This window comes from Phaenicophaeus curvirostris, chromosome 2 (genome assembly GCF_032191515.1).
Source record: "Phaenicophaeus curvirostris isolate KB17595 chromosome 2, BPBGC_Pcur_1.0, whole genome shotgun sequence".
NCBI classification, from domain to species: Eukaryota; Metazoa; Chordata; class Aves; order Cuculiformes; family Cuculidae; genus Phaenicophaeus; species Phaenicophaeus curvirostris.
This window is the reverse complement of record NC_091393.1, coordinates 13401004-13545182: the sequence shown is the minus strand read 5'-3', so window position 1 is coordinate 13545182 and position 144179 is coordinate 13401004. Positions and strand designations below refer to the sequence as shown.

Genomic DNA, 144179 nt, shown 5'->3' with positions numbered 1-144179 from the left:
GACCTCTCTGCCGTTGACTCTTTTGTTCAGTGCTTCCCTCCACAAGTAGAATATTGGCACTCATCATTGCTCTCATCACGTCCAAGCTACCATTGTGATCATCAGTATCTGTCTACATTATTTTTCTTGGTTCAGGAAATTTTCTTTGTGCTCTTTTGAATAAAATTGAAATTACTTCTCTTTTGGAAGTGACAGCTCTTAAACTTGTGCTTTAATTTGCTGCTATAAAAATGGTACCCACTAAAAAGTCAAAATTTATCATGCTGATGTAAAAGCTGTTAAATACTTTGAACATAGCTCAAATAAAGTCTTTAAACTTCTGAAAGACTTTATCAGAACAGTTTCTTAGAGAGAGAAAATAAACCTCAGATAAAGAAAAAGCTAATTAGTATTGGCAATGGACTCACAAAGAGGAAACAACATTCCTCTCATATGGCCAAATAAATGATACTTTTCTACTCACTAAATTAGAAAGCTGTCATCTTGCCAAACATTATAGCTCTGTGGTCCAAATACCAGATTCTAAAACTAAATAAAAACAGATTGTGGCACATGTGCTGGACAGTTTGTTCTTAGACTGCTTGTAACATGATGTGCCTTTCAGCAGAGTGGTGGGACTCAGGTGGTGCCTCCAGAGGTCTGGGAGTTGGTCACCAGCCTCAGGGGAGGAAAAAGTTGTCTGTGAGTGAGGGAGTCATGTCAAGAAGGCAGGAGCTGTAGCCCATGGAGATAGTACTGAACGGAGCAGGGACCTGCCTCACCTGTAACTCAACCCCTACAGTGACACAGAGAAGACTTTTAGGGATCAAGAGGAAGTTGGCTGCAAATCAAAACCCACTGTGATTACAGTAACCAATCAGAGAAGCAAGAATTTGCCTCTAAGTATATGATGGACACAAATTCATTTATATACAATTTTATTTCTGCTCTGTCTTATTTAGTCACTCTTAAGTTTTCTCTATTTAAAAAGTTAATTATTTTGGTTTCTATTTTAATAAAATATGGCTTTGACTTGAAGCAGCTTTTTTGTCTTTTGCTCTCTACCCTAAGGCAAGGGTCAAGACATGCATCTCAACTTTCTTTAGCTGGCTGTCCTCTCACACTGCTGCACACACAATACTTTGCTTAACTGTATACAGCACTTGAATTTATCAGAATTGGCTGCAAATTAATACTTACATCCTGTGAAAATGCCAGGGTTTCAAAATTTGCACTGTGTCAGACAAAAGAAATATCACCACTCTTTTAACATGGCAATAAAACTTCACAGCATCTTTTTGTTTTATTTTGTCATTCTAAGCTAAATAACAATTCTTGACATTTTCAGACACTGGGTTCACTCTGAGCTTAATCAAAGCCTTTAATTTCATCTTTCTCCACTTTACTTTGGATTTTTAGCTGCTGCACTGCTGCCTGAAGAGCTGGTCTTCCTGCCTCCGCTCTATTTTAACTCAATTTATGAAACTTAACCATCTCAGTGCTGTGTAACCCAGCCCCAAACTAAATATTTCATCTCCCAGTGGCAAGCTGAAATATTTCAATCTCTGGTTTTGGGTTTCAAGGTTGTAGTTTACTTGGGTTTTAATTTTGAAAAATTCCCAACCAATTCTACATGTTATTTGATTCCCAGTCAACTCTACATAAAAATACTGGGCTTAATTTAAGCCCAAAGTTCCCAAGGAAGAAAACCCTCAAGTTATTTATTATTTATTCTGACTCCTTGTTTCCCTGCTGGTGCTCTCTTTATCTCCTCCTTCACAGCATTTCCTTTCTCTCCCACTAGCTTTACATGATTGCTTCCACTTACACAACAACCACTCTTGCGAGCCGAGCAGTGTCATCCAAAAAGGCTCTTTATTGCTGTGGAAAGGCACAAATTATCTTTGGTCTTTGCGTTTTGTTACTTCTTTATTTATTTGGAGACTAATTCTAATTCTAATCCTAATTCTTTAGTCTGAATTGATTGATAAGTTTGTACTTATTTTGGCCAGGCAGTTGAAATATTTTATAATTTGTGTTTTTCTAGATTTAAGGGTCAAATACTTAAAAGAGCTATGTCTGGGATGTTAACAGCATCCTAACTTAAGTTCAAGTGAATATTTTTAGTATCCGTTCTTTTTCTTTTTTTTAAAAAAGAGGATTTTAATTTTTAATGAAGAATATCCAGGAAGTTCTTAGATATTTCCTGCTTTATTTGTTGTTTGTTGCTTTTTCTTGTTTTAAAAAACAAGTATTGAAATTGTGCAATAGTGTGTTCAACCTCTATAATAATTCTCTCTTGTTTCTAGTTACAGTGAAATTCTACCATGTCCAAAGATATTTTTTAGTTGATAATTTCATTGTTATTATTATGCTACCTTTCTATTATGTATGTTCACTTTTTTTCTTCAAGCACTAATAGTTTCTGTAAAAGCCTACATGGCTTGTGTGACTTTTTACTTCTGATTAAAAAGTAAATGAAAACATCCCAAAGAACAACCCATTTCCTTATTCACACACACATATATAATTCTGTATGTGTATGCGTACACAGATATATATATACACACATACATATCTCTCTCTCCATCCGAAGCCCAGAGCAGAAGATTTCAAAACTGTTATATGATCATGAGTGAATACTCTGAAGCTATTAAACATTTCATTTTTACACTGATATGTGAAGTAGTAATCATATTTATGGCATTTTTCATTCTAATTGTCTATAATCACTATATAATTATATTATTATTTGTGTCTAAGATGTTGTGAGTACTATGTTGCCCACAATAACTCTGCTTAAGCCTGGGGAAATGCAGATAAATAATTAAAAAGTCTTTTCCTAAAACTCTTTGTTTCAATGTACCAACAATTTGAATTTAGATTTTTTAATGTATCTTCTATTTTCAAAATACCAAGTTATGCTATTTATTGCATATAAAATTATTTTCTTGGAACCTCTGTTACCAGGCTCTCAGACTGAAATAGTATATTTTCAATCCTTCTACAGGAAAGAAATGGTACCTTTCAGAATGTGAAGGTCTGGAAACTATAGTAATGCATAAAGTGCCTTTCAGTGGACAGGTACTTCAGTTAAAAAAATATCTATCCGCAATATGACAGGCTTGCAATAACTGGATTCCTTGTGCAGTCTAATTTGAAAGCTCAGAGGTAACCACTGAAAACCACAGGAAACAAGGCTTAATTTGACTATGTATGCAACCTTGTCTCAATTTAGATTAGTGGTATTATGGTTTCTAAAACCCTAATTGTTTTTAGGTTTTTTTTTTTAACATCTACCCTGTAATAAGCACTCAGTATACAATATCTCTACCTCTATCTACTGATTTTTATTTTGAAGAAGGCAAGAGTTGTGAAGGTATGGAATGAAAACTGAAAACAGTGAAGCAAATATAGATAGGAAATACCAAACAAATTGTTACACTACCCAGATGGCCTATCCTGTTTTGATAGCAACCCCTAACTGCGGCGTACATCTAATTTAAATGCAGGAAAACTACCTGCAGAGTATTGCTAGTTAAGAACTGGTTTTGTGGTTCTACAAAGAAACCTCCTTCGTAATTCTTATCCCAAAGGAATAGATCTATTATCTTACAAATAAGTTTTTGCTGTTCTTTTTCTAATCTAATGCTAAGATTTTTAATATACTTAATCTTCACTTGATTTATTCACCTGCTTGATTGGTTAAACAGGGATCACACATGTAGGTGTCTCTGGAATGAGCTTTCTCTTGTGGAGTTTTTTTTTAATGAGCCTTCAATCCTGTGGGCTGAATAGTTATCAGAAGTAGTCATCTTCATTGGGACTGTATTCAATTACACGGCTGTTGTGTTTCACCTTCTCTATTTGTGTAAGGTGATTTCATCCAGAATGTTATTTGGCTTCACCATTATCATGCAAATAGTATTTCCAAATAACTTTCTTCCTTTCTTATCTATAATTCGCTTTCTCTGACACTGTCTGAATTCCCACAGTCTGACTCTTCCTTCAGCATAAGAACAGGACAACTTAGACAATATACCAGAGTATTTTGAAGCTGCTGGGATTGCTGATATTAGTTTTCTTTTCCTCAAATCCAGCTTTCCTCACCCTCTACTTTTGTCATCACTTCAGCAAACTTCTTTCTTTCAGACATCTTGCAGAGCAAGCACCCTGTGAGTAATACAGGTCTTTGTGGTTCTCTAATGCTGCTTCTCTTATCCTATTTCTTATCCTATTTCTCCACCCTGGAAGACTTCCAATAGTACAGCTCTGACTCTAGCAGTGAACTTGTCACGATACTGAACAGCAGAAAAGCTACCTTTCAGCTCTTCACACTTTTAAATGAACCTATCTTTGTTGTAGTTCTTTATAGATCTTTGAAAAACAAGGAACCTTTTCCAGGCTCTAGAAATCCTTGCACAAAGGACTAGACCCCACAGGCCTCCACACCACAAACAGGTTGCCTTTATGCCAGTGAAATGCGAGATCTGGCAACACAAAAATGCTAATTGCTAGGCACAAACCTTTTTACTTCAGGAGCTATAATCTTAGAAGTTCTTGAACTCCCAGACCTTCTGATAGGTACAAAGAAAGATTTTGGCACTACTTCTAATATCCAGCCCTGACAAGAAATAATTCTCAGGAGCACAAAGGTAAATACAAGCACATGGGTGCTCTAACTGAAATGTAAGAGTATGAGCATTATTGCGGCTGTCTTCAATGATAAATTAAACTGCTGTGATCAAGTGTATGCACAGATCAATTGTTAAACCAGTTCCTGGCACATTTTGATCTGAACAAACTCGTGTCCCCCTGAGTAGCAACACAGCACAGGCTGGACCATGCCAGGGGCAATTAACAGCAGGTAGTTTGCAAGCGGCCACCTTATTTTGGAGGCAGAGAAAAATGAACAGCATGGTCACAGCCAGTGAAAGCCAGCTGGCCTGGGAATTAATTACTGGACCTTGGGACTAGTACATTTACTGGTATAGGCAGAACCATCTTGTCTACTGAGTGCTTGGGTATGCATTGCAGAACTGCAGTTGGACAAAAGCCCTAGAAGGGGATGTGGAGGTCGGGGGGAGGTGTCTGACAACCTCATCGAATGCAATTTAGCTTTTTCACGGTATAAGTGCCTGAAATGGGGATGAGAGGGCAGTACCTAAAAGCCAGGCTTTTTGTGAAGTTACAGTTCATATACATATAGCAATCAGGATTTACATGGAAGGGTAGGCAGTGGACCATATAGAGAGTCCCGGTTTTTGAGCAAGGAGTATTAGGAACCTCAGGGACAAACCACCACAGTAGGTTCAGAAAACATCTGTAGTACTACACAAGGGAGCTTTTGTGTTAACTGCTGGCTGGTAGTAGGCCTAACATTGTAAATTTTCTCACTCCTTAAAGTTTTTACTCTGATTAAGAGTTAAAAAAAAACAAACCCCTTTATGGACCACTACAAACAGAGATTCAACCCCTGTGAATAGAGATAAAGAGAGAGCAAAGATGGCTAACAAGGTCTGTCATGCAGGCTAACTACACAAATCAAAAGGGGAAGCACTATCAGTTTAGTCATTATACCTTCTACATGGTTACTTCACCTCCATATCCTTTGTACCTGTGCAGAAGAGGATTTGTTTTCAGTTTAGCACAACAGATCTTACGGCCATGTTTGCCCATTGTCTTTAATTTCTTGTCTCCTTCTGTGTTCTTGGAAGTAAGTGTAAAATAATGCTACTAAGTCTGGGTCTTTTTTAGATCACCTGATGTTTTCCTATACAGCAACAAGAAACATAATGAAATTACAATCATCAATGCAAAAGAGGTGTGTGCTCTTCAGTAAAAAGATTAAATTGCTGGGGCCAAGAATCACTGTGGTTGTAACTAGCAGTGAAATAAAGGTTAGATGGATTAAAACAGAGAGGGGTTTTGTCAGTTGTGTTCTGGAAGGACTGCAAATAGATTTCATTGAGCCAGTCCTTGAAGGATTTCCACAGATCCTGAAGACAGGTGAATAGAGAGCTTTATATTTCTAGTAAGTTCTTATTACTGGGATTACAATTTTCCAGATATAAACTGGAGGACATGTATAAATAATGATAATAAGGCTCAGTTATTACTACATAGCCACATGTACAGGAGTAACAAGCATGAATGGAAAAACAAACATAACTGGGATATAGGTTTCTGCACCATGAAGAGTTGAATTGGTGATTGAGTTAATAGAAATGGGACAATATTCAGTAGTACAAAACACAAGATCAGGGATTAAGGAGTAGTTTTCAGAGTTGCTGCAGGAAATTAGCTCACTTGCTCAAACAATAGACAAAATAAAAAATGATAACTGTTAGTGATCCTATGGTAAACTAACGTGATACAGCCATATAAAAAGGAAACATGTCTTCAAGTATAAAGAACTACTAAACAGTACTCTAGGAAGAGCTTACCTGGAGTGTAATGTACAATTATAGCTGGTTACACAAGTGAATTAAATATGCTGAAAAGCAGAGAAAGAATTCTAAGATATTTAGAGGAAAGAAAGGTTATCAAAAGTTTATCGCAGAGTAGGGGTCAATGGCACAAAGTCCAGATGGAGATCCGTGACAACTGGCGTCCCTCAGGGGTCTGTACTGGGACTGGTGCTGTTTAATATCTTCATCAATGATATTGACAGCAAGATTGAGTGCACCCTCAGCAAGTTTGCAGATAGCACCAAGCTGAGTAGTGCAGTTGCCACACCAGAAGGATGGGATGTCATCCAGTGGGACCTGGACAGGCTGGAGAAGTGGGGCTGTGAGAACCTCATGAGGTTCAACAAGGCCAAGTGCAAGGTCCTGCACCTGGGTCAGGGCAATCCCCGATTTCAGTACACAATGGGGGATGATATGATTCAGAGCAGCCCTGAAGAGAAGGACTTGGGGGTGCTGCTCGATGAGAAGCTCAAAATGAGCTGGCAGTGTGTGCCTGCAGCCCAGAAGGCCAACCGTGTCCTGGGCTGCATCAAAAGAACTGTGGCCAGCAGGTTGAGGGAGGTGATTCTGCCCCTTTATTCCTCTCTTGTGAGACCTCATCTGGAGTAATCTGTCCAGTCTGGAATCCTCAACATAAGAAGAATGTAGAACTATTGGAACAGGTCCAGAGAAGGGCTACAAAGATGATCTGAGGGCTGGAGCACCTTCCACACAAGGACAGGCTGAGAGAGTTGGGCTTGTTCAGCCTGGATAAGAGAAGGCTCTGACAAGGTCTTATAGGGACCTTGCAGTACCTGAAAGGGGCTACAAGAAAGCTGGGGAGGGTCTATTCATAAAGGCTTGTGGTGCTGAGACAAGGGGAAATAGGTATAAACTGGAGAGGGGCAGATTTAGGCTTGATATAAGGAACAATTTCTTCACCATGAGAGTGGTGAGACAATGGAACAGGTTGCCAAGGGAAGTTGTGGATGCCCCATTCCTGGAGGTGTCCAAGGCCAGGTTGGATGGGGCTTTGGGCAGCCTGAGCTAGTGGGACGTGTCCCTGCCCATGGCAAGGGGGTTGGAACTAGATGATCTTTAAGGTCCCTTCCAACCCAAACTATTCTATGATTCTATGAAATGATCAGAGGGATGGAACACCTCTCATTGTGAGGAAAGGTTGAGAGAGCTGGTGGTCTTCAGCCTGGAAAAGAGAAAGCTCCATGGAGAATTAATTGTGGCCTTTAAATACTTAAAGGCGGCTTGTAAGAAAGATAGAGACTTTTTTTTTTAGCAGGACGTATAGTGACAGGACAAGGAAAAACAGTTATGAACTAAAAGAGGTTAGCTTTAGATTAGATATAAGGAAGATATTTTTTACTGTGAGGCTGGTGAAGCACAGGTTAACCAGAGAAGTCGTGACTGCCTCCTCCCTGGTAGTGTTCAAGGCCAGGTTGGACGGGGCTTTCAGCAACCTGAAGTAATGCCCATGGCAGGAGTATTGGACTAAATGACCTTTAATGATTCCTTCCAACCCAAACCATTCTGTGATTCTCTCTTCTGAGAGGAACTTGGCTTTCGCAGCCTAACAAAATGTTGCATTTCTATAACATTGCGTACTAATACACTAGAGAAAAGCTATTTGAACTAATAGCAACTGCTGGCACCAGAACAAATGGATATAAACTGGCCATTAATAAATTTATCCTGAAGAGAAGGTTTCCAAGCATCAGCGCAACAACGTTTTGGAACAGCTTTTCTAATTGCAGCACAAAATTTAATATGGTTAAACAGCATGACCACAACCTGGATTAAATGTTAGCCACCAAAATAGCAGAACTTTCATGCTTTCCTATGGCCTATATTACTAGAGGGAAACATTATACAGGGGTTTGGGCAATAGAGGTATAGATCCTGTAGCTGTAGATAAGTTTTTATTTCACTGCCTACTGAAAAACACATTTGCTGTTGCTGATTTTTGTTTGCTTTACTTAAAGCTTATTTTCCATGTCTGTTTGTCAACAAGGTTTTGTGAAGTTGATTATATTAATACATCGCTTTGCTAATTTTTAGGTACTTCACTATAAATGAGTCATTAAATATACATTATTTCTTTTAATAACATAAATATAACATTTTATTATTTCAGTAGGTTAGATCTTTGCAACTCATTGTTAATCTTATATCGTTACATTTCAGTTTGGCACACTGATGTGTAATGTCCACCCCTTTCCACTCTTGGGGTTTTACTGGTTGCTATGGTTACTGGCCATTGCTCCTCTGATGTCATTTACATAGGCTAACTTCTTAGCGACCATAAATCTGTTATCATATATATCTTATTGTTTCTTTTTTGTGGGAAGGCAAGGTATCCAATTTGTTATGAGAAAGACTTCCAAAGAAATGAGTATAGTTTGCCTGAAGGAGAGTCTGGACTCAGAGGGCTGAATCCCTCCTTGCACTGCTCTATTTTTTAAATCCACATTAACAATAACCCAGCAACATCTTCTACATGCTGTAACATGGTCTATCTTGATATTTATTATTTAATCCATTAAAACATTTGGCTTTCTTCACACACAGTTGGAGGACCAATTAAAAGTCCAGAAAAACTGTGCAAAGTTTTTCATGTAATTAGATGTTTCGGGGCATGCTATTAAGGGCCATCTGTTCTCCTGGTTGACTGAGTATGATGGAGAAACAAGATGTTTCCTTTTGTACTCAGAGTTCCTTCAGTCTTGATTCTATATCTGATTAAAGCTGTATGGGCATAGGGGTTTATAATGGTCTTAATTTAGTTAAGTAGGATTTATCAGATGGGAGTTTAGCATTAGAGATGCCCTTTATTGTTTCAGTGCAAATAACTCCATTGTTTCTCTTTTATTTACAATCCCTAATTGCCTGGGGTTTTCCCTTTCTACCAGTGTTCCAATAGTGCCATGGAGTAAATGGTTACAACAAGAGAGAAATCACTGACATTTCATGCATTTTGAATTTGGCTAGTAAAGCCAAGCAGATCTGAGCAGTACAGCAAAACATATGCTGTAAAGTTATGAAAACTGGCTGTCTCCTCTGTAACATCTGTGTGGTCCCATTGAAGACAACTTGGAATATGTCAGACTGCCACACAACATGGAAATACCCAAATTAACTTTTAATTTAGGTATTTCTGCTATGCTGCCAGCCACTGCTAAGATGAGAATTCAGTCCCTTTGTATCAGTGCAGCTGGTTGTCTACATTTCTCCCTCTAAATGCCTCTAAATCCTAACAGGGCAATGACACGCAGCAATACTTTTGTTGAACATTTCTAACAACTGATAGCTTTCAGCTAGATTTTTGCTCTAGCATACACACATTTAAAACCTAAACATGGCTCTAAATAAAACTTTCACTTCTTGTATAAATTCATACAAATAAGATCAAAGGTCTCATATGATATGCAGATCATGAAGTATTCGCAAATCTGTGCCAAGCAAAGACATCTGGTCATTCTGCTTTGGTTATAGCACTGTGTTTCATTATATCCACTGTGCTTTGTTTTATCCACTTTATATACAGCAGCAGGTACAGTTATAGCAATATTCAAACATGTTTATTCACTCATTCACTCAAATGTGATAGTGTATGGAGAATTAAACCTAAATATTAGTTTACAACACACCATGACTGCACACAGCACTGCTAAGATCACTGCTCTAGCACCAGCCTTAGGCATGTAATCCCCGGCACTTGTCCAGGCTGGATGGCTTCCTGTTGGTTTTAGGAATGGTTATCAAAATCCATAAGCATTTAAAAATAGTATTTGAATATAACTGTAGGCACTTAGGGTATGATCATCTCACCAAAATTTAGACAAAATTAGCTGTCAAGGAATGAATTAGTTACCTTTCACTACCTTTAGTGTCAGTGGAGAGTAACAGGAATATCCAACTTGAAATTATTTTCCCTGGTTTTATAGGGAATGCATGTAACTAGGCACCTCATTTGAAGTGACATAAATTACCTAGGAGCCCACATCCCTCATCACTATGACAAGCTCAGCCTTCTAGCTCCTGAAGTTAACTTCTCCCCCCTGCAATGTGTGTTACCATGGCCTGCAATGCAATGAACTCGGCAATTTTCAGCTTTTAGTAGCTGACTTTAGAGATATTTTTCCTCTATCTTGAGGAGAAATGGCATGTATTTTTCTACAAAGAAAATATAAGTGCAGTCACTGTGATCATGAAGTTACAGATGTTCGTGATGAACACCACAGCCAATGCAATTAATACAGTAACCTGGAATTTATTATCTAGTGTGAAGGAGATGTGGATATTTTTTGGCATAATTGGAAAGAGAATTTAACTTCCTTTTTAAAGAATTCTCCCTGAAATAAAGAGTAGGATTTTTTTATTATTATTATTATTTAAAGTGAGTGAAGTTGCTTAAGGAGCACAACAAAGGCTATTAAAACTTTGACAGATGTTCTGCTCTGGTGAAATGTGAAACTGTGTTAATTTTAACCCAAATAACATACAGATAGATTAAGCACATCAGAACTTTTTATTATAATACAATACTTTTGTAGACTGAATTATTTCTTGTTATTTTTTCCCTTCAGGAATTACTTTTTTTTTTTACTATATTTTTTTTCTAGAATGGTTCTTTCATGAAGTATTGGGTGGAAAACTGGTTGGATGGCCGGGCCCAGAGAGTGGTGGGAAATGGTGTGAAATCCAGCTGGAGGCCAGTGACAAGTGGGGTTCCCCAGGGCTCAGGGCTGGGTCCAGCCCTGTTCAATGTCTTCATCAATGACCTGGATGAAGGCATCGAGTGCACCCTTAGCAAGTTCGCGGACGACACTAAGGTGGGTGGAAGTGTCGATCTGCTGGAGGGTAGGGAGGCTCTGCAAAGGGATCTGAACAGGCTGGACCGCTGGGCAGAGTCCAATGGCATGAGGTTTAACAAGGCCAAATGCCGGGTCCTGCACTTGGGGCACAACAACCCTATGCAGTGCTACAGACTAGGAGATGTCTGTCTAGAAAGCTGCCTGGAGGAGAGGGACCTGGGGGTGTTGGTTGACAACCGACTGAATATGAGCCACCAGTGTGCCCAGGTGGCCAAGAAGGCCAATGGCATCTTGGCTTGTATCAGAAACGGCGTGACCAGCAGGTCCAGGGAGGTTATCCTCCCTCTGTACTCGGCACTGGTGAGACTGCTCCTCGAATCCTGTGTTCAGTTCTGGGCCCCTCACCATAAGAAGGATGTTGAGGCTCTGGAGAGAGTCCAGAGAAGAGCAACGAAGCTCGTGAAAGGGCTGGAGAACAGGCCTTATGAGGAGCGGCTGAGAGAGCTGGGGTTGTTTAGCCTGGAGAAGAGGAGGCTGAGGAGTGACCTCATTGCTCTCTACAACTACCTGAAAGGACGTTGTAGAGAGGAGGGTGCTGGCCTCTTCTCCCAAGTGACAGGGGACAGGACAAGAGGGAATGGCCTCAAGCTCTGCCAGGGGAGGTTTAGGCTAGACGTTAGGAAAAAATTCTTTACAGAAAGGGTCATTGGGCACTGGAACAGGCTGCCCAGGGAGGTGGTTGAGTCACCTTCCCTGGAGGTGTTTAAGGCACGGGTGGACGAGGTGCTGAGGGATATGGTTTAGTGTTTGATAGGAACGGTTGGACTCGATGATCCGGTGGGTCTCTTCCAACCTGGTTATTCTGTGATTCTGTGATCTGAAAGCATCAAGATCGGGGGAGAAATAAAATCATCTGAGAATTTTCAGCCTCATAAGAGCTCCACTTCAAAGGTCATCTTGCAAAGGTGTTTTCATCTTGGGCACGGTCATTCGACTGTCTGCTCCCTTGATGATAATAATGGACATCAGTTCTCACAGTTTTCATAAAATGGAGAATGGTATAAGTCACTGCAGATTATATTGCTAATAGACGGTAAAATTCCTGGGTTTATAGATGCGTGTATATAAATTTCTGTGTGTTTTAAGACCTGTATTTTCCAGGTGCTACAGTAGTAGCTGTTCTTTCTCGAAAGTTAATAACCATGAGAATTCTTTTGCATGTTCCTTATAATTTTTCTACATTTTTTTGCTTCATAAGACTACATATTCTGTTACAGAGGAACTGAAAAAAAAAAGATATGCACATGAACACCAAACTCTGAGAAATGGGTATACCACGAGCAGGATAGAGAAAGGTGAATTTCCTGGCCCTCTTGCTTTTTCTAGGCCCTGGCAAAAATATCTGGGCTTCTCAGGGTCCTTCCCAATCACAGCAAACTTGTTTACAAATACCTATGAAGGACATATTTTCTTATAATTGTGGCCAAAGATTCAGTAAATCTTCGTTAATCAGTGGTGAGAGTGATTTTCCATTCCAATACTTTACCTAGAGAAACAGGGGATGCTTTGCATCTCAGCATCTAAATTAAGATCAGGTTTTTATCTCACACAAAAAACTCTTTAGCGATATCTGCTGTTTTCTGTGCTGCAGAAGAGGTTACAGAAGATGCTACAGGCTGATCTAGCTGCAAGAACCTCTGAAAAGTTCAGAGCTATTTTCAGTGATGACCCTGTCTATGGTATTGTTCCTGCTGCCCCTTCTCAAGGAAAGGGAATTGCATGTGAAGCAATTTGTTCCCCTTTGGCAGACTCCTGATGCCCCATGTCCTACGTGCCTCAGCCTGTGAAGCCCTGTTCTAATAAAGCCCCTGTTCTAACGAGAATGGATATGTGAAACTCTCCTGTTAGGCAGAATATTTTTGACTCTGTGTTTGAGACGTGTTCTAAATTAAAGGTATCAAAAATACAGAAAGAGTTTGTCATATAGACCGAACACAAGGAATATTTTATCGGGCAGAAAGAAGGATGAGTGAGAGCTTAGCAAACTAATACAGCCCTGGAAAATAAGATGTGACGACCTTTTAATCACTGGCTTTCTCAGTATGTAGAGGAAGATAATTTATTTCCCCCGTGCTTCAGTTTCTTTCTGTACAGTACGGATAATAGCACTTCTTGAAATAAGTCTTGGAGGGAGAAATGTTAAATACCAGCAGTTGCTTATAGGTTTCGATCAAAGAACCACACTAGCTGTTTACTTTGAGCAAGTAAATGCATTATGTAGATAAAGAATTTCAAAGTAAAATAGGTCATGAAATCACGATGTGGTAAGGCATTCCTCCCAGACTCTGACCAGAGGGTACCAGAGGGCCTGTGGTATTTTATGAGACATCTGTACCATGAGCTAAAGAAACAACTGGACATTAAAGAGCCTGTGACAATCTTCAGAGGAAATAACAGTTTTTCACCTTTAAATCTGAAATTACTGGTAATTACATTTTTCTCCCTTATTCCCCCTGTAGTTCCAATTAGGGATGCTATTTTTCACTTCCTCTCCTGAAGCGTGGTGCAATTTCGCTATACATTATTGAATAGCTGCCTTACGTGACTCCAGAGGTGAGTGCTTCTTGGATCAAATGAGCCACACAGATTCCTTGATTACATCACAGAGATATTGTGACCAGCTTAATTAGATAATGCTACAGAAGTGTTGTGAGATACTTGGATTAAAAGCGTTATGTAAGGCCAAATTAATTATGAGTATTAATACAATCTTGATCTAAAGAGTAATTCGAATAAAGGATAAAATAATAATGAGATCTTTTTGAGTCACATACAGAGTGCTTTGCTTCTCCATATAAAACATCTCCCACATAATTTAAAATGTTTCCGTGGAGCAGAGCAATGCTGCTCAGAAGTGACAGGAATATGCAATTCCAGATGTGAGTCATCGCTGAACTCCAGCACTCATTTCTTTGTTCACATTTCAAGCACAAGACATCATGTTCCCTATGATAGTTGCCTGCAGATGACTTGATGGAACGTGAAAGGAGGAACCCTCAAGACAAGAAGGGGTTGTTTAATTGTGTTTTGAAGTTTGGAGGGTTATTTCTGTTCCCTGTGTAGATCTGCGGTGACATGGCACAACCATCCTTGTCCCTGGGTGAAATCCTGGCATTTCTGAAATCAAAGAAATGTTCCCTTTGATTTCAGTGAAACCAGGATTTTCACCACATACAAGTTTCAGTGCTGTGTTCTTTTAAGTAAGGAAACATGGAAATGCTGGAAATAATGTGACATGTAGTCAATTTCTCCACAAAACCAGAAAAAGCCAGACTGAACCAAAGTGACTGATCTCCAAATCTGTCTCAACAGCTGGATGGTCAGCTCAGGGTTCCGCTGCAGCTTTTTGCTCAGTAAGCTTTATACGTTTTGTGGATACCTAGAAAGTTTGGTATCAGATTTATTATAATGCAATTTGAATGCATGGAGATCAGATTTCTAAGCTGAAAATTTTTACATTGCTTGAGTAGATTCTTTTGATTAAATACGTATATCTACAGTGTATATAAGACATCTGCTCTAGGATGATACGAGTTGTTCTCTAGATCTGCACTAACTCTAAGAGGAGTCTACAGTATGTAACTACATTTAGTCACATAAATTTTATAATTTTCTATTTAATTTTTGGATTTAATTTAGGGTTTTAATGATATAGGGATGGAATATAGAATTATTCAAGGCTACTGTGCTAGTCAACAAAGAAATCTGAGCACAGAATTGTATTTTCACTTTAAAAGCATTGTATATCTGCAGACTTCTCACTTTGATTACCATCTAATGAAATTCTTGAACTGAATAACCATTTTCTTTTCAGGTATTGGACAAATATCTCCAATGACTACTCTTCACACGAACTTCACTTATAAGGCCAGATTTCCACATGCTGACTTCTTTGTTATGTAGAACTTGAGCTGAGTGACTAAAGCCAAGTCTATAAATGACATTCTGAACATTCAGTTCTAGTCCTTTTATTTTTGTTTACTTCTGTGCTTCATTATAGTGAGAGATACATGGTTTTGTCTATCAGGGATTATAATTACTCATGTCCATAGAGCAGCTCACCAGAGAGTATAATTATTGCTCACACGTTGGCTCAAGGCAAGAATTAGACTTGAAAGTCTGACACGGTCATGATTCTTACATTTTAATTTGTTCACCTCCTGGTTGCACCTTACAGATCAGCTATGCCTGTCCTAATTTTTCAATATAAAGAGATTAAACTCCTGCCTTTGTATTCTCTCTTTTTTTTTTTTCTTTTGTGAGGAAGATATACCCGAGAATGAAGTTCACCTTACTCACAAAGACACAGAGCTGTCTGAATTGCCACCTGGTGCAGGGACGGGGATGGCACACAGGGCAGCTGGCCATGCGTGCAGCACAGCCAATCTTACAGAAATGTCAGAGGCCACAGAGATATGATAGACAGTGCTTGGTGCACAGGGATAGAGGGCATTCTCCTCTTTTGGGAGAATTCAAGCAAGGTCACGGGGAGGGCTACATATCTACCACTGTTAGTGAGAATTATTCAGGCTGGAGGTGACATATCCATTGCTCATGAGCCACATGTAGGTCAATAATCAGTTTGATGTGGCCTTTGAGGACTCCATCAAGATAAAGGTTACAGCAGGGATGGCCAGAAACCCTCCACCACATACTCTCTATAGGTGCCGTGCATGACTATTTACTTCCAGGTGCAACTTGATCCAGAATTCAAAAGAACTTTTAGCATAGGAAGATGTTAGACTACCCCTTGCTCACCTGTTGAACAGGAGCAGAGGAAGGCTACTGCCCAGCACAGGCACCCGCTCTTTTGCTATTACACTGGCCTGTGCATCACTTACACTTCTGGTCTCTTCTGTTTTCTAGCTGGTGCACAGTTTAATTTCCTGAGAAATCTCATGCTTCATACAACAAAAGTCTCCAGGCTTTAACACAGCACACCTGGTAAAGCATTATATCATGTGCTGTGTGTTGGGCTAAACCCAACAATGAAGCTCTATCAAGCGACAAAGCTGGAGACATCTCTGCCTATTGCTAGGAAAGCCTGTGTCCCTAAACCACTGAAAATATTTGGTACTCAGCCTTTTCTGGGGTGGGTTACTCTGAGTTTGTATGAATATTTTCCTCCACAGCAGGAAGCCCTGACCATCTCCTCAGAGCTATACTGCAAGGCAAATATGCATGAGTTTATTTTTGGAACTAGAGACCTAGCTATAATGCTAGGGATGACCAAGATTTCTCCATAAGGCCTTATTAAGATATAAGAGCCTACAGAGAGAGGACTATCATGCTCTCCATGCTATCACCAAGTGAACCGAGGAGTCACTTTTTCCTCTACACTCATGAACTCATTACAAAACAAAAGTATTTTTTTTTAGGAATTTTACAGAAATGATGGAGTGTTAAGAGGAGAATGAGTGAGCTGGTTGTAAATATTACTTATTCAACACAGTCCTATGTGACATTCTTATCTCTAAATTGAAGAGACATGGATTTGACAGATGGACCATTCCATGGATAAGGAATTGGCTGGATGGTAGCACTCAAATAGTTGTGGTCAATGGCTCAGTGTCCAAGTGGAGACCGGGGACAAGTGGCATTCATTAGGGGTCAGTATTTGGACTGGTGTTGTTGAACAGTGCAAGGTCCTGCACCTGGGTCAGGGCAATCCCAAGCATAATTACAGGCTGGAGGATGGATTGAGAACAGCCCTGAAGAGGAGGACTTGGGGGTGCTCGTGGATGAGAAGATAACAAGAACTGGCAACATGTGGTTGCAGCCTAGAAAACCAACCATATCCTGGGCTGCATCAAAAGAAGCATGACCAGCAGGTTGAGGGAGGTTATCCTACCCCTCTACTCTGTCCTCATGAGACCTCACCTGGAGTACTGCTCTCAGTTCTAGACTCCCCAGCACGGGAAGGACATGATCTGTTAGAGCAAGTCCAGAGGATCTGTTAGAGCAAGTCCAGAGGAGGGCTATGAAGATGATCAGAGGGCAGGAGCATCTCTCCTATGAGGACAGTCTGAGAGTGTTGGGCTTCTTTAGCCTAGAGAAAAGAAGGCTCTATGGATACCTTATAGCAGCCTTGCAGTACTTAAAGGGGGCCTACAGGAAAGATGGGGAGGTGCTCTCTATCACGCAGTGTAGTGATAAGACAAAGGGTAACAGGTTTAAGCTTAAATTGAGATGTTAGGAAGAATATTTTTTCTGTGAGGGTGGTGAGGCACTGGAACAGGTTGCCCAGGGAAATTCTGGATGCCCCATCCCTGGAGGTGCAGAGTCCAGGCTGGATGTGGCTTTGAGCAACCTGATCTATTGGAAGGTGTCCCTGTCCATGGCAGGAGGGTTGGAACTAGATGGTCTTTAAAGTCCCTTCCAACCCAAACCATTCTATGATTCTATGAATATCTCTTAACAATAAGTGTTCACAAACAAGCACAAATGAAGTTCATTCTGCATATTTTAAATTCATTTTACCTGTTTCTTTTACAAAACTTATGTCTCACTGTATGATTTTAAGAGGTTTTACAAAATGCTTCAAAAGACATGATTCTGTAGAGTTTGCATACACTTGATATATGTCTCCGGAATTATTTGTTCTTATGCATCCTTTTAGTTAAAGAACAAAGGCTGCTTAAACTTTTATTGAGACAGCTCAAGTAATTTCCTTATAGCAAACTGAATGAAAAACACATCATTAAAAGAAGATTTAAAGATCAGAGGAAAAGCCTTTTCATGAGAGCACAACTCTTGAATAATAACTTCAGCTTTGATAGTGAATTCTTACTTATTTAATGAAATCCTAGTAAGCAGTACTTCATCCCATACATGTTACTATTCTTCAGTGAGAGAAAATGAACTTTGGTCCTAATGAGTGCTCTAGGAGTGACAGGCAGTGGGACAATATAGTAGGGCATTTAAAACTTAATTTGCTCAGTTGTCTTTAAAGAACCATAGAATCATAGAATAACCAGGTTGGAAGAGACCCACCAGATCATCGAGTCCAACCATTCCTATCAAAAGGTAGCTTGGCTGCTGATAATAGCAATTCCTTGTTCTCCATCAGGCTGTGCATGTGTGCAGGAAAACATGCGTCACTGTCCTTTCCTTCACCACCCTCTGGTTCTGACCATTCACAGAATCACAGAATCACAGAATAACCAGGTTGGAAGAGACCCACCGGATCACCGAGTCCAACCGTTCCTACCAAACACTAAACCATATCCCTCAGCACCTCGTCCACCCGTGCCTTAAACACCTCCAGGGAAGGTGACTCAACCACCTCCCTGGGCAGCCTGTTCCAGTGCCCAATGACCCTTTCTGTAAAGAATTTTTTCCTAACGTCTAGCCTAAACCTCCCCTGGCGGAGCTTGAGGCCATTCTCTCTTGTCCTGTCCCCTGTCACTCGGGAGAAGAGGCCAGCACCCTCCTCTCTACAACCTCCTTTCAGGTAGTTGTAGAGAGCAATGAGGTCTCCCCTCAGCCTCCTCTTCTCCAGGCTAAACAACCCCAGCTCTCTCAGCCGCTCCTCATAAGGCCTGTTCTCCAGCCCTTTCACCAGCTTTGTTGCTCTTCTCTGGACTCGCTCCAGAGCCTCAACATCCTTCTTGTGGTGAGGGGCCCAGAACTGGACACAGTATTCGAGGAGCGGTCTCACCAGTGCCGAGTACAGAGGGAGGATAACCTCCCTGGACCTGCTGGTCATGCCGTTTCTGATACAAGCCAAGATGCCATTGGCCTTCTTGGCCACCTGGGCACACTGCTGGCTCATATTCAGTCGGCTGTCAACCATTCACGCTGATATGCAATCCATCTCCCCACCTCTCTCCCAGGAACCATGAACTGTGACCTGGCTGCGTCTCTTGACCAATCTGCCATGTTCACCCCAAACCTTCCTTTGCCATCACACCATCCCCATGCTGAGCCAGCAAGCCAGAACCTGGACAGACACTGCCAGTGGTGCATGCTGGAAGTGCACATCCCAACACCTGGGCACAGGGGGTAGTGTGAGGACAGTTTAGGGGACCCACAGCTGCTGCAGTGCATGGCAGTGAAGTAGCCCTCATGATCACCACCTGCCCCTTCCGTGCAAATGCTCAGGTCAGGACCTTTGCAGTGGGCAAGGTTTGCAGTAACGTGTTAGGCTGCTGAGGCTGCAATCCTTCTTACCTAATCCCAGCTTTTTAAAGGTTAGAGACCTAGATACTGGTCTGTTTCCTTTTCAGCTAATGGAATGAGACAGGAACAGCTGTGCTTAGAGCTGAAGATCCGGGTGGACCTCACTGCTCTCAGAAGGTGTCTGTCCTTCACCTACGGGGACATCAGTTGGCTAACGCTAACTGCATGTGGCATTGCCAAGTCTCGAGAGTTTGCAGAGACAGAGCTTCACCTTAATGTGCACCAAAATGATTTTAGCGTTAAAAGAACTTTTATTGGCAAAGAAATTGCTCTGCTATAAGGAAAGATCTACACATGGTTCTCCCAGCATCCGGTCCTAATATTTCAAGTCTCCTTTGGAGATTATAGGATGCAAGAGCAAAACAAACAAAAAACTTTCTCAAGGATGAAGAAATATTGTTGTTAGAAGCTAATGAAATAACTTTCTAAATTACTTTACAATGGTTTGCAAATAGCCAAATCGCAGACTGAGCTAACTCAAAAGGACTATCATTTTTGAAAACTAATAAAATAAATAAAACCATGCTAACATTGTCTGATCAAAATTAAAAGTAGAACCAAGAAAAGTAGAGGCAGATTATTTGTGTTTCTCAAAGATTATGTCTATAAGTACAAGGAAGAAATTAAAATGGACACTATTCATAAATCAGCACATTTAAAGTAGTACTACATAAATAATTTTATTGACTACTGATCCATTTAAAAGCCATATATAGAATCATAGAACTGCTTGCTTAGAAAAGACCTTTGAGATCATCAAGTCCAACCATACCTGTCCACTACTGAACCATATCCCTAAGCACTTCTACCTGTCTTTTAAATACCTCCAGGGATGGTGACTCAATCATCTACCTGGGCAGCCTCTGCTAGTGCCTGGTAACCCTTTCAGTGAAGAAATTTTTCCTGACATCTAATCTGAACCTCTTCTGGTGCAACTTGAGGCCATTCCCTCTTGTTCTATCAACTATCATTTGGGAGAAGAGACCGACATATAATAGCAAAGAAGAACAGTGCTCTCATTACATGAAGTGCTTCATAATAAAGAAGTGAACCACTGAGTAAATCCATCTCATTCATAACTTGCACAGAAAATGGGATAATCAGTGGGACAAAAAAAATCAACTGAATCCATCAGTGCTCTTTATGAAACTCTTGTTTAGTGCCAAATTAAACTTTCTCAAACTCTTTGTGTCATGTCACTATTTGATTCTTTAAGTTAAAGATGTATCTGAAGAGAGAGCCAAAGTCCTATCTTCCATTTTCAAATAAGAAATAATTTGAAATTTGATTAAATACATTTCATCAAACAGAATGTCTGGAGTCAGGATGTGATTGTGAAGCCCTTCCAGTAGAGTAAATGTCCTCTAAGTTCTTTTTAAGAAAAAAAAAGTGACTTGCTTGCTTTCTAGCAGTAATATTTAGTTTTTACAAATATACTTTCTGTACCTTATGTTTTTGTGATTGAGCTGTTTTGACTGATCTCACAGGTTCAAAACTCAGTGAAATACCTCTGTTTCACTGAAGTGGAAGCCTTGATCAGGCATTATTCTTTTCTTCTTAAAGCTGGAATTAATATAGAAGCATATCTCTTAGTACATTTATACCAACATTTTCTTCTGCTCATGAACAAAGAAGTCAGGAGCGAAGAGACAAAATGGGGGCTTTCTCAGGGCCAGGAGAGAAAGGCAGGGGCAAAAATTTATATGCATATACCCCTGTTTAATCTTAAAATCCATAGAAGACCAACTCTGCTTTGTCTTTTGTATTTTGTGCTAATTAGGAACAGAGGCGGATTGGCATCAGGACCATTTACTGAAAAAAGGAAAAATAATAGCTCTCCAGGTTAAATATTTTCATATAATTTGTCTTTTCCAGTGATTAATCAGTACTGGCTTCTGAGACAAAATGGCTATGTTGTTTCCTGTTGCAAAAATATAATTTTTGTAAAAATGTTCAACTGACAAAGATTGCAGAGCATCTATTATGAATTTGTATGAGTCAAATCTTTGTTGCCAAAATCTCACAGGGATTTGCTTGATTCTGCAAAATGTATTTTCACCTCTAGCTCAGCATACCCATACTAGAGATACAGAACTATAAGCAAACCATCAATCCCATGTATCAAAGGAAGGTTTTTCAGCAAGTTGCAAAACTTATCCCTAGTTGTTTCTGTTCCAATAACTTTTCTGTATTTTTATTGTAGAAAGTTCTTGTTAGTTGATACAAAATTCCTTTCTTATGCTGCATGACAGGAGACTTCATTGCTCTCTACAACTACCTGAAAGGAGGTTGTAGAGAGGAGGGTGCTGGCCTCTTCTCCCAAGTGACAAGGGACAGGACAAGAGGGAATGGCCTCAAGCTCCACCAGGGGAGGTTTAGGCTGGACATTAGGAAAAAATTTTTCACAGAAAGAGTCATTGGGCACTGGAACAGTCTGCCGAGGGAGGTGGTTGATTCACCTTCCCTGGAGGTGTTTAAGGCACGGGTGGACGAGGTGCTAAGGGGCATAGTTTAGTGTTTGATAGGAATGGTTGGACTCGATGATCCAGTGGGTCTCTTCCAACCTGATTATTCTATGATTCTATCATTCACCCCAGATGATACAAAATCAATTGTCTGAGTGTGAACGTGTATACACACACACACATGTACTCTTAATACATACAAAACATCAGCTAGATTCCTAATATCTACACCCAGAGTTAAAAAGTGGGACACAAGAACACGTAAATGCCCACAGAGAACTGAAAAGGTGAGGATATCTGTTTTTAAAAACATTCTTCTTACTGCAACCACCAACATAACTGACATGGTTCTCCTATCTATCACCAACTAACTTTTTTAATTGCTGTACAAGAAAAAAAGATTTAAACCAAAGCCTTGGAGGCATGAAGTTCCTAGTTTTATATCACTTTAGTAAACATCCACCTTCATCAGTTCAGATTTTGTTGCAGGACAATATAAAAAAATCTGAAGAATTCTTTTGATCTGCTTATAAATATTTTGAGATCAGTGACAAGGAACAAGATAAAGTAGTATTATTGATTTATACAAACAAATTAAGCATCAGTGAAGAAAGTCATTGAAACGACGGAAACTCCCAAAATTCTTAGAAGACTGGATTTCTTCTAAAAGACTTTTTTCTCAATTAACTAACTTGGCAGTACTCAATAAAACTGAAAAGCTATTGAGCTAAGTTAATAATAAGCTAAGGGAGTACAGTCAATAACAGAAATTATCTGCTTTTTTGTTAGACAGCTTCTTCACAACCAGTTGTAACCAACAGCCCTACTGTCTGTGAAAACTTTTGGCTCTAGATAGATTCTTAGAGGAGAAATTTCATCTTCAAAACAAATGGTTTCCATGTAGCTTTACATTTTCATTTTGTTTCCTTAAACTATACATGGAGATGGAATTTTATTCTCTCATATACCAACCAGGAGCTAGAAAAATTTAGCAACAACAACCTGGATAGATGGCTACACATAACATATTGAGTATTGCACTAGGATGCGACATGCTGTGTATTGCAAATAACACAAAATCATTAAACACTTTAATGTTAAAGGCACTTAAGTAATTTACGCAATTTACTGGCTAGTCCATGAGTCAGTATTTAAGGATTAATATTATAGGGTTGTTGTTGTTGAACAATGGCAGTGGTCAGTTCCCTTCTTTTTCCACCACCTTATTTTGCAGCTGTCATCAGTGATATCACTTAATATTTTATTGAACCTCCATTTGCCTGTCTTCTCATTATGCAGACAAATTTATTGTCCCTGCAGCCAAGAACCCAGAGAATAATACGAATACTATCTTGTTTAAGCACACAAAAATTGCTTGGATTCAGAGGCCAGTAAATAGAGTGAAGTCAATCTCAAGTTCTGTTGTTAAAGACTTCTAATTTGTCTGCTTAGGTTTGTACATTCCTTGAGTTACGTGGCTGCATTGTTCATAAAGAATACTGAGATCTCATCCTGACTGTAATTTCTGCTGATTTTGGAACAGTATACACTTCTCTTCATCATCTTAGAAAAATAAGAAGGGAAAAGAAAAAGAATTGTATTTTCTATTCATCATTGTTCAGCATACAAACTGCTACTCTGAGCTATCTGAAGCTCTACTTGAAAATTTTAGCACTACTGAACACACACAGGACACAAAGGAGAATTCCACTAACTCAATTAAAATGGAAAGAAAGATGTCAAGCACAAAAAGTCCCACAAATTATTAAATATTCCCTTAACATTATCCTGGCTATAAGGTAGCTGTGAAAGTAGATTTGTCTTTGTTGGAGGAAATACCAAGCCAAATGCTGTCACTGTACCCTCTTATTTGAAAAGAAGTTGCATGATGTCAAAATGTTTTATTCCTATAACTTATCTGACATTTTATTTTTCCATATGCCTTGTTGTATATGTTAAAAGATTTGTTTTCATGGAACTAATGGAAAGAAAGGGGACAGTAGGCATAAAAAATGTGAGTCAAAGCAAAAATAAACTATCTACAGCCATGTACCTCTCTGAAAAAATGACAAGGATCTTTGACACTGGGATAATTGGCTGCTTTGTGTGACAAAGGGCATAGAGTAGGCATTAGCTCACTCGGAAACTGTACCGTCTTTCATTGGTGATACCCAGGCTTATTGGGTCCTTGCAGCAGGAAGGCGACAATGAGCTGCAGTTCCATCCACTTCTTGTGTTTCCTGACCTTGTCACTCTTGTCACGTGAAATCTCCAAGGATGTGATCAGCATGATGTGACTTGTCCTGCTTGTTTAGAGACGTAGGACAAGAATAGCACACTCTACCTGTAGCTAGTGCAAGCAGTGTTTGTTTCTTTTATATCATGATTCCCCTGCATCACACACTGATTACAAGATTGCAATTCAACTCACCCTAAATGAGGAATCACTTCATATTACATCTGTGAGTAATGTTATTGTAGTCTAAATTACTGTCAGTGAACAGAAGATGGATAAATTGAGACATTTTTCTGGTGTGCATTCTCTTTTATTAATAATAATAATAAGCAAAATCACTTGTCTTCTTAGACAGGCTGGGGAATACAAGCAACTGCAACTGTTCCATTATGCCATTTACACAAGAACTTTCCGGTAAACAGGTACATATTTTTGTATTGTCACTGCACGAACAAGACAAAAGAAATAAAGAGAAGCCCAGGGGCACTGTGGATATTAATTTAATCACGGGACCATTTACCTGCTCACTTGAATTCAAACCCATCCATAACAAGGAGTACGCAATTCACCAAACTTTGAGATTTAGACATCAAAACAAGCCTGTTTTATCTGATTAAGTAAATTGAAGGGAAATTTTGCAGTTTCTGGCACATTAGAAGATGAAAATCCTTCCCTTCCTTGCCCTCTACCACACGCTTACACCTTGTCTCCAGGAACACATCACATGACAAAGAAACTTATCAATTATCAAAATCACACAGAATCACAGAATAACCAGGTTGGAAGAGACCCACCGGATCACCGAGTCCAACCGTTCCTACCAAACACTAAACCATATCCCTCAGCACCTCGTCCACCCGTGCCTTAAACACCTCCAGGGAAGGTGACTCAACCACCTCCCTGGGCAGCCTGTTCCAGTGCCCAAAAACTTTTAAAACTAAGACTGGGATTAGACAGAACATAGAAACATGTTTCAAAATTAACGCAGCAAAGAAATATGGCAGCAATAAAGACAGCCTTATGCTTCATTTTAATATTTCCTCATTTTGGTTATTGATTTGCAGTATTGGCATCTCATTAGAGCGTAAACTACAAAGAAGGCTTCAGGATAATAGATCTTGCTTTAGGCATCAGAGTTTGAAGAAAAAGGAAAACCTTAATATTTTAACTTCACTGGAACTGTGTGTGGGCAGTAAGGAAGAGGGGCTTATCTGTAGATTTACTGTGAAACAATTACGCTCCTGCAAGCTCTAAATCCCTCTTCTACTCACAATTAAAGGCATAGATAACTTCTTAATGTACAGCAGCTGACAGTTCAGATGATGGAAAGCCAATATCTATCAGTCTCTGTTTACTTCTCACTCTGTATGGGGAAAATCAGCCATATGCAGAATTCATTTGAGACAAAAAAAACTTGACTAGCAGTGTAGAGATGATTTTCAGTATAAAACTATTTCATCCATCAATTGTCTCCAGCAAGATAGAACTGGATGTTTCATTTGCAGGGCAGAGGAGGAGATACCAAAGGAGGAAGCAATCAGTCCACTGAGAAAGTGAAAACTCCTTTCAGACAAAATTTCAAGTTCCTGAATGACTTCTGGATAGGCTCTGCACAGCTCATAGATAATTCTTTTGTTTGTTTGTTTGTCCTCAGAAATGTAATGGACAGAAAACTTGCCTTGAACTCACATGTCTTTGTTCATAGAGCGAGCAGTGCAAAAGGAAAGGGTTGGGGATATTAATAGGTGCAATGAATCAAATTTCACTTTCAGTTTGTGTTTTAGCATTTATATAACACTCTAAGTAAACTTGGCAGAAACTTTAGCACTTCAGGAACCCCAGAATTTGGCCTGCAGTGTTTCACTCTGAAGCTCTTGCCTCCACCTCTTAAAAAGAGGTACAGTATTTTTACCTCTAAATACAATTTATTTCACTAGTAAAATTTATCCAATCCACCAACAAAGGTTGCTTTAATGCATGTTACAGCTTTGCAGAAAAAGCTATGAAAGAAATCATCCAGAATCCAAAGCTCTCATTGAGCCCTTTGAAGGCAGGGAGGCTTGCCCATATGTTGGAGGATTCTAGGAGCAGGGAGTTACTGGCTGGGGAAGTCAACATGTATGACACTTAGATTGTCAGTTTAAGCACTTTCATAACTCTGTTCTGTGTCGGTGTTTATCCCATTAATCTCTTCCCTTGAAGGATGTAAAAGAAAGACTGACAACTAAACTATGCATACGGGATTCCAAATGAGAAATTTGGATTGTCTCCAAAGTATCAGTAAAAACATCCCAACTTTCACATTATTTTTCAGATTTCCATATCCTCCCTCTGTTACTTTCTCTGTTACCTTCTGTTATCGTCTCTGTTACCTTCTGTTATCTTCTGTTACTTTCACAGGAGATTCCCAGCTGATCTTTGTCATGAAGATTTAGAAAGGAATTTGTTTAAGGAGACTTTAATGAAGATAGCAAACAATACCTTACTCATGCTAACTATGGAGTAACCGAGAAGACCCAAGACTTGTCCTCCATCTGCCAAAATTTCTGGGTTCAAACCCATATGGAAATGAAGTCAAAACCACTCTGTGTCACTTGTATTCTCTCAGGATTCCATTTCGGTTTCAATGAGACTGGTAGTGACTAGGGCAAACAAGTGAAAATCAGAGAATTATAGAATGTCCTGAGTTGGAAGGTACTGATCAACACTGAAATTGCTTTATTCCTTTTTATTAATTTGCCCATGACTAAAGATCACACTCCTAGGAAATGGTATAAGAAAGCAGGTTTTTATTTTCAAGGACATTTACATAATCTTTGAATTTCTTCAGGGAAATCTGAATGTTACTTTCAAGGTTTCCTAGATTTGACAGGAATTCGCAAGATTTCTGTGAGCTACTTAGGTATTTCACATGGGCTTTCTTAGCCTTGTGGTACAAGCCTATTGCATATAACTCATGAAACTGTAATTTAAGCCCAGAAAATCAGTATGGGATGATAAGTAACAGAGTAGCCAATAGCAATTTTTTCAGTTACAAATGGTGTAGTATCTTCATTAGGGAATTCTCTTACAAAAATGTAAATACTCTCTTCTGCAAATGTGCAGAGTATTTACGACTCTGAAACAGTGGTTTGGCAACATGACAAAACCTATTCTATGTTACTTATAATTAATTTATCTAAGCATCCAGTTTTTGAAAACCAAATTAACGTCTCTATTGCATCAGTGTCTTTGGAAAATATAAACAGTGATGGTATATATGACTACAGAGTGACTTACAGATGTCATTTTACCAAGAAGGAAAAAAAACCCCACGGTGTAATTTCAATCCATTCAAACAAGTCCTCCAGGAAAAGAGTTTAAGAGAGACCCTGTAAAAATCTGACTACAGCTAATGAGCATTAAGGACAATATAGGTGAATAGTAGCCACTTTTGAGAAAGAAAGGCAAATCAGCAGAAACCAACCTCCCCTTGATGTCCCCATATTCTTTGCAGCATCACGTTCTTTGTCAGTTTTGCTAAACAACACCTTATGCTTTGTTGAAGACAGTTTCTTCATCTTACTATCGAATTTTTAAGAGTTTTGCCATTTTCACCTATTGAGGTATTTCAACTACTAATGGAGTGTCTAATGGCTTACAGGTGACCTATTTCCTACAGAAGATTAGCTGAAGTCATCTCAAATAGGATCACTAATGCCTGAAACAAGCTCTGGCTAAAAATCATTACTTCAAAGAGTAAAAACACTATCTGTATAATTTTTCATTTTTGCTTTGAACAAATGAGAAATGGGATGATCTTGGGAACAAACAAGCATGCACTGAAGAAGGCTAAACAAATGAACATCTATAAAAGCAGCTAGAACAAAGAGAGTGAGCAAGACTTCTGTCCAAATTAGTTGCTAATTAATATCTTGGTTAATCATGTGTGTCAAATAGGATAACTAACATTATTAGGTAGGATGCTAGTATAGATGCTGGAGAAAAAAGTTTAAATTCTCGCTCTGTGGCTGATTCCCTGTGTTACTGTGTTCAATAAAGTTTAAGCACAAAAATGCTGAAGAAAATAGAAGGGTGCTCAGCGATGGCAGTAATGAAGGACTCAGTAGTGTCCAAGAGCCTAAACAATACAAAATGGAGAAAATGGATGCCAGTGAGCGACCTCTAAATAATATTCTAACAGCCTTTCCCACCTCTGCTGTAAGAGAGAGAAAACTGGGTCAAATGAACCATCTCTTATGTTTTCAAATGATGTATGCTTCCATCCCTGCTGGACTTGCCAGATATGGAGACCCAGGTGAAATTGTATTGACTGACAGCTGAAGGAATGATCTATGGGACACTGGGATCATCTCTTTGCTTGGTATTGACTTTTAACTGAACTAAATTCCCAGAGCACTGATATGGTCTATCTGATCTGTTTTCCACAAATAAAATAAAAATAGGGAAGACAAGCTGTTCTTCATGAATATTGGCAGAACAATTTATAGCCCTGAAAACAAGTGTAGAAGTAATTACTTCTAAGTAAGAGAGAGATCCTTAGCATATGAGGAAACACCAGTGGCAACATAGGTTTTTTTTGAACTTTGTCGGTACTTTAAAACTCTGAGCAGTCTGCAGTATTTTTTAACTTTTTATAGCATCTCACTTGCGATGGCCATGATTATGGGTGAGAAGGAATTTCTGTTATGCTGTTTAAAGTTTTAAGAACGTGATCTGTTGTGCTAATATTGTTCATGCTTGTTCACTACCCAAATATGAATTATCATGAAAGTCTGGTAAAAATCCAGTCCGGCTGGTTCTGAGTTATGGAATATGAGCAAACACACTTCTGCATCATTTGAAAAATCTTTAGGTTGCCCTTTTACACTCCAATTCACGTAACTTTTAGCTTGAAGTATACCTGCCTGTGGCACATTTGAAGAAATCTGGTTTTTAAATAATCAAGTTATGCATCTTAAACCTGCCTGCCTCAATCACATCTGTGCCACATTGCATTCTTATTAAAAAAACATATTTTCCCTTGAGAGAAATATGTGCATCTGTGCATGACTCTCAATGAAGTCATGCACTTACCTGTATGTACAATGTGGTGATAAAACATAAATAAAATAGAGTTGAAGGAGGAAAGAAAATTATAAAAGCTATTGGAAAATATCTCCCCTCCAAATGCAAGGTATATAGGAATCCAAGAAGATTATCTCCATAAACACATTTCTTAGTCCAATTTCACCTTAGGATCTCACAGATCAGCACAGAGCAAAACTTTTGATTAAACTTCAGTTTCACTTTCTTATAGACTTCCAGGAAATTATATATACAGCAGAAATACCAAGTATCATATGCACTCCACAGAACTTATTTTTCTTTATTTTCAGATATGAATTATCCAAGTAAACCTACATAAGAATTTTACTTTGCTGACTTACTGCTTTTTCTTTCATTGTTCCTCAAATCCTTGAGAACCTGAGCTGCACAATCAATCAAAGTTAAAGTAAAAAGCAACAAAATGTTACAGTTGAATTGAAAAACTGCATTGATTTTACATATCATAACTGAAAAAATGAAATAATTATTTCAACAAAAGTCTAGAAATTAGTTAAAACTAAACTAAATAAAATTTAGTTAATTAGAACAGAATTTAGTTCCTTTTATGAACTAAAATGATATAGTAGTTTTCATGGATTTAAATGAAGTGTCCTCATCTGAAATGGAGGTTTTAGTGATGTCATAAGTCATCAGAACTCAGTCTTATTCCAAAATTACATATACCATAAAATTTAGGTTCATGTTCATTGCAGTCAATTCCTCCTAATGATTTCCTTTCTTAATAATTCCTTCAGAAATATAACTGGCAATCTTGTAAATTTTTTTTTGTACTTTCTTCTGATTTTTTTTTCTCATTCAGTAGAAACATGATTAAAGACAGTATACACATTCTGGCAGATGGGTGACTGCCTCTTAAATCCTCCTATGGAATGGATATTTGTGAAGAACTATGGGACATGCAATTCTCTCCCCCTAAAATACGCACAATCCAGCCTCTGGGGTTCTGATCCGCAGCCCATGTACGGACCTTCAGACTTCTGGACAGCTGCATCAGGACATCACTTGTACAGATTTTATTTGTATTCAGAATTGCACCACTTGAGTCATGTCATGCAAGTTTTAAATGGCATCTTCATTTGTATCTACTGATGCTCACATTTGTATATCACCGCTGTTTTATTTCAGGCATGGGAACCATGGTAATGTGACCTCTCATGCTATAAGCAGATGCTCTTCTTCTCTGCAGCAGCAGCTCAGCTGCAAGAAGAAATTATTTATATGAGGTCCACTGCCCTTGATGAGCTGCAGGACCCCAGGAAGCACAGGATAGGAGTTTTGAAGAACATACAGTATTCATTGCAGCTCACTTCATCTGTTAAAATTATGTTCAACCCTTCAGCTGTAAAGCTCAGTAACCGTCAAACTAGGACATGTGACAGGATTTTTCTGAAGGAAGGAAAGTTGTGCGCGGAGGGGGCAAAGTGTTTTATCCTTACAAGCCAGTTATTATAGTTGGAAAATATTCATCAAATAGCAAAAACTATTTTCTGTGCCTCTTTATCACAACCTGTTTCACTCTGTCATTTATATCTGTCTATGTGTCTGTCCTTCTACCTATCCATCTAAGAATATGTATATATATATATTTATGCGTGTATACTTTTATCCATGAACTATTCTATTTATATTATATATTGCATTAGAAATTAGTTTTACTAATCTAAAATATTTCAGTTTTTCTGAGGACTGTTTCTTCTTTCTCCAATCTGCTTTCCATATTTGGTAGACGTAAGAAATTTTGAGTTCCAAGAATCCGCATTTCAATAATCTAACCTGAAGTCTATATTTCACACCAGGAAAAACAAATGTATCGATGGTTTAAGCTTGTTAAATTCAGTGAGACACATTTACAATTAAAGCAAATTGACAAAATTCCTTTTAAGTGAATGGAGACAATTTACATAGCTGGGCAGATGGCCCTGCTTCTCACCTACAAAAGCAGTACAGCACAGTCCTTGTGAGGGGAGAAGTTATGCTAATTTTGAAGACTAAATCAGACTGCTTAGTCTGCAAGAATAGGTCTGTTACTCACAAGTTATATGTCCATCTCTGTGTGCAAGTGAGTGTGTATAAACAATAGAAGCTTCTATAAAATGAGAAAATGTCTACATTGTCCTTGCAGACCAAACAAGGAAGAGTGCTTTGGTGTCTGGTTAACTGGTGCGGATTTCTGAAGGCACAGGGCTTCCTTGTGCCTGACACAAGCTGTGTGGTGCCACCAAACTGATTTAGCACAGCGCATGACACGGACCATCTCTAGGTCTCATGAAATGCCACAATTTAGCACAGACACACTTAGGTCCAGAAAACAACTTCCATGAAAAAACTCAGTGAAAAAAAGGGCAATATTTTTTAGCAGGAGACTTCTTAGCACTACTTCTAAGGATGAGACAAGAGAGTGTACCATCAGCAAATCCGCTGATGACACAAAACTGGGAGGAGTGGCTGATACACCAGAAGGCTGTGCCGCCATTCACTGAGACCTGGACAGGCTGGAGAGTTGGGCAGACAGAAACATAATGAAGTTCAACAATGGCAAGTATAGAGTCCTGCACCTAGGGACGAATAATCCATTGCACCAGTAAAGGTGAGGAGTTGATCTGCTGGAAAGAAGCTATGTAGAGAAGGACCTGGCAGTCCTGATGGACAAGTTAATCATGAGCCAGTAACGTGCCCTCATGGCCAAGAAGGACAATGGTATCCTGGGGTGCATTAATAAAAGCGTGGCCAGCAGATTGAAGGAGATTATCCTGCCCCTCTACTCTGCCCTTGTGGGCCCCATCTGGACTACCTGGATATGTTCCTATACAACCTGCAGTAAGTGAACCTGCTCTGGGGCAGGCGTGGACTAGATGACTTCCAGAGGTCCCCTCCAACCTCTACCATTCCATAATTCTGTGATCCGGTGATCCTAATACAATTCACGAGAAGAATGAAACTAACAAAGGCAGGGGCCAAGTGAGGGGCTTCTTGAGGGAGTCAAAATTCTTACCCATGTATAAGACCACGAGATCCTATGCAATTTTCTCCAGTGCAAATTAGAGTATGCACATCCACATATAGGTCACAGGCTTGAAAACCTCTCCTGATTTTAGGTTTGAAATAGTAAAATTTTTACAAAAAAAATATAGTAGCTACTCTAAGCAGTTTATGCTCAGTAACTCAGTGGCCAGAGGGCTCACCTGCAATATGTCCCACACTCTACTCACTTCTGAGTCAGTGTTCAAACCCAACTCTCTCACTTTTCAGTCCTACTCACTAGATAACAGGCTGTGTCCAGGTGTTCAGAGAGAAGGCAGGGGCACAGAATTCTGCTTTGCTTTTGGTTTGGTTTGGTTTGGTTTGGTTTGGTTTGGTTTGAAGGGACTTCTGGAGGTTATGTAGTCCATCCCATGTCTCACTTCAATCAGGACAATCATCAAGATCAACACTACTATTAGGGTTCTTCCTTCAAAGGAAGCCAAGATGGCATATTACATGGTATCATGGTGCCATATATGACCCCTCAAATAAAGGCAATTTTACTTCTTATCTGAAAGTAGAGCAAGTTCCAGTTCCTGCTGCACAAAAATACACATTACATGGAACAGGGACTGAAACTGGAGCCTTCATCTTCCTGCCAGCTAATTTCTCTTTCATCATACTATAGCTCCCTGTAGCCTAAAGAGTTTTAAGTCTTCTGTCCAAAGTGGAGCATTGTTAGCAAAAGAAATTGAGACAAACCTCTTCCAGAACACCACTGTGACTGCTGGGTGCAATGCTTCTGTGGGAAACAAGGTACAAATTCCGCCCCCCAGAAGAAAGAATTTACTCTGTGTCCTTCAGGCTCTGAACATAAAGTTAGTGGTTAGACAGGTGATGTGCTAGGAGCAGCAGCACAACGACTGTGTCTTAAGCAGGCTAGCATCTGGCACAGAGGAATGCCAATCAAAATGTTTCAGCACTAAAACAGAGTAATGTGTATATTTTAAGGCACTCAGCTTTCCACATTATGAGGCAGCTAGGGAGGACTGCTCAGATGGTCTTCAATTCTAGCCCCATCTGTAGAAGTGTAATCTGTATTTTGTATATCCTAGAATAGCTATTTGATAGCAATTTCCAGTTCCACTCTCTACACTTCTTTTTAATAAACTTCACAAAGAAAACTTTGTGGAATTGCAATAAAAAGTACTAAATGAAATGAAAAGTCTTTTTATATGTCTTTACTTTAGTTTTCCTTTCTTCCCAGATGATTGTTATCCTATACAGGGAAAAAAAACCTCTTACAAAAAGTGTTTTGTCAGTCTTAGATCAATGATGAAATGCAAATGCAGACAATTGTTTGCTGTATTGCCAGGTTCATTTTTAAGCATCCCTACATTAAAGTACGACCATCATTCTGATTACTTGCTAACATGCTTTTATCTTTTTTCTTACCTTGTGGCAATCTTCCAGTATTGATTTCCAGATGGTGAAATTCCTTGAAAGGTTTTCTCTTTCTTTAGTATATACTCTATAGAAAAGAATGTTGTCATTACCTTGCATGTACATCTAATTTTACTGTGTTATGCAAGTGATAACATTTAAATAAAGGACTTTTAAGTACCTACTCATAACAGAGCATACGGTCAGAGCTGATGGTACGTTAACGGTAGCAAGTTTTGTCTGTTTCCCTGTTCTCATATCACGTCTAACTTTTTACATGACTTTCACTGAATGAGCATTTCACTTCATCAGATGCTGAAGTGTTAGCTTTTTTTTCCTGGTGGTAGTGCTTTATTTCTGAACAGTACAAAGAAGTCATTGCATAACTCCCTGAGCATCCTAAATCAGATGATTTGTTTAGAATTGCAGATTATGATCAAAGGGACTACTTGAACCATATTTCTGTCATCAGAATTACACACAAAACAGAGCCATCAAAACCACATTAAAATCTACTTTGAAAAGAGCGTGATGCTGAGTAATGAAAAACATGATGCCAAAATTTTTATTTTTAATTAAATATAGCACTGTAACATAGGAGAATATAAGCTTAAATGAGAAGACATTAATGTTTCTGCTTGCCATTTTCACACACTCTTCTCAAGATGGTGCATCTCTTGCCCTACACCAGCTAAACAAAACTGCAAACTACAACAGCTGAGGTAGCATACTTCATACATGTTTTCAGACACTTCCAGCTCTTGGATAAACTGAGATGTATTAAAATATAAAGGCGGCTGATGAATTCAGACAGATCGTAGTTGTCCAAATGAACAATTACTCTTTCACATTTGCTCACTTTGTTGTTTATACTACAGGCATCCAGTAAGAGCAGGACCTGTATGTTCAACAGTAATGTAACCCATTTACTTTTAACAACTCATTGAAGCCTGTGGTTTTGGAGTCTGCTCTTGAGCTGACCACTGACTTGTCAGTAATTGTTCAGTATGTTCATTATGGTTAAATACTAAGAATTCATGACCTCTTATGTGACTAAACACCTGCACTGCTTTTATGTCTAATTATTAAGTAAAAGCAGCTAATTATTTTGTATGACCTTTTACCACAAACGTATCCCTTGACTGTTCTTTAGATCAAAACGCATCTTTGGAAATGGAGATCAAAAGAAGCAGAAGTAGTAGAACAGCTTCCTTCATGATCTACAAACAGCTTATTTCAAATCAAAACTTGATTTTTCTGTTGCTTCAGTTGGGATTACACAACTGCATACAGTACTAATCACCCCACATTTGGATATCAAAATGAGAAATGTATCTTATTTTTTATTTATTTGATATGCATGCACAGACACACATTGTTCATTTATGAAAAAATAAAGTTGGATTATGTAATCACCGGGAATATTCAAAGCATAAAGTAAATACAAGTTCTATATATTATTTCTTTAAATGTTCTTCAGTAGAACAGAATCACACATCTCAGTGACTCTGGTTGACTGTTCCTAGATTTTGCTGCTTTTAGATGAATAAAACAGTCCTTAGAGATGCTCTGTAATAGAGGGCGTGAATCAGCTTTTTTCAGCCTTGAAAATATTGGGATGCTTCAATTTATTTTAAAGGCACCCCTAAGGACTGTAAAGAGGTGTTATCTTGTTTGATATTCTGAAAGCTGCATATGGTACGTTTATAAGCTTGAGACACATTCCTTTTGACTGTTATTAGCTCAAAATAAAAACAGGGGGGCTGTGCATCTAAAACTGAATTTATGCAGCTCTTAGATGTTTACATACAAAATAATCAAGTGAAAAAAATCCATCCAGACAGCTGTTTAATGGCAGTAAGTCTCAGGATTGTTAGGTGCCTCTCAGTAAGCCTACACTTGTGAGCAAGACCAGTACTCTCACAAAAACCAGAGCCACTTTCCTTTTTAGAACAGTATTAATCTTGCCTCCACCTACCTCTGCTTTTTAGATTCAGCTCTCTGCTGCATCTAAATCCTTCAGCTTGAGGCCATTCCCTCCTGTCAAACAATTTCTTCCTAGTGTCTAACCTAGATCTTCCCCTTCCAATTTAAAGCCACCCTCCCCCGTGCCCTCACTCCATGCCCTCGTAAACAGTCCCTCCCCAGCTTTCCTGTAGCCCCTTTCAGGTACTTTTTTTCAACCTTTTCAGCTCGCTATAAGGTCTCCTCGGAGCCTCCTCTTCTCCAGGCTGAACAACCCCAACTCCCTCAGCCTGTCCTCGTGTGGAAGCTGCTCCAGCCCTCGGATTATGTTTGTGCTCCTCCTGTAGACCCGTTCTAACAGCTCCACATCCTTCTTATGTTGGGAATTCCAGAATTAAACACAACACTCCAGGTGGACTCTCACAAGAGTGGAGCAGCGGGGCAGAACCCCGTCCCTCGCCCTGCTGGCCACACTTCTTTGGATGCAGCCCAGGACACGGCTGGCCCCTGGGCTGCGAGCGCACCTTGCCGGCTCATGGCGAGCTTCTCACTGCCCAGCGCCCCCTCGCCCCTCTCGGCAGGGCGGCTCCCACAGCGCCCCCGGGGCGGTGCCCGCGGGCAGCCCCGCCCCGCCCCGCCCCGCCCCGCTGGAGGCGCCTCCCGCCATGGAGCCGGGGCGAAGCGGCGTGGCGGGTGCGAGGGGGCGGCTGGGGGGAGACACCTCGGGTTGGGGGGGCAGGGGGGACGGGGCTCAGGGCTCGGTGTCTTCGCTGTGTGAGCCGCCACTGGGCGCTCGTGTCCCGGGCTGCATCCGCACAGCGCGGCCAGCAGGGCGAGGGAGGTGATTCTGCCCCTCTGTTCCTCTCTTGTGAGACCTCATCTGGAGTACTGTGTCCAGTTCTGGAATCCTCGACATAAGAACAATGTGGAGCTGTTGGAACGGGTCTAGAGGAGGAGCACATGCATAATCCGAGGGCTGGAGCAGCTTCCACACGAGGACAAGCTGAGAGAGTTGGGCTTGTTCAGCCTGGAGAAGAGGAGGCTCCGAGGAGACCTTATAGCGACCTTCCAGTGCTCAAAGGGGCTACAGGAAAGCTGGGGAGGGTTGTTTACAAAGGCTTGTGGTGATAGGATGGGGAGGGTGGCTTTAAATTGGAGAGGGGAAGATTTAAGTTAGATATTAGAAAGGAATTCTTCATGCTGTGGGTGATGAGGCCTTGGGCCAGGTTGCCTAGGGAAGCTGTGGCTGCCCCATCCCTGGAGGTGTTCAAGGCCAGGCTGGATGGGGCCTTGGGCAGCCTGGGCTGGTGGGATGTCCCTGCCCATGGCAGGGGGGTTGGAACTCAATGATCTTTAAGGTCCCTTCCAACTCCAGTTTTTCTGTGGTACTATATTTATTCAGATTTTCACTTTTCTTTTCTGATGTGTTAAAATTCTGAAGTATTTTTCCTGCTCATTTTATCCAGTTCACAAATAAGAATGCGGTGTTATTGCAGAGTTGTCTTGGTTAGGTTCTGGAATCTAATGAATATCGTTAGTGCTCGGCTTGTTAAAATAAGGATGCATTAAATATGCAGATGCAAAAGAAAATAATTGTCAGAGTTCTCAACAGTTTCACCTAGAACTGATCATTTCTAACGTCAGTGAGTTGAAATGATTGTTTCTGATCACACTGTCCTTAGGAATGTAGAAATCAGAGGAATCACTCTCTTACATTTTTATCAGTGAACGATAGAAGAAAGCAGTGATTGATTTTGTCTTATGTCCTGGTTGTTTTCATGATTTGGATAAACTACTAGCTGGACTGAATTAAACTGTAAAAAATACTTGGCTATGGACTTGGCTGTGAATGCTTGGCAGTTGACTTCTGTGGTTCACTGTCTTTTACAATTTCCAGTGCTTCATCAACTAAAATTTGGACATTCTGTAACACTTACTTTCTTTTTAACTGTCTTATTTTTTATTTTCCCAATATAAAATTTGTGTAAGGAAGCCAAGAACAAGGGTTTTAAAATACAATGGATGCTTTCTGGTAACGTACATGAAGGAAACTTGTTCGCTGAAGGATAGTGATCTGGCAGATTTAAAAACTTGTGGAAATGGCTCTATTCAGATAAAGGCTGAAAGTGTGAAATTGTAAAGGAAATTAGAGGGATATTTTAGTCAGTATATGAAGACTGGTATTGTTTTTCAGAGTCTAAAAGGCCAACTGAAAATTTATACTTGATGTAATTATTATTAGCACATATGAAACTTTGTAAATGAAGAAGGGTCTGAATTTCGTGGTCTGCCTCATTAAGCTGTCATAAAAAGCATATTCTCATTTCCAAACCAATTAGATTTAAAGCCAGCTGATTAGATGGACACAGTTTTGCTTTGGTAGTGCCAACATAAGAATAGATAAATTTAGACCATTGAATTATACTTTAATTTGTGAACAGCAGGCTTTATAGAATAAATTCCCTTATGTGCAAATATATGCATGTCTTTAGTAGTGAGAATAGTGAAGAAGAACATGGTAGTGGTAATGCCACTGTGTGCCTCATTCATTAGATATCATTGTAAATGACACAGAAAAAAAAAAAAAAAAGCTGTAGTAAAGAAAAAAGGAGTGCAAAGGAAGAACTCTCAGCCTGTTGGGAGAACACCAGCCAGAAGTCTCAGGCTTAGATTAGGGCTTTTATTTGGCCTATTCTAGTGGGAACAGAGCTGAAGTGTATCCTTTTATCTGGTTGAGGCTCTTACAGCGCATAACCTGTCTTCGCTGTCAGCACTTTGTAGTGTTTTTTTAAGAAGATTGACAGAGTTGAACTCTTAAGTGACTTAAGATTCTTGTATGTTAAATCTGATATGGTATTTCTCTTCTAGACGTTTCTTAGAAAAAAGGCAGTTAAAAAGACCCGTCAAATGATTCTGTTCTGAAAGCAAAATGCCAGAACAGTCCAAACCTGGAAAGAATTAATTAAATATATAATTATGGGTGTATTGATGTATGTGTGGTATCTTAAATTGAGAATTTACACATTTTTGAGTAAGAAGAAATAATTTCCTCAGATAATCTCACTGATGAGTGATGCACAGTAACTTCATGAGGGGCCAAACTGATTGTTTTACACTCGTTTAATTCTAGGTATGCTTGATGCTTCCCCTGTATTTTACTTTGCACCTATAGGCTATTTTGTTTGTGCATAGACAATGTTTAAGTCTTCACAGGTTAGTCTTAAAAAAATTATCCATGATTCTTGGATTTTCTTCTAAAAAGCTTATTTTGTTTTCAAAGATATTCAAAAATACTTAGGATTACAAACTTCTCTTAAAAGCTGCTGATTTTAGCCTGCAAAATTTCTTTGTTAGTTAGGCAGAATTGGAGAATGTTAAAAAGCTGTAGGTATCTTTTCAGTTCATTCATGTTATTTGATTTTGAAGAATTTATATGACTTGATTTTAGAAGCTAAAATTATTTACAAGCTAAATTGTTTTAAGAAATAAATCATGTTACATTTTAATCAAGTCATCTTGTGTTTTGGACATAACATTTTAAATATTTATTATTTTCAGTATCAGACTCATCTTGAGCCCCTTTAAAAAAAAATGTATGCTGGAGGTATTGTTAGACTTGTGGTAGTAAACCCAAGTTTCTCCCTCAGTAAATATGTCCATGTTACATATTTTTGTATGTATTATGAGTGTAGGGTGTCTAAAACTGACGTTCTGGAGTAGCTTTCATTTAATATACATTTTTATATTAAATGCTGCTTAATTGGAACACAAGGCATACTTTAGTCCATCTTGATTATGTAGCTGTCCCATTATCATCATTTATTATGTACGTGAAAGACAGTATTATGTTAGTCATACCAATTAAATCAAGTTTATTTCATTGTTGCTTAATGTTATGGCCTTCTGTGTCTGCAGTTCAGCCAATTTCCACTACTGCACTTGCAGCATTTTGTGCTCTATTATAATGAGTCAGTATCTGGGTTCCTATTCTGTAATGCACAATGAGGTTACAGTGATGTGGGCAATTTTCTTTCACCTTTCTCTGTAGTATGTAATTGATGGACTAGTTAAACTAAAAATCATGGCAACAACACAGTTTTTCCTAATATGTTTGTGCTCTTAAGGGCAGACCATACACATATGCATACAACTATTTTTTGGATATTGGTTACATACTATTATTTAGGAATGTCTCAAGATTTTCTGTTGCATAGTAGTGGTGAATGGCAAGTTTGTTTCTGACTTGGTAAATCCTTTTTACGTCTCTTCTATTTCAAATGTGAAGAAAAGTGAGCCCTTGAATGACCTGGAAGTTAAGTGACTTACAGTCTATTTTGTGTCTTACTCTATGAATTTTTAAAATGTTCAATCTTAGATTATAATGGTCTGAATAACAAATAAATGTCCTGTTGTAAGTGATCACTTCTTGTCTGTGACATTTGCATAAGTTTCTTCCATCATTAGCCATTAATTTCATGGGCAAAGTATTATTTTTGATGCCTAAAGATCATGCTGGAAGTGTGCAGTTCTATGATGTGAAAGAGTACTACTCAAATGTTGAATTATTTCAAACAAGTCCAGGGTTTGGTGCTGTTTTCAGGTGCCTTATAATTTTAAATGAGAGTATAACTTAGTCCCCTCCCCCACATTGTTCTGGTTTTTTTCCTCAGGGAGCAGTCCACTTTGATCTGACTGCAGGATTGATTTTACCCCTTTCTAGGTTAATCCTGTTTGGGAAGCCAGTTCTTCTAGTTCACATGCACTAATGCAAAGAATAATGAAGAGGTCATGCCTGCATTTCTGTCAGAGACAGAAATTTTTTTTTTTTCCCTGTCAGCCTGTTGCTGACACTAGTACAAATCTGTCACAAGGTAGAAAAACCCAAATAGCAACTGTAGGTATTTATTTCCTCTGAAAACTTGATTTGGTGTTGTATGTAGTCGTGAAAGCACCTGCTGTGCATTCAGGGGCTGAGCTGTTCAGTTGTGTGTAGCTAACAGTGAAAAATGAAACAATGAAGAGGTAAGAGGCAGAAAAGTTTCTCTTGGAAGCTAGAAGAGTGCTAGGGGAGGAAGGGATGCTTGTGTACCAGTAGTGGACTTGCAAAATTGTCTTTGTTTCTTGAAGATGTCATGTGTTTGGCCTCAACTTGCAGACTTAGACAATGTGTTATTGGTATGAAAGTGGAGACTGCTAACTAGCAAGGTACATAAACAGCCCATTTGTGGTGTTGCAGGTCTTTTTTTTTTGAAATAGGAGATTTTGTAGTTTGTTAAAGTGACTTCAGTGAGTGATTTAAGTTTAGATGCAAGTTTCATGGCTTTAATGGATGTTTTCAGTTTTTCTGTAACAATGAATTATTTGAATTGCTTAGGGGTTTTAACCAATAATGGGAAACCTTTGACCTTTGGAAGGGCATTAAATATAGGAAGTTTCTGACTGAGAAGAAAACAAATTAAAAAGGTGGTCATCTGAAACTGGTGTTTTCGGGGGTTTATTTTCTAATTAGTGGGAATTATTTCTTCTTTACATGTCGCAGTGTCAAAACCAAGGTGAGGCTTACCAGAAGGGTACCTTGCTGTAATTAATGGTGTGATATGAGCTGCTGCATCAAATCCAGTTGCAAAACAGTGGGACTAGCAGGTTGATGGAGTGGGGTAATGCTTATCAATGAGATTTATCCTGGGTCTTTCTGTTATCATGTTTATATATAAGTTCTTCAAAGGATCTTGCACTGCCTCTTAATTCCCCTTTGTTTTCTAACACAGAGCTGTACAGGACAGTCCTTGACATACTTTCTAATTATTTCAGCAGCTGAATAAGTATGTAGCAGCCTTCCACAGCTAGGACCTCTTCAGGACTGCGTGCCCTTTATTGACTCCCTACGTGAGAGTTAAAGGCTGAATAGAGGGTGTCCCTTTCTAGAGCAGGATAATCTGGAGACCCAGTCCTGTCTGACAGTGATGTTAGCTGATCCTGTCCTTTGAATGCACTGCCAGTATTAGATTGTGGATTGAGGTGTTTGCATAGGAAACTTGTCCCTGTTTATAGGATGCCGAACCCTGGTTCTAGAAGAGCTTGCAAGGGGTTACTGGTTCCCTCCTTAACACTGAGTAAACACACAAGTGGAGCTTTGTTAGGAAGTAGTAATCCTTACCAATTTGGGTACCAGATGTTATTTGGTGGATAATTCTTGTTCCTTTAAGTTTCTGTCCGAGGTATTTTGGCATTAGCAGCTAGGATTAGACTGGTGACTTCTTTCTGCTTTTGGCCTGGTACTGTTAACCAATCCTGGAAAATTTCTGGTTTGATTCTAAACCTTTCTTCTGCCCAACCATTGTGTCATTTCTGTGCTGATATTAACAAAAATATTACTGATAAAACTCTGTAGCTGCCAATATGCTTTTAGTGGAGCGCATTTGCATTAGATGGTCTTTGCTGCAGCACTTCCTGAGAGCAACAGAGTGCTGTGCAGGTTTTGGTAATGCATAGTTGGCCGGCATCCCCACATTCCTAGCAGTGACATCCCCATATTACTAACTGGGTTTAGATTTGTGGACTGAGATTTGTAAAAGATTTGAAAAGAGAAGATAGATGGTGATAGTGACAGTAATAGAAAGGAGATGAAGGAGCTGTATGTTTTCTATAAAATGTTTAGGAAAACCACTGTTTCTGGAATTGTAAGCAAGAGCATCACTATTTGTCACTAATTACCTGATTTTAAACAAAAGATTTTGCAATTCCAATAGAATTACTTTTCCAAAAATTGCTTTGATTTTTGTCCTATTCCTGAGGAGGATCAACTTTGTGATCTGTACTGTCTTTATTTTTTTTTGACAATACCCTTGCAAGTAATTGTTCCAGAAAAGGATTCTTTGCTCTAGAGTAAGAGTACCTCATTAAACTTATTCAGTGTAAGGCACTCCTGAATTTGAGTCTTTATAAAGCGAGTCTTTATAAAATGTTCAAGAGGAAAAGGCCTCCCTCAAAATCCAAACTTCATTACTTAACTGTGTGTTCTAAGTATTAAGGTGGAAAGTTATGTAAGATTTTGATGACTGTGATTTAACACAAAATTAGGTAAGACGCTATGGTTTATGTGATTTGTTAGGGATACAGCTCCTTTAGAATACAGTACTTCGGCATGTTGACAATGAAAGACCCTTTTGCTTGTCTATGTTGTATTATTGGCATGCGCTGTAAGGATTTTGCTCTGCTTAAAGTATAGTAGCCCTCTTTAAAACAGAGTAGCAAAGTGACTCCTCTTAGTTTGGTACTAAGTGGTGAAAAATTACTACTAAAGTAGCTTTTCACACCTCTAAATTTCCTTGAGCTGTAGAAATTCAATCTCAACTATTCCCATTCCAGTTCCTTTTAATACTTGTCTACTTATTCAATAATTTTCTACTCTAGGTTAGAGTTGTGGGTTGTGATTTCAGAAGTGCATAGTGGTAAAGTACTGGTAAAAAAACAGCTAACTTTGAAATAGCATTTCATGTGAATAGAAACAAACTGAACATGATAGAAAAGAAGGTATTGATGGTGACTCTCTGATGTTAAAAGGCACTCGAACATTCATGAAATGCTGAAATTAAATACCCTCCTCTGCACCAAAAGGGAATGCTGTTCCTTCTGCAACTTCCCTGAATGTCGTGTAAAGGAAAATGTTAGTAGTGACAAAGCATGTCAGTGAATCACAAAGTGAATCTGTATTTGCCCTTTTTCAAGAGGCAGGTGAATGGTAAAGCTTTTGCAAAGTAGTCTCTAGAGATATCAGAAGGATAAACCAGCAGTGAAAGCCTTTTTTAAGACATCTTGCTGCTTGCTTTAATTTGTGGCTCTGCTCTGCAAAGGAACTTTGTAATGATAGGGCTTGACAGACACTGGGTAATATCTGGGTGAAAGCTCCGTTAAGAAGATGAAATAACCAGGGTAGCACCTTTCTGGTTCAAAGCCAAAGATTTTGGATACCTTACTGTTATTAATTACTCTTCTTTCAGTGTGGTTCCAGGTATTTAATTTTATTCACAGCTTTGAAGGCAGTTCAGTTTGTATGGTTCTGTGTTTGTAAAACATTTCCTTTGATGTATAAAGCAAACAAGAGTCTTGCACCAGTTTGACCCACAGAGGTGCTGATCCTTTAAGGCTGAGGTAATTAACTTCTGCTTTTCACTGAAAGTTTTATGTATGAGTGGAAAGGTTGTTTGAAATAGATTGTTTTACAAGTAAGAAATTTTGCAAATTATACCGTTTTTTTAATGCTTAGCTGCTCTAGGCAGTGGGTTTGAATAGTATAGCTCAGTTTTGATGGGCTTGCTCTTTCATTAGCTTTAAGAGTACATGGCGGGCTTGGAACAGGGGTTTCTGCCCTGATGCAGGGCAGAAATATAGTGTTCCGAGTGGAGGACTGTAGTGTAAAACGTATCTGTAGGTAGGTGGATCCCATGGATTTTTTTGCAGTCTTATCCACTGTGTTCTGTGCATTTCAAAGTACAACTGACTGGTGCATCTAAATGGACAGTGTGCAAGGAATGTACAGAAATTGTGCATTTCAGAAGTATTTGACAGGCAAAATAAATATTTAAGAGGCAAATCTTTCTGTAAATGTCTCTGATAGATAAATAAATATGATTTATGATTTACTGGCCGAAGTTGAGGAGAACCAAAATGATAGCAGGTGATCTGGTGAAAGGGTGACATAAAATACCGTATTTAAACCTGTGCTGCGACTATTTCAGAGATACTCAACGCAACTTATAGTGGTTAGCCTGCAATTTTCCTGGATAACAAGAAAGAATAATATTATGAACAATTTATAGATGTCAAGGTCAGGACAGAAGTGTATGAAGTTATTTATGATGATGATGATGATGGAAGCAATATTTTCTCAAGTAAAAAAAACCAGTGGACTACTGAATGAAAATTATGTGGAATTAGAAAACAACCACTTTTCTAGTCAGATGGGCTCAGTATTATTAGTTCTTTTTAATTTCGTTTTTCCTTTTTCTGTTCCTAGGTCTTATGCTGTTACCCTTGACATAATCATCTAGATAAATATTTTCCTTTTCTGACTCCTAGAATGCCTTTTGTGCCCCTTCCTCACAATTTGTAACAGAGCTGATAAAGCAGTCTCCTTCACTTACATTACTAGCCATTTCCATCACTTTAAATCTGTCTGCATAGACTTTTCTTCAGGCTTGAGGCTTACTGTAGATTTAGAACTTCAGGTACAGCACTGCCAGGTGCCCAAAACCAGAGAATAAGAATTCAGTAGTTTTATCTTTTCAGATACGCTTTTTGGTACACTTTCAAGAAATCATCTGTATTGTGTGTAAGCCATATGCACTCTTCATTCATGGGCTTTTGGGTGTTCGGGGGGAGGTGAGGAGCTGGGTTTTTTTTGAGGTTAATGTTATATTTTCAGTGTTTTCTTATTTGTTGTAGTGAAGATAACATTTGCATTTAAAATTCTGCTATGATAAGCCTATTTGAAGTGCTTTCTATTTCCACAGTTCTTCTCAAACACTGCCTGAATTTTATTGTTACAGCTGGAGTGCAACTCATGTATGTTTTATTCTCACATTGTGCACAGATGCTTATATTGCTACTCTATTCCTTGATGATTTAGGAGTGCACTAAAAATAAAATAATTGTTCTCACCATTGAACAGTTTGCGAAGACAAGAACATTAGTGCATAATTTCCTTAATGGAATCATAATGAAGTTAATTTTTTGTTTTCTGTTTTTCTGATGCAGCAGAAATCAAAGGTGGAAGAGAAAAACAAGTTTGGTATTTGAAAATATCAAAACTAGCATTGGCCTTTGCTATTATCCACTCAAAACCACGAGGGAAGAGTTGCAGAGAGTACACTGAGCACCTTGCCAAAACTGTATCTGAACAAGAATTTGGATGGAAATGGAAGGTTGAAGCACTGGAAGCTGAAGTTCTTCGATTACGTCAGGAGCTTCTTTTGAACAAGATCTGTCCAAGATTCTGCTTGGAAAATGGTATGTTTCTGAAATAATTTCTGACTATGTTGCAGTAGGAAGGAAACAAACGGCTTTAATGTTGCATGCACCATTTCCCTGTATCTAGATAAGAGAGTCTTCAGCGTACAGATTTCTGTTTTTCACAAAGCTCTGAAGTTTTACAACACTTAATTCATTTGTAATGGAATTGAGCTTGAGAAATTGATGCTTACTCAGAATTTATGGTTTTAGCCTTCAGAGTCAATAGGTATCATATGAAATCGTTCCAGACAAAATTGTCGATGAAAGTATTACCCTATAATCTTGGACATACAGTTTTGTAAGAATATTTATGTACCCTGTTTACATATGTAATATGTCTTAAGGACACAGTGGATATTTTGTTACCACTTTAATGATGCTTAATATCATAATTTAAACCTAATATTTTGAAAGAATGAATCCCTAATATGTATAACAGGAAGGCTGGGCAGGCGAAGGACTGTATGTCTGCTATTTCCATTAATGACTGGATACTGAGTGTTTATTATCACATAGGATAAAATATTCTGAGTCTGATATTGTGGGATTCAGGAAAACTGCTAGTTAAAGTATATAAAAAATAAAAAAAATTAGCTCAGACTGCACTGTTTCTCTGACTTGTGCATGTAGAGTGAGTTATTCTCACTTCGCAAGATTAATGGCACAGGATGAGCTTGGAAATCAGGCAGTGGAGTATGTCTCTAGGCTCTGGGGAGATATTTCCCTTGGGAAATCAAAATGTATAGCTAGCTGCTTTATGACTTGAGATTTTTAGAAGTTTTCCTGATAAAAAAACTTGATGAGTCTTTATTGAAATGCTTTTGTGCTGCAATAGTAACTTCTTTGTTGCTTGTGAAAAGGATCTGGGTTCTAACTTTGACAGAATGAGTGGATGTATTAGTTTTAAGCTCAAAGCTTTTTTTTTTTTTTAAATAATAGAGCTTTCTCCCTAGAGAATTGATTTAATAACTGTTTATACTTAATTATTGTTCCTGTGTATGTTCTTTGAAACCTGTTCCAAAAATTATGTTTATTTGAGAGTAAGAGTAATTTTCAAGCTGCTGTTTGCAACAGATGTCTTTAATGTTGTGAAAAACTGGTTGCATGTGATGCACATGATCAGGAGAGATTTATTAACATCTGATGTCTGGAGAGGATATTGTTCTAAGTGTTGATTAGACAAAACATTTCAAACACTAGAAATAAACTCATCTGCAATTTCTGTGTTCTAAGTCTAACTTTTTAAAGCCTCTTTTCCCCAGGCTGTTGAACTAAGCAATACTGATACCTGACTTGCCAAAGAAGCCTCTTCTAGTTGCAAGATAGTGAGAGAAAAGCAGCTGTCACTGGCAAATAACCCCTCTTCCAAATACGTTGAATTTTCATTGCCTTAGTCATGGTGAAGTTTGTTCACAGACCTAAAATGTGATAAATCTTGTCTAAGTTTAGATATCTATAACTGCATTAAATTTTCTGTGCTTTCTTCATTGTCTGTACAGGGTCATAACATGCTTACTCTATAGTTTATGGTTCACTTGACCCGTTGTGATATTCACTAATATGAATATGGTTAATTTCCACAAAAGTTGTCCCTCTCCATTATCCCAGCAATAGATTGACTGGCTTAGAAAAAGTCCCATGATTCCCAAATCACTTCAGTAAGCTGTTCTTCATAGAGAGCTCTTTCTAGTTTTTATGGTCTCAGCAGTCTGTTCGAACATACTTTGGGTAGCTGACCAAGTCTTATTTTTCAGTGGAGCCAAACTCTACATTTAGCTAATGGAATCATAAATAGCAGAGATGAGTATATGGTATCTACAGTCCTTCTATATTCCTTCAGTTTCTCCAGGGTCCAAACCCACCACCCTACTAAATTGAAGGATTAGTGTGTAGCTGCTTTTCCCATCAAATGCTCATTATATTTATGATTCCACTGTTGATAAAACTTTTTAGAAAGAATACTCTCTGACATTTGAAATATCTGTGGGGGTTCATATCAGCCCCACCTGCATCATGTGCTGTCCAACAGGAGTAGAACATAGTTTTCACCTTCATTTTATCTAAACCACTTGGGTGTAAGAGACCAAAAATGTGTTGAAAATATTGACTGTATCATAATTTCTATTTCATCATGCAGGTTTTCCTTAACATCAAAAGCACACTTTTGAGCTCTTGGAGTCCAACTCTGAGATGGTCATTTTTGTGATATTTATTTCTTTTGACTGAGTGGTTTTGGGTGTGTGAGTTTTTTTTATTGTTTGATGTTTTTTCTCCAAACCTTGGTATGATGTGAACTCTTCCAATAGCAGATTTGAGCCATGTGTTATTCTGAAAAGATGATGTTCTTCATCAGACAAATGTAGCTGCTGAATGTGCATTCATGGTTATGGTTACATTGGAGAGAAATACTCATCCTCTTGCTTTTGAGTAAGGGAAGATCTTTACTGATACTTCATGGGATATCTGTTGGTGAGATCTGTGCACTTTTCTGGTGATCAAGTTGATGACGTATATAAATAGCAGAACACTTGTGGCTGACATTTAAAGGGAGATGGTCATAGAAGTGAAGCCTAGCTGAAACAGGCCACTCTACCACTGACGTCTGCTCTGGGGAAAAAAGTTCCTCTTGCGTGTTATGCCAATTTTGAGATTTTTCAAGCCCATGAAGATTAGAAACTAAAGGGCAGCTGCTACCGAGCTAAAAAGGCATAAGGAGCTTGGATCTAAGTTGAAAGGAAAAGTGGTATAAGTGGTGTTCTGTTCTGTCTACCTGAAGGCTGAGGGTGTTCTGCTTAAAACAATGCAACCTCTTAAAAGAATTCAAGCCCTCATATTTTCCTTGGCTTTCTTAACCACTCCATAGGTGCAACAATACCAGGGTTTCCCAAAAATCCAGCAGTGGAAAATCTCACGCAGTAAGGATCAGATACTGTGTTTGTGTTTGCTGCTGCCTATTGGGAGCTGAAGAGTTCGAGTCCTTCAGCCAAGGTTCACTTTGCAGCTGTATCTTCCCTGCTCTGCATTCAGAGCTTTCCTCTCCCACCTACTGTTTGTAATAATAATAGTAGGTCTTTCAGAGGCTACAGGAAAGATTAGAGACTGCCCGTGGAGTTCCATTTCCCTGATGTGAGAAATTTGTGAGCTTTTTGAAGCCTGTTTTGCTTCTCCACATAAAGTTGCAAACAGTGTGGGTATGCATGCCCATGAAGAATGAAGAACAAAATATCTGTTTTTAAAGATATGTTGTCTAAATTATTTTTGTCCCACCTGACTAGTTTTTTGTCCTTGGACACCCTTAAAATGTTTGGGGTTCCCCTTTTAGGAGAGGAGTATGCATTGCTGCAGGTAAACTGTTTGGTAGTATGGGTTGTTACAGTTTAATGTGTTGTTTATAGAATTGCAGTGATATGTATTCACTAATTGTGCTGTGTCTGGAAGTTCCTTATCTGACTTAATCTGCCTTTCTGAATACAAGGACACTAATATTACATTTACATAGTGGTGCTTTTGGCTGTATGTCAGCCATCCAAGGAGGAGGACAAGCAAGTGGTTTTGTAATTGTCTGTTAATTATTTTCTGCCTGGCCAAGTACTGTCCTAACAACTATACCCATGGGCAGAAAAAAATCAGTTGTCATATTAATCAGTTTCTTGCCTTTCTTGGATTCAGATTGAAATTTCACAGAAAGGGGATAGAAAATCATTGTTATTCCAAGAATAAGAATTTAAAATAGTCGAATGTTCTGTTGTCACTTTGCCTATTCATGTAGCTCCAAAGCAAAGAGTCTTACAAAGCATTGATGAATTGATAGATTAATGGATTGAAGCACCTGTCCTTGAAGACAAATTTCTTAGCTGTTATTAGCTCATCAAATCAACAATCCTATTGTTTCTTGGCAGCCTCTGTTAAAGAGATCTGAAAAGCCTGCAGCTGTTACACCAGCCTAAGAAGGCATAAGTGCAATACTCTACCAATTTTTGCCAAGTATGTATTTTAGGAATGACAATTTAGAGGATAGATGTTCATTGCCTGTGTTGCTTTAGGCTGATACTATTAAAGAGCTCCAAACAGTCATCTAGGGTATATTTTTAGCTGAACTTGTATTAAGTATGTGTTCTCTCTTTCTTAGCTTCACCTTCAATCTTGATTCATATTATTCCCTTCTGATGCAGTGGATAGGAATTTACTGAACTGCTTGCTCCTTTAATTAAAAAGCAAAAATCAGATTTCCTCCCCTGCCTTATTTTAGAATTAATTTATTCTTCCTTTTGTATGAGATCTGACACAAAAAGCTGAGGCTGACCCTGTAGCTTGGGAACCACAAATGGGAGGGGAGAGAGAAAGAGACAGTTAGAGAATGTGTTCTAACCTGTCGCAGTGAGACAAGGATCAGCTCAACTGCTTCACTCAGCACAAGTGGTTGCATGTTCAGTTACAGAAATTTTCTTACTTTTGCTCAGAAGATGTTGGTATGCACCAGCCCACAACACTTTGCATGTGAAGCCATCTTTAGCTAATAACTACCTCTTCCCAAAGATGAGGTTGGTACTCAAAGGAACACATTTTTTGTCAGTAGAGGATGTGAAAACAAAACTGACTGAGGTCCACAACAGCTTTTCAGAAAATGATCCGTGGAATTGTTTTGAACATTGGCAGCATTGTGTGTGGCTGTGTATCAGCTCAGAAAGGGACTATTTTAAAGGTGGTGGTAGTCAGTTTTCTTGATTTGTTAAATATAAATAATTACAGGCACAGTTTTGCTTTTTTGTTGTCGGACCTCATAGATTACTTACAGTAGAATTTCATTTGCCATGCTCTAAAGTCTCTCTCCTGTGTTCTAGGCCTCCACCACAGCATATGGCTGCCAGCCCACTCTGCCACAGTGTCTATATGTTTAAAGAAATGCTGAACTCTGAGTCAGAATGTAATTAACGTGAATGATTTTTAACTGTGTCCTGAGGCTGTATTTGACTTTTCAGGATACTGTCACCTAAATTCTACTTCCTGTGTCAAGGCATTTGAAGCAACTTGTCTCTCTTCAGGAAGTAAGAGCCAGAGATAAAAAGAATTTTGTATCTCCTGCTTAAATCCTTAACTTGATGTGTGTCTTGAGGCATTTAGTTCTATGTGTAGAAAAAGAGAGCAATGTCCTTTATAGATTAGTATGAATGAAGACATTTTGGTCTCCTTTCTTCTTGCTGGAAGCTCAGATTTGCTGTTAGAAGCAGAAGCATATAGAATTGGAACCAACCAGGTCATCAGCTGAAGGTAAACTGTTTATGAATGATACGCAGCTCCAGTTTACCAGCAGCCTTGTTTAGGGCCTTAGAATGCAGCCACTCTTCTCTTTCCACTTCCCTCTAAGTCATGGCTTCTGTGTTTCTTGTTCAGTAGGGAGAGGCAGAAACTCTGGATGCTCAACCTAAACGTTTCCTTGGTAAGCAAAGGAGGTCTCTGCTTTGATGAGAGCAGGAACAGTGAGAGCCAGTCAAAATTTTTTCTCAATAATTTCAAACCTATGAAACGGCAAAACTCTCCACTGCAACTTAAATAATTTAACTTGTGAAGCTTCCTCTGCCCGCTTACATTAAAAAGAGCAATGGGAGAACATGGTTGATCATAGATTTTTTTGTTTAAGCTCATTTTGAAAGAGAAACCAATCAGATGAATTCAGAAACATCAGACCAAAAACATGCACAGATTCCTCAGCAGATATGTTATCTGCAGCCTCATAAAGGAATCTTCGTCATCAGTGGGGGGAGCAGTAGTCCAAATTAGACTGAATAATACTGATAAAAACATTAGTCTATTAGGAGAAATTACTTCCCTCCCGAGGAAGAAGATGAAATAGTGAGAAATGTTTACAGCTGCCCTGAATTGCACTTAGCAAAGATTTTTGTTCCAATGGCATGGTAGTAAGGTAGAGGAGTACAGACTAGAATTTTCATGTTGTTATGGTATGTTTATGTAAAGGCTGTTTCTTCAGGTCAGTATGTTTGGATAAGCTGCTTTTATAGACTGCTCTGTCCTGTCACCACTTTTTGCCCTCTGGTATTTCACAGTAAGCAAGGACTACAAAAGAACAGCAGTTGCAGAGGAATTGTTACCCTCGGAGGGGTAGCTTGGTCTTCTTTCACTCCTAGCTCCCTTTTTCTTATATTGGTCTTCTCTCCATATAGATCCATAAGGGCAGCCCAGTCTAACTAGGTGTCATCTCAGCATTTTCTCTAAGGCCTGATGGTGTCAGACAGATGGTACTTCAAAAGTCAACTGTCATTTGACATCTTAAGTGTACTAGTGTATTCCCATGCTTCTGCCGGCGGTACTAAAGCAGATAGGTGGCATTGCAAGTAACATCTTACAACCTGAAAGGTATTCTGTTTTTTTAGGAAGGAAGCAGGGAATTGAGAACAGATATGTGAGATGACAAAAATGAAGTTAAAATGTGTTTAGCACAGATTTATGGGAATATGACTCTTGGAATATGATGATGAGATAAATCTGTTCCCCATAATTGTAGTGACACAATGGGGAACTTTATGAAAGCTGAGGCCTTTTCAGGATAATTAAATAAGTTAATTTGCAATCTGCAAAAAGCACCAGCTGGAGTATAATGATTCATTGAAATCTCAGAATACTGCTCCTTCCATGGATAACAGGTCTGTTTTGATTGTGGAAACTTTCTCCCTTTGAAAGCAGATGCTGTCTATCTTATCAGATGGCATTGCTGCAGCTGTTCTAAGCGCATACTTGTGGCAAAGGGACACAAGAAGCATCCTTTTCTTTCCAGGTTTCTGTACAAGGAATCCATTCAGAGGCAAAACCAACTCAATTGTCCCAGCAAGAGAAAGGGTTGTTTTTTTGGTTTTTTTTTTTTTTTTAATTCCTTGTCTAGATCAAGTTCCTGATAAGATGCATGGTGATTTTTAGGAATGAGATTCATAAAAGCAATTCGGATTCATAGTTTAGTGTAGATGAATTTCCTTTCTTCTGGGTAACAGAATGATAGTTTTGGGAAACTGAATGTGTATGGTAAAAACGGGTTAAGAAGTGTGGATCCTCTTGCCTATAAGTCTACTGTGGGGAGCTAAGGATCAGTCGAATTTGTCTGTGGAAGTATAGAATCACAGAATGGTTGAGGTTGGAAGGGATCACTGGAAGTCATCTTGTCCAGCCCCCCTGTCAGGCAGGGCCACTTGGAGCCAGTTGTGCCTGACCACGTCCAGACAGCTCCTCTCTAAGAATGGAGATTGCACAATCTCTTTGGACAGCCTTAACTCAAACTTGGGTTTGAGTTCATCAAGCAAATCTTTGTTTGTGGGCTTCTGGATATATAAACAAAAGAAAGCTAAACACTTATACCATGTTGTATTTAAGAAAAGAGTTGTTTTTAGGAATGTACACCCTAGCTGATTTCTTAGGGAGTTCACCTAGAGTCGTAGAATCATAAGGTCATTAAGGTTGGAAAAGTCCTCCAAGATCAAGTCCAACTGTCAGCCCAACACCACCATGACTACTAAACCTTCTCCCAAAGTGCCATGTCTACGTGATTTTTTAATACCTCTAGGGATGATGACTCCGCTACTTCCCAGGGTAGCTTGTTCCAATGCTTCAGCACTCTTTTCGTAATATCCAATGTAAACCCTCCCTGGCACAATTTGAGGCCACTCCCTCTCATCCTATCACTTGTTACTTGGGAGAAGATACCAACAGCTGCCTCTCTACAGCCTTCTTTCAGGTAGTTGAAGACAGTGGTGAAGGGAGGGGAGGGGAGAGAAGAGAGTTCAATTTATTCAATATCTTAAAACATCTGCTGTCTAGCTTAGAACTCCAGTTTCAGTCATCTCATTGAGATGGTCGATATCGTAAAGCATATGTTAGATCTTTTTGCCATGAAAGCTGCGTGATGAGCATTAACTGACCCAGATCTGTATGTTCGTTACCTGATTATTGATCCCTCCATATCTCTACTGCAAGTATTCTTTATTTGACTTGAACTACAGAAGATTTGTGCTGTGTTCTACAGAAATCTCCTAAAAATGAATATTTATATCCTCAAAATCCTTCTCAGTTCTTACTGAATTCTAAACGTTTAGATACTTCACTTAAGAAAAATCCCTAACAAATTGAAGTATATGCTTGTAAGCCTTCTGAGGCTTAAATCCTGACATTGAACAATTAATTTGAGAATTTTAGATACTCAGTCCTATATTCAGTGCTGTGAAATTATTTCTAAATGGGACAAAGTGTGTCACCATGAAATACCTTAGCTTTAAACAGAAGAGCTTTCTTTTCCAAGCTGGCTCTAAAAAAACATGGAAATGCAGAAGCGAAATATGGGGTACATGGCTTATAAAATTTCTTCATTTACAGAATCCTGGAAGCTTTTTATTAGTTTTTTCATTATTATTCCAAAATGCTCAAGTATGTGAGACAATATTTCTTTGCTTTGAGATATATATATGTAAGTTTGGCTTGGTTCCAGATCAGGACAGAAGTGGTGTGTCAAACAGAGGAGTTCATGAGAGAGGAGAGAAAGTAGTTCTTAATCGACCAGCCAGCCTGGCTAGTAATGAAAACAGCAGAATAGATACAGGCTTACAGGTCAAGAAAAGGTAAAAAAAATAGTTACATGAGTGAGGAGATTTTACTTTATTTAGGGAGATAAAAAATTTGATTCATCGTTCATGGAAGGCACACTTCTAACAAACCAATTGATGAATATTAAATGAAGACTAACAGAGAGTCCAAAAAATGCAGAAGTGGATAAATGAACACAATAGGGAAGAAGTATGAATAATTTCATGTATTTTTTCCTTTCCTTTTAGAAATTATTGACTCGACACCTACTTGGAAAGCAAATGCAGTATCATCAAAGAGATTTCTAAGATTGTCTCATTTTTAATTGTCTTATTTTTTTCTTTTAAAAGTAGAACTAAGCCTATCAATTGTAACTGAATTTTAAGAGAGTGTTACTTGTCTAACATAACTGATTTTGATTTTCAAGTGATAATCCAAGTGTGTGCTTATAAAGTGACAGAATATAAACAATGCCTAGTGCTGGAAATGGAAGTTATTTTTTTCTTTGCAGAATTCAAATCATCTCTTCACTTTGTTTCTTGCATCTGCCACCGTCAAGCCTGTTTTCCATTCTGTTGCACATGGTGGTGTAAGCGCTAAGTTCTTCAAAGGACTTGAAGGCCATTTTATGATTCCACAGCAATTTTATCAGTTGGGGATGGTTCTTTAGTTTTAAATTTTTAACTCTATAGAGCATGCGGTGTTCCTTATTCAAACACTGTCTTGTCTGTAGCAGCCAGTAGTGCAGGTGTCTGAGAAAACATCTTCCACCACCTTTGCCCCAGCAATATGAATGTTACAGATGCTGCCTCTCTTACTCTGTGCTGGGTAGGACCAGGAGCTGGGTCATTCCCTTGTATCCTCGCAGCTCTGAGAATCTTTATAACCATACTGCTGGCAATAGGCACTTGTGAGAGAAGAGGTGTTTTCCTGTACTGATGAAGCAACTGGCACTTCTTCCTCCCTTTCTTGTCTCTGAACTGAGTCTTGGTGTCTATATTAAGGTGGCTATGCAAAAGTGACAGAATTCACCTGCAAGATGGGGTAGACTTTGGTGCTTACCAGAATTCTGCATGCTCAGGACTCGTTGAAGACTCTGCACTCTCTAATCATTAAAGACTAATGGGGATTTTGCTCCCCTAGTTAAAGCCTCTGTGTCTTGTGTTACCACAGCAGTACGTGGGTTTAAGTTCCTATGCCTGCAGACCTTGCTTACATGCTACACACAGTATGTCTGTCCTTTGAAAAATCACTGGTTTACAGGCTAGAGGCTTTTTTCAGTGGTGGGTATGTGTAGAGGGATGTTTGTTCTTCAGCCTTTGCACCCCAGGGCTGTTCTTGTGACTTTATTGTTGTTTGCAAGCCCAAAATTCTGATTTGCAGCTCAGGATCTTAATGTAGTAAGGAGCTAAAGTCCTAAATAGAAATTCACAGTTTAAAAATTTTCTGAATCTGATGTTACATATTTAAGAAGGCTGTAAAATTGCTCATGAGCAGGTATTTCATTACCTATATAAAGGCATTGTAAAATTTTGTGGTTAGTTTATCATACGCACTGAATTTTTTTTATTTCTTTTTCCAGTATATTTATATTCAAATGTTCTTGAAATTACTGTTTAAAAATTATTGTTATTGTGAGGCAGGCTTAATGCTGTTCTTTTTTTTTATTATTTTTGTACTTGATAACCACATGGTGTGCACATCATGACTGCTTTCTCATATAAGTATTAGTTTACCTTCTTTCAAGAAATAAATTATAAGCTGTTTCTAGACATTTTGAGGGAAATAATGAGTATTTCCTGATGGGCGATATATTTTTTTGAAAGATAACTTCCACCCCCTACCCAAATGACTAGAACATATAAATGACTGAACGTTTTTAAAGCATTTTGTATTATTCATTGAACTGGAAATATGCTGCTGTTGGGTACTTAATATTAGGGTGTTCTGGAAGCTCACCATGGAATGGGAGTTTTATATCTCATTGAGTAGGAACCTAAGCATAAATGCAACATTGTCTCCTACTGGTAGGCATGTTTCATTGAGTATTCTATAATAGCTCTTTTATTTTGGGACAGTCTTTGGTTTGTATGGATATTTCTGTATTATTCTTTTCTTTCTTTTATCTTCTCTTTCCTCATCCTTTGTTTCACCTCTGCTAGTTTTTTTTTCACTTCAACATGAGAATCAGCAGACATACATGCTTTTTTGGCATGTTTGTATTGCTTTTTTTGACTTTTGGTGTTACACCCTCATAAGCAATTTTCATGTTGTTCCGTGGGATTAAGAATAGGAACAAAATATCCATATAGTGAAACTTGCAGTAGATGGAATCCCTGGAAGGGCTTTTACTTCTCAAATAGCACCAAAAACAACATTTTTTTTTTTTCTCCTTCTAGAATGTCTTTTGCTCAAAACCCTTAGGGGAGAAGACATGAAAGATTGATGCTTGTTTTTGTCAGTCAGACAATGGAAAGTGTGCCTTGCCGCTTTGCTTGCTTTCCAAGCTTGGGTATACAGGGCATTTGGGAACAGTGTTACTATATAAAATGCTAGGCTGATCTTACAAGCCCAGCTTTTCTTATCTCCTGGAAATGTTAGTTGATTTCCCTACAGTTAGCCCTTTTATTGAGAGTCATTTGGTACCAATCCTGTTCAATTTTGAGTATGCCTGAATGTTAAAGGCATGAAACTCAACAATAAATAAATAAATCACATTTCCAGTGTTGATCTCAGTAGTAGTACCCTGATTAGATGGTCTGATATGTTTTCAGAGACTGAAGTAATGATCAGAATTCGATTTGAAATTGTATATTTAATCAAGTCTGTATAAACTTTTTTGGGTAGTCTTCTGTTAGTGTAGAGAATACTGTAGATTGCTGCCTAGTGATGTTCTCTGTGTTAAAAATGTTTTTTTTAACTTGCCATGAAATACATGTATTTCCCAACAGACCAAACTATCTATAAAATCTTTTTATTAATTTAAGAACACAAACGCAAAGGACTACGGTATTACTTCATATCCTTGTGGAAGATATGAACAGCATATGCTTGTTTTTTAAGAGCGAGAGGAGCAGGAGTTTGTGGCTGTGCCCCAGTAAGCAGGGCACAGCCAGGAGCTGGTCAAATGGGGTTTCTAGCCTTGCTCATGGCACTGAGATGTTTACGTGTGTTGTTCTTCCACTTCAGTGCTCTAATGGCTCTTGCTTGTTTTGCCTGTAATCTTATGGCATAGGTAACGTGTAGCACAGAGGGAGGCTGTTGTCACCTCGTACTGAGTTTATGCCCAGAGGCACTGACTTAAATGTATCTAATGTGTGAAACAGGATGAGAGAGATTTTACAATGATGTATGAAAATAATTTAATAGCGTGAATGCAATGCATGCCTTCTGTCATGTAGTTCGTGTGTCTTCAGAGAAGATGGTATAAGATGTGACTGGAGAAGTTTTTGATTCTGAATGTTTTTCATTGTTATATAATGAAAAACTTAAGAGTAATCTTCAGTTTTATTTTTACTCTTTTAAAATTCCTTACCTGACCTCAGGAGAAAGAGTACATGCAAAAGAGAAGACCTTACCTGATGCAGTTATGAAAAGAGACCTTCACTGACTTTTAAAAGCAGTTTGAGTTCTTGAGAATAAAAGTAGTAAAAATGTTTGGAGGGCCAGAAATTCTCATCATTTCCTTCCATGGGAGTTAACGGGAGTACAGATGTCCACTCCAATTGTTTGTATGATGTCCACTTAAATTATATATGTGAAAACTTCATAGAATCAGAAATTTTAAACTTAAAATTACTATTCTTATTGCTATGAGCATAAAACATATTGCTCACAAATAGTAGCTATCTTCTGTAAGTTTTTACTTTAATTTAAAACTGTCCCTTCTTCCCCAGATAAATTCTAGTCATGGGAAGTTCTTGGGGAGCAAACATACATATGTGTTATGTAATTTTTTGTGGAAGCAAAAGGAGAAAGGGTATTCCCATAAGCATGTATTTAAGTATTACACAAACATAACTTTCACATTTGTGTTTCAGGCAAACCAGCTGCCTCTGCTGAAACTCTTTTGGATCAGGAATGCATAAACCCTATGAGTTACTCAAGCCAGCTAGAAGACTCCGGATGTGATGTCTCTAATGACTATGCATTTGACTCTTTAGCTGTAGCTTCTGATTTTCACCAATCTGAGCATAATGTCAGCTCTTCTAAACACTGGTTGGAAAGAGTTCCCCCATTGAATCTTTGCTCTACTAGCAGGGGAGAAAATCTGTCGGCTCCAGTGCAGTTTTTGCAACATCTGATTGAAATAAGAAAACTGTCAGAAGGAGGAATTCTTCAAGCAGACTTCACAAAGCTTGAGGATGATTCTTTCACCATATGCAATTCAGTGTCTGAGCTGCTTGATGGACTGACTGTTTTTTACAACAGTCCTGAATTTCCAGTTTCAAATTTTCTTACTGAAGCAGTTTCTGTTTTGATCAATTTAATAACTGATACTAAATTATCTAATCACATTTTGAAGAAATGTTTCAAGAAGCTAGAAGAATTTAAGAAAAATCTAATTCAGATTATTTTAAGAAACAGCAGTATCAATAGGGTAAGTTTAAAATGTCTTCCAACTTTCCACCATTTCAGTGTTCTGTAATATTCTCCTTTATGCACTTCTTAAATATTAGTTTGTCATATTATATCCTGAAAGGTGCTTAGATTTTTGTGATTGGCCTTTATTCTGATATGGACAATAAATGCTCTAGAGCATTTGAAAAACTTCTTAGTCATGCATAGAAGTTCTTGTAGTATATTCCTGAGTATAGGACTTCTTAAAAACTGTTAAAAAGGCAGATTAAAACCACATTATAGAATGTATGAGAGAAAACTCCGTTGTTTCTCTTGCTATATGAAGATGCGTGGTAGATACATTTATGGAGAATGACTATATAATGTTTTTATTCTTTCTTGTGCACATGGATTAAAAAGGTTGCCTTGCTTCAGAAGATCTCTTTCACTTTCTAGGCATTTTCAAATTCATGCTTTAAAAATAAATCGGCAAATAAGTGAAGATTTCAGAAACAGCATGTCTCTGGCACAAACATCAAATAGGACTGAATTGCATTTTGTCTGTATTCATCATTCTGCATTGTTCTATGCATCATCTTGTTAGTTTCCTCATTCAACTGAAAGGTCCCTAGAGAATGTCCACATGTATGTAATCCGTGTACGGAGGCTGAAGAATGCTGACCATGTATTAGATACTAGGATGAGCTTTAAAGTTACCTTTAGATGTCTGCTGCACCTGTTGCCAGCTGTACCCATTTGTCTTAATTTAAAATTAATCTCACTCACTGTGCATTAAGTATTTACCCCAGAATGTGAATATCAAACAAATATTACCAAACTAAGGGTGGGATGTGGGGAACGCAGGGATGAATATGCCTGTATTTTGCTTAGAAAGCATTTAGAAGGAAATCTTCATATATTGAAGCTCTTCCAGAACTAGAGCCTTGTGTCTCCAATACTATGCTGTTTTCTATTTCAATGTTGCCTTGGTATGATACTTCATTTTTAATTAGAGGTGTCCCTGGCCAGTGTTTTGAAATGATGTGAGTGTGCATACCATTTACGTGGCATCAGAAATAGAACCACGCAGGAGTGACTCGATTTATTTTTTGTGTGTGTGATTACAGCATGTAGGACAAAGAAAACTTGAGGAGGCATTCATGAAGGACTTCATAGTTGATGATGTCCAATGTTTCCACCTGTTCCCCTCCTCTATCCAAATAAGAAGTTAGTAAATAATGCTAATTATAGGAGAGAAACCAAGAGGTCATCCAGAGAGGGATTCCTTGTTGATTGGAGGAACCTGGCCGTGCTTAAGTGAGAGGCGTTACACCTTCAATGAGAGAAAGTATGCTGATGGATCAAGGATATTTCACATCTGCAGAGTGCTTTTACAAATAATTCAGGAAGGCTGGAATATGTCCACATAATTTGCAAGTGGCGTCTTTTCTCTGAATAGCTTCATTGAAACAGATAGCTTTTTATGAGTTGTTTTATATCTTGCTTTCACCAAAATACTGAATTAACAATTCTTCCTATTGGCAGCCATTATTTCAATCAATCAGATTCAAAGAGTTTAAAAAATGTATAAACCAGTTATTAAGGGATATTTGTGACAGGTTCCTGATTTCTAGGGAAAAGGGGAAGTGTTTTGTGTAGTAATTGCAATGTCTATAAAGATTTATGAAAATATCCTTTTTAGAGGTTTGGTTTTCTTTAAATTAGAATTGAATCTGGAAATAAATATATAGAATTCAGAACTAGTAGTGGATATTATATAACTAATTCTTCATGTGCTGTGGACCAGATATCTCCCAGGGACACTATGCTTCAGTTTTAATCATCGCTGTTTACTCAAGTGTTGACTGAAATATCAAGATTATAGGTTTAAAATAAAATTACCATTAATTACAAGGCTGTCATCTGGAAAGAGTGGCAAACTATGAATTTTGGTTCCAGGAGGTTGCTTAGCTCTTTCCAGTATAAATACAGTAGGAATTTTGTTGTGTCTAACCTTACTAACTGTCAAAAAGCATTTGTACTGATAACCACTAAGGCAGCTATAGTATTTGACACAACTGTTTCTTTGCCATCTTCACCTATAAAACTGCCAGGAGGTGTCAAGGAGGACAAAGGGCTGTGAGAAACAACTTCAAAAAGTGACAGAGAAATGGCTGTGGATTACGCGTAACTCCTCATCTTCAAAAGCAATCCCAGCATTTTGCAAAGCAAATTAAGTAACTTTAAAAAAAAACCAACCAAAAACCTTCAGCTGTAAAGGAAGAAAAACAGCAGCAGAATTACTTGCTGTAACTGTTGAGTCTGATTGTTTGAGATGTTTCTAATTATAAAGCACTGGGAGCTGTAGGGATCAGCAAAGACATGCACTCGGTGCTTTTCTGCCTGGATTCAGTTGCCTAAAGCTGTGTGCTTTGGATAGAAATTTTTACCTGAAACTACAAACTGACATGAGCATCAGAAAGAAAAAAAAAAATCTATCATTTAAGATATGAGAGGTAAAATATAAGAAAATGCTACTTAAAATATAAAGCCATTTAAATGAAGGAAGTACAAATAAAAGAAGCCTGTTGAATTCCCCTGTTTATTTTTTCTCCTCTCCCTCCATGTTTGGAGAGGAGCTCAGAAGGCTGCACACAGATGTCAGACACACAATCTTTTGGAAGGAGCCTTCTGGAAATACCTAGGAAGTGCCAAGTCACAGCTGCTGTCAGTGAATCATCGATGCTCTAAGGTTAAATCATCTGCTCAAAGGCCTGCCCCTACACCTTCTGCTGGCATGGTCTTGTTATGGCAGCTGCAGAAAAACTTGTGAGGATCTCCTGTGTCTGATTCTGGTACAGATGAGCTGTTGCTTGCATGTTGCAATATCTCTGATAGTTGCTGCTGATCTATGGAGCAATCAATTTCCTTGTCACCAGTTTTCGAGTCCTTAGCTCTGAGACTTTTGCAGGTTAGTAAGATTGTGTTGGTGGTGTATTGCCTTTCAGTGTGCAAATTGTTCATTCATGTTGAGTCACTTCACTGTCAGCAGAACCACTGCCTTGTTTATGGAGGTTCTTTGCTTTCAAGCAGACACAATTGTATTATAAGAAAACTCTGTGATACTATATTAAGTTTGTGGAGCTACTGGCTCTGCTTTTCAAATGGACTGTTCTGTACTACCTGAGAAAACATTTCCCGTGGGAAACTTCATATGGCATGTAATTGCAACTCCGAAGGAGTAGGGTTTTGTCTCCTTAAGAAAGGAAGCAGATGAACATTTTTTTTCCCTAATCTACCCATTTGGGATTTGACATTAATTGTCTCCAGCCACTGCTGCAGGGACACAGCAAACGTGCATCTCTCCTGCTCCTAGATGGGTCACTCACTTGCTGTCATTGAGATGTGCCTGTTCTGTTGAGTTTTGTCCCTGTTGTCTAGAGTGTGTTGGAATCACATTTGGGATAATTTCTCTTAAATTATAAAAATACAACAGTCTGAGGCACTGGGGGTGCCCAGCTCTCTTTGTTGTTCATAATATTGTGTGTGTACTATGTTTCTGGTAAGGGTTTTGCATAGCTCGTTGCAGTAGGGCACTTCAGAGAAGACACTAAATTCCTTCTGCATGGGCATTGTCCTGGAGCCAGCCTAGAGGCCTCCGTGGTGAACTTGAGCTGTTGTTTCATAGTAATGGAATTAGCTTTAGAAGTTACATCCCTAGAAAAGAAATTAAGATACTTCATACTTGTCTTATTTACAGCTCTTGTATATAAAGCTGTGTAAAGCTTCAAAGCAATTATTGTTAAGGAATTCAGAGTCTCATTTGTTACTTTGGAGACAGAAGAAAAATACTTTCAAATCTGGCTTTCAGTGCAGTTCAGCTGTATTTAGAGCTGTCATGGCCAAATACAGTTATAGGGTATTGCATTACATAACATTTATGTGATGTGATCCCTACTGATGTCACTAGTTTATCAGCATTGTTGACAGAAGGTCAACAATGGTTGTTCTTCTAGATGCAGCTAATACTGTAATTTGGAGCATGGCTGGTGCATCAATTATGTGCCAAAAGATCCTGGCCTTCGCCCTGGGATCTGTACAGAGATCTTGTTTTAAGGAGTTAATCAAAACACTAAAATGGAAGGCAATGGCATGTTGCCTTCAGTAAAGTCAAGCTGTGTAGCGCACTCAGAACATACTGCTTTCTGTTGCATTGTTCCCATTCAACAAATGCCTCATCCATCTGCCCCACCTCACTCATTATTGCTTTCAAACAAGGCCCAGAAGGAAGAGAGATATATTTCAGTGAACTGTTTGTTTGCTGCTTCTCATACTGTGTTTAAGATGATACTGTCCAGAATCCTGAATTGCTTGCTTCATTCAATCAAAGTGGAAAGACTTATGCTATTTCCTCTCCTTTTTTTTTTTAACCTTTGTCCCATTTGGAAATTGGCTACTTTACCAATAAGGTAGTTGTTTTGTAGTTATTTTGCATTGTCAGTATCTGCATGGATATTGAGACATGAGCATAACCTCTAGGAACTTTCCTTATCCTGTTTGTGACTTTACTGCCTATTTTCATTTTTCGCTCTCCTATGTTCCATCTATAAGTCTTTATGTAGAATTTTGCATATGTTCAAATACTGCTGTTGGTATCTTTAGCATGCCAAAAAAAAATCACATGCAAGAGCTCTGAGTAGTAGTTTAATGTCTTTTGCGGATGTTTGTGTGAGAAAAGATTCATAGTTCTTCATGAAAATAGCAAGTAAAAAGGTAGCACAGTGAAAAGCAGAAAGAGAGAAATGTTTGAATCATGTTGTCAATTATGTAATGAAATGCATGAAAGTGTGCTTGTGCAATTGAAAAAGTACATATTAATAAGAACCTTAGTTCTGAGTCTTTTCTTATCTAGGATACAGTTTGTATGATTCATCAAAGACTGAAATTGCCTGGAAGAGAGTTATCATAAACTTACTCTGATGGTTTTAAGATGTTCAACAATATGTATTTAATACATGCTGCTACTAGTTGTGGGTGACAATAAATTCCCCTGGCCATATATAGTTTGCAGTATCTTTTGTCAGCAACTGCCAGGATAGTACTTCACTCATTACTTTACAGGAGTAAAGTATAGTGGGCTTCAGTTTTCCTAAGTTATTTGTGTCCAAGGGGAATATCATGGCTGTTGAAACATGGTGCATTTGCACTGGCAAAAGACTTTTGCTTGTATTGTGGAAGAGGAGTTCATTCGTATGAATATTAAGATGCATTGCCAGGATTTCATGGTCTAGTAAGAGTCAATGTTTGAATCTCTTGATTGTTGAATTAAATTTTCTCAGCAATCTGTTGGCCTATGTAGAGCTATTTAAGTCAAATGGTAATCAAAATCCATTGTCTTGTAAATCACTACCATCTAAAGCAATCACCAAACTGACTGACTTGCATTTACTTCGGTAAATGGACTAACTAGACAGGAATGAATGAAAGAATTTTATCTGCCTCTCAGACTTTTCTTTGCCTTTCCTCCTCAGCCAGCCTCAGTTGATATACATCATGCACCAAAGCTACAATTATTGTAGAATGAAGTTAACAGGATTCTTTTTTAACATTAGGACAAAAAAGTTTTATTTGTTGTTTCCAACCTTCCTGTAATGCTGCTTTGTAAGAAGTATCTGTTTTCCTAGTAACAAATACTGTCATTACCTGTTTCTAACCCAGTAATTAACTAGCACTTAGGGTATTGCAGATTATTTCTGCTAGGAGGAGGAAAAAGGGATGGAAGAGACCTTCGCACTTCTCTTGATTTACAAATTAAATATATGGGAGCCCTTAACACAAGCATACAGGAAATTCTTGTGTTTGTTGAATATGGTAGGAAATACATATCGAGAGTTGTTTGTGTCTTGCCTTTGCCCCTAGTTTCTCTCTAGTGAATGCTTTCTGTCAAAGATCTGTTAACTTTCCATAGCATCATATTAGAACTGTCATTTTGCTTCTTTGGCATCTCTGTGTTATTTGTAGCTGAGACTGTCTGGAACAGCAACATAAAAGCCATTAACTTGTCATGCCTGTGTAGAAGCATTTGAATTCTGTTTAGGCCTTCTTTTCTGTTATTCTAGCCATGTTACTGAACAAAAGAACCTCAAATTGTTCTATTTTTTTTTGTTCTCATAGTAGGTGGTTATTCTAAGGGATCCATCAGATCATTACTTACCCCAGCTCTGGTCGCTTCCAGATGAAGGTTTAGGGCAATTCCTGCTGTAAGGACTGTCTTTCTCTTCATTTAAAAAAAAAAAAAAAAAGTTGTTGCTTTTAACAGGATGGTGCTTTTTTTTTTCTGTCTGGAGGGAAAATTACCTCCTACATCCTCTAGTTTTTGAAGGTGGCTATATGTCCCAGGGGTTTTTTGGTAGTAGTCCTCAACCATTGCTTAAAATGTGTGTACGTATTTTAATAATGAGATTAGGGTTTCTGTGTTCTTTTGCCTGTTTACTAATGAACCTTTTGCCATAGCTTAAATTTATCATGCATCTCTAGGAAATATTTTTGTATGAAATATTTTGTATTAAATGAAAAGTAAGCTCTGTAGAACCTGTTATCTACAGCCAGTTGCAAAGTCTGCTGAGTATTCCATGCCTAAATTTTAGTGCTCAACTCCTGTGGTGGAATTCAGAGTAACTCACACACTATGGGTAGAGGAGAGAACAGTGAAGGACTGGGAAATAAACCATCTGAAATCCATTTTCATATTCAGGGACTGTCTGTAAATCTTAAATGAGACATTAATTTACATCCCTAAATTTCTCTGAGGATGACGAGCTCACTCTTTAGTTTAAAAACCTAAAAAATATATTTTTTTCTGTAATTTATCCTGTGGCTTCCTCTATCCAGTCCTTAGATTAAAAATTTGAATTTATAATTCATCTACTCTGAGTAAACTCACACTTGTTACCTCATCCAGTAACATAGCTTGGCAACTCAGTATCAGCACGCAGATAGGCAGTTCTTCACTCCTCTAGGCTTCTGACCAAGAGTAGTTAAGAAAGAGGAATCAAGAGTAATATAAATTTTAATCTCTCAGACAGGGAAGACGTTATATCTAGAGCTGCTTCTTGATACTCAACAGAATGTTTACAGTAGTATTAAAAAAATGGTAAGCAGTAATGTTAGAGTTTTCTGAGTGGCAGCTGTTCTGAACACCTTTTGTTTAACTGGGATTAAACAAAATCCCAGGTTGGGGATTTTATTTTGTTGGTTTGTGCATTTTTTTGCTTTTCTTAAAAAAAAAAAACAAACAACCAAACCACAAACTGACAGCAGGGTGTGTTATATGTATTCTGCCCCATCAACCAGGTGTCATTGTTTTATATATATTATCCAACTGAAGAGAATGTAAGGTGCTGAAAATGCGAAAGGAAAGATAAGTCTTTATTCTGTGAAACTTACAGAAAAAAAGTGAAATAAGTTTCAAATCAAAGATTGGGAGACAGTATTATTGTAGCTGTAGAATTAGTAACATGGCATGCTGTGTTTGAAAGTGAAGGTTGAGAGGAACTGCTACCTGGGTAGCAGTTTATCTCAGTAACATACAATGCTTTATAATGAAGTTAAAAGAAAAAAATAATTAAAGATTTAGAGATAAATGGTATAAAATGCAACATGAGTTTACTAGAGGTAAGTTGTGGAAGAACTGCATAAGAGCATTCTTTGTAAAATAAACTGTGTTTACGGATGGGAGATTTGGTAGCTTTTATCTATCTGGCATTCAATAAAGCATTAGTTATGGAACTTATACTAGAAAAATATTAATTAAACAAAAAATATGTTCTTTAATGCTTTCATAACTTGTAATTGGATAAGAAAGCAACTACAGAAGTAGCAGCAAGTTGTGCTAGATACTGTTTATACTTGACAAGAAGAGAAGGGGAAAGGTTTATGTCTGTCAGTCAATCAGAGAACGTGCTTAAGGGACTATTTAAGGGTAGTCCAGTCTCTGCAGGTGCTCTGAGTCTGGTCTGAGTTTGTCTTTACTTAAACAGTAACAGCCTTCCCTGATACAGGGACAAAGAGGGTAAACACCTAGGAAATATTCTGGGAAATATTTCTGCCAAAAAGCTTGGCGGTGTGAAGAACCAGTAAGGGAGAAGGGGAACAGAAAGGCTGCTGCAAGGGTCTCTCCTTCACAGCACTTCTGTGATCTCTCATCTCTTTCTCCTTGCTGATGTGGCAGTAACAGCTGACCTGGCTTGGTTTAGCTTGTGACAGAAGCAAGCAGCTGCACTGATTACTGCCTCTTTCACTTGGGAACTGGTATTTGGTTGGATAAAAGCATATATGGAGCCAGAGGGACCCTGCTGATTAGTGAATCGGAGACCGACACTTAGGCAGCCATGATGAAGTAAAGCTAAAAAAAATATTTTCAATGTAAGAGCAGAAAAAAATTGCACCTTCATATTCCACATTTTGCATAAAAGCTTCATGGTCAGCAAAGATGACTGGGAATTCATGTAGTACCCATCCTGGAGAACTCATCTCTTTACTCCACAAATTCAAAGAAGCTGTTTTGAAGCTGGTAATTTGCACATTTCTTTTAGTGAGTCCCATGATATCTGCTGCTGGCATTTTTGGCTTTTCCAGCAGAATTCACAAAAGTGTTCTGATTTTCAGACTATTTAGTAAGCTGTGTGCAGGTTATTTGTTTCTCCATCTCCATCCTCTGCGCAGCATACAGATGCTGTATTACAGTAATTCTTTCCCAGATATTGAAATACCTTAGTTTAATTTTCACCTTTTCTGAATATTTTGTTAACAAAATAAAATATTGTTCATCCCTTTTGCATTTTAGCTTGGGTTTTATAAACTTTTTTGGTGCATGCAAATGTGTTCCAAATAGACCTGCCTCTTCTGAGCGTCACACTGTCTTGTCACAATGTTTTTCGGCCAAAGCTCTGCAGCAAGGTGTCGAAATACTGTAATCTAAATCCAGCAGCACTGAAACTATCTGATGGTCCTAGCAGACAACATCAGGTTTAGAAAAGTGCAGAGGAGCATAAACAAGATTATGAAGGGGTCAGAGCAGAGCAAGAGCTTGAGACGAGGTTTACAGAACAAAGAATTGGGATAGTGTGTATCAAATCCCAAGACTTGAAGACAGGAGAAGTAGTGCAGCATAAATAAGAGGAGAGATAAATGACAACCTCCAGATTAACAAAGGAAGCAACATGACAGTAAGAAAAGAAAAGGGGTACTAATGCTGTCTGTATAAAAGTGGAACTTTTCAATTGATATTGATGAGTTAAGAGTGAAAGTCAGGTTGCTCTAAATGGGCAGAGGGCCAGGTTGATGTGAATTCAAAGGTTAAAATACTGTTTTATTTTTAATACCTCACAGTTTGAGAATAACTGTAATAAGTATTTGCCTTAGTCCTCTATTACCAAATATGCCAGTCACTTGTGGAAGAGAGCTGCTACTTGGAATTAAAGCTTTAAGCTAATGAAACAGAAACTAAGGTGCAGTTTTTGTAGTTGCAGGGTGTAGTGAATTGTGTAACCCAGGAAGATCTTAAACTCACAAGTTTTGGGTAACAGTTATTAAAGCAAAGTGTAATATATTCCGATAAATGAATTCTAAACAAATTATTCATAAGTAAAGATTTTTATCCTGGCTTCCTGGGGTAACAAGGCTCATAGGAGTGCGCTGTTTATTTTGCTTATCAAATTTTTCCTCTACTAGTAACTTCTGAAGCTGATAGCCAGTTTGAAATCACTTGGAAAGAAGTGGAAGGTCAAAGATACCTCCCAATAAGCTTTAAAATATGTGGCTGAGTGCAGGAGAGACCAAATTAGTATGCTTGAGGCAAGCAGAGCATTGACATCATATATTAATTTTGCAGCAACCAGGTTGACACATCCACGCATCCTTCCTGGCTACGGCCACAGCATTGCTTTTCTTGCTCTGCGTCCTGAGGAACATGGGAAGAGAGCAGAAATCAGGCTTGTGGAAGAGGGATATGGATAGACGATGCAGCTGCTTAACAGTGAACCAGGGTCCATTATTTTCTTGTTTATGATTGTATGTTTTTTACAATCTAATTTTCCGACTGCTTTTACCATGGAATCCCTGAAGAGTGTAGGTTTTATTTCATCTATGCCATTAAGCAAGCCCAAGGGATTAAAAATTTCTCTTCCTTTTTAAAAGTTTGATAGGTTTGAGAGCTGAAGATACGCTTTTATCTTTAATGATGAACTATTATAAGTTTGAATGTTTCCAGAGTCTAATTAGCAATACATGAGCACTGCTCTGGAACAAAGTCTTGTTTGTTATTTATGGATCTGTTGCTTATATACTTTACATTTGTTCTGTGTGCAATTAATGTATACTGTCTGAGCAATATTTTAACCATAATTCTTTGATTTCTCCTTATTTTTTTAAAATATAGTAAGAGATCCACAAAAATACAATATTAAATATTTACTCTTTAATGCCCTTTTGGAACATGAATGCTGTCAAGGCAGAACTATCCAGGAGTTGAAAACTTTGTTTTTGTCATGAAGTTTTAGTAGATACTATGGAAGATCTTTCAAAACTGTAAATTTCTAGACTATTTTTAGGATGAGAAAGACACTGTTTTGTTTGGAAGGGTGTAAATTTCCAGTATATGGAAGTCTGATTTTAATTCATGTATCTTCAAACCACATCTAGGTACATTCTATTACATTATCTTATCGTATAATTTTAATTGTTCATAAACCATAAGGTTTTTATCTCACTTTTATTCACATTTAATTTTTATAGAATCTGTGGTATATACATTTATGAATTATTTTAATCTCAGATTTTCGAAGCTGCATGTGTACAACGGGTTCATTTTAATATAAGGAGTTTAATCTATATCTCTGCAGATTTGATTCTGAATACAAGACTTGTTTGTCTTTCATAGTTGTCTTTTTATATGTGTTTAGGGATTAGGTGCTAATGTGAGATAATTAATAGCAAAGATTTATTAAAATTTGATTGTTATGAGTTTGAATAGGAGAATGTCTCATATTGGGCAGATGATAACCAAACAGGTCAACCTCCTCAGTTATAAGAGGCTGGTAAATAGGTGTTGCATTAACTGGTCAACTGGTGAGGCAGTTTGACCATCTGATCAGGCAGACAAGCAGAAACTGTAAATGGATAGCTGCCTAATTAATGGTTTTTACAGCAAAACTTTTTGGTCCACCTCACTGTCCAATTACCTAGCCTAAAATTTTGTCAGTAACAAAAGGATGTCTACAAACACAGTAAAATCAAGATAAATTATATTCACTGGCTTGTATTTTTGTTTATGTATATATGTGTGTTTGTATAGATGTGAGCTGGTTAGAGAAATAAACTAGATTGTTAATAAGGGGGTGTCATGGTCTGCTTTTGAGTGATTATGGTATGATAGTTAGACATAAAAATTTGGATTGGAGTATCCTTTCATCAGTCAAATACTTGTTTATGAAAATACTGAATATTAATGTTGTATGTGTATACATTCAAATAAAAATATGAAATATAGTTATTGTATTTACTGTGTATTACTTTCTTTTTTTAAGTACTCCAGTGTTTTTTTATATAGAAATGATAATTTCTTCTAGTAGTGTTTTACAAAATACTGTCATGTTTACTTTGTAGAGCAGTATGTTTCCCTACATAATAGTAACACATTTGCATTTCAGGGAACGATGAAAACAGTTGTTCTTTGGGTTTTTTTAATAGGAAAGATAAGGCAAAAGAATATAATTAGTAATATGATTCTCCTGTAAGTTCACGTCGCTCCTCTGGTTCAGGAAAATGCCTTAGTTACAGCTCATTAAACAGCAATACGAAACTGAAATCCTTTAATTTGAAAATGTAGTGCATCTTTTATCAGTTAGCATTTAATCAAATTTATTTCTGTTAACTCTGTTGACACAAAACTTCCATATGTCTCTTAGCTTGCTCATATGTTTGAATTACAAAGAATTTTTTTTCCTCATTTGTCTACCTGCGACAAACAATCGTATTTGCAGGGTACTCACCTGCTTTCTATGACAGAAGATGGGGGTGATGACAGCTAATGCTGAAAAGCTGCCTCTGGAGGAATTGATGCTTTTTGTGGAGTTTTTTTCTACAGTTTCCTGTAGGGCTAATCTTTTGAGAAAGAAAAGTTTCTATGTAATGGGTATGGGTTTCTTGTAATCTCATATATATGGAATTATTAGAGTTTTAAGCTCTCTATAATTTTTAATTTGAGTTTTTGCTTTAGAATTGTAATATATAAATTCCATTTCTATATAAGGTAATTGGGATAAAAAAGATGGAGTTGTAATTTGAAAGATTAAATCTACTGTTATTTCTCTTTAGTTTCAGGCACTGCATGCTATATCGCACACGCTGGTTTTGCTAGGAAGGAACAACATACTAAGAAATTCTTTAATAAATCTTCTACTATCAGAAGTACGTCAGTTTGCTGAGCAGCTGTTACAAGCTTATCAGGTACTGTCATCTTTCTTTTGGGGAAGGGCTGAAGAATAGCATTGGGGAGTGTTTCCTACAATCATGGAATCCGAATAGTTCAGGTTGGAAGGGACCTTAACGATCATCTAGTTCCAACCCCGCTGCCATGGTCAGGGACATTGCACTAGATCAGGCTGCCTATGGCCCCGTGGTTTGATTGGTGTGTGTGCCATAAAATGTAATAAATGACTCATTCTATAGAATATGCAGGTTTAAGAACCGAGAAAATGGCAGCACTTAAGTTCAACAGCAGATTCAAAAGCGATATAAAGTAAAAAAAATGTTCTTATGGGCAAAAGTAAAATTATCAGACTGTATAATAAATAGACTGTGTAGGTTTTAAGATCATGCTCTGTAATTTGGAAAGTACTTGAAATAATGAGCTGAAACAACTATTGCAGTGTGTAAACTGATGACTATGCAAGATAGACATAGATATATTGATGACATAACTTAGGTATCCACCTGGACCAACAAAGATTTATGTCTGTCTCTAGCTCATGTAAAACTTAAAAGAAAGCTACATTATTTTATTTCAGAATTAGATTTCATATTTCATGTTATAATATTAATTTTTATGATGTGAAAGTTATCCAACACTTAACTTTGTAATTTATTTGGTGCAATGAGTAGTAGATGAAAAGCAGAATAGAATGGGGATAAGATTTTTGATAAAACATTCTTAGGGTCATTTTCTGATAAACTATAGAGTTTAAAGGAAAGAGAAAGAAGAAGAGAAAGTGGATGTTCCTTTACCATTTGGAGAAGAGATCTATGAAATAAGTTGGATTTTCATAGATTTTTTCATGTGTTTGTGTGGTGGTATGTGCTTCATGCAAACTGTTGAATTTCACTTGGGGTTATGACTTGGTTGTACAGTATTGTAGAAGGATCAATAAAAAGCTTTTTATTTGGTGGCAAATAGAGTTATTGATATATATAAAGAACAGTCATCATAGGTGCATCTAGTGGTGGTCCAATTTAATAAATAATTTAAGTGTTGCTTAAGCAGTCTTAACTTAATTCTAGTATATGAAAGGGAGTAATTTCTGACTGCTGGAGAGGGAACGTGTAATTTCCAACCCAAATTTCTAGTATGTTTGAATGGTACTCTTAAAAGGCTTAAGGAAGGCCAGTTTGGAAAGAGTTAGACGATGAGCTGTGTCTTATTTTAAGTCACTAGTAGAATACCAGAGTTATTGATGGCAGCCAAAAGCAAAGAGACTTTAAACAAATGTAACAATAGGGAAGTGTGTAATTAAAAAAAAAAAAAAAAGTAGTTTTGGTTTTTGAGTTTAAACAAGTTTTTCATTTTTACCATTATTAAATCTGACCTATTTATTGAAATTAGTCATTCCTCCTTTGAGCAGAGTTTTTGCCAGTGGCAACACAGAACTCTCCAATGCTCCGCAAAGATGAAAACTTACATTGAGCATTGCACTTTGAGTTAACTACTACTGTACTACTTAACCTTGCCATCCTGTAATTATTTAAAGTTTTTCTCTCCTATTTGGTACATAAAATCTATTTTTTAAAATTTCTAAAAGGAATGTGACTCCTCTTTGGCTTCACTTTATGTTGAAAAGGATCATATGATCCTTTATATGATATGATTTGATTTTAAGAACATAATAAGAGAGATTGCAAAACTGTAACTTGGAGTAGAAAAAAACGGAAGTAAATTAGTATCCTGTGATTTTAGCTGTAAAAGCTTCTCTAACTACACAAGTGATTTTGATTTTCCTAATGGCAGATTATTTTATTACTGGCAGTGTAATATGTTTATTTATGGGAAGACAGCAGAAGAATTTATTCTTATATAAACACAGGGAATATAGTAATTTTATACCTGAACAATTTTTACGCAGCAGGTGGAATAATAAATTGCTTAAATGCCAGTCTCACAAGAGTGAGTCACTAGTTGATGGTACAGCAGTTTTCTCTTTTTTATTTTTTTTTTTGTTTCCTTTTTTCACCTCTGTTGGAGCTATGTCTCTGCTTAATCTGTTCCTACTCCACCAATCCCCATCCAGAAACTGAAACCTTCAGTTGTACTTCTGGAGGAGCCTAAGAAAGCGCTGAAGGGAAGGTGCCTGTGAAGTGAGAGACAATTTCCAGGGGGGTGCAGGAAGGGAATAGGGATGGGGCAGTGACTTGTGATCATTAATTGAAAAGAAAAAATAGAAGTATTTTATGATCTTGTAAATTTATTCTGTTTTATCATGCTTAGTATATGGAAACTGAAATTCAGGATAGTAAAATGCATTTGTTACATAAACTTTTCAGCGTTAGGACCAATTCGTTTTCAGGTTAAGTCTCTGCTACCTGCAGCCCTCCATCTGTCTCATTTTAATTATCTTGCATTTGTGCTTGCTGCTAATCTTATCTATTATCAGTTTACAGTACCGCTTTCCAGACTTTCTGCTACCAAGAGCCTCAAAATGCCTCCCACCTTTGCAAGTGCAAAAATGTATGTTTATTATTGTGCATTGGGAAACAGAAAGATTTTCTGACAAAACACTTACTAAGGTTCCCTTTCACCTTTTTTATTTTTTAAGCAGCCCTTTGTGTTCACCCAGAGAAATAATTTAATTCTCCTATATTCAGGAATTCAGTTCAAGAATAAGGAGAGTGCCCTGCTCTGCTTCTGCTTCCTCCCAGTAAGCTGTCAGTCTGTCTTCTGCTACTGAAATGTGGTAGAGGCCCTTTTCTTCTCTTTTTCCCTTCTCTTTTTCCCTTCTCTTTTTCCCTTCTCTTTTTCCCTTCTCTTTTTCCCTTCTCTTTTTCCCTTCTCTTTTTCCCTTCTCTTTTTCCCTTCTCTTTTTCCCTTCTCTTTTTCCCTTCTCTTTTTCCCTTCTCTTTTTCCCTTCTCTTTTTCCCTTCTCTTTTTCCCTTCTCTTTTTCCCTTCTCTTTTTCCCTTCTCTTTTTCCCTTCTCTTTTTCCCTTCTCTTTTTCCCTTCTCTTTTTCCCTTCTCTTTTTCCCTTCTCTTTTTCCCTTCTCTTTTTCCCTTCTCTTTTTCCCTTCTCTTTTTCCCTTCTCTTTTTCCCTTCTCTTTTTCCCTTCTCTTTTTCCCTTCTCTTTTTCCCTTCTCTTTTTCCCTTCTCTTTTTCCCTTCTCTTTTTCCCTTCTCTTTTTCCCTTCTCTTTTTCCCTTCTCTTTTTCCCTTCTCTTTTTCCCTTCTCTTTTTCCCTTCTCTTTTTCCCTTCTCTTTTTCCCTTCTCTTTTTCCCTTCTCTTTTTCCCTTCTCTTTTTCCCTTCTCTTTTTCCCTTCTCTTTTTCCCTTCTCTTTTTCCCTTCTCTTTTTCCCTTCTCTTTTTCCCTTCTCTTTTTCCCTTCTCTTTTTCCCTTCTCTTTTTCCCTTCTCTTTTTCCCTTCTCTTTTTCCCTTCTCTTTTTCCCTTCTCTTTTTCCCTTCTCTTTTTCCCTTCTCAACTGATACAATAATTTATTTATATTTTTTCTCAGCCAGTGATATAAATGTTTCTTGGAAGATTAATGCATTTTAGTCAACCATCCACAAACTGCAGTCTGGAATAGAACTTTAATATAACCTTACCAAGTCATTCTTCCAAGTCGTTTTGAAACACTTCTGTGTTTAAGTGACCATCAGAAGAGTAAATGATTTTCAGGCAGTGGAAGTGAGTTCAGAGATTCCAGTGACTAATTTTACAATGACGAAGTAGTTTTGAAATGTTCACAACCTCCCCAGCGCAGTGCTGTGGATTTCTGGGAACAGCAGAAGGTTCAAGGTGGCTGAATTTGAAGCCACAGGAGCTGAGTGTTTATCTGTGGCCGACACTTTGTAGGACTACAAGTTTTTAAAAGCTGTAGTTCATGTAGGGGAAGTAACTGAAGTTCTGGTTTGATTTGCTTGCTCTGAAGTCAATGTTTTTAAAGTTTATGCATCCTTACATTTAGTCCAAATAGATATGTTGTGGTCATTTACAACCCTTTATATGTTCTGTATGTGATAATTATTTCTGGAAGTACTGCTAAGCAAACACCTTTCTACATGTCACAGCAGGATGCTAAACTCTAGCATTTCTGACAGCCTGATTTACAGACCTGCTTCTAAATGTTTCTGACTTTCTGTAGCGTTATTTTTGTATTTTCCTTCTAAAAAGGATTAACATTTTTTCTTGTTTTATAATAGAAATTTACAATATTATATCAGTTTGAAATATACCAAATGACAGCTGTAGAAAAGATTCTTCATAAATACTTAAATTGAAATTTGTGGAAGGATAATACTGCATATAATCAAATTTCATTAGCTGACAAGTATCCTAATCCTGTTTTGCTACTTTAGCAACGCTGCTGTTAATTGCAAAGGCTTTTCATGTCTTCCACTTAAGACAATCAAATTAGGGACTCGGAGTTTTAGTTACAAGTAGAGCTGTGCAAATACCTGCTTTATTTTTGTTTTGTTATTTGTTTCCTTTTTTGTAATTGTTGACAGATGGGAGAAATAAAGAAATTGAGTGGCATGTATTCAGGTTAGCTTGCAATTGACTTTTAAACATTTGGTGAAAAACATAAATTGAAAATACAGCTTGTTTATCCAAGCAAATTTCTGTGGTTTATTTTTGTATAATTATATTTTTTAAAAAGAAAATGTTGAAGATGTTTTCCAATACTGACTTGGATTGAAAACAACCCTTTAAGTTTTCAAAGTGAACCATCTAGCTATCTCAGCATTTTTATTTTAACTTCCTCATTAAGACTTGAGCTAAGCTACAAATAGTTTGTAAAATCTTTGTATTCCAGAACTTTATATTCAATCATTTCTTCAATAGGAAATCTGCTCAGCTCTGGTTATATTGGTTTCTGGGTACGTTCTTTGATAGATATTGAAATGTTTTCACTTTAAAATTCTCATTGATTTCAGTGAGTTTGTATGCATGCCCTCTTTGCTTATCTGTGACCCACAGTTTCAAAGAGCTATCTATGCCCCTAGCATTTAAAATTCAAAAAAATAAGTTGACTATAGGAGGGTGTATCTAATTAACTACACCAGAAAAAACAGTTTACTCTGCATATTTTTGATATCCTTCTCTAATTGACTAAATCTATTAATCTTAGTATATAACAAATTACTGTGAAATATATGAATAATACAATTTTGTTTAATATTTTGACCAATATTCCCACACGTTAATATAGAAAATAAAAGTAACTAAGGAGCTTGTAAAACAGTATAGTTACCCTGATTTTTCACCCGTTTAGGGTGAATTACATGGTAGTAAACTCTCAAGTTAGTCATTTAGTTTAATTCATATAAGTACTTCATCACGTGCTTAAAGTGAAGCTCATAACTTCAGCACTTTGCTGACACCAGGACACTGACTCCTAGGCAAAAGCACATTAATATAAACTCAGTTGGATCCCTTACTTTTTACTGATTTTGGATATGTACTTTTCATTTTCGTCTGTAATAGGAACCTTTCATGCTTCATAAATACGGCTTATAAGAGTACAGTAACTGAACCTTATCTTCCTATGGAATAGAAATCTTCTGATCCCCAACTGGATTCTTACTGCAGAGCAGATACAATTTTAAGATACTAAAATTTCAGAACGATACTGTGGAAGATGGATTATTTTTCAAATGCTGAGCTCCTCACCATGATAGCAGATATTGCTTTATGATAACTGTTTCAAAGACAGGGGACAGAAATAGAAAGCACATATTGGTTCAATGCCCAGTTCTAGCCCCCCAGGTGTTAATTGCAAGATCTCTGAAAACGAAAATTAAAAAACAGAAAATAAATTTGAAAACAGCCAAAAGGACTGTGGGGTTTTGGAAAAGCGTTGTTATTCAGTAATTGCTAATGCACGGATTGTTGAGCATTATATTTTAATATGGCATTACTTTCTGTAAACTGTTCTTCCATTTTTAAAACTTTAAGACATTTCTGTCACAGAACGTGTACACTGAATAGTTTTTATTCTTAGAATAAAACCAGCAAGTTATCTGTAGTTCTTAATGTGTATTATATGTAAGCATGAAGTTTAAATCCAGATGTGGGTGCTAACTTTTCTCTTGAAACAAATGGTGCAGTTAGACTTTGACATGGGATACACGGTAGGATCCATCATAGTTTAGGTGTGTGTAGTAGGCACTGCTGTCTACTCACAGAAATCAACAAAGCAACTAAAGTTAAATAAAAATTAGCGAACATGAAGATAGGTAGTTGTGCAAGGCTCTGTTGAATGTTAAATTCTTGAGAATAAAGCAAACAAGTTAGATGTATAGCAGCATTTGTCTCACTTATCTTCAGGTTTCTATGATGTTTCCATCTGATTGTCTAACTTTAATTCTGCTTTATAGGCAAGGGAGAGAAAGGGGCATTTCTTATCCAACCTATTTTGTATGGACATAATTATGATAACTGGCCCTAGAGCTGTCTGCTTCTCTTTTCTGTCTATGAGAAAGGAAACTAAAGCTGATGAGCTGAAATATAGGTATTTGTTATTGGCATCTGAAGTTAAAGTGGGAAAATCTCATTGTAGCTCTCTGGAGATTTCCTTTGGATGATCTGGACTAAGGCTGTTATACCAGGAAAGACCTGATCCTCCGGAACAGTTGTAACAGGTAGTCATGTGAAGTGTACTTCTGTCTGAACATTGGCAAACTTGGGTAGGTAATCCTATTAGATGTTTGTAACAAGTTGTATTTCACTTAGGATAATTAGTAAGTTAGCTTAGTTTCCATGCATTCAAATTCTTAAAGCGTACACAACTTTGGAAGAGATTAATGATGAACTAGGGCGCAAGATGCATGTATTGGAGCTTCGTGTAACATGCATTCAGCTATGGTGTGTCTGGTATGTATGCCTCTGCGTATGAAGAGGCATAAACTGTTAAATAGTGTGTGTAGCAATATATTTAGGAAGAAAAAGAACAAGAAGGAGCATGGATGCAGTATGATGTTGAGCATTTTCCAAGTTTTTTGTTGCCATTCAGCATGATGTAGCAAACAGTTGTGTCACTGAAATGTCAAATTACATGGCAACAGCTCTATGTAGAAGCAAATGAAAGGCTAAAATATTCCTGTGGCTGAAGAGCCCTTTTTTTCTAGCAAGCCTGCAAATTGACATTGCAAATGTCAGGATGGACTAGCTTGGTTGGTAATCAATCCGTCGGGGAAAATTGACTTTGCCTGGAGCTGCATTCAGCTGGATAACAGAAAGGTTTGAAGTGCTAAGAACTAAGCTATTAATGTCAGGCCTTGTCTTCATAAGCCTTTCTCCACACAGCCATCTCTATCCAGTGGATGCTCTGTGCAGGTATGGTACCCACTACATGCTTTATTCCACATGTGAGTATGTGTGATGTGATGTAAAATCCTTCAGATAACCTCCTTTTTCCAAAGTCTACTACAATTATGCAACATGTCTAATCTCTTCAATCGTAAGTTCATATATGTTGTAATAGAGCTTTTACATAGGCTAGAAAAAATAAAGCTACACTATTTTTCCCAAACATGGTAGAAAATGGCTAAAATCATTAGTTATAAAAAATAGCTGAGAATATTATGCAGCTAGAAAAACTAAATGCGTTTTGCAGTCCACTGTTATTCAAGATGCTAAAATGGCTACCCAGCATATTTGATTTTTTTCTAGTTTCTGTTAATGACTTTTACTAATTCATCAGGCTTGTAATATTCACCCAGGTAGAAGAAAAGAGATTGATACCACGTAGACCTCATGAAAATAATTAAACTTGCATCTAGACATCTGTTCATCCTTTTAAGTTGTCATTTCTTTCCTTATTGTGCTGGTAAGCACAGATTGTAAACTATTTTAAATTGTGTATGGTTAAGGATGCTGCAAGACAGTCCTCTGGGTAAATATAGGATTTTTATTTCATGTCACTACTGATGCTACTGATAACAGAGGAAATAACAGCTGAGTGAAATGGTCACTGGATCTGTATTTTGTCTCATAGATATGTACCTAGTTTGGAGATGTGGACTTGTGAAAACATAAATACCTCCCCTGAAGGATGTGAGTGAGAATCAATTGAGGCTCAGTATATGTTGGAAGACTGCCTTACACCTTTGAGTGTATACCTGCATTTGCTGCATATGTCATCCCCTATTACAGATTAGATTTAAAGATGCACGTGTATCAGGCACAACTGGAAAATGACAAATGGCTCATGCCGTTTCCCTCTTCCCTGTTTTACTATCGTAAAATGATAGTGCTACGGAAAAAGGAGTTTAGAAGTATTCATACAGAGCTAAAAGGTATTGGCTTTCACTGCACTTAGGTGCCTGGCAAAATTGAGGATGACATGTAATCAGAAAACCTCAGGTGTGTTTGGGAATAGAAGCAGCAAATATTGATTACATGAGGAGAACTGTGGATTACTGTCAACTAGAGAATTATTAGTCTTAATAATGGTGAATTGTCCCATTCATGGAAACATAATGCTGGAAAAGAAAAAATGCTTAATTACAGAAATCAGAATATATTGTACCTCAACAAGTAAATAAGTAATATTGCTGGAAATCATCTTTTTTTCATTTTTAGGGTTTTTTATTTAAAAAACTTAGAAATACTATGATTGTAAAGTAAAATAATCTTTTTCAATTTTTGGTACAGTAAAAAAAGGAGCATTAAAGCTACCTGTTAACTTCCTTTCTTCATGGAGCATTCTTGCTTACTGACAGTGATTTGCAAAACAGACTGATGATACAGAATATGAAGCTTAGTGCTTTCGGGTATTGCAGTTGTCTATGTGAATTAGCGTATATACCATATGTGCTCTTACAATTTACAAGCCAGGTAATACTTCGTTACAGATTTTCCTTCTGATTCTCAGTTTTCTTTTGGAGAATTGTTAAAAGTCTCCATTACAATGTACTTTTCACACAGCTTCACTAGCTGCTTTTCAGGATACAGTATAAATGCACAATTCCCGTCAATGCCTTTGCACTTTATTTGCTGCTTTAGTATTTCATATCTTCATAGAATCAAAATGAGCAGAGTTTGTAGCCCTAGAATTTCTAACTAAAAACTACAGATACAATGAATTTTTCTTTGAAGAGGTAACTATAGTTGGTAATTAAAACTATCTTTAAATAAGACCCTAGCTAAATGTAGTAAGATGTAAATTGAAACTATGGCATGATAGGGGATACTAGTGAAATTATCACTTTGTCTTTCAAAATATTCTTTTTATTTTATAGGAACATCAGCTTGCTGCATTGGAACTTCATGTATTGCTTTGGGTTTTTTTTTTTTCTGAAAATACCTTTGAAGCTGTGTTTATCTGCCTATAGAGCTTATGCATGACCATCATTGCTTTAAATCACCATACCAGGAAGAGTAACTGATGCTTGTTCAGTGTTTTCTAACATGTTAAAGTGTTTTTATGAGCTACGCTTTATGTAGCTCACTGTGAGATGTGATAACCACCAAGCACATGCACAGTGGTGTATCTTCTGCAGTATGCTGTGGTTTGCCATCAAGCATGGAAAAACTGCTTGTGTTCTTTGCACGTTCATTTTTGATAAGCAAAAGTTTTGGTTTGCAGTCTTGAACTCTGGATTTTCAAGGGCCTGTATAGCTTAGCTTAGGTCGTTAGTTGAGAAGCGTGGCTATAGTGTGTTAGGTTTTGGGGTTATAATGGCATTTACGTTTAGTATATCAAAATAAGACCCTCACCACTGAGGGAAGTGCTTGAAAAGCTGTGCTTAGGAGTGTTTGTCACAACCAGCCAGACTACACTTGTTCTGCTAGCTCACTGTCAATCAGGTTAGAGTTGGTGTTAGAACAAACTCCGTGGTTCATCCTCAATTGAAACTATCCTAGGTCGCAGTTGTGATGATGGTGTGGATTTGAGTGCATATGTTTAGGAGCTGCGTTGAATGTCACCACATCCATAAGGAGCTGCTGTCCCAAGTTCAACTCCAAAACAAGTAGAGTTCATCTTGCTAGGATTTAAGTGATGTACAAGTCATTAATACAGTAGGTTTATGTTTGGGGTGATGAAGATTGGCTACCTGGAGTTTATTTTGTAGCTAAAGTTGGAATTACATTTTTTTTTGTGGTTTTAAGTCCAGAGGGCAACTAAGCAGCATGCAGCTGCTTGCTCACCTCATCGCAGTGGGATGGGAAGAAGAATGAAAAAAAGTAAAACTCATGGCTTGACACTAGGACAGTTTAATAGGACAGTGAAAGGGAGAGACAATAATAATGATAATAGAACTTACAAAGCAATTGATGCACACTATACAGTGGCTCACCACCCAATGACTGATGCCCAACTTGTCCCCAGTGGCTAGAACAAAGTATATTCAGGTGTGTTCCATATCTTTACTGTTGTTTTTTTTTTTTGTTATTTTAGTGAAAGAAACAGAGAGGCTAATGTGTTGCTTTTTAAAAACTATTTCTTAGAACATAGAACTTGTTTGATTTTATCTTCCATTTACTTCTGTCAGCCCTGGTTAAATTCCAGTCATTGTCTTTCTTTCACAGACTCTTAGCTCCAATGTAGCCAGGAGGAGGTAGAACCAGAGGTCTCAGGCTAAAGAGGGCAAGGAGCTTTTAAGCCTGAAAACTTTCCCATAAAAAATAAGAAGTATTTCTACTTATTCACTATGATTTTTTCTCAGAAGTAAATGGCATATGATTTCATTTGGTAATTCCAAAATGGATAGCAGAATTAGAATAGAGTTGTGCTTCTGTCACATAAATGCTAATGTGAAAGATGTGATTAAAACAGTATAAATTTTCAAGTATAGCAAGTGAAAAGAATACTTTTCCCTCTCAATAATAAGACAAAAGAAGCAACTCACACAGCAGAATTCACCCACACTGTAGATCAGGTAAATGATAGTGTTTTCTATCATAAGAGCTTGGTTTCGTTTTGTAAATTTTGGCAAGGGTTAAGCATTCAGGTTGAAACTTCTTTCTGTAGATGTCTGTTTAGGCCACTATTGTATGTGTTTTTTACTTTACTTTTGTACCTATGAGTGCATGTTTAGAAAGGAAGGCAATAAGTGTCCATAACTTTCACAGAGGCCAGCAGGAACTTTGCTTTAAATTCTTGCAGTTCTGTGTGATGGCAGGCATTGTAAAATCATGTGTAGTCAGCCATGATTGGCACTAGCGGCTACTTCGAATGTTTAAAAGATTCTTTCATAAAAGTATGAAATCATTACCTCTCTAAAAGCAATTATGAAGTTAAAGTAATACCTGTGGTATGTGTAGCATTATAGCAATGAATGGCATTTAAAAAAAAGTATTCTGTATTCAGAGCAGAGACTGAATGCGCACACATAACAAGGACAGAAAAAGTACCAAATAGTTGTTTTGGTTTTTTTTTTCTAATTAAGCATCATCCATCCTCTGTTGTAACAGAAGCAAGTACTTTTGCAAAAAAAAAGAAAAGAAAAAAACCCCCATAATGGTCAGTAATCAGATAATTAAAACTGAAGACATAAAAGAGTCAAATTAGGCTTGCAGTAACATTGTATTGATTTAAAATTGCCATTCCTAATAAAAAGCAGGTAGCTAGTAGTGCATTAAGAAACTATATAAAATAAATGGGAGGATTAATTTGCAATATTAAAGAACATAGTCTGAATCATAGACCTTAATCTCAATGTTTCATGATTTTGCTAATGAATCCTTAGACCAGCCTTTGGAATATGTCCCACTAATTCATTCTACACGGTGGTTGCTCAAGAGTCACTCATCTCTACTTAGCTTGAAGGAAGGTGTGCTTTGATTAGTGTCTGAGTTTAATGAAGTAGCAGTTTATACCTGTATTTTCTGTCTGTAGCATAGGAACCAGTTCCACTTCGTGATTATTTTTTTTAAAATACAGTTTTCCATGGTCACAAATTAGTAAAATCAAGTAACTGAAAGACAGTGTCTTCTAAACCATGCCTGACTGTTTCTCTGAGTATAGATACCACTGTAAAAAAACATAAAGGAAACTGACTTTAAGGGAAAGAATGAAACTGCTGAGGTTTCCCTTATGTGTGATTTAAGACTAATGAAGAGGGTTTTTTGCTCCCATTGCGGTTTTAGAGGAGGAACATGGAGATTAAACTGCTTACAGAATTCCATTTTTTATATAATATTATGGTGTTATTTGCTATATGGTAACACTAGTCATCTTAAAGTATAACTTCTGAAATGGAAGGATACTAATTTTTTGCCCAAAATTTATTTATTTTCCATGAATAGTGTTGCTTAATTGGCCAAACTGTAAAAGATACTTTATGATGAGGAGTGCGGAATGTTACCCAACATTTATTACAATTGTGCTAGTATATAGCTAGGCAAATTGTGATATAAAGAACCAGTTGATCAAAATGCCAGGAATATATTATTTTTACTGAAAACCATGGTAATTGATAATTGTGGTTTGGATTTGTTTTTAAAGTTTCTGAGCTATTTAAAAATACAGTAAATCATAGAATAAGGCATTTTCATATTTGATAGGGAATTTGTGCAAGATTCTTTGTGTGCATGTTTGATGTATTTTAAAATATTTTTGACAAAATGTGAGTTTCTATAAAATAATTTGGAAAAGAGAGGACTGAGGGGAAGGGCCACTTGTAATAGTCTTCCAGAAAGTGAAAAGTTGCTATAAAAGGAGTAGTCTTTTTTACTTCTGCAGTGAACACCAAGAAATATAATTAGTTATCAAACTTATTTTACTGAATGTCTTCAAGTGTGTTCAGAATGAGCATCTTTTGGGGTGACCTAAGTGTGCTTAAACCTGTCACAGAGTGAGGATTGAGACTGAAACAGTTTAGGATCCTTTCAGCCATAAAGCTGAACTCTGCACTCCTACTTATATATTACATTAACATTGGTAATTATGCCTAAAATTTGAATCAATTGCAAGGGAGGGGAACGGAAACATAACTCCACTGCAGATTTCCTCTGCTCCTGAGTTTTGGAAGGAACTGAAGTAGTATTCTAATTAAATGTGTGACTGATTTGCACCAGACAAAGCCTCCTGGATCTTTGATATTTGGAGTCTTGTGAATTCTGTATTTCTCAGGCAGATTACTTTTGATGTCCCTGCTTATATTTAGTATTCACTGTAACACCCGTGTGTAATATATTTTGTAATATGGAAAAAACAGTTTGGTTTTGGAAACTGGGAGAAAAAAGGTAACTGACTACTGGACTGCACCATTGACTGAGAACTGATTGAGTTTTGCTCAGTTACAGTGGTGCTATACGTGTGTTTGAGGATCTGAATAATGAGTAGCTTACAGCTGTGTTCACTTGAATAGCATTTCAAATAATATGTGCTGTTCTAGGTTGTTTTATGCTAATGACAAAATTAATAATATTCAAGAGCCTTTTTGCTCATTTTTAAATATTTGTATTTATTGCAAATGCTGTTCTTCAAAATGTATTTTAGCATACATTTCAATTTCAGAACATACATCTTAATTTCCTTGCAAACAATTTTAAATGCATTTGAAAGTTAAATTATATTATTGATTCATGGATTCTGAGGTCAGAGGGAGTCATTTAGTCCAAACTCCTTTCTCTGAAGGCAGTAGATTTTTCTAGAAGCTGGATTTAAGAATGTGCTATTAATACATCTAATCTGAAAACTGTTATTGATTCTGCTCATTTCTTACAATTATTATTCTCCTCATTCTTTAATAATAGCTTATGAGTTTTGGCTTTCTCTGTCTGAATTTTATTGCCTAGAATAAAGTAATAATTTTAAAAAAAAGTCTTGATCAGGATTGATAGAATACACTGAAATAGTATTACAGTGGCATGAAGTTATATAGCAGGCTAGATAAGCTATGAATGAAGTGTAAGGAATTGTCCGAGCAGTTAGTTTTATATTGAATCAACTTCAATCAACAGTGTTAACTAAACATTGATTTATTTTTTTATTTCTTGTGTATTTGTTAAGATATCTATGTAAGGAAGAAGACCAGCTGGCAGAACCAAAATTTTTACTAGAACTCATTTGAAAGAGGCTTAGAATTCTGCAAAATTTTCAGTATCAGTTAAGATAGTTGGAAATTATCCAGTCCTGGACGTGCTGTGGTCTAATAGCATTCCATTTACTGCTAGTCCTGTTTTAACACAATAGTTAAAAAACAGATCCAGAGCCTTTTAGAATCACTAGAGGACTCATTTTTTCAGCCAAATTGCGTTGAACGTTTGGATTTATAATATGATAGTATTATACCATTGCTGAAATTAGGTACTGTTAAAATAATAGAATAAGTATTTAAAACAAGTGTTGAGATTTTATTTACCTGAGTATAATTGAGTCTCCTTTTATGTAGAGATTTATAATTTTTTCTTCTACATTGCATAACCCTTACTTTGTACTAATAATTTTTATTATGACCCTGTGTAAGGCTTAATTTAATCATTTATTATTGTTTCTGACACACAAACTCTTAAGTAATGCTGCCTGCGCTTACCAGTCACATGTGCCTTGATTGTCTCTCCTACCTGATGCTTTGAAACAAGATTCTCTATATCTGTCTCCTTATTCCCAGTGTACCACATTTAGCAAACCTCAAGTACTCTGTTTGCGTCTTCAAACTTCTTATCGGCTACTTCTGTTATGATTTGTGTAAGAAAGCAGCAGTCGCAGTAATATTAATACACATTCATAACAAGTGCAAATGTCTGATTTAAAGAGAGAACAAACCTTAATAGAGTGAGTCATCTGTACTGTTTGTGATTGTTTTCATGTCATCTATATCTTCTTTCTCTTATTCCTGTTGTTTGAACAGTTTTAAATTGCAGCATAAGACATTCAAACAAGAAATCAACTGGGGATTTTGAGGGATTATCAGGATATGGAGAAATAAGCCATTTGAGATTTCTCCAGCAATTCAGTCTTATTTCTTCTTAACAGTGTTGGAATGGGGAAGAAGTTTTATCTTTTTAATGCAAAATCCCAAAAGATATAGCCAAAATAAGCTATACTATACATAGCAAAGATTAAAAATACGTAACATAGTTGCCATGGCAAAGCTTTTGTTCTTTCTGGTGACAGGTGAAGAAACTGGGAGGGGGTCTAGCTTTTCCGTATGGCCTTGGTGCCCCATTAGTCTCAGGTCCTGTGGGGCAGCACCCAGACGTGATGCTGCCAAGCCTGCAAGCAGCAGATCTCCCGTTAGAGACAAAGGACCAGTTGCTGACATGGCACCTTGGCACATTTTTTGTCATCCTGAGGTACTTCCTGATTAATTCTCCTGCCTGAAGAGTGAGGGCAGAGAAACCAAAGCATGGCATTTTAAATATCCTTGCTGGCAGCCCTAAAGACGTTTTACTGTTACTGTTGCAGATGTGAGAAACTCTGTCAGAGTAGTAGATAGCATACAACATTGCATTTAAGTCCACCACCACCTCAACCCAGATCTCTAATTTTCATTTGTTGCATTGTCTTTAAAGATTCACTCCTCATGCCCACTTCTGTCTTCTAATAAGAAATGTGGTGTTAGGAAATACAACAAATGTTTTTCTCCTCTGGTACTATCCGTATACAGGTATACAGTGACTGAGGGTGCTTTATTTGTGCAGAAGTGGTGGCTCCCAATGAATTTCTGTGCATGCAGGAACTGCTGTGAACATGGCAAATCTTATTGTAATCTGTGCACTGATTTTTTTATTTATTTTTTTTTAATTACATTTAGCTCAACAGGGGACAGATTTCTAGAATTGTGCTTACGAAGATGAGATGCTGTAGGCATCTGATCTATAATACCTTACTTGTAAAATATCAGCCTGTGCTAAGTTCCATATTTCAAAGAAGACTTAAAAAAAGTAATCTAAAGGTAAGAGTCTGAAAAGCCAACTTATTTCTGTTCCCTTCAGCAGGACATGTAAGGATTAGGTCAGGTTTTGCAGTCAAATGTGTTATGTGAAATAGAAAGATTTTAAAGAATTTCTAGCTAACAGTGTGGCTATAAAATCAGGCTGACAGTGTAGTCAGTGGATTTTTTTTGTAGTTATGTTGAAATAAAGGCATATTGATTTAATTACCCTAGTGGTATATTAGGGATCTGCAGGAGCATCAATGAACAGTTCTTTTATCAAATTATAACTGTTCCTGTCATTGGTAAATGAAAAAAAAATTTTTTTTTTTCAGAAGTCTGAATAGTTAATTGTAAAAGCATTGCATCTGAAAAGCTCAAATGTAGGCATCCAGTTGCAGCTGACATTTCTAACAAGACCTTCAGGGCTTCATTGCTATAGGGAAATACTAACAATTAATGTGAAATGTAGTAAGCGCACGTCTGTCTGCTAAGTTAATAAATAAAACATAGATGGGTTTTATTAGATGTCAATTGTATCCAGGAACACAAGCAGTGAACTGTGATACTTAAAATAAATTGGCATCTTACAAATGCTATTTGAGAAATAATTATAGTCCCCGAAATGATTAGCCATAATAATAAATTTTACTTTTCCACTTCTTCGTGCTATTTTAAAATTAATTAACTGTATGAAAGTAAACTCTGATTTTGTGATTTAATCAAATATCTGCTAGTGCCAAGTTCTTTCTGGATAGAAGAAAGTTATGCTTCCTTTGATAATCCTTATTTGCAGTCCAAACCATGAAAAGTTATGTTTGTATTGAATGTAACACTTTTTGCACAGGAAACTTTTGTATTTTTGTAATATTCAACATCAGCGTAGAGGACAGGACTATGATCTTTATGTACTTAAATAAAGGAAATTCCTTAGCAGACAGGCCCCATTGCCTTTCTGGCAAGTGCAATATCCTGTTGAAGTAGATCTTCCAAGGAGTGATCTGTGGCTTAGTATACACATATGCTTGATGTTTTAATGTGGGTCTTGACATTGTGAGAAATACTACAAAGACGCTCTGGAAAGAACCTCAGAGCATATCTTAATAAAGTGTTAGGCTGTTGCAGAAGTTGTTTCATATACCCACTTTTTCAGTTCTGTCCACAGTATCATCTAGAATAGAAATATCCTTTTCTTCTTCCACTTCAGAACTGGAGGATAAACCGGTCTTAACTATTTCTGGGGGTTTTGTATAAATACTTATAAATGTCATACATATATTTAGCAGGATATATTTGGTTTTATATATGATTTTGCTTTTATTCCTTACATACTTTAAAGTTCTCACTGATTTTGCTTTTGGTTTTGTTTTTTAACTCCACTGCTTATTCATATTCTACGGTTCCTTTAGCTTCTCTCATCAGTTACTTGCATTGTTTTACCATACCTTCAGTGCCATTAGTTGCCTCCTCTTCTATTCCCTACATATAGATTATTTAATGCTTTATCAGTTCTCTCACAATTTCTTTTAATGGGTTCATGTTTACATCAGCATAAGTTTCCATTTGTAATGTTGATACCTGGAAAATTCAGCTGACATACTGGCACCATACAAGTAAAAATAGTGACTTCTGTAGTTTTATCATCTTTAAGATAAAGCTCTATATCTTTGTGAACGACAGTCAAATTCATTTTCTGAAAAAGATGTCATGACTTTTCACTTGAACTTTCAGACCAAGCAGCATGGTGGTTGTGATTCAGTCTAGATTTAAAATTGAAGGCTATGTAAAAACATCGTAATGCATTAGTGATTACTTCCAGTTACATGATCATTAAGAACCTGCGACTATTTTTAAAAGAGGCAGAATTACTACTCTGGTTTGCCTGTGTTTCTTTGCTGTAAGAATCTTAAGTCAAAACATTTGATATTTGTGCTGAAAAATATGAGCTTGTTCATTTGGTTTGTTTTACATGCTCTTCGCTTCCCTTCAAAGGTATTTGTGCTTTAGAAATGCCATTAAATGGATATGAATTTGGAATTAGGAAGGGTAAAGTAACTGTGTCATAAGATGTGAAAACAACAGCATCAAAAAGAAAAACCTTTGAGAATTGATTAATAAGTAAATAAAGTAGCAGCAAAGGAGAACTTTTTTGATTTGATTTCATGGACTGCATAAAATTTCAGCCTTCTGCAGTCTGATATACACACACAAAATAGAAATAATAATGCCTCTCACAAACTTAAGGAAATGCTACATATAATAATACCAGCAAGGACTGTTTTGTTGTAAATGCTAAAATAACTGATACCTTTATCATCTTACTGTTGTTTCTGGTTCTTATTCTGAGTAATAGATGTGATTTCCTAGTTAGGGTGTACTTCTCCAAGTGTGCTGGTGAGTCACTGTCACTATCTGTTTGGCTTTTTGCTGTCAGACAAATTTTGCTGCCTTTCTCACATCTTTTTGCCATTCTGTCAACTTTGCATTTTTAATAATTGTTCCTTATCATTTCACTACACAGTTTGCTCTGATGCTGTTGATTTTCTAGTTCCAGAACCTTTTCTTTTTGGTTGACTCTGTTTAGAAGCTAAACTGCTATTCATCTGATTTTTTAGTAAATACTCATATTTTTGTCTTGTACACTTCTTGATTTTAAAGAACAAACGTTCTTTGTACTAAAAGACTTAAGTGTTAGGTCACAGAAGGACATAACCAAAAAAATATTGCATTACTTCCACTTGTATTTGTCTATTTGCCAATGTGAGATCTTTCAGTAAGCACCTCGTACAGTGCTAGGAAAGAGATAAATATTTCAGAATAGACTTAACAGCAGTAGATAGAATGGGAGACAGCTATTATAAGAAGTAGAAAAAGTAAAAGAAATTACTGTTTCTTAATTTTTTTTCTGTGCAACTCCTCTGTAGTATTGCAGTTTACAAACCGTAAGTCCGTAGTTGAAGCATGTGAACCTTTTATTTCAAGTTGGAAATGGGAAAAAGGAGATTTGCATCTGTCCTTTTAAATGAAGTCAGTATGTAACAGTGCTTCTGATGTCCCGTTTTCTTAGGAAGAGATAGATTTGCACAGCCTAATCAGTGATTTAGACTAACAGCTTGTACTGTTCTTCACAGCTTACCAAGTTCTCTATGGTACCACTTGAAATACCACTTACTATATTCATATTATTATATCGTATATTCACATTTGATTACCACGCACAGCAAAACCAGTCTGGGACTAAACAGGGAGTGTAATTCATTGAAAACACTTGTTTCTTGTGTCACTTTCCACTACACTTGAAACAGCATAGAAGGATTGGCAGCAAAGGATGACTCTCATCACACTCACTGCATTTTTCCAGTCTTGCTATCTCACAGTTTCACATCAAAGCTATTGTGAAGTATTCAGTTACACTAATTTTCGTATGTCATTCATATTTCCATTGCATTTACTCCTCTTTCCTTCTATTTACTTGCATGCCACATTAACATCCACCATTCATTCTCAAAAGATATTATTAAATTTGCATTATTCTTCTCAGCATCTTTGTCTATATGCTCTAATGGTTTTACTGTTGTGCTATATCTTTCTAAAGCAATTCAGAACTTGACTGTCTCTATAGTGAATACTGCAGTTACTAGAGTAGCCTCTATACTTGAATTAGTAACCTTTTTTAGAAACAAAGACCAAAGAAATATTTTCAGACTTGCACGGAGTCAAAATAAAACCAAAAAATTACCTGTGTTCTGTCAAAATTATTCCCACCAGTCAGTGGCTGTCTTCTCAAAAGCTTTTAATGTAAATGCAAGGGGAGCATTGAAAAAGAACAAGTCATTGTCTGCTATTCAGAACTGCTTACGAACTTGAATATTATAAAACCAGTAGAATGGCAATTGCAATCTATGTAGAATATTAATGTGCTACTTTGCAGGAAGTAAGCCTTTGTTATAAGTTCATTTTTATAAGTAAGTCAGTGTAGATTGTTTTCAATATAAAATATGACAGGCAGTGGTATTAATAAAATCTTGTTGCACATATTGTCATCTCTTAATATGCAATTAAGCGCAGTTTTAAATCTCAAGATAAATCATACTGCATGCAAGAGCAGCAAATTAAAAACCACTCCAAGTATTTTGTCATTATTCCTTCATGGGTTAGTGTAGCAAGGTGGTGCTAGCCGTTGTGGATTTAAATTTTGAAAATTGTGATTAGTGTAATTTTTATTCATAACTGTAATGAATGTAATTTATAAAGTAGAAGAAAAAGGTTCTTGGATATTAATTCCATACAGAGCAACTGTTCCAAAATATTATTTGGATTATGAGATAAACTGGTGAAGGTATAAGTAATGAGTTGGAGCAAACCTGGTCATATGATAATGTTTTCTCAAAAAATATGTAAGAGACTAGAAAGGGTTTGGATAAGCCCAACAGATTTAGAGATTTGTAAATCATCTGTTCCAAGAGAATGAAATATTGTGATTCAAAGAGCAAACAAATAAGGATATTAACCAGTATATGATGTATAGAAGATAAGCTGGGTATTTTTCTGCCATTTACCATTATGGAAGAACTAGATGGCACTGAAATTTTATGGTAAAAATGGGCTGAGAAAGAACATTGGTTCAGGAAAAATGTTCTATTTACTGCCCTATTCTGCCTATTATTACAATCCTGCTAATAGTCAAATATGTCTCTCTTTGTTTGCTATTGTGCACTTTTGCTTGACAGTAAGGCTGTATTGTAAGTCAGACGTTATGGAATTAGTGTACAAATAGAGCTGTGAAATGAAATCGCTGTGTCACTTGGGGACAAAAGAGTTTGGAACAAATTATGGGGCATATTTTATTCTGGAAAGAGATTATGCCTATCAAGAAAGTTTCATGGGAAAGTAAAGCAACAGAGTGGTGATGGCCCAAGGCTGACCTAGTACAGCTTCAGAGCACTAGCATGAGATCCCACTGAGGGAACAGTAGGTGGAAGAAGTCTAATTAACCCTTTAGGGTTAAGGAAGTCAAAGTCTTTTGATTCTTTATGGCCAAAGGACTGAGAACCGAAAAGAACTCTAAATGAATTATAGTTCTACGTAATCTCATCTTCTCTATATCCAGTAGAGAATAGAAAATACGCAATATTAAGGAAGAGTGATGGACCTCTGAGAGTCCTGAGAGACCTGAGAGTTTACAGACTGGAAGGCTTAAAAACTTTTCTAAATCAATGGCTGTGTGCCAGTATAGTATAGGAGAAACTAAATTTGATTTAAGTTACTTAAGTTGGGTAGCAGAAGCAGTCACACCATGAGTTCCTTATTGGCTAATTTGCTGTCATTGGGGAAATTTGAAGGAATGATTGTGTAACTACCTTAAAGGCATTAAAACATAGCCATAGTCTCTTTCTTATTTGTTCCATTTGCAAATTGCTGTATTATCCCAGAAGTTTTCCCTCTACTATAGCATACATATTCTCTACAAGAACACTGATAGCAATGGAATGTATAACAGATCAAATTCAGGATAGTGACTTTCCTCTAAAAAAGTTAAGCTTGAACATTAAAATAGGAGGTTTTCTTTATATTGCAGCTGATGTCTTTCACTCATCAGTAATGCTATGATTACTATGCCAGGTAGGCTAGACCTTCTAATAACTAGAAATTTGCTAGGTGTCAGTTACAGCGTAACAAAGATGATCTGTGCACCTTAATTTTGACAGGATTCATTTTGTTCCTTCTATCTTCTTTTAATGAGTCAATCTCTAATGATATTCTGTCATATTTTTGCTAATATTTCTTGCAGTCATCTGAAATAATTTAGAAGAGCTAGATGCTCTGTGTATTTAGTATGGTTCGTTAATATGATCTTTTAATATCTTTCACAGTGGTTTTAATCCTGCCTAATAAATTAAGTAGTTATGCTAAATTGCATTACATTTACAGCATTATATCTGTTTAAAGTAGCAAAGAGAAAAGAGCAATCCTATTGTGTTGCTAAGGGCACTTAAAGAAGCATTGCTACATTCTTCAATATATTGCCTACTGGTAATTATTGAATAGAATTAGATGATTGTAAAGAGCTTTTTGCGTAAAATGAATAGCAGGTGTTTTGAAATATTACTTTATACAGTTAGGGAAATGCATTATTTCTTTAATTATTTCTGAACCATTTTATTTTAAAAATGTTTGTCTCAAACTGAAGCTTAGCTTGTCCTTTTGAAAAGCTAGTCATTCTCTGAAATATTGGAATTTTTCTAATCTTTTCAGGACAAATTTTTAATAAATATCATGCTATATCTAACATTGCATTCTAATTGCACAGCAAATCTGACATTAGCATTACATTTTCCTTCTGTGTGCTCATTTAGTAATTGGCAAATACTCTGGCACCTGCAGAAAGAACAGAGTCATCTCTGAGAATGTGCTTAATGTCAGTTACCTTAATTCTGCTAGTATGATGCTGTTTGTTGTTTACACAAAAGGTCATGTGCTGTCTTAATGGTGGTGAGGATTAGGGACTGCTTTCTGTAACCTTTTTGGAAATGTATTAAGCTCTGAAATTCCTTAGGAAAATACCATATTCTAATTGCATTTTTGAACTACTTTTTTGTAGAAGCAGCAGGCAGTGTTTTAAATAGTGCTAATTATTCTGCAAGTCCAGTGCCGCAACATCCATAGTTTTGAAGTGAATGTAAAGAGTTTGCAGATTTGCTTGCTTTCTACTCTTTTTGATTTTCTTTTTTTTCCCCTAAGACCACGTTCTTGTGGGAAGTTCAAATCAGGTAAGACTTGTATTTTGTCCAAATTCAGAATTCAAAGACATTAAGAGCCAAAAGGTTTGTGATGATTAATGAAATACAACCTTGAGTGTATTTCAGATTCATGTGGTTCCACTCCTGGCCCAGAACATGGTCATGCCAGTAGGATATTTTGTCTTAGCTTGTGTTTTCCTGGGGTGGTAGAGGGAAATTATAGAGACTAGCCAAAAGGGTGAAGATGGGGGTACAGCAGGAAAAGGAATAGCAAGACAGGTTGTAACCATTAAGGAAGACAGGAGAGATTTTCAGATGTAATTTTCCTAATACTCTGGTTCACGCTGTTAGAGGACATCATGACCTTAGCTGGAAGTAGGTTTGAACTCTCTTTCTGCAAAATTCAGTTCCACCAAGTCCATGTATGTTCTTGACTTCCAGTGGTGTTACAGACAGACACACCGTTCTATTACTGCCATTGTTTATGTTATTTTCTGGATGGCTTTTTTGATACAATGACATTTCTTTTATGTAGCTATCGTACCATGTTCATGACAATATGTTTCTAGGAGCTTTAGCTTGCTAACTGTTATCAGAGTCCCATATGCGCCCCTACAGGTACCTTTATGTTAGCATTCTGTAACAGGTCCACCGGACACCTCAGTCATGTGCCTAAAACACTGCCTTTTAAGATACTCAATGCAGATGCTGTTTCACTGGGCTTTGTTCAGATCTTTTTTTTGACTTGGAACATACTTTGAGTGCCAACTGAGCTGTTGTTTCTAATTATTTCCTGAATTGATGCTTGTGCTTCGGACTCATTGCTTTAAATGTCTATGAATCTCTGTAGTTTACATGCAGTAGTTTCATTTTGGAATCTCAGTGCAATAGATTGCAGTTCTGGTAATTTTTAGCTTTATTGTTCTTAGGTCTTTGGTTTACCACATCCGTTTGGTAAAGCTGTCTGTACTTCTGGTAGGCTGCTCAGCTCTTGGATATCCAATTTAGCTGCGGAACATTACCCTTCAAACAGATTCTGAGAAGGAAAAATGAACCTATACCTCACCACTACTTGTCAATTCTAAGTAGTCTTACTGAGCTGTGTTGAAGTTTTGGCATAAGAAATCATAACAAAGAGTGAAAAATCACATGCTTCTCTTGCCATATGTAAAGCTTCCTAAATTTTCTTGAGCTTTCTTGTTGGTCATTTCAAATCCTAGCATTCCAAGATTCATCATTTCTCGATGGCATCCCCCTAGTGCAAGGAATGAAGCCTGCTGTAAATAACTGTGTTCTTGCTGAAAATGGTGGTGCTGTGCATCGAAATTTTGGCTTAACTTTGCATTCTTAACTATCTTTTCCTTTATTTAGGTCCAGTTGTGCCATTGGCAACTGACACATTTGAGATTTACAGAACAATACAGATTACAGGTTTGGTCATGCACAAACTGTGACTTACATTGCAGAGAACTTTCCCCAAACTATGTTGAATGGGAGTCTGGCTCTTCTAGATTTAGCTATGGGATGCCCTTGGACTTGGTATGACCTGGTTTATTTTAAATAATAACAATAATAAGAATGACAACATCAACTAATAATATTACTCAGACCACAGATCTTTCCTCAATAATTCTTCCATGATTGGTTGAAGATGCTATCATAAGAATTGTAAGCATTTTCCTGTTCGTAATCCTTCCTGTATATTTTTTACATTCTTTTCTGCCTCAGAAATTGAAAGAAAAGCTATTTAGCTTCTGATGGTCAATTTATGGTTAAATCCCTTTCAAATTTCCTTTACTTTTTTTGTGTTCTGTCAGGGTGCTGCAATTTCAACACAAGCTGCGGAAGATTTTCAGTTTCAAAAGGGTCTTTCTAAATGTAACTGTAGTTAGAGTTACTCCTGACATGCTGAATTTTAGAGGGCCAATCTTGAACTGCATATGACTGCTTTCCAATAGTGGTTTCACTGTGACACTCACAAATTCTAAACTGCTGCTCTGAAACTCTCAAAAATCTGTCTTTTTACATTACTGTGCTGCTGCAGCATTTGCAAAAAAAACCCCAAACAAGTTAAAAATGTGAAGATGTCTAGAAAAATGCTGTTTTGGGGTTTCCAGAAGAGCATAATGGAAAAGTAAAATTTGTAAGAAAAAACACATTTACTCACAGTCATACCCATTTAGTTTCTGTAAAGCCTAAAAAGATTGTAGGAAGCAATCTGTTCCTTTTTCTGTTTTGTCATGTTTTAATCAAAGGAGTAATTACTTCTAAAATTAAGCTTAACAGTATGGATATAAACTTTTAGATACACTGTGGCATACTCCTGATTTAATATTTCGATTAAGTATTTTGCTTCTGTGATTTCTCACGTATTTAAACTGAATAAGCAGCATAATTTTCATATTGTTAAATTCTATTAATCCATTCAAGATTTAGTCTACAAACATATTCTGCATAGTTTTGAATTCGTTAAATAAGGAAGGACCCCTGCTTGTCTCTCCTCTCTAGTTTTCATGAAATGATGTTATCCTACCATACCGCGTGAGTCTTCAAGTTAAAACTTGGAATACACTGAGGCTGTTCTCTGCAAACTAAGCGGAGGTTGTAGGATTTGGTGACATAATCGTAGTGAAGAGCTGATGTTTTAGGCAGATGCTAGAGTTATTGAAACACCATAATTTGTTCTCTTGTTTCATAGTTCTATCTAATGGAAATACTCATCCATTTTAGGCAACTCGTTTCCAAGAACTTTATATTTCCATGAATTATAAATATTTTCCTAAAGATTTTTTTCTGTACAATAAAATTTACGATTTTTTTGAAAATGAGGAAGGATAAGTAGAGAAATAAAACTGTTCTTCCTAAATCAAAGGTTGGTTTAGTTGAACGTTCCCTTGGAAAGTTATGCCAAATTCAGCCTTTAACTATGGAAGAGGAAAAATAACTGCAGAATTAGAAGGAAACTTGACTTCTTTAGCATTATCCATTTTTATTTATGAAAAGTATACAGGCACTTTGATTCATTGGATGAAAGTGACTTAGAAAGCAGATGTCCCTTTTTTTTTTCTTACAAACCTTTGGCTTGTGTTCCAAGCATCTTTGTCCTTTTCCTCACAGACGGCAGTGCCTAGAGTCATTCCTCTTGTTATTTTGTTAGGTGTTTTCTTTGATCTCATTTTTCAAGCCTTTTCTGTTTTCTTTTGTAGTGGATAAATACAAGCTTTGAGTATGTATCATGATTTCAGTTAGTCCAAAACCCGCTAAGCTTGCTTCTGTTTAGGCCTTTTGGTTGCAGGCTTCCGGAGCTGAAAACAGGCTTTACTTTGCCTAGGAAAAGGAAAGGGATTTTCTTCTATGAAGTAACTTAATGTAGGTAGTAGGTAGGGCAGCAAAGTATACTGGGAGACAGAACACAAAAATGGCCTTGCTGTGTGGCCAGAGGTGACATATTCTGCTTCTGATGGTGATTATACTAGGTGTTCAAGGAAGAGTTTGGAGATGTTTCCAGGAATACTCCCCCAATATCTTGCAATTTGGGCTATCTGAGGCAGAGAGTGACTGTTTTTACACGTGTCGGTGGACTTTGCTATCAGATGGGTGTTTAATTTCCTTTCATCCCATGTAATCTTTCAGCTTTCACAATATCCTATGGCAAGCAGTTTAAATGCAAGTTGCGTGATAAGCTACTACTTTGTTTTCAGAATAGCCATCTGCCACTCACTAGTTTCACTTGATATGAATGTGAGGCAAGTTTATCACGCTTTAAAAAAAAATAACAACAAAAAAAAGTCTTATGAGATGAAAAGAGTGTTCAAAAGCTTATTTTCAAAAATGAATGTATTATGATAAAGTACTCATAAGCGTCTACCTCGCATTACTGTTAGGATGTGTTTGTTAAAGCCACTAAAGCAAAGGGGATACTGTTTAATTTCAGTACTTCTGTCTGTTTTCTAAAGATATGTAAACTTGTGTCAATAAATCTTTTGAAACTTATATAGCTGAATGGTTCTGCAATCTATTGTTTTCCAATGTGATTTTAATTAATACAGGACTTTTTATTGGTATTGTTATTCTGAATTTAATTTTATTACCCTGATGTCATTCTTTACCTATAAAAATGTTATATGTATGATGTTTGCTTTCCAGACTTGCTTAGACTACTAGCGTTGCTGTATACTTTATGACTCTTCCTGTAGGGTGAGAATATAAATTCTTATGTCAACAAACATGTATTATTTTAATGATACCATTATTGCGTATGGTGCTCCTCCACTTGCTTGTGGTAAATGAAAGAAAGGCACAGCAGGCAATGAAGTGATGTTAGGAATATGTTACCTCTCACCTTTTTTGCTAAAAAAACAGAGCTTGATATGTATAAGGCCGTCCCAGGGAACTGAGTGGAAAACCTGAAGGATAGACAGTCTATTCATGAAGATAACACAGTTCTGTCTGGGAAGGTCTATTTAAACATCAGCTGCAGTCAAAGAACCGTAGGGTTTCTGGTCAGAAGGAGCTTCCTTACCACTTTTAAGAAGACTTGAAAAGAAGAAAGATTATGAGAGTTCTTTTCTGTCCTACTCCTTGGGGTTTTTTATGGGCAGTAGTTACTAAATGGGGAAAATCATGGCTTGACAGCTTATATTTTTCCTGCTTTTTTATGTTGTTTTTCTGATATATTAGAATAACTTTGATATGATACATGACCTTCTAGTTACAAAATCTGGATGCTTACGTACTAAGGCCTCTGTCTTTGTCACTGTCTCAGTTTCCACTAGTAATTAGCAGCTTATTTATAATTACATGGAAGTTATCTGTCTTGCATCCTTTGACTCCCTGAAAGCTAAATGGAACATGGATAGAGAAACAGAAGTCCCATGGGACTTTGAAGTTGGGGTGGAAGGTGAGGCAAAATGTAATATGTGGTACAGTCTGTTGTCAGTTTTTCATGACTGATTGGTTTTGAAAGTCAATTTATGTTGTATTAAGGCTCCTTTTTGGAAGGAAGCATGTATCTGAGGGAGCTAAAACCAGGGTTGTTTTCCTTTATAGTTGAATTGACAAGCTTCTTTCCTTCAATTTCCCACAGTTCTATTCTACTTTTCTCGTTTTTCCCTAGCAGTGCATTTGCATGTGACTGCTGTACCTAGAACTTAACTTTTTTTTTTTTAATTATAAATATGCTTAAGTAGCCCATTTGATTTAGAAGGACATATACCATGCTAGACACTTTCACAGTCTTTATTTCAGATTCTTTTCAGGAAGAAAAAACAAAAAAAACCCAAAACAAAAGCAAAAAAAAAACCCAAACAAAAAAAACATGTCTCATGCTTCAGCTTGTGAAGCACTGATGTTTTTTATTCTAGAGTAGATTTCAAAAATAATAGATATATGACAGGAGTGACAGATGAAGTTTATTAACTTGAAGATTAGAGTAGAATAGGTTTATAAATTCCCACTATCCCAAGAAGTTTCATACATTATTTTTTTTGGCTGTTCTTTCTAAATGAGATTTCTTAGTGGCCCATACTTTAGCTTTCTTTAACAGGATAACAGACATTGTAATTTACTTTTTAAAGCTTTCTGTGTCTTTTTTATGTTACTTGCAATGCAATTGTTAGGATTTTTACTCTAAGATGAAAGCCTGAATGCTGATGTATGTAATTTCATACAGTATGTTATGGAAATCATATTACTAGGTGAGATGCTTAATATGGCTTCAGAATTTCTTGTAATTCAGTGTGTCGTATTAAAGGCTAGTAACAGGTGACCTTGCTGAATGATACCTGGAAGAGGCACAAGGCGTAGATGTCTCAAGGATAAGTGTCTTCCCCTCAGGTGATAGAATTTAAAGTGCTTGTTCTTTTTGTTATTGAAAATATTTTCCAGGGTGTGCCAAATCATCATGTCAGGGCAGACATCATATTCACAAGATTTTTACTCTTACTTCTCAAAACTCTCTGGTGTGAGGCTGGCTAGGACATTTAAAGTATTGTTGACAATATGGTGCTCAGGACTGTAGTCACTGAAGATACTGTAGGTTTATTTGTTCCAAGAGTTTAGCTGATGCTCCCTCCTCTGGAATCTAACTTTCACAAATGCTACTAATTCCTTAACCCTTTCTGCAGATACATTGGATCTTGATTTATGACCAGAATTGGTGAAACTTAGGGAGATACTTGAGAACAAAGAGATAGTCAGCATGAATAAAGACAACACAACTAGAATTTCAGATCCCATTAAGTAAAAGATCAAAATACTTCGATAGTTTGGGGGATGGTGTTATAAATTTAAATAGGGAATGATAGGTGATGTCAATTTTGCTTTAGGTACTGAAAGAGGCTGTAAATCAGTTTGAACTTTCTTGACAGGTGAATATTGACATGGTTAATGAGGATTATGATTACTCAGTGGGATGTTAGGGAAATATGCATTTCAAATCACAAAACAAAAAGCAATTAAAGAAAAATGCTAAACAGCTAAAAAATGAATTCTGAGTCATGGCAATTTGTTAGGTAATTACCTTTTAACCAAATACAATAGTATTAAAATCAGTACAAAAAGATTTCTAATAGTGTCTTTCATGCATGACTGCCTTAAATATTTTAGAGATGCCTATCAGCATATTATTTAAACACTAAACAGCAATTAGAGATAACCTCTTTCATTCTACTGTGTGCTTTCTTATAGCATGGATGTTGGTTTTGTAAATTTTAATGATCCACATAGAGATTATTTACGTGCTTGTGGAACATTATTAAAAGACTTCATGTGTTGTGTTGAAGTAAAATGTCTATTATCCAAACCTACATACTGTACTCCAAAAAATTACTGTCTTATGTTTAGGATTTGAACACAGCAGTGAGTACCCTGGATAGGGGTTTCTCAAGGGAAAATGAAGAGTCAAGAACAGAATTCGCTTCTTTGTTCATAAAATGAGAATGTATCACCACTTGAGGAAACAATTCTGTCATTCTTGAAATATATTTCCATTAACCTCTGACTGAGACTGGATGGGTAGAATGAAACAGTGTTGATTCTACTTAAAACCTAGTTTTGTCAGCATTGCCTTAGGCAAATGCAAAATTTACTAAGTGCTGATCACTTGTTGATAGAGTTTCCACCTAGTCACTTCTTTCTTGCTTTTTATTACAATGATTTAGAAAGTTTTTACTTAAAAAATGATTCTGTTAATATCTCTCCACTTAGGGACTTGGTTTTATAATAATATACTTGTTTGGACAGCTGCACTGTTAAAATACTGAAAACTGTTTAAGAGAAACATCCCTCCTATATGCAGGCATAGTGAACATGGAAATGTGTTTTTCATTTCTGTGGCCATCAATCCTGTATTTAGTTTGTCACTGTCTTGTTGTTTAGTCCCAGTTCTAGATGGAACAACGCCTCCTACTTCAGAAAATCAAGGCAGAAAATAAAGTAAATAAATAAATAAAACAGAGTTGGGGTAATAGACCATAAAACTACATACCCAGGATTGTACATCTCTAGCAATGTGTAACTCACAGACATTTTCTGACAGGTGTGCTCTCTTCAAACAGTTTGAAGTATTTTGAGTAAGTCCCAAGTTCTGTGTTACATGTGACATCAGCTTACACTCACTCTGTGGCTTCCTAGCCCATAAATCTTCATTTCTTACCAAGAACTCAGGCTACGTGTGTAGCTGCCTGTACTAGCAGCCTTCTGCAAGGGAACAAGGGGTACTGGGACTATTTGCTGAGACAGAACATTGGTTGGTGATCAACTGTTTCAAGGTAGATACAGGCTCTTTGCCTGCCTTTCCCTGCTTTAAAGAGTTTCTGGGAGCTCTGTGTCCATTTGCTTCCCTGAGGAGGGGATGAGCCATTGGATGTGCTGGAAATGGCTAGGTGGCAGATTTGGTTGTGTTCTGTCCTCAGTCCTCCAGCTACAGTTCCTACTGGCTCTGCTTCTGTTGAAAGACAATATTAGCCAGGCTTTAGTAGTTGCTATTCTTTATTTCAGTCTGCCCTTTATGCTTCTCTGAGAAATACGCATGTAAAGGAAGAGAAATACCGTCATTTAACATTTGATATTTCAGCAAAGTCTGAAATAGAATTTCTTGGAACATAGAAAAGACACCTTGCTAGCATAAAAGTTATGTCCCTGCTGAATCATAAAAGTTTGCCAAGGAATGGAAGTGGCATAAGTTGCAAGAAAAGATTTACAGAAGCAGAACTGTTACAATATGATGGATTGAGGAGGTTTGGTGGGAACACTTTCTGCTAAAATAGCTGTCTTCTAGAAGTGTCAATTTTATCATTTTCTAAGCAGGGTTGTATAAACACTTATATTTCCAGTTCTATTTAAATATGTTTCGGTATGTCAGTAATTTATATAGCACTACGTTGTGTATAGTTATTTGTTATAATATACATTTAAACTTGGTACCATCATAAGACTAAAAAAGCCTAAACAGGTGCTAACTGAATTGTACGAATAGAAAAGGAAGGAAGATTTTTACCATTAATCAATTGTTTTCATTTTGTTAGAAATTTCAGCATTTCAACATTCCATTCCATATCAAGAAAATTTTCCTGAATTAGAGCTGTTTCTGGCTTATTCCAGAGAGCATACAGGAGTTGCTGATGCTTTTTTCTGTAGCCTACATAAGTATCTGAGTTTGCATGGAAGCAAACACTAGTTGCCATGAACATAATCTCTTCCTTTACATCTGATTTCTGATTGCACTGGTGAAGTATTGTCTCCATTCTGTAGGTCCTTTGAGTCGTGAAAGGAATAGAAGTTATTTGCCTGTATTCAGAAGGTAGCATCAGTCTTCTGCATGTGAAAATTCCAGCCTCAACAGACTGAAATATGAGCTGTGGCTGGTAAATGACTTAAGAATTGTAGAGAATTTCTTCAAAGCTAATATTTATTCTCCTGGTTTTGTTTTATATTACTGTTGTTGAGAGCATTTGAATAGTTGATAAATAGATGTGTATAAACCACCGAGACATAACAAAAATATTCTAAGTGCAAGGATTGCATTTAGAATATCGCTTGGGGTTTGTTCTGGATCTGGTTGAATAGCCTTCAGAAATTACATCCATCATTCTGTGAAGGTTACTTCAATTAATTCAGTGCTTTCAGATCACTAGTTTTTGTCCAATGACTTGCTGAAGACCCCTACTCCAAATCTGTCCAGTAAGAGAGCAGCCAGGGCCATCTTATCTGTTTCTTTGCAAGGAGGAATTATAATAAAGACCCAGGGAACTGGAACACAGAGGGCATTTTAGCATTCTGACTGTCATTGCTGCCTACATTTTGAGCAGTTTCCTTTAACATATTAGTACTGTTTTGTAACAGCATTGTGAAGAAGACAGGTTAGAGAACATCGTCCCTGCTTTTGGGTTACATAGTAAATATATGTGCTATTCCAGGTGGTCACCCTGTAATATAGGGGAAGCTTGGAGAATTAATTTCAGCCCAAAGCTTTGATGTTTCCTGCATTCTGAACTTGGTGGAGTAAACATACAAATTCTGATTAGCAGATCATCAAAGCCAGCCAGAAGATCGTTGTACCCCTTGTTTCCATCTTATGTAAAGCTCAATCTTATATAATTAATCATTTTTAAAAAAATTATTTAACTTTGAAAAGTTTGTTTGTATTGAGGACTCATAATTTAAAAATTCAAAACTGTGATGCATGCAAAATACATCTCCAAATAATTGGTAAGGAAAAGTCAGCAAGGACTGATCTCACAAAAAAGTCGTGTCCAAATCCCGTATCACGTACCTGTCTGATCTGTAAAAATAGCAATTATCTTAAAATTCTTTCTGAAAAACAGAGTTAGTGTTAAAATTACTTAAAGTTGTTATTAATATATTCTGCAATTGTAGCCTATATATGAGATCTGACACATAAAAGGGACTATCCCAGTAGCTCGGGAACCAAGAGTGGGAGGGGAGAGACAAAGAGATGGTTATAGAACATGTTCTAACCTGTCAGAGTGAGAAAAGGCTCAGCTTGATTGCTTCACTTGGTACGACTGGCTGCATAGAATCGTAGAATCGCCAGGTTGGAAGAGGCCCACCGGATCATAGAGTCCAACCATTCCTATCAAACACTAAACCATGTTCAAATGTAGACGTTTTCGTCCCCTCAGTCAGAAAATGTTGGTATGCGAGAGTGAACAGTGAGTTAACAACTGGGCAACACATCAGACCACAATACTTTCTCTGGGAAGTAGTTTTTAGCTAATAACAATATTGCTGTGCTTGAGCACCCACCCTATTCACCAGACCTGGCTCCCTCTTTCCAAAGACCAAGTCAGTGCTCTAGGAACCCATTTTTTTGTAGGGTAAAAGATGCAAAAGCAAAACTGATGGAGATCCACAACAGCTTCTCAGAAAAAGATCTGAGGAATTGCACTGAATGTTGGCAGCATCATATGCAGCTGTGTGTCAGCTGAGAAGGAAACTATTCTAAGGTGATCATAATTGATTTTTTTTTATTTGTTAAGTAATAAGATTTGCAGGCATAGTCCCAGTTTTTTGTGTTGGACCTCATATGAGGTTTGCTTTACAGACACACCTTCCAAACTTTCTGGATGGCTTAGTGCTGTGTGTGTACACATACATATGCTGCTGCTCACTAACTCACATTGGTGAGCAAGATGGATAGGTTTGTTATCTGACTGGCACCACCAGGTAACAGTAAAGTTACTCCTCTGCAAATTCCCTGGCATAAATTTGCAATGGTAGTAATTACATCAATGAGTGCTACAAAAGACATTTAACAAAGAAATGGAGGCATGTTTTATTTAGATTGTTAAAGGGATTGGAAAGATTAATAAGCCTTGAGGCAGGAAGTATTCTAGACTGACTTTTTTCCTGGTTTTATAAAACAGTATTTCAAAGTGAATTTGTTTCCTGTAAAGCAGTTGTCTCAAAAACATACGTCGTCCTTGCCGTCAGACTTACCCTTTCTGTTCAAAGTCAGTTCGTGTGGCTAAAACAATTTTCCTTTAGTGCAGTAGTAGTTGCAGAGGTTAGAAAATTAGTTAGCTTGTGGTTTCTATTATCCATAATCAATTAGATAGTTTACTAAGTTGCAATTAGTTGCACTTTTCAAGACCCACAGAAAGTAAAACAATTGCTTAACTGCTTGGGAGAGACTGATGTTTTGGGGATACGTGAAGTGATGTAATTTTCTTCTGTAAAACATTTCCTATTGATTCCTCATGTGAAAGGAAGATCTGAGTGAATTTACAAGGCCAACACTTAAGAATCAGACAAAGGTGTTTTGCTTGTTATGTTGGACTTCTAATATCCAAATTACAGGAACTTTAGTTTATGTTTCTGCGTAGTAATTTTGGGGATCAAAACCATACTTATCAGTGTAAAGAGTTTCAAGACATGGTGCATCTGAGCATCTAGTTTAGAATGGGATGAGTTTCATCCGAAATGACCCTGGGAACTAATCAGTTACCAAAACTGAGACATCTTAATACCACACTGGATTCCTTAAGGGGCTCCTCCTAGCTTATAAGTACTGACTCATGTAAAGCTCTATGCATGCACATGCCTTGGCTACCCTTGGACATGCAAAATGGGAGTAGATATCTACATTCAAGTAACTTAATCCTACTCCCTGCTTACCTCTGTTGACTGAAACAGGAAGCAAGGATGACTATTTGCTTGTTGATGTTGCCTGTGTTTGGTCAGATGACTGTTACACTGAAAGTCTTAAGAGCGGACTTTGTAGGCCTTTAGAATCATCTGTTGCCTAGAAAGTTAGGAAATCATTAATAACAGTTATTTTCCCATTAAAGATCTGTAATTTAGTCAAAAAAGCAAAATAAATACATTTATCTCACCAGTATTAGTTCATAGTCAAAACAATCAGTGTACGAGTGTGAGACTGAGAATGTAGACATTTCATTTACTTTCTTCATTTGCTTTCGAGATATATCACTTGAATAGGTGAATGTCTATATTTGAGGGTAAAAAAAATTTTTTTTATAATGTTATTTCTCAGAAAACAGAAATCCACCAATTTTAATTACATGCCTAAACCAAACAATGCTTTAGTTTCATTGTTATTTATCTGTAGATCATTATTGTATGTCACAGGCTGTGGGTAATCAGGTAAAGAAAACCCTCTTTGACTCATGAACTAGAGGTTATGTTGACTTTTCATTTGCTGGTATGATGGAGAGTTAGTTGTTGGGCTGTTATCACAAAAAGGAAAACATTTCTTAGAATTAATCATATTGAGTGTATAGCCATTCTGATTATATAAATTCTACTGGAAAGTTTAGCACTATTCTTTAAACTGTCATCTGAGAAGGTGGGCCGCAGAAATATTTTCACACTTTGCTTATGTATTGATTTTTCTTTATTCCCAGATCCAGGCCATGTATGACATTACCCAATTTGAGAATATTTTTCTTTTGTGCATGATTCTGGAACAACTTCTTCAAAATGAGACAGAAGAAAGTAACGTTTCAAATTCAGACTATGATGGAGAAGAGAAAAACAAATTTCTGAAGAACCTTGATCAAATTATTCTTCATCTCTCAGATGAATTCCCTTTGTTTTCTTTGTATTTATGGAGAGTGAGTGTTGTTTTGAACTCAGCTCAAATACAAATTGATTAAAACAAGCAGACTACTTTCTAACAATGTATTTGTTGTGGTATTGCATTAGAAAGTTTTGGAGTCAGACAGGAAAATTGTAGTTATTGGAAAGCATTTACTTTAAACTATTATGTTATACAGCAGCGTCAGGGATAATGCCATTTATTTCCAGTATTAAATATAGGAAAAATGTTATCATCCAAGTGCTGTTTTGAATAAATGCTGTTTCTCATGGTGGAAAATGGTATGTTGGTGTTTGCATACACAGTGAAAATGGCAACAAAAAAAGTAGTTTTAGGTGATCTTTAAAATAAGTGCTATGAATTTTAAAGGCAATACATAACATATAGATTGAGCCTACAAGTTAGAAAACTTTTAAGAGTAGTATAGCTTCTGTGTGCTCTGGAGACAATGGATGCTTGGCAGAAATAAAAATGTTTGCTTTTGAACATATTAACTTATCATAAGAAATTTTTATGTCACGGACATTTTTCTGATTTAATCAAAAAATAGGCAAAATAAAATCTGGTGCTCAGTTTTACAGCTTCCTTACATCTACTGTATACTACTTGACTTCACTTGTGTTTGTACAAGTGTAGGCACAGTAGACCTAATTCGCTCCACATTGACTATTGATTTGAAAGACTTAATCTGAATAAATTTAACTCTTCTAATGATTACTGTAAACCTTTCTGTTTAAAATTAATGAATATTGATAAAATCTCCTTTGTATATTTATGTATTATATGATTTTTAAATTTTTATTTCTATGTGATGGAATTATATTTGTAGTAATAATTACAGTAATGTATTTTAATAGAAATCATCTTCAACATAAAAGGTCTCTAAAATATGAGTTCAACTAGTCTGGAGTCTTTGGTAAAAGTAGAGGGTAACTGTTATGATGAACAGCATTTTTTTTTCTAATAGGTAAACAACATTTTAGTTTTGTTATGCCTCCTTTCTTTCAACTGAAGTGTTTGATTTGCAAAACAAGTGTTCATGAATGTTTACATTAGAAAATCAGATAAGTTTAGCCAAGATAAAGAAAATAAAGTTAAGTAAGTATGCGAGTTTGGTAGGCACTCAGGAGTTACTGTACCTTTTTTGTTACCGCTTGCTTTGTTTGTTTCAGTAAAGTAGGGGATCATTCTTCCACCTCCCTCCACTGCACTGAGGGCATGACTACAAAAAGTAAAGCAATGGAATAAAGCAAAAGGAACTGGTACCTAGTTGACAGAATAATTTTCATTTTAATTCCAATTCAAAAGTATTTTGTAAAGAAATGAGACAGAACACAAGAGGATTCTGGAATCTATGTAGTAACAAAATGCTCATTGTTTCAAGACTCATGTTCTAAAGAAAAGTTTCAACACCAGATTGCACACCACTGCATCTCTGCTGATCTATTGGCAAAAAAAAAAAATTTGTTACTAATAAAATAGCTTGAACAAAGGTACACTTATTTCGTCCTTTGCAGATTGTAGTGTTTTCTCGCAAGCAAGCTTTCTAGACCTCTAGAATAGGAACAGATATTTTGGAAAATATATGTGGCTTTGATAAGTTTTGAAGTAACTGCCAACCTGAGACATGATTTTTGAAATATTTCTCACAATTTATGTAGAGCGAGGCTGTGTCCAGAGGTGGAATAACTACATGGCACTTAGGCTCTGACAGAGATTTGAAAGAAATTGTTGCAAATCGCTTTGAAAGTGCTGGAGTAAAGTCAAGAGTTCCTTTTGTAATGCTGTTGCAGCAACTTAGACACACCCTAGTCTCTCACAAAAATGCAATTAACTGGTCACCTGGGCTCTCCTTATCTTTTTCAGTGCAGTTGAAACACATTAATGAGCATATCTCAGCTTTGGTGGGAGCAATAACCCCTGCAACCAGAATAGTTATTAGACAGATTGTGGTCTCCTGTTTCTTGAAGAGATTCTTCACCAAAATGGATCTCATCTCAAAACAAAGATGCACAAAAGTAGACAAGCGCAGTTAGATGTCTTCATGTGGTTGGGCTATCTAAGCTGTGGAACACTTCAAAAGTACCTTAGTGTTTTGGCCTGGGTTTCCAGCTGCTGGCCCCAAAAGGCTGCACTTCTAAGTCTTGTGTCACGTTTTCTCTATCTATATAGATGCTTCTGATACTGTAAGGCATCTTTAGTGGCACTGTCACTAAATGTATCTGCTTAAGCAATTGAATCAAGTCATGATAAGAATATGAGCCTAGAAACGCAGCACGCTGACACGAACATGCATTTAGGTGTGGTAATGTGAGAACTAAATCCCACTCGTGGTATCTCATCTGTTGTTAGGAGTAGGAAATCATAGGACTAAGTCCATGCTCTTCAGACAATTTCTGCCCTGGTCCAGTGGGTGTTAGATGTGACTTGAGTAAACATCACTGTCTTTAGTTTTGAAATAAAATGGGGTGACTGAGGCATTCCCTGGAGTTACCTGTTCTGGATGAGGGTTTGCGGCCTGGTTAGAAGAAACTTTCCTTCCACTTGGACTTTAACTTAGTCTTAAAGTGTTTACTAAACAGGTAAGTTGACATCCAGCTTTTACATATCTGGCCTCCAGAGAGGAATCGCAAAGCCAGCGAAAGCAGCTACAGTCTTTGCCGAGAACATTAGATGTCTCAGAAGAACAATCTCAAAGTCCCATGTGTGGAACTTAATGTGTCATAGACCTGAAGAATAGGAAGCACTGAAAAAAGAACTTGGTCAGATCCATCATTGCTCCCTGGAGTGTTTCACCTGAGTTACCCTTACTGTTTTAGAAATAAGGACTGAAGGATATTTCTTTTTTCTTGCTGACTTCCTTTTGGTAAATACATGTACTTTAGAATTCAGCAAAATACTAATGTTCTGCACATGCAAATTGTTTGGGGTTTTATATATGTACGCACGTACACATATGGTTGAATTATATATCTGTATTGTTGAATTAGCAGCACTTATTAATTAGTAGCCTGATAGAGGTTTATGATTTTAGCAATTTTTTACTCTGCCACATTCTTAGCTTTCCAGGTGACTGTGTTTTGTACCTGTCTCCATCTGTTTTAAAAAGTTTTATGGTAATGTGTTTCTTCTTATAAGAGTGGAAATATTATGAGACAAGGAAAATAAATTTTTATTCTAGTGCTGCTCCATTGACTGTTCTATTCACTGGAGAATTTTACATGCCTACTAATAACAGCAGTGAGTGGGATTTTGAATTGAACTGTCTCAGGATATTTTTTTAAACTTAATTTGGAATCTTTTTATGATCTGTTGATTTAGTGATTATTTTTTCTAGGTAGTTATTGCTTGTATATGTTGGTAATAGTGGAAATTAAATTGTACCTTATTTTAATTCTGTGATAATCTTAATTTTTTTCTTTCAGTTATCTATGCATTACTAACTGATACAGAGTAATGCTTTACCGATTACTGTGGGGCAATTGGAGGGGATCTCAAGGTCTCCAGTCCAACCTTCTGCTTGAAGCAAGGTTAGCTGTGGGGTCAAACCAAGTTCTGTTGCTGATTCAATATTCAGTCAGGTATTGAAAACCTTCAAGGACAGAGACTGCACAGCTTCTCTGCATAACCTCCTCTTCTGCTTAACTGTCTCCATGGTAAGTAATTTTTCCTTATATGCAGTCTGAATGTCGGTTGCTTCATTTTATGATCAGTATCTATAGTTTTCCCACTACCCAGAGCCTAGATCTGTCTCCTTGGTGCTTTTCGTGCAGTCGTTGGAGGCTGCTGCTAGGTCCCCCTGAAACCATGTCTTTCCCAGGCTGAACAAGCCCAGCTCCCTTAACCCACCTCACAGGGCAGATGCTCCATCCCAAGCCACCTTGGTGACCCTCCACTGAACATGCTCCAGTTTATCAACATCTTTTTACTGGGGGCTGTAGCCGTCCAGATGCAGAATAACAAGTGCTCAGTAGAGGGAGGTAATACCTTCCTTTTGTCTGTGCTCTTGCTGACAGCCAAGGATTCTGTTGGCCCTCATTGCTGTCGTGGCCACTGCAGGCTCACAGCTTGTTGCCCACCAGGGCTCCAAGGGCTGTGCCTGCAGAGCTACACCCCAGCTAGGCACGCCCAACCTGTCTTAATGTAAGGGGCTCTTCCTTCACAGGATGGACACTGCACTTGTCCTTGCATTTCATAGTCTCTGTCAGCCCATTCTTCCAGCCAGCATCAGTCCCTCTAATGACAGCCCTGCCCTCAAGCATATCAATTGGGACTCCCAGTTTGGTGTCATCTGCAGATTTGGTAAAAGTGTGCTCCATGACCTCCTCCAGGTCACATATAAAGTACTTAAACAGTACACATCCCAGGAAAGCTCCCTGTGATACTCCGCTTGTGACAGGCACTCAGTTAAAGTACAACCCGCTAACCACTATGCTGTGAGCGTAATCGTCAAGTAATTTTTTTTACCCACTTGGTTTTAACTTATACAGACACATCCCATCTTTGATTGGCAAGACACTGACCAATTCTGTCAGCACTTATGGGTGTAAACCACCTGATCCCAGGGACGTATGTGGGCTGAAATCTCACAAAGAAAAACCCTGACTTGATCTTCAGCTACTCCTAATAGTTCGTCTCCTTGAACAATTTCACTAAGCAGAAAGGCCTAGGAGACCTCATTGAAGACGAAGGCAAAGAAGGTATCTACTTCCTCGGCCTTCCCTGCATCTGCTGTCACTAAAAGATTCATGCATTGTAAATCCTTAATTTGATTGAAAGCCGTCTATGGAATACCATGTTGTAAATCACTTTTAAAGTCATTAGCAATGTAATTAAGTTTATCTTTGCATTTCCAAGAGATCTAGCTTTGAAATTTTGGAAATAACATCAGATTTGTATAAAATAATTCAATCTGAAATTCTGTTTAGCTTAGCATGTTTTAAAAAGCTATAGGTTAGGGGATCATTAATCTATGTTCATGTTTTATTTATCTGCACAAGGGAATCTAATCTTTAGATCTGACCTCTTGCTTTTTTGACTAAATTACAGAGGACTCAGAATGACTATTTCATCAAACTAACCATCTTGCAGATTCTGCCTTTCGGTCCACAACCCATGAGAATGTGTGGGACATGCAGGGGCAACCAAGTGGACCAAAACACCGTTTACTTCTGAGAGTTGGAAAGCCCTACTCATACCTTGTTTTACACTGCAGAAGTGCATTGCATTCTCCAAAGCTCCCAGCTGCAAGGGAACACTGCAGAGCTCCTTGTCTGCAAGCTAAAATAGCAGTGACTTCTCAGTAAGGGTGTTAAAATCACAGTATTTATATGCAGAACCTCTTGTAACTCTTGCACAGCAGTAATTCCTTTAGGTATCCTTAGTATCCTGTGACAAGTGGAGAAGCAGGTCAGCCCAAAAAATAGACGGGGGAGAAGATGAAGAAGGAAGCACAGATAAGTGGGAGCTTTTGACACTGCTGGGGGTGCTAGGTGAGAGGACGGGTATGGGAATATCACATGGTTGGATGACAAAATGAGACACAATGTGAGGAGAGTTCTGTGCTGTAAAACAATGTCTTTTTTTTTTCACAGAAAAGAGAGAAAATATGGGCAGAATTACATTGTTTTTTAGCTAAGGCATTGTCACCTTGCTCCCTCACAGCCACATATCTGACTCCAACTTCCACTTCTTCAGTTCCAACCCCTTTAAAAACTCTCTTTTGTATCTTATTGTCCCCATGAAGGTTTTGGTGATCACCTTGAGAGAGGAATAGCTAAGAACTACAGTCAGATAATAATCAAAGGACTGCATTAACATTAGCATCTTATTTTGGTTTAATAGTGAAAAAAGGGCAAGTTTTAAATTATGTTAAATTATTCATAATGCTAAACACAAAATCAGGAAAAGCAAAGGGTGAAGTTTTAGAGGTTTCCCTTCAGTTTTTGTTTTCATTCTCTGAACAGCTGTACATGTACGTTTCTCTTTAGAGGTCAGAGAAATTTTGCCCAGCTATGTACTTGCAGCTTTCCTGGTTTGTGCTTTTTCATCTGTCACCTGCCAGAAAGGGTCTTTTCTGTTCTGCAGGTCTTAATTGCCTTGATTTGAGATAGAGTATCTGCAACTTCATCCAGGTGGTGTGCTTCACCGAGACCTTCTTTAAATCACCTCCCCCATATATAAACTGTTTCAGTCTCCTTAACTGTGTTTCCTTTTAGTTTTTCCTTTTTTTCTTCTAAGTAAATTCACGTTGTCTGTACCTGCTTCTTTAATTAAAGCAAGCAAAGTTGGTTTTCATCCTTTAATTAAGCCATTCCTTCAACATGATTTCTTCTAAACTTGCTGATTTCAAATTCATCCTAAATTCTTCATCCTAAATAGTGGGGTTATGCCCACTGTTAAAATAATTATACTAAAGAGGGGCTTATCCTTGAGAAGGGCACCTGTTTAGCAAGCCTGAGTCCATGTTTGAGACAACTCTTCCAAATTATACTTGAGGAAACAGTCTCTGCTAGCCAGGAAGATCCTCCAGTGAACAGAAATAGTTCGAAGGCAAGATCTTTGGAGTTGTTCAGAAGGGCAGTCGTTTGTCTTTTCTTATTGCTGTAGTTGCCAGAGGTTCACAGGACTCAATGAAGGCCAATCCTGACATCTTACAAGATACAACTTTTCAGCACGTGAGGCATAAAAAGCAGCACGCGTGCATTCATCAGCATTTTCTCCATGACAACAGCTTGAGAAACTGTACGCTGCAGATTCTAGTGCTGATGTTAGTTACTCCAAGAAGTTTTAGTGATCTCTTGCCTCCTGCTGTCTCTCTGGTGTTTCTTCTGTTAAAGCATAGCTTTTTGCACTTACCATTATTGAATTTAGTTATGTTCTTTCAAGACCTCATTTCCAGAGTATGGAGACTGAAATACATCTCCATCCACTATTGGGTATTCCAGGCTTTGTACCAGAGATAAGGAAATGTGTCTTGAGGAGGAAAAAGAATGAAAGATTGATCTTGTAGCATACTATTTTTCTGAGTGATTGACTTCTTTGAACTCTTTATTTCCTTTTTGTTTGTTTGTTTTCAGTGGGGAGGGGGGCTGGAGGAGAGAGGGCTCTTTCCACAAGTTTATAGTTATAGAACAGTACCTGTTATAGAACAGTACCTGTTCTACATCTATCCAATAAAATAACTATCCTATAAAATTCAGGACTGAATTTTATAGGATATAAGGGTGCCTCATTGGTACCTCACTGGTACTCGTTACTCATGGTAAGGAGTCCTGTCAAAATCAGGATCCCTCAGACCTTAGAGAAAACTGGAGCATTTTCAGCTCATCTTTCTATTTATTTTAGTAGCTGTCAATAGAAACAGAACTAAGGGCTGAGGTAGTTCCACATTGACCTTACTCTGAGGCTGAAAGACAGTTGAGAAAAAAAAAGAAACAAAGACAAAACTTGATGAGACCTCCCAGGAAGTGCAAACTCCAGTGAAATTTTCTAAAAGCCTTGGGTAGTTTATTGTCCTTTTAAGGGTCTGGGCAGCATGAACAATTCATGCCTTGCAGGGTCCTTGCCATTAGACTGGAGCTGGCATGGGCAGTAGTAAAAACATCCCCACTACCTAGTGCAGTGTCCTCAGCACTGCGCACCTCTGGGTGGCACTGAGTGGTTTGGATCACCACAGCAGATGCCCAGACATTTAGCAGGGCAGTTTGCTGCAGGTCTTCTTGAAAAACTAAGTCTGCTTCCTAAATACAGAGCCAGTTGCAAGTTTTCATATGATTTTATAAAAAAAGTTAAAGGAACGCCACATAACTGGGCAATGAAGATTGCTAAATTCCCATTCAGCGTTATTTTTTCCTGTTAATTATCGCTTACTTTTAAAGGCAAACAAACAAACTCTTTATTTCAAAGGAGACCTTGTTTTTCTCTTTTTGTATAAAAGGCTCTTTTGAGTAGAGAGAATTTATAAAAAATTATGTAAGACTTTAAATGCTAATCTGCAACCATTACAAAATAACAAAATAGATTCTTTTGTAGGTTTTTGGTGCAGCAATTTGTTCTCCTATTCAGAAAACAGACTGTACTATTTGATCCTTCAAAAGTCTACTCATATATTAGAAGCTAATAGAAGCACAAAGCAAGCCTGTTCCACATGGATACCACTTGACTCCAAATGCCTTGTTGCACGGAGGTATTGTTGCAAGCATTTCTGTATAATACTAATGTATGCTCTTGAGCAGCATACTCTACTCCACTCTTTTTCTTCCTAATGGTTATATAAACCAAAATTGACGTCCAAAACTGTAAGAAATAAACTGACTGTTGAATTTCAGGATTCTGTTTGGCATTTCTAGTTTTTTTGTTCCAATTGGGAAAGAAAATGTGTTTAAAGTAATTTATGCTGTAGAATGAAAATCACTTAAGGCAATAATTGAAACGAATAAGTTAAAGAAATACATGCCGGTCATGTATATCACCGGAATTATTTTTGAGATTTTCTGTTTTTTCACTCATTAGCTTCTAGTAAAGAGTCCTAGAGGCAGGTTACAGTCGAGTCATTCCACTGCTGAGTTAATGATCCTGTTCCACGCAAGTGCCCTTATAGTTATTTTGAAATACACTAAGGGTTTTCATTTTTAACAGAAAAAAATGTTGATGGCTGGAAGGCTTTGTCGCATTCTATGAATAGATTGTGTACAGATATCACGTCTAACCTTACTCTTTAACACCTTCCCTTGTGGCTTTAGCTTTGGTTAGGCAGACGGTACAGTGAGAGTTTGTCTGCACTTGCTTGGCAATTAGAAAGAAGGGTTAAGTATTGAAATTGTGTGATCACCTTTAAAATGAAACATTCCTGAGGTTCAGTATGCAGATGTGATACAGGAATTAACAGAAAAGCAGAGGCATGAGTCCTAAGCTCCCATAGTACTCCTGCCCCAAAGAGCAGAAAAGACAAAAATCTTACAGATTACACTGATGAAGAAGCCTGCATAGTTTTCCTTCTAGTTTCTATTTTTTTTTCTGGATGGATTATTTTCAAAAACATTTGGAAAAAAAATGCTTATTCTAACCAGCCCATCAAATCCACTTTTAGACTTGGGGACAGAATTCATGTCAGCAGTACTTTAAAGGAAGATCAGAAATTATAAGTAAGTGAACAGATGTCTTACTAATTTCCAGACTGATAAACAGCAGATCATTTTACACGTTGTCTTGGTGATGTGCTACCAGGTGTTGATAAACAGGAATATATCCATTTAATATTCCATGTCCCTGGTCAGATCTTATATTCTTCATTTTATTTCATTTAACTTTCTTGACTGACCCCTATGATTCAGTCTTTCCAAGCCAAATTATTTTTGTTGATAACCTGTGAGCTGGATTGATAACTTTCAGATAATATTATTATGTTTACAGAGTAGAAATTCTAGCTGTGACTGTACCTGTTCTGCTTCATACGGCTGCAGCCTTCCTTGTGCGTGTTGCAGTTGCTTTTACAAAAACACCATACCTTGTGCTGGATTCATTCAGCATTTAAGTGCACTAACAACTACTAAGTCTTAAGATGTGCATCCTTTTTTTTTTTTAAGCGATAGAAGTGGCTAAACTCTTTTAACCAGTCTCTGATCATGCTGAAATAGCTGTTTCAGGTAAAATATGCTCTTTGTGGTAGCTCAACTGAGATGGGGTTTGGGTGTGAACAAGAGCAGTGCAGTAGGCCGTCTTGATCCCAGGAAAAGGTAGTCGGGAGAAGCTGGAAGTAATTTTGAGAAACGACCTTTTCAGTCAGTTCAGCTGCAAGCACACGTAGGTGCAAAGAATTATCCTAAGCCAATATGATTGTTAGGACTTCACACAAAATGCTTCTATGGGCACCTTGTTTCAAAAGGTGGCCCCAGAATGTAGTAGTAAGGCTGTTCTTTCTTCTTATGCTGTACTTAGGTGGTTTAACTCACCCAAGTGCGGAACATGAGTGGTCCCTGCTCAGCCTCTCAATGAAAGGCTTCTGGTCAGCTGTTTCCAGAAAGGACTTAATCTGTGACTTCCAAGCAATTTCCTATCACTTGGTGTGAAGGGTTACATTTAAGATACATGCTTCTCATTACTCTCCCGGTGACGAACTCTGAGCAGGGTCTTGCTAAGTATATTGACTTTAGATGGCTCCCTGCCAGCTTTGCTGCCTGCGGCAGTTCCTGTTGTGAGCCATACGAGATGTGCGCCACCCCAGTGAGACCCAAGATTTGAAGGCTACATCTGTACTAGCCACATCATCCATGTCAGAGCCTTCCCGGGACCATCAAGCCAACTTAAAACCATGTCCAAAGCAACTGTTGAGGGATGGTTCCTGGCTTGTGCTAGTCCCAGGCTGAGTTGTAAGGGAACCACATGGGGAAGAGCCAGATGACCATTTCCAGGGACCATTCTGGCATTTCAGCGATAGATGATTTCAGTTCTCTGCTCTGACACTTTCTGATTCTCTGGTGCAAGTGAATTCTTCAGGTTTCTGAGGTGATGCAGAAATTTAAAAAGGTTTTTAAACAGACATGCCTCTTGCCAGAAATTTTGCTTGACCTAACATCTAATATAGTGTGTGTCTATAAATTCCGACACAAGGTTTGTGCCTTTTGCTTTAAATGTCATCCTATCCAGAAGGAAATGTCATCAGAGGTTCTCAGAGGGTCCTCAGAGGGTGTCAGAGAAAGTCCTAGAGAAGGAAGAGGAGCTGAGCTTTAGATAGGTGAGAAGCCATGAGGCTGAACTCCTAGGAAAGAGAAGAAGGGAACTCAGAGTAAAAGGATTCCTGAAAAGTAGAGCACACAACTTCTAGATCACAAGTCAGCAGCCAGAGGCAGACCGTCCTGGGATGAAATATCAAGTATATTCAAGATTATTTTCTTCCTGGAGGCATTAATTTTATTTTTGCTGTTAACTGAAAATATCTCTGTTTTATTTTTCCTATGATTAATCTTTCCTGTCGATTTCTTCACCTTGTTTGTGATTTGTAAGTTCTCTCCTTGTGCCCTGAGTATGTTTGAAAGTGTCACTAATATGATCTTTACTCCTTCTTGCAGATCTCTTGTGGCAGTATCAAACATTGTCAGTCTTAACACCATCTTCTGCAACACCCACCAGGATAGCTGTCTGCAATCAGTTCACCAACACTTAGCATTACTTTTTGCTAATGCTGCTTTTCTCTGTTTCTTATTTACTCACGTAGCAGGTATGAGCCCAGGGGAAACTTCCAAAAGGAAATTTAAATGACAGTCAGCAGAAGGTCCTCAAGGCAGAGGAAATGAGACAGGCTTGAAGAGGGGACCATCAAAGTTGGGGGCTTGTTATCTACTCAGATTCCATCTCCAGCACCTGCTTAAATCTTTGATAGGGCCACTGATCTTAGCCTTACATCAACTCTGGTGTTTATAATCCTGAAGGAAATAGTAAATGTAAGAGGGAGCAGCTGACAGTAAAGGCATTAAGGCTCAAGGGAGGGGAAATCACTCAGAAAAAGAAGAGACTTGTTTTGACCTTCAAAATGACAGCCTTTGTGGGAACAGGGCCTCAAAGTATACTACAGCAAAGAAGTAACTTTTATAAAGATCTGTGATAGTTTATAAAGTTACGATAAGAGGATACCTCTTTTTCAGTAGATATTGTCTCCTGAAATAGCTGCAGCTGAAATGTTAAGGAAGGGAGAAGCTAAAAATGAAGGTGCACTCTAGTGTGCAAAAAATCCAGAAGGTAAATAAACTACATGCAAAAACTGAAGTAATAAAAGTAATTTTGACTTATTCAGCTTTAATAAGATGATTAGCAATTATGTTCAAACTGAGCTTATTGTGGATTGTGTACTGGAGATTTCTGTTCACAGAACTTTAAAGATTAACCTTTATAGTGTTGACATCTTAGCATGAAATCAGGAGAGGGAAATTCTAATTTACAGATGTTGAGAATAAGGTTGGTATATTAGAGTTGGCAGTCTATATTTCTTGTAAAAAAGCTATTGTATTCTGCACTTTTATCAGAACTTCATTATCTGTCATTCAATTTCTATTTTTATCTGGGTTTTTACAAGATTTTTTTTTTAAAAAAAAAACCACTAGCATCGTAGGAGTCTTAATACTTAGAAGCAAGAAGATCTTGGAACTTACAATTTAACTTCTAAAAATCAACGTCAGATCTACTGAGTGCCGACTTTTACATAGGGAAGTCTTCAGGTTGCCCAGAAGGTCAGGGACAATCCTGCTCTGGCACAGGCATGCTACAACTTACAAAGACAAAACGTATGAACACATTAACTTGGCTTATGAATAATTTCAAAGAAAATATGTAAAGCATGAGATGAATATGGAGTGAATTCAGAATGCTGACATATCAAAATTTGCTTTAATTCAGAGTTGTAATGGAATTCTGTTAAACTTATTTTGCATGAAATACAATCTCTGCAACTTTGCAGTTTCTCTTTTTTTTTTCCTGTTGGAATCTTGCCTCAGCATTTCACTTTTATATTATTCTTTTTAATTTTGGGGGGGGGTTTACCATGTAAGCATTGTATATTTATTTATTTTTTATTTATATATAAATGCCTTATATTTTTATTTATATTGTACCTGATTTATATTGTACTTTAATTACTACTCATTGTATTGCCTAAAAATCTCTGCTTCTGTTTTGTTTTAGCATTTGTATATGTTTTTTTACACAAATATTGTCAGGGTGCACTCCCAACACCAGTGGTGTTCGTCCCCCATTGACCTGCACAGTCAAAGAGGAAGGATCTTCTGAGATCTGCGTGGCAAATTGGAGACCGACAAATCTCCCAGGATAAATTCAAATGTAGTATTTATTTTGGACACAGCCAAAATAACAAACCAGATATTTGTGTGCATGCTGAGTCACAACATCTCAGGTAGCCAAGGTCACTAAACAAACTACAATACAACTCTGATTCAATCCAATACACCGTAGTGCCAAGGAAAAGAGAAGGTACAGTAAGATAAGTAAGAAAGAGGGAGAGAAAAAATAGTAGCAGGAAGAAAAGATAGAAGAGGTCATCACTCCAATGGAGCACGGTAGTTATTCAGGAAAACTCAGTCAGTTGTTGGGGGCGGCGCCTGCTGCTGCACCTCCTGTACCATCTCCTCCACCTCCCTCTCTCACTGTTATCCAGAAAAGCCCCTCAGGTGCAGGCAGCCCTGCACTCAGACAATGTTTAAGACACAGACAATATCAGTAAAAGACTTTATATATACATGTGTGCATATATATATATATAAATATGTCTTTCCATATACGTAGCAATGTATATGTGGAGGCTTTTATACATGTGTGTGGGTTTTTTTACACCCCAGTCAACTTGCCTCTTTCAGAAAATAGTTATATCCAACTTAAATATAGAGCAAGATTATTTCAGTACTCTGTATTCAAAAAAGCTTTAGACTACAAGTGGCTCAATAAAGTACTAATAATTAAGGATTTCATTCGGCAGATCAGATTCCATGAAGTACAGCTCTAAGTTGTTTAGGCATGTCAACAACCGATTCTATAGAAACAAATGTTATTCATTAATGACATGGAACCCCTTAATATACAACTCTCTGAATAAATAATCTGTATTATGTCAAAATACACTCCTCTGATGGAACCGCTACAATGTTTGTCTCTTTCTAAAAGCTTTTCGTAATGCCTCACTGACTTCTATTTCCTATTCGATAACTTATGGCCTTATTAGGGTAGCACTTTGTTGCAGATAAACAGCTTTTTCTTCCTAAAATGTTAAACTTCTCAAATCTACTTTAAGCAGAAGTCTGTCTAGAAATGATGCTGCTCTGCATCAAAGTTGCCACTTCATTTACTGTTATAAAATGCTGAGGTGATGAGGGGTGTGGAAATTGCTGTAATTATGCAAGTATATGTATTTACTTATTGTCTCACAGCTGCCTAAATATTATTTAAAGATAGGGCTCATTAACAAACAATTTCATTCACTGAAATTTTTTTCAAGTCTTTTATATAACATATCTCCAGTACAGTAGAAAAGATAAAGCTTCAGTGAGGACAGATCTCTTACCTAGACCGAAGTTCAAGCTTTTTGCTTTTCTGCAGTCTGGATGAGGGAGGATCTTGAACCTGTTTCTGTCACCTTGTCTGCTGCAGCTTAGATAGAAGTTGACCGTCTTTCTGTCTTTCACAACTCAGACATTCTTGCTGTAATTAAGATCTAATTAACCCAGTATTTTTAACCTAATTGAAACATCTACCCACATTTAAGAAACCTTTCCCAGAAAAATGTATTCTTTTCAGTTAGAACTTCCTTGAAAAAAAGGCTTGTATTTCAGGTAGATATTTTTCTACAAGAGAAAATAATAAATGTTTTCTCGAAAGTTCCCAGTCAGCTCAATTTAGCTGCTGGAGGGGGGAAACGGTTTCCTACTATAAATCATGCACGGCACTTAAAGATAATTTGTGGAGCAATTAAATAGCTACTAAGATTTTATGGTGTGCAATTATGTTTCTTCCATCAGAAGATCATTAGGAGGAAACTTGTTTACCCTTGCAAGTAGAGCTTGTTAAATGTAAAGAAAAATGCAGCTGGCAAGCAATAAAGGACAGATTAAGGAACAAATAAGATGTCCAAGGAGTTCTTTATGAACACGGCTTTTTTTGTGTGTTCAGCTTTTGTTTTTCTAGCCTTCCCTCGAATAAGAGCTCAGAAAACCTATTGAAGCCCATATAGTTGGCTGCCAATTTAAAATGGGATTTCATGTGCAAGTACTAATTAAACAAGGTTATAGTTAAAAAGTAGTACATGCTCAACTTGTGTATCCAGTAGTATGTTGTGACATTCCCCCTTTTTTTTTCTTTCAGTGTTTCAATCAGTCTCCAAAATATGTCTGTATGTTTTTAGAGCTGTAGGAAAATTTAGGTTGGAAAGGACCTCGGAAGGTCTGATCCAACCTTCTGTTCAGTGCAGCATCGACTGGAACGATTAACCAGGTTGCTCAGTGATCTAACAGAGATTTAAAAACAGAGATTGCATGACTTCTTTGAGCAGCATGCTGCTTTTTAGTTGGCCTCATGGTGAAAACATTTCTCCTCACGCAGTCTTCATCCCTTTTGTTTCCACTTACCCTTGTTATCTCTCTTCTATCCATGCCTGGCTCTGGCCTCTTGATAATCTCCCTGTAGGCACTAGGGGATGCTCTTTGGTCATCCCTCTAAAAAGTCATCCCTTCTCCAGGTTTAACAATTTGACCTCACAGGGTGAGTGCTCCAGTCCTGACCACCCTGGTGGCCTGCACAACTCTCTCCAGTTTATTGATGTTTTTCTTGCTCAAGGGGGAGGAGGTGTTATCGGCTGCAGTGACTTTGATTTTGTCGAAAGAGTACAGGGAATATGAGAATAATCCCATCCCTTGATCAGCTGTCCATGTTCCTGCTGACATAGCCCAGGATGCTGTTGGTTCTCCTTACTGCTAGGGTGACCTCAGGCTCATGTTCAGTTCATCTGCTTGGCACTTTCAGCCTGTACCACTGCAAGGGGCGTTTCCTTCCCAAGTGGGGCACGTTGTCTTTCCTCTTGCTGAATTTCATGAAGTCTCTGTTAGCCTATTCTTTGGATCTATCTAGGGCCCTCTGAAGAGTAGACCATTCGTGTGATCAACAGTAACATTTATATATTTTATTTCTTAATTGAAATTTTGTTTTGGCATGTGCATTAGGAAACTGCTTGAATACAGTGCACAAATCCATGCATAATTTCAAGCATATATGCCTGAGTAATTCTACTCCAATTCAACAGTAATCCTTGTTTAAAAATATGTTTAAAAACTGTAAGTATACTGAATGTAACATACATGCTAAGTGAAAACTGAATTCATCCAGAAAAGTGAGATAAATGTATTGCTACACTGTGACAGAGTTGATAAACGCGGCACTGGAATCAGTAAGAGCAGTAAGCTTTCAAAATATGAAATCATTCTTCTCTACATTCTGATACTGGTAAAGCCACAAGAATAATAAACACCAGTAGCAGAGAATTGGTGGTGGGGTTGCCTGTTTTTCAAAATTCTTCATGATTAAACATCCAACCATGACTTTTTGGGGAACAATGGAAAATCAGAATTGCTTAGGCTAATGAAAAGAAGACTTAGAGGAGACATTAATAGCAGTTTCCTGGTAAATAAAAGTTGTATTTAAATATTGAGCCTGATTCTGAATTTCCGGTTCATATGTAACACGTTGAAATGTACAAGGTAAATGGGATGATTCGTCATGGCAGAACAGTGTTGTCAGATGGGGCATCGTCTAGCTCAGCCACTCTTTGAAAATAATTGCTTTAAAATACAGGCAGATCTTACGCTTTTCTTTCTGTCAGAAACTTGAGCTTTCAGCTGAAAGAAAGAAGAAAGCATGAATTGGTTTGAAGTATTTGTTCTGTTTAACCCATTGGTGTGAGAACAAATAAAAATTTAAAGAGAATAAAGGTCTGTTAAGCAAAGAGACAACGTCCAAACATATAATTCAAGAAGGCATCCTCGAGTTTTAGGGAGAAAGTGAAAGGAGAAAGAGGAGGCCTCTCTATTTACGTGATAGGCTGTTCAAAAGTGATAGCATTTATGCCATTTTTTTTCTTGCTAGCACTTCTGGGAAGAAACAGAAGTAATTAATCTCTGCAGCCAGATTCCCAAGTGTACACATTGAAGGTATGCTTAATTTCTCATTTCAGCCTTCAAATGAAAAGTCTGCTATTGTAGCTGATACTGTTTTCCTTTTGGGGTGAAACAGACCACTTCCTGCTTTAAACTCTGCAGACAGAATAGAAGTAGATTAGGAAGAAAAAGGTCAGTAGGTACTTAAGAACTTGAGTAATACACTTCTATACAACTTTACTCAGAATGCCTATTCATTCTCCTCAATTGTATTGTTGTCTCTTATTGCACTGCATTACAGGTGAACATGGAACTTACAGCATAATAAAAAGATACATTTCTGCCATAAATAATTCTGAATTTAAATTAAATTTAAACACAGCTGTAAGCCAGAGTTAGAAAAGCAGTGATTACAGTAGCTGTTAGAATAATAAAATAGTTTATTTTTGTGGATTTTTAAACTTAAAAATGCTTTGAGTTTAGAATTTAATGTCTGCGGGGCAAAGATGATGGATTAATCCATGTTCAGAAGAAAAAAAAATCCAGAAGTTTTCTGATACTAAAATTCTGCAAAGTGGCACTTTAAGATTTGTAGGAAGGACCCTCCACACTCTGAACTTCTGGGTATGCTTATGTCAAACTGATCTAAACTAAAGACTTAATTGCATTTGTGGTATTTGTAGGTTATTTCTCAAATATTACTGTCTTTAATACTGTGTGGAAGACCATTGTGCAAAAATTCTCATTTCGTTTTGTCAGCAGTGGCTTGAGATAGATGGAACCTTTTATATATAGCACTTCTGTTCCTGTCAGTATAGCTCCCCTTTCATCACTTACTGGTTTGCTTTGGCCTTGAAAATTTCATTGATTTTCTTATATTTTTGTGTGTCACGTTGTCATCGAGCACCAATCTCCATCTATAATGGCTGAATGTAGTCACCATATTACGTGTCTTTTTTGCCAAAGATCTCAGGAAAGTGAAACTAAACTCAAAAAAAATGGTGCACAAGCAGATCTTGGAGTTGAACTGAAAAACTCTGGAGGCTGGAAGTCTTCAGCTTCTTGTCTGGAATGTGCTATGCCTTTAGGCACCAGCAAAGTTCCAAGTCCTGAAAGCCCCTGAGATGTCACTCCCGTAATGACCTTGCAGCAGGAGATCCCAGCCCCTTAATTTTCTCTATGTAGTCCAGTAGCAAGGGCTTTTACTACATGCTCCCATCAATTAATTAATCCCGTGTCCTGAGGATGCTTTGTGTATGTTTTGCTTTTGCTGTTTCACAGGCCTCCTTTTTCTGGGGATATTTTTCCAAGACATAAGGGAGTCTGAGAAGCCATTTTTCAAGCCCTTAACAATGTCAACATGACATCTGTTTTTTAAGTGTCTTTCTACTTTTGATAGCAACACAAGGAAGGAAGAAAATATTTGAGTTCTGTTGTTTTATTCTGCAAAGACACAGTATATATGGGTTCCCTGCAGGTTCTGAGATTTGTCTTATTCAGAGTACTATTCTACCTATGTTCTGCCAAGAACTTCATATACCAAAAGTGCTTTCATTCTTCCATGCTTCTTTTCTCAAGAGGGTAGAGCTTTTTGCCACATGAAACAGTCCCCAAGGTTATTTCCAGTGGTAACTGTGAAAACTAAATCATGGAATGGTAGAATCTCCAGGTTGGAAAAGACCTCTTGGATCATCAAGTCCGACCATTCCTATCAACAACTAAACCATGCCCCTGACCATCTTGTCTACCAGTATTTTAAACATCTCCGGGGATGGTGACTCAACCACCTCCCTGGGCAGCCTGTTCCAGTGCCCAATGACCCTTTCTGTGAAAAATTTCTTTCTGATATCCAGTCTGAAACTCCCCTGGTGGAGCTTGAGGCCATTCCCTCTTGTCCTGTCCCCTGTCACTTGAGAGAAGAGGCCAGCTCACTCCTCTCTACAACCTCCTTTCAGGTAGCTGTAGGGAGCAATGAGGTCTCCCCTCAGCCTCCTCTTCTCCAGGCTAAACAACCCCAGCTCTCTCAGCCGCTCCTCATAAGGCCTGTTCTCCAGCCCTTTCACCAGCTTTGTTGCTCTTCTCTGGACTCGCTCCAGAGCCTCAACATCCTTCTTGTGGTGAGGGGCCCAGAACTGAACACAGGATTCGAGGAGCGGTCTCACCAGTGCCGAGTACAGAGGGAGAATAACCTCCCTGGACCTGCTGGTCACACCGTTTCTGATCCAAGCCAAGATGCCATTGGCCTTCTTGGCCACCTGGGCACACTGCTGGCTCATGTTCAGTTGGCTGTCAACCAACACCCCCAGGTCCCTCTCCTCCAGGCAGCTTTCTAGACAGACTTCTCCTAGTCTGTAGCACTGCACAGGGTTGTTGTGCCCCAAGTGCAGGACCCGGCATTTGGCCTTGTTAAACCTCATGCCATTGGACTCTGCCCAGCGGTCCAGCCTGTTCAGATCCCTTTGCAGAGCCTCCCTACCCTCCAGCAGATCGACACTTCCACCCAGCTTAGTGTCGTCCGCAAACTTGCTAAGGGTGCACTCGATGCCTTCATCTAGGTCATTGTCTTATGAGGAGCGGCTAAGAGAGCTGGGGTTGTTTAGCCTGGAGAAGAGGAGGCTGAGGGGAGACCTCATTGCTCTCTACGACTACCTGAAAGGAGGTTGTAGAGAGGAGGGTGCTGGCCTCTTCTCCCAAGTGACAGGGGACAGGACAAGAGGGAATGGCCTCAAGCTCCGCCAGGGGAGGTTTAGGCTGGACATTAGGAAAAAATTCTTCACAGAAAGGGTCATTGGGCACTGGAACAGGCTGCCCAGGGAGGTGGTTGATTCACCTTCCCTGGAGGTGTTTAAGGCACGGGTGGACGAGATGCTAAGGGGCATGGTTTAGTGTTTGATAGGAACGGTTGGACTTGTTGATCCGGTGGGTCTCTTCCGACCTGGTTATTCTATGATTCTATGATTCTATGATTCTATGATTGATAAAGACATTGAACAGGACTGGACCCAGCACTGAGCCCTGGGGAACCCCACTTGTAACTGGCCTCCAGCTGGATTTAACTCCATTTACCACCTCTCTCTGGGCATACATAATAAATGTATGATTTTCTCCTGCTAGAGACTCTTAAACTAGATAAATGAGTTGTGTCAAAGTCCCGTGAGACTACCAGGATGGAGACTGTCCTCACACTCTCTGGAATTCAATACAAGCTCTGTCTCCATCAGAGACAGCTATAGATGATAGTGACACAGAAGGTGTCAGTAGTGTTTGCGTTCCCGGCATGTACCAAGCTGCTGCCTTCACCCAAGCGCAACTTACCAGGCATTACAATATCTAAATGTATTGACTAACTAATAAACAATGTCTAGGTTGTTCCTGTACTTTCTGGGGGTCTTTTTGTTGAACTCTTGAGCACTGAATGTCAGGTACAAGTGTTGAGTCATCCACAGTGTGTGTGCCTACAGGCAAAGACTCAAAGGTATAACAGAAAGGTTATTTGGTACTTTCATGCTCATACTCATTTCTGTGCTTTTCGTTACAGATGCTTAAAAATTGAATTGCAATTTAATGAGTATTAATCCACTTACAGTGGGACACAGACAAATGTATCTCTATGAACCGCTCCACTAGTTACATATTTGTTGAGTCTGATTTAAGGGAGCAACAATTTTGATAGACTAATAGAAGACAGTCTGAGTGAGGTTATGTTTTGCAGCACCAATCCCTGAGTTATGATCATAAATTGCTTAGAAAATTTACTACCCACATCTGTGAAGCTGTCTGATGCTGTTTTAGCCAGTATATCTCTGGGTCCTGCTATAGCACTCTCATCTAATTTTTAGCCCAGCCTCTTTCCAGTAGCATATAGACTGGTAGAAATTTGGCCAGTCTTCATCTCATCCTTCAAATCCCAGCTTGTCTTTGTCTTTAGGCTATTGCCTTCTTTTCTCAATTTCTTGGCCTTGGCTTGTTCTTGACCATGAAGTTCCTGTGTTCTCTGCCTCTTCCTTGCTCTGCTCTTGTCTTGACCTCAAAGTCTTTCTCTCATTTGAGCCTAACAAACCCCATCAAGAACAACACTGTTCAAGCAGGATCTCAGACCTTAAGTATCTACTTAACTACCCCCAACCCCATGCTTTTAGGCTTTTAGACTTTAGACTATTATCTAAATAAGTTTGGTTAAGATGCTAGAAATGTTGCTGGAGTTGTTAGTATTTTAATAGTAATCTCTGTTTTTAAGTTATTTGTTAATTTCTGTGAGAGAAATGGGAGGAAAAATTAATTTACCCACAGTGATATTGTAGGATCTGAGTGAAGGGAAACTACTTTAATCTCATTATTACTCTGCAATTAGCAAAATTTACCATACTGCCCTTTTGTGCGCACTTCTTGAGTCAAAGATCTAGATTAAGAATGGACATTTAGACTTCTAAGCTGTTAAGGCTGTAGTGACAGATAAAGCATTAGTTATTGGGCAGGAAGGAGATGGATGGATAGGTCTTTGGCTTTTGTGTATTCTGAAGTAATGGATGTAATACATCTTCTAGCAGTATCTCTGTGGATGAATTTTGGGGTTTTTTTTAATACTTTTTTCCTTTTGTCAGTCTCATGATTTATTTTCTGTATTAATTCAGTGACTTGATAATTTCAAAATTCAGGAGCCTACTAATGTTGATTCATTGGTTGATTCACTGAGTCTTTGATTTGATTTATTTGATATATTCATTGCTTATTTTTAATTAGCTGAACAATTTACAGTAATTTAGCACCAGTCATTGTTATTTTTATTCACTTCTTCCTTTAACCACAATCCTTACACAGAGAAAAGAATTGATCTTTTGAATTACATCATTAACTCTTAGATTGTCAATAACTTAGCAGATAACTTCAGTAATTTAAGCCATTTTTCTAAGTTACGGCTTTTGTCCCCCCAAAATGAACTATAAATTCAGTAATAAAAAGCAAATTAGACTAATGTGTTTTGAGGAGAAGATATGACGTGGTTAAATACAAAGAAGAGAGAGCATAGCTCAGTGTCAGTTCGGGTCTACCAGTGGTTTCTGAGTGGCATGGGATCACGTGGGGTCTCTTGAGGAAGCTGTGAAAATAAGATACTCAACATTTGGACTCTCCACTAAATTTAGTATGAAAGCCATCACCTATTAATGTCCTGGGTTCCACTATATAAACATCATCCAAAGCAACCATGACTTGGCTTGAGCAGAAAGGAGCTCTCTGTGTGCCAGAAACGGGGCTTTGTCAGAGGTTAGTTCAAGATCAATTCACTCAGCAGAGCTAGTGACCATCACAAAACACCTCGGTCCTTTGATCCAACTGCAAAATGTTTTATTTTTACTTATGTGGCTGGGGGTTATCTCTCTTGAACATATATAGTCTGACATGTACACAGGACTTCAAATGTGGTTTCACTGGATTCTTTCTGGAAATTTATACTGTTCTATTCTATTGGCAATACTTCGCCTGACAGGTGATGCTTTTCACCATAGCATCCCATCGGTGGTTCATTTATCCTCTGATGGATTCAAACTCCTTTAATGTACCTCTCCTCTGCAGTTTTCAGCTGGTTAGCTGCATTTTTAACACCAAGTGTATAGCCTCCTCTGTTCCATTCATTTTGGTATGTTCTTCAGTTTTGACAATGCTTCCCAACTTCTCAATCCTCCTCTGTCCATTTAGTCCAACCTGCTATAATTTTCTTCTACCCAACTGTTGATGGCTTATTTGGATTGCACACAACTATGCTGCTTCAACTATATGTGATTTTAAAAAAAGATAATGCTATTCCTAATTGCCATTTTGCAACAGTGTTAATTTGGAAAGGGCAACTGTCAATAGATGTAGTTTTACCTTAAAGAAGTGTCATGGGAGCCCAAACTGATTTTTGCAGTAACTAGATTTTTCTTCTTATTATGGAAGCACTTAGCTTGTTTATTCTTTTTGAGAAACCCTGAATTATATATACTTTTCTCCCTAAAAAACAAATAAATCTGGAGACCTGTCCTAACACAATATTGAGCACTGAAACAATTCCGTAATGTTCTCCAGGCATATTATTCCTGACTTTATGTGGCAAGTTTATTGGAAACATTCAGGTAAAATGTTCTGATTTATTACCTTTCCATGGTAGATTTACTGAATGCATAAAAACTCAGTGAAATTAAATAGGATTTTCATGAAAGTATGCATGCAATAGCATTTTTATATGAGCAAGAGATTTTAATTTTATTTTAATGTGTGCTTTGATGCTTTTCTCTTGTATCAATTGTATAGTCTTTTTCAGCCCTGGTGTTTTTTTGTTATTATTTCAGTAGTGCTCCAATGTATTTATGAAAAAAATATGAGAATTTAAAGTACTGGGACTCTTTGTAGGTGTTACATTTGGTGAGTTGTAAACCTGTTACAGGAGAGCAGGCAATTAAGAATGTGTTAAGAACATATTTCACGGTCTGTGTGAGATAAGATACAAGAAGTACATCTTCCCTCCTCTTAACATCATCTGGTGTTTTAAGCAGAGCTCTGATCCTTAAAATTAAGAAGGGACACCTCTGCCTTTCTCACTACCAGTCAGCTGGGTGTGCATACACAGGGAATGCAACACAGCAACTCCTCAAGGGCCTCAGAAAATAAAAAAAAACATGTTAGGAGTAGTGACAACAAATGCCCATCTGATTGAAGACAAAGATCTCCAGTAGGCTGAGACCAAAAGTCATGCCTTGGGAAAGGAAGGAGTGTTCTGGTACAGGATATTCTCTAAGAATAAGTATGGTTATTTACTTAGAGGGAATAATTAAGTGTTCCCTGGAGACATTGTAAGGCATTACATTTCTGTAATAGTGTGATAGTTGAGGGATTTGGAATAATTTTTACATAAACATACAACATTGCTTCAAAAGCTTGCAATAGATAATGTGGTTTAAACTGTAGTTAAATTGCATAAATTTGCTCCTACTAGACTGTGTTTGAAATAACTTTATGTGATTAAACTCAGAAAACAACAATAATTTAAATTTTTCTCCTCAAGTTCCCAAACTAACATCTGAATTCAAAAATAGGTTAAATTTAAAGTTTAAAGATTGTTGATGTAGCAGTGGCAATCAACCCAGGTGTTCATTTCTATCTCCTTAGTCACTTGTTATTGCTGGGGAGCAGATCCTGCAGTAGCCAAGCAGTGCACTTTCTTTCTTGATAATATTGAAATAGGTTCAGAAAATTCAGTCAGAAGTAAGAAAAAGGGGGTTTTTTCCTCTCCAAAATCTTTTTCTTCCTAGACTTAGAAAAATACACCTACTTTATACACTTCTTAATCTTTTATGCGGTAAACCTAGGGAAAATAGTAATCTTCAAAACGTTTGGGTAATTTTTTATTCCAAACGTTTCCAGCCTGCGCCACCTGGGATGTTGTGATTATTGGAGCAAAACTCATTCACACTGAAAAACTGACATATTTTACTCAGCAGACTTTGATAGGACCAAGTTTAATGGCAGAAATCACAAAAGCTTAACCAATTTGCCTCCTTTCTGCAGTAAAAAGGTTTTGTAGTAGAACAAATAGGCTTTCCTAATTGTTCTATGCAATGTTCCACATGAAGCACTTCAGAAGGGTTGCCAAACTTGTGCTAGTATTTTACAGCAAAACCATTTTATTGGTAAATGCATTGAAATAAGAGACAAAAAGCACAAACCCCTTAAATTATACTTCATGTAGATGTGAACGTTGGGAAACATTGCAAAACAAAAATGTTGATAAAGCTTTTATTCATGTCCTTTGCAAGAGCCATCTGGATTTTGTAACTGATATAAAAAACTGCAGTAACCCAAGAGTTCAGAACTGGGCAGACTCATATCTGACAAGTAGCTGAATACACTTTATTACTTCAGAAATTGATTCAAAGCTGGTGACAGTGCCATCTGCACTTTTATAGTGAGTGTGTCACCTGTAAACTGTCTTGCTATTGGGTAAATAGATTGAAAACCATGGGAGAAGTGGGAAGTATTAAAACCAAACAAACCAACATAAAAAACCCAACAAAACCTACCAACTCCCAAAACTTTCCATACAATGCAGAATCTCAGCATTACTTCCATCTCTCTCTTACTTTGTTACATTTCAGCAGTGTGCTATAATTGAAAAAAACCCCAATATTCTTCATTATTTCCATTGAGTTAATTATGGGATATTTATTAGGGAAACTCATTTATTCATTAATTTTCATTTACACTTTCTGCTTCATCACAGGAGGCCGTATCAGTTTGCCTTTTTGATATAAGATCTCTGATATAAAACAGCAAAGATAGCATATGATCAGCCTTACAAAGGAAAGCAAATAAGCGTTACGTCTTTGTTGCAAGAATTTTAATAGCATTCTTTAATAATTCATAGTTATTGAAACCCTGCTTCATTAGTCTTAGTTTTCTAGTGACTGCATGCATCAGGCAGGTACCTGTATTCTCAGATTTTAAATACTACTGTTCACCTAACCCTGTATTTCGTCTATGACTTAGTGTCATTAAGTCAGCACATATTCTCTTTTCTGTTCGTCTGTTACCACTAATGTTTCTGTGGGACTCTTGGTTTAAAAATTAAGTAGAAGGGACTATTTTGGAGGTAGTGGAGATGGTATTGCTGCAGCAAAACTATAGGACAAGAAAATCGGAAGTGGTTACAGCCTATATTGAACTTGAGGAGGTAGCTCTTGCACCTGACTACAAACTTCTCTTCCACACCTTGTCAAGCACGAGAAGCTGCGGCAAATCACAACAGCCAGTTACCATCTTCTGAGTCAAGAAAAAGATGTTGAGAACCATCTGGTTACAGGCGGTAGAGGAAAAAGAGGTCACAGATTGTTGTGCGTGAATTTGATGTGCTGTGCACACATCCTTCTGCTGCTCCTGCTACAGACGGAGTCGTCTCTGGCATAGGAGGCAGCAGGCAGCCCAGCCTGCTTGATCTTGAACCCCTGCTGCTGAGTCAGCATAAGCTGGTATACCAGTGCCCCTTGAATTCAGCTGCCCTGCCCTACGCAGCATCTATTGATACTGGCAAGAAAGGTGATGCTGATTTTTCTAACCTACAATTATACAGGCATTTCATGGGTTCTGAGTAGACTGTTCTGGAAAGCTCCTCCAAAGCCCACTAGTTAATCATGGGAGGTAGACCAATTGTATGTGGCTTAAATGAGTCCAATGTTTCTCTGAGCTGAGGTGCTTTTTGTCCCTATGTGATGGATGCATCAGTGAATCAGCATCAGAAAGAGAAATGCAATCAGATAAAAATTTCACAAAAGCAGAATTATTGGTCAGTAATTATCTCTCACATATTTGTATTTTATCCTTTAAACAAAATCAAAGAAGAAACAAAGAAAAAGAACTTTCCTTCCCCACGGCATAACAATTGTATTTTAAACATTGCTACTAAAAACTGTTTGTCCTTTTAAAACGCAAATCTTGAAACTCGCATACTTTCCCCAACAGGATTATTTTACAACTTTCTTTCCTTGGATAATGTTTTTGCTGCTTTCTTTTCTAATTGTGTCTGCACATAAGTCAATAAATATATCAATGGTGCTTTTTTTTATTCTAAATCATTAAAAGATATAGTTTAATAACAGAAATATTGTCTTATGTGGCAACAAAAACTCTGAGATTCAATAATGAAGTGTGCATGGAAGTTACAGTGAAATGTACATGCACAAGAGCTTACCTAATTATATTTATGAGTTTGCTGTCAGATTTTTAAGGTGTAAAATCACTGTGTTGTGAAAGACCCACTTTATGTTTATTGCATTACCCAAACTCTTACTAAAACTCTCAATAAAGAGGAAAATGGGTTAAGAAATAATCATTGGACCCAAAGGACTTTTGCATTGGCTCTCTGATGAGTTTTAAAGTAATACTGGGTACACTATGTAGTGTATCACAGTCTAATAAAGTAAACAGAGGTTTCATTTCTGTAAAATTGCAAGGTTTCTGCAGAGAAATACATTTTCCTGGACTGAAAACACTGTAGCTTTTTTTTTTTCTGCAGAAGTATGTAAAATACATACAGGTTTGCTATGTGAATGTCACCTGTTTCAACATGATGATTTATTCACATAGAAGGAATATTTATTATCCCATGCTATGATTTTCGCTTTGGTTAATAAGGAAGAGAAAATTGGATAAAATCATTTGAGCAGTAAGAAAACAGTACATGTTTTGACATGGACATATTTTACATGATGCCTTTGTATTTTATGTGTACAACAACATACATTAGTGTACTGCGTGGGAGTCTTAAGCCAGCAGAAAAGTTTGGCAGTATATGGATACAGCAAAGAGTGGAATAGTAGGATGGAATTTAAGAACTTTCCAGATAGTGGTGGAAATGGGAATGGGCTAGTGAAAGGACACCTGCATGACTGGAGACAAAAGGGAAAGTAAAATATCTTTCAGTGTCAAAGGCTAAATTGTAAAGCAGGTTTCTAATATAAACCAGAGGTTCAGACAGGGAGAAAGTCTTCAGGATATACAATATGTTGCAAATACAGGAGTTGGAAGGGAGGGCATAGAATAAGCATGGTTTAGTGTTTGATAGGAATGGTTGGACTCGATGATCCAGTGGGTCTCTTCCAACCTGGTTATTCTATGATTCTATGATAGTGTAGAACAGAGGTCAGAGAGCCTACTGGGGATGCTTAAGGGAGGGAGGGAAAAAATAAATTTGGTTAAAAAATACCACAAAGGCTGTAAGGAAAGTGATTGACAAGGTGCAGCTTCTGGATTATAGAATGTACACCACTTGACATGTGGTATACTTACTGGGAAGGCTTTAAGAGAGAATGAGCAACAGTTGAGATGAGAAGGACTTGAAGTCTGAAAGTGTTCAAGGAGACAGCTAAAGCAGACAATGGGAGTGCAGGAATGAATTGTAATAAGTTTCATGGGTGGGAACAGGCTTCCTTGGAGTAGTAATTGTATAAAGGAAAAGCATTCTTTAGCTATGAAAGACTCTCAAGGCTTTCCTGGTAACTGGGCTTTAAGAACAAAGCTCAAGTGTGAGATTCAGAGCCTAATCAAGGTTGTTCGGCAGCAAATAAAAATATACTGTAATTATTCCTCTAGTTTATCCAGCTCTGACACATAACCAAGAGCAAATCTTAGTGGGAAGGAGATATAACAGAGTATATCAGCCTAAAAAAGATAAAATTAAAACACTATTGTTTCTGTAAATTCATGCCACTCAGAATAGACCTAGATTCAGATAGGTAGATCCCAGAGGCAGTGCAAGGAGAACGTAGTTTTAAAATTGAGGCAGGTATGATGTGGAGTCACCAACAGCTGGAAGAGAGCACAGCTACATAAAATGACCAGGAAATCATGCAGGTAAAAAGTCAGAAAGCCCAGCCTTCCCAAGTCATTCATCACTTTGGGATCCATGGCTTGAAGCACTGTCTCGAACGTATATTCCCATTTTTTAAAGAACTGAGAAGGGACTCCTCAGGTATATGACAGCTGTTCTACACCAGTATTTGCAAGGCATTGGACAACCTTTTGCCACACTAGATAACTGTCTTGACTGATTCCGGAGTCTGAGGGCTCTGTTTTCTTCTCTTTGAGGTTTCATGGAGAATAATTTGAAGGGAACAGGAATCCAGATTTTCCCCCAGGAAGTTTAATTTGTCCAATCCTTTTTACCACCACTCTCCAGTGTACTAGTTGCTAAGAGTTTTTGCAGCCTCAGCAGCACTAGTAATTGGTATTATCTTTTGCCTTGCATGTTAAAGAGAGCATTCCCTTCACTGTGTCTGGAGTAGGTTTTGCTAAATGCAAAGGCACACAACTGTCACAGCTGTTTCTTCATACACCAACATCTGAAATGAGGTGACAAAAGTATCTAGGAATTAGATAGCTATTTAGGAAATATTTGGAGATGACTGGAATAAAAGGAGCAGCTGCTCTCTGTGGAAGACGATAACATTATACCAGAAGTAGAATCAGCTCCCTTTAAGCCAGATGTCTTTAAATTAGGAATAGACCCAATAAAGGACCTAAATATTGGTGTGCTATTTTGAGATAATGTAATCCTGTAATTTGCGGTTTGTTATTGACTAAGAAACCCAAAGCATAGCAAGGTACACAGTGGTAATAACCATTGTGTGAGGACTGTCTGGCATATCAGAAGGCAACCCAAATGGTTAATACACAGAGCAAGTGGTTGTTTAAAACTAGCTGTCCAGAAAGGCTGGAAAGAGAAGTCTCACCTTGATGTTCCAGAGGAGGCTCCTTGCAGATACCTATGGAGAGGCCTTGCTCTCTGGTCTGGATAACCTGGGTGTAGCCATCTCCTCAGGGCACGTGTGTCTTAAAGAGTGTGGTCATTCATTAGGAGTGGGGCAAAGCTTAGCCTATTCTTTTAAAGGATACTTATTTTGCGGTAGTGCCTACTTGTTATGTACACTCAAGAAGTCTAATAGGCAAAGAAAGAAGTCTTAGGTTCAATAATCTTCTTAGCCCCTGTATTCCTGGCTGTAGTCCTTCAGAAGATTATCTCAACCACCAGTTTAGAGGTTACCATAGACAGGGCAGAGGAGGACCTTCTGAACTCATTAAAACTGAAAGGAATAGGGAATTCTTTGTGTGATGCCACAATGTTTTTCCTGGTAGCAAGTCAATCACCTTTTTCTGGGAGCAGCACCATTCTTCAAGGCCCTTTTGGTGCAATCAGAGCAGAACATCTTGGCTGAGCCAAGCCCTCTTTCCTGGGAATGCTTAATAGTAAAAGATTAAGTCAAAATAGCAAATACAGATTGATGATAATGAGGTAATCTGAGATGTTAATTGGTGCATGGTGTACATCAAAAAATGCATTACAAAATAGGAGGAATACCAGCTGTGTGTGTAAATACTGATGATACTAAACAAGCAGCATCTGACCATGTAACAGCCACAGGTAATTCTAAAGAAGCACCTGCACTGTGCTGCGACAAGGAGTCGGGGCAAATGAAATACAATCCATGTTTCCTGTACTGACTGTAGTAAGTTGTCATTGGTTATTCACATTAGCAGAGATGGGTTAATAGAAGAAAATTATTACATTCTTTGTACAATACCATTTCTCTGAAAAATAAGATTGACTAGCAGGCAAGTCAATATTTTTATAGCAGTAGTGGACACTAGCAAAAAAGCTGATTTACTTGATGTGTTCGGAATGATCGTGTTGTGAATATTGGTATAAGTGTTACACAGTGCTAATTAAAAAAGCAAGTGCTTTAATTTTTTGGGACATAAATCTTTGCCTTTGAAATGGAGGAGGCATCTCCTTGATTGAATTGATCAAACACCAGCTATATACCCTGTCTCTGGCAGTTCAATCTCTAACGTACAAATCAGCGTTTTCACACAGCACATTATAATCAAGCTAGAATAATAACAACAATTAAAATCCTTTAAAAGAAGAAAGAAGTAATGTTTAGTAAAAAGAAGGCATGGTTAGAAGTGGGAACTTCTGGATAATAGATCTATAGATTTTTTTTTCTTAAATCTCATTTTCCCTGTAACCTGGCATGTATATTATCAAGAAGAAGAAGAGAATATAATAAAATAAAATAGCAGCAAGGAATGTGTTTAATATTGAATGTCAGCCTTCACCACAGATACATGCAAAAGTATTAGAAATGTTTTCTCTTTGAGTTTTCAGCTGGGGCTACCCAGTAAAAAGGAATGTAGCTTATTGAAAATAGTACATCAAAAAGCTAGTTGTGTGAACTATATATGCACACATGCACTGTTTGTTTATATTGTTGTGGAGATTTTTACATTATATTCTAGGATTTGTTATCCATGGGCTAGATGATACGATGACTTGCACCAGGTGAGGAGCCAATTCAGTATATTTTTTAATGAAACAATCAATATAATATTGAAATGCATCATTTGGTAGTCATCGTCATCCAAATTCATCAGAGGAGCTATGGTACAAAGTGTGGGTATTTCTGACTGCCTGTTTGTAAGGAAGAAGATGAGCATATACTGCATAGCAGCGGGTGGACTCCAGTTCCCGCTGGTGCTGGTGTTACCGGGACTGATAAAGCTTTCTTGCATACAGAGTTTATACAGGCTACAAAACATTCTGTGAACCAAAAATCATCTAACAAGACTTGAAAAAAATGAGGCTTACACAAATATTTAATGTTGTGACATGAAGAGGAATGAAGTAATGATTAGGAAGATGTAGGGATAATCGCCCTTACACGTGGCAGAGAGCATGCTAGAGGGTCTCAATCAAATCAGCTAGTGTTTATGTGAGAACTGTCACCAAGGCATGTTTCAACTTTCCCTCCATCATAAGCTTTTTCTGTCAGTTAGCCTATTTATTGTTTACCGATGATTGTCAGTTACTCGTCTGATCCCAATTTTCTTATCTAAGAGATTACAGGTAAGACGTTTTATTCTTATCTTGATCAAAAGCGACAATCAGACCCTTTCTCTTAAGTCCCTGCCAGTTGGCTATTAGGGAACTATTTTAAAGTGAATTACTGTTAATTTGACACATGCAAGAGGAAATAAATGGCAATATAGAGTTTTTTTCATGTTGCAAGTTATGCTCAGCTATAGCAAGATGTCATTGAAAGTATCATACAGGGGGCACATCTAGCTGTATCTAAACATGAAGATTGTTTAGGTTTGTCATCTAAATTAGTGATTAGTGCATCAGCTTTAACATTGTTCTTCAAGAAACTCTAAATAATATTTTGAAAATTGTGACCCAAGACTTGTGATTCTGAACCATCTTGGTTTGCAGAAGATTTGCAAGACATGCTGTATCCCTGCTGAAAGATATAAGTAAGTAGTGTGTCATTTTGAAGGATTTCTTTTTCTCCTCCATTAAAATGCAAACATCTAAAAAACCTGTAAGGGAATCAAGACTGGATTTTTTTGTTTCAGTTGTCTTCTGTCTAAGATCAAAGCTCTGATACCTGAACAAGGAAAAGCTGCCTAAAGGTTAATTCATAATTTATCTAATTGAAACTTGCATTGTAGACATGAACAGGATGTGGAGCAGAAGTAGTACTGATGTATGAGGTTTTTAACCTGAAGACCTGAGATGAGATTGAGACGATGTGGCTGGGATCCAGGAAAATGCACTAAGGCTGAGTCCTTGGAGCGGTGCATCCACAAAGTAGTGGTGAGTTAAAGCACCACTGAAGAGAAACATAGTATGGCAAGCTACATACAAAAAGAGAGCTGTAGAACTGCACTCTGGGTTTAGATTATGAAGGTTATAGTGGCTTCTGAGAAAATGTGTGGAATTCGTTTACTCTTCTTTTTTTCCTCCTCTTGCTTTCTGACATATTTAAGGAATTCACATCCTCTCAATCATTCTTCTTTTCCTGGAGGGAAAAGCAAAATCATTTTATTAATTCAAATGTTTCCCTGTACTGTTAGTCCAATTCTGTTTGTTCTTTTTTTAATAGACCATGTTTCTTGGTTTTGTTCTGTGGTAATATTCTGGCCTATTTTGCTTTAATGTAGTTTTATTGATTATATTAATCTTACTGCATCCTTTGCAAGGGCTAGAAGAGTTTCTTACAGTGTACCAAATTCCAAAGCATATTTATAAAAAGATGTATAATTGAAAGGATTTTCCAAGGGTCTTCAGATCCCACTGATGCAAGCTCAGTGGATACTTTATGAAGAGTATTTCTCTAAACTGTTCCTAAAAATCTTCTGAGCTTTATTATGTGGACCTATTCTTTCTAAAAATAAATAAGTGGATAAAAATGTAGTGTACTAAAAAAAAATAGATTGAATTAACAAGAATATTTTCACTATAAATTTCTGGTAGCCCTTTCAGCTCCTAAAATGTGTTTAAGTCCTTTAACTTTAGCATTATTAAGTAAAAATTGTATTCTGTCATCTTTATTCTCTATAAACAAGTGCTTAGTTCTATATAATTAATTAATAAATAAAATGGATTACATCCCTGGATAAAATAAGAAATTTTTAGCAGATATTTAGGAAATTATTTGATCTCCTTGGTGATGAATGACTTCCTAGATGACAACATCTACTTTGAGCTGAAGAACTTAAAACTCTTCTCTGTCCTTGAGAAGAAGTAATATAAGTCAGTGCTTGCTCACAATTTTGGCACTCAAAATGTATCCCTGTTGTACAGAAGTTATTTCACTGCACATGACAGACAGCCTTAACAGACCCATTTTAGTCGTTATACCAGCTGAACACCACTGGGACAGAAGGCCTGTAGCACTGAGCTTCAGGTGTCTCCATGGCCTTCTGGATGCAAATATGCCCCAGGCTAATTTCTGTTTGCAGGGATCTTATAAGCACAGCTTGAGGTGGGACATATGATGGACTTGTTGCCTAGAGAGAAATTGCCTGACATTTCCTGAAATTGTATTACAGTGCAGTTGTTGTGTTTTGTAACCAACTGGGCTTGTAGCTGAGCTTCTGCGTTGGAGGCAAAGTTGTGTTAAGCAGCAAATATAAATACTCCACACTGGAGCAGAACTGCAGCGATTTGGTATTGTTATTATTCAAAGTGGTTTACCATTTTGTTTCAGACTTAAGCTTCTGATCTAAGTGTGCATTGCCTGTAGCAACCAGAGAAATTAATTTTCTGCAGGTTTTGTAGTGGCATCAGTGGATTTATTCACATTTTGTTAAGGAATAAATAAGTAACAATCTGGAAATGCTCAATGTTTTAAAGAGAAAGTAAGACTAGCAGAGAATGTGATTTCTGCAAAACAGTCAAGCCATGTAACTTCTGATAGGAACTTAATCTCAAACTTTAGGACACTTTTTGACTATTCTGAATACCAGTTAAAACATGTACTTTAAAATGAGCATTGTAACCATTGTATTGGTGCCATCTAGGCATAGAAGTGGCACTCATTCAGATTCAAAATTTAATAGCAGAATCTGTTCTCATAAAATCATGTGTTTATGAAGATTAAGGATTTACTTTGAGGATTTAAAAACTGATTATTTTCTTATCCTTTCTTATCAAGTTTTTTGTCTTAAGATGCCATGAAAACAACACCAATAATTTAGATATAAGTAGGTATAGTATCTTTTTCCTGGAAAAATTTATTTAATTTGGATATAATTTGTTCAGTGTGAAAGCTAGGCTTCTAAATGATATTTTTATAATAAATTAATATGCTCAATAATAAAGACTGTATGAAAAGAATGTGTCAGCAGTGTCCATTGAGGATAGTTGTGTTGGGGGTATTTTTTGATATAGACCACGTTACTAGCTTTGTTTCTAAATTACAGCCCACTGATGAATGAAATAATCCTTCATCTCTACAGAATCATAGAATCATTAGGTTGGAAAAGACCTCTGAGGTCATCAACTCTGACCATACCTGTCCATTGTATCCCTTAGAACCTCATCTACCTGCCTTTTAAATACCTCCAGGAAAGGTGACTCAACCACCTCACTGGGCAGCCTGTTCCAGTGTCTGATGCTGCTTTCAGTGAAGAAATTTTTCCTACCACCTGGTACTAGAAGGTCACTATAAGGTCTTAAACATGCTGGTCACACCATTTCTGATACAAGCCAAGATGCCATTGGCCTTCTTGGCCACCTGGGCACACTGCTGGCTCATGTTCAGTCGGTTGTCAACCAACACCCCCAGGTCCCTCTCCTCCAGGCAGCTTTCTAGACAGACTTCTCCTAGTCTGTAGCTGCATAGGGTTGTTGTGCTCCAAGTGCAGGGCCTGGCACTTGGCCTTGTTAAACCTCATGCCATTGGACTCAGCCCAGCGGTCCAGCCTGTTCAGATCCCTTTGCAGAGCCTCCCTACCCTCCAGCAGATCCCCGCTTCCACCCAGCTTAGTGTCGTCCACAAACTTGCTAAGGGTGCACTCGATGCCTTCATCCAGGTCATTGATGAAGACATTGAACAGGTCTGGACCCAGCACTGAGCCCTGGGGAACCCCACTTGTCACTGGCCTCCAGCTGGGGTTAACTCCATTTACCACAACCCTTCGGGTCCGGCCATCCAACCATATTTTAACCCAGCAGCGGGTGCGCCTGTCCAGGCCAGAGGTGACAGTTTCTCAAGTAGGATGCTATGATAAACTATGTCAAAGTCTTTACTAAAGTCCAGGTGGACTACATCCACAGCCTTTCCCTCATCCATCAAGCAGGTCACCTTGTCATAGAAAGTGATCAGATTAGCTTGGCAGGACCTATTACACTCTAATCAAACAGCACTAATCTTGGTACTTCTTGTCAGCCTTCTACAGAGGGAAATAACAGCCAGGGCAAGCCGGGAGTGAGGAGAGGCAGGAGGGAATTTGAGAGCTCATGGAGATGGGTACTGTAATAGTGGCTGCTGAAGCTAGTATATGACTGGAGAGTTATTTTGTATAGCATTATTTCTAACGGCATCCGTGATATCAAGCATAATTTGTCTTTTGTGTGTTAATTCTGTGGATGGAATGGAGTTTAGCTGTCTGTGTGTTCTGGACATGAAGTTAAATATACAAAAATGTCAGTGCTTACCAGTGCATAAGAAGTCTTCTTGTCCAAAGTTGTACCCGTGAGAAAAGTCCCCTACACGTTTCTGATGGGGTTCTGCATGACCGTGGTGCTGCCCTGGAGAGGTGAATGCTTTCTCTCAGTATAAACAACGCCGAGGGCAGGTCTCTTTGGACTCCCAGCTATTCTGTCCCTGCTCTGTCGCATAAAGGTAGCTCTGTATGTGAGATTTCTTGACTTATGACACAAATTCATTGTCTTTGAGAACACACATTTTTTATGTCTGTCAGTTGACAAACATGTACATGCAGCAGGCAAGAGTATGTGCCTGACTCAGTGAAAAATCAAGGACCCAATTTTGCCATTCACCTCCAAAAAAATCAACTTATCACAGAGTGCCGCTAGCTCCAGAATAATCTCTGATTGTCTGAAATAATCTTCATTTCCATTGCTGTCCCACGCCAATATCCTAACCATGAAGGATATTGAAACCTCCTTCTTTTTGCAGCTCAGCTTTCACAAACACATATGAGATGAAGAGCAGTCTCAAGTACACAACAAATAGATGAAAGATCTCCATAATTAGAGTACACTGCTTGGTCGTTGTCTTTTATGGGTGGGATTCGTAACTTTAGATAACAACATTTAGTTTTCTGGTCCATCTGGCTTTCCTAAATGACATAGTATAAGCACTTCTAAAGGGCAGTTTGTCTAGTGTGTTTAATGTGTGTGTTCACTGGCTATTTCTATCCACTAACTACAAAGGATGTGATCTTGCAGAACTACTCATTTGAATGTCTAAATTAGGTAAAATGGATTCCACCTGAGATGCCTGCTTAGTTTCTGTTATATCTAAGTGTTTTATGCTTGTGTGGATGGGAACCCAGGTTTCTTCTTATTCGTCAGCAGATTTCTGGCACATCACAATGGCTTTGTGATAACTGAAGATTCATTTCTCATAAAAATTTGATGTGGCAAGATCCACTGTTAGTAGTTAGTCCTGCAAATTTTTTGTAGTAGATTTCTTTTTCACACAGAATAACCAGGTTGGAAGAGACCCACCGGATCATCGAGTCCAACCATTCCTATCAAACACTAAACCATGCCCCTCAGCACCTCATCCACCCGTGCCTTAAACACCTCCAGGGAAGGTGAATCAACCACCTCCCTGGGCAGACTGTTCCAGTGCCCAATGACCCTTTCTGTAAAGAATTTTTTCCTAACGTCTAGCCTAAACCTCCCCTGTCGGAGCTTGAGGCCATTCCCTCTTGTCCTGTCCCCTGTCACTTGGGAGAAGAGGCCAACACCCTCCTCTCTACAACGTCCTTTCAGGTAGTTGTAGAGAGCAATGAGGTCACCCCTCAGCCTCCTCTTCTCCAGGCTAAACAACCCCAGCTCTCTCAGCCACTCCTCATAAGGCCTGTTCTCCAGCCCCTTCACCACCTTTGTTGCTCTTCTCTGGACTCGCTCCAGAGCCTCAACATCCTTCTTGTGGTGAGGGGCCCAGAACTGAACACAGGATTCGAGGAGCGGTCTCACCAGTGCCGAGTACAGAGGGAGAATAACCTCCCTGGACCTGCTGGTCACGCCGTTTCTGATACAAGCCAAGATGCCATTGGCCTTCTTGGCCACCTGGGCACACTGCTGGCTCATGTTCAGTCGCTGTCAACCAACACCCCCAGGTCCCTCTCCTCCAGGCAGCTTTCTAGACAGACTTCTCCTAGTCTGTCGCACTGCACAGGGTTGTTGTGCCCCAAGTGCAGGACCCGGCATTTGGCCTTGTTAAACCTCATGCCATTGGACTCAGCCCAGCGGTCCAGCCTGTTCAGATCCCTTTGCAGAGCCTCCCTACCCTCCAGCAGATCCACACTTCCACCCAGCTTAGTGTCGTCCGCAAACTTGCTAAGGGTGCACTGGATTAACTTGCATGTTTGAGTTCTTAATTCACTAAAAAAAGTGGCACATCCTTATTTGAAAATAGATTTTAGAAGAGCAAGGAAGAGAGAGTAATAAGTGGTATAAGATATAATAAGAGTAATAGCATGTATTTTCTTGTGAAAGGCAGAAGAAATTCAATATTAGTCATGCTGCCAAACAACCTTCAAGTACTGAAGGGTGCCAGAGCTCTCATGCTGAAACAGTAATGGACTATTTTGTTTCTCAGATAAGTAGGGAATATTAGAGTAGTTCCTTCTGCACATAACTTTTTGATTGTATGCCACTAAAAACTTTCATTCCAATGCTTTATCTTATTTAAAGTTCAGTCTCTTCCACCATCCCAAATTTGTGCATATTAATTAACTATCACCTGCCGTAGGAAATCATTCTTCTTACTCCACAGTTCATCCATCTCTGCATCTGCTACGTCAGTGCTGACAGAGCCCCAAGTGTCTCTGGGTCCTCCCACTTCCCAAACCAGCTCTGCCTCTTCTCTCCTTATGACCTTGGACTCGATGATCCAGTGGGTCTCTTCCAACCTGGTGATCCTATGATTCTATGATTTCTTGGCCCCCGCCCCTGCCTTGGCTCCTGCCATCTGTCATATTAGGCCTGAGAATGACTAAAGAATG

General features: G+C 37.7%; 1 protein-coding gene across 1 annotated transcript; it reads left to right on the top strand.

The window, feature by feature from the left end:
* Positions 1 to 37718: 37718 nt before the first annotated feature.
* MEI4 (meiotic double-stranded break formation protein 4) lies at positions 37719 to 107229 on the top strand. The gene is made up of 6 exons (XM_069850160.1): positions 37719 to 37803; positions 45434 to 45685; positions 58309 to 58868; positions 71204 to 71335; positions 95250 to 95309; positions 106265 to 107229. Exons 1-6 carry the CDS (start codon positions 37719 to 37721, stop codon positions 106514 to 106516), a joined length of 1341 nt encoding a protein of 446 aa, XP_069706261.1. The 3' UTR covers positions 106517 to 107229.
* Positions 107230 to 144179: the final 36950 nt, after the last annotated feature.

Bases quoted from the DNA above. Each gene is read 5' to 3' on its own strand.
- MEI4 (XM_069850160.1), top strand. From the start codon at position 37,719: ATGAAGGAAACTTGTTCGCTGAAGGATAGTGATCTGGCAGATTTAAAA. The intron at 45,686-58,308 runs GTATGTTTCTGA...TTTGTGTTTCAG, and splicing joins AAGATTCTGCTTGGAAAATG to GCAAACCAGCTGCCTCTGCT. The intron at 71,336-95,249 runs GTACTGTCATCT...TCCTTTATTTAG, and splicing joins AGCTGTTACAAGCTTATCAG to GTCCAGTTGTGCCATTGGCA.